The sequence below is a fragment of the Ranitomeya variabilis genome, chromosome 2 (assembly GCF_051348905.1).
Source record: "Ranitomeya variabilis isolate aRanVar5 chromosome 2, aRanVar5.hap1, whole genome shotgun sequence".
In the NCBI taxonomy this organism is placed as follows: Eukaryota; Metazoa; Chordata; class Amphibia; order Anura; family Dendrobatidae; genus Ranitomeya; species Ranitomeya variabilis.
The window spans coordinates 983450194-983594372 of record NC_135233.1 but is presented as its reverse complement, the minus strand read 5'-3'; the positions used below and the strand labels follow the sequence as shown (position 1 = coordinate 983594372).

At 43.4% G+C, this 144179-nt stretch overlaps 2 protein-coding genes across 5 annotated transcripts; one reads left to right on the top strand and one right to left on the bottom strand.

The window, feature by feature from the left end:
• Positions 1-29409: 29409 nt before the first annotated feature.
• On the top strand, positions 29410-103669 carry EPHA4 (EPH receptor A4). 4 transcript variants are annotated; one of them, XM_077290873.1, is made up of 18 exons: positions 29410-29614; positions 34141-34208; positions 35909-36572; positions 65867-66022; positions 71625-71960; positions 82229-82353; positions 82918-83077; positions 84621-84732; positions 88375-88433; positions 88585-88698; positions 88787-88972; positions 90717-90778; positions 92782-92988; positions 94789-94938; positions 95921-96114; positions 100472-100627; positions 100774-101476; positions 101866-103669. In XM_077290873.1, exons 1-17 carry the CDS (start codon positions 29521-29523, stop codon positions 100886-100888), a joined length of 2958 nt encoding a protein of 985 aa, XP_077146988.1. In that variant the 5' UTR covers positions 29410-29520; the 3' UTR covers positions 100889-101476; positions 101866-103669. The 4 variants fall into 4 exon arrangements, with proteins under 4 accessions (XP_077146988.1, XP_077146987.1, XP_077146986.1 ...); XM_077290872.1 differs by having other exon boundaries at positions 92779-92988; XM_077290871.1 differs by having other exon boundaries at positions 88552-88698.
• On the bottom strand, positions 41417-50192 carry LOC143808344 (uncharacterized). The gene is made up of 3 exons (XM_077290874.1): positions 50079-50192; positions 49008-49118; positions 41417-41703 (listed from the first exon to the last, which is right to left on the bottom strand). Exons 1-3 carry the CDS (start codon positions 50092-50094, stop codon positions 41492-41494), a joined length of 339 nt encoding a protein of 112 aa, XP_077146989.1. The 5' UTR covers positions 50095-50192; the 3' UTR covers positions 41417-41491.
• Positions 103670-144179: the final 40510 nt, after the last annotated feature.

The window sequence follows — 144179 nt, the reverse complement described above, 5'->3', positions numbered from 1 at the left end:
TAAATGTCTGATAGATGCCACGTATGGGATCCGCATCCGCAGCGATGCCCCATCCTGCACTGCTGGGTAAGGACAGGGGGTCCTGGATGTGCAGCTCCTTTTCTTTAACTTCTATGTGTGTTCTGAAGAATAAAGATCACACTTAATTTGCTATTTTTGAGGCTCCAGTAGAGGTGAATGACCTGTGTGGGACAGGAATAAAGAAGCAAACACGGACAGAAAAAAAGCCATGTATGCTATACTAGTGACAAGATGAGGGGCTCTTTCCGCTCTACAAAAAGATTTACGGAAAATATTCTAATTTAAAACACTCTTCTTTAAAAAGGTCTTGGGCTGGTACACGACTCACTGTTGCACTAGTGACTGACTAGCAAAAATGGCTTATAAAGGAAGGACAGCCACCTCATATAATTAGCATTAAAGGGGTTGTCCCCATTCAGAAAATTCCGGCCTCCAAGTACAGTTTGTTTTAAAATAAAACTGATTGACAGCGTGCTAGCCAATTCTCTGCCCCTGGGAACAGCAGCGGAAAAAATTCCATGCTGGATTCGGGGACGGTGAGTAAAGAGCAGTTGTCTTATTTATGACAAACTGCGCTCTGTGACAGAGATATTCAGAAAGATGACAAGTCAACCACTTTAAATGATGAGCGAAAAGATTTGCATGACTCTGGTCCACTGTCCACAATTGTACTTTGTGAGAGCCGGGCCAAGGTCTTGTGAACTTCTAGGCATTCAATAGTCAGTGTCCTCTGGTGTTTATAAGGCCCCTAGTGACAAGGTCTCACGAAACGTCATGGAGTGTGCCGGGCCAAGACACCATGACTTCGCAGTGGTCCTGTAAAAGCCAAAGGTGCCGATGATGCCGGCATTTGAGGGAGTTCGCTGGACCCTGGTCTGGCTACAGCAGAGTAAGGCCGGTTTCACACATCAGTGGCTCCGGTACGTGAGGTGACAGTTTCCTCACGTACCGGAGACACTGACACACGTAGACCCATAAAAATCAATGCATCTGTGCAGATGTCATTGATTTTTTGCGGACCGTGTCTCCGTGTGCCAAACACGGAGACATGTCAGTGTTCGTGGGAGCGCACGTATTACACGGACCCATTAAAGTCAATGGGTCCATGTAAAACACGGACCACACACGGATGGTCTCCGTGTGCAGTCCCTGTGGAGTGCAGGAGACAGCGCTACAGTAAGCGCTGTCCCCCCCACATGGTGCTGAAGCCGCGATTCATATCTTCTGTGCAGCAGCGTTTGCTGCATAGAAGATATGAATAATAGTGTTTAAATGAAAGATCTACCTGTCCACCGCCCCCCCACCCTCTGTGCGCCCCCCCGCTGTTCAGAAAATACTCACCCGCTCCCACGTTGGCTGTCGCTGCTTCCTGGTCTGGCCGCGGCTTCTACTGTATGCGGTCACGTGGGGCCGATCATTTACAATCATGAATAGTCGGCTCCGCCCCTATGGGAGGTGGAGCCGCCTATTCATGACTGTAAATGAGCGGCCCCACGTGACTGCATACAGTGGAAGCCGCGGCCAGACCAGGAAGGAGTGACAGCCAACAAGGGATGCGGGTGAGTATTTTCTGAACAGCGGGGGGGCGCACAGGGGTTGGGGGGGCGGCGGACACATAGATCTTTCATTTAAACACTATTATTCATATCTTCTATGCAGCAAACGCTGCTGCAGAGAAGATATGAATCGCGGCTTCAGCACGATGCAGGGGACAGCGCTAAACTTTAGCGCTGTCTTCTGCACGCTCCGTGTAGTACCCACTCGCCACACGGGCGGCACACGTATGGCCTACGTGAGCTCACGGGCACACGGACACGGATAACTCCGGTACCGATTTTTTCCGGTACCGGAATTATCTGGACGTGTGGGACAGCCCTAACATAGTAGACGTTGAGCCAGGGTCCGGTGATTCTTGTTTGCTTTTCTCTACGTAGCATATTTAGCACTCTATTGCTGACTGATGCCCTGTAGGACTCGCATTGCACCCACATGACAGGTTTCTATTAATATGGTCATACTACTTCTTTGGCCATGTTCAGTATTTGGTCAGTATTTTACCTCAGTATTTGTAAGCCAAAATCACGAATGGAACAATCAGAGGAAAAGTATAATAGAAACACGTCACCATTTCTGTATTTTTCACGCACTCCTGGTTTTTGCTTATACATGCTGAGGTAAAAAACTGACCAAATACTGACTGTGTGACCATGGCCTTATGGACATATTCAGTGTGCTGGTATTTTCTATATATATGTTTTTTTATTTCCTGAAGAAGAAGTGAGTTACTCTTTGAAACGCCTAGAAACATAAAAGAAACCGTTATTTTATAATACTTGTGGCGTCCGATGTTTCTTCACAAGTTGGCCGCGCAGCTATGGACCACTATCGCTCCATGTTTTATTTTCTCTTCTGGTGAAATTTATCACCTGTGGATCCACAGCAGCCTTTCAACCCTGGATCAGTTTAACATATATCCATACAATATCTGATATTTATCTACCTGATAAGACCCTATCCTTTTGCATTTTTGTGAAGTTTGGAGCACCAGGATCAGCTCTTTGGCTTTGTCCTCCAGAACTTACATTATAACAACTTGTCAGCAGAAGCGTTATATGTCTTCTCCATTTACTGACCATTGTTGCAGTCCTGTGTGCCAGGAATGTCTGCAGCAGGGACACGCAGAGACCAGATGTGGAAGCAGAGGTGTGGGAGGCAGAAGTGTGGGCAGACTGCCTTCCTCCTTATTATCCAGAAGATCAGCTGGTTCTCATTGTGCTCTCCCTCCTTCAGATTGCTGACTTGCATACTAAAGGGATACAATTCAGCACCTTGTCTCTTCTTCCATCATCACAGTGTGTGCTAAGGCTCCGCAACTATGTGCACTGCTCTATGGTGTCCCACTGGGCCCAGGGCCTGACTGACAGCAGTGATCTGGCAGGGAGATGGATGGACATGAGTAGGTGGGCATGACAAAGACAGAAGACTAGAGTGAATTACCCAGGCTCTGGGTCTCCCCACTGATGGCTGCCGTCCTAGCTGTGTGTGTAGGAGGGGGTCTTGTGGGTCTATAAAAGAACTTATTGTACAATATACATATAACACAATGACATGGGCATTGTGCGTGGAATATACTTACACTATGCACATTTGGGGCAGTTTTGCAGATACAGATTGCCTATTCCTGAATACTAATGCTCCCCAGATTCTGTCCTTGAAGGATTGCAGGTAGTTAGGGCAGTGGGAGCTTCAGTCCTAATTGTTACAAATGACTTCTACAATGAAATGTTACCTTGGGGCATCGCTTCCTGTTTACATTGTACAAGGTAGCACTAAATACCGCCACTTACGTCCATTAAACATTTCATTGATATTCTACCCTCATACTCATTAAAATCGCACAGTAGTAAAAAAAAAAAACTTAAGGAAACTGTCCAGACCTGTATTTTATTGACACGCATTGTTCAGCGCTCATTGTTTTACAGCCCATGTGAGGACGAAGGTTACACAAATGGCAGGTTATTTCTAAATATCTGATGGAGCTCGTCCTTTGTTTCATGTGTTTTATTTGTGATTTTCACATATGGAAAAATAAATAAATTAGAAAACTTCTCATATTCACTGAGCAGCACGGTGGCTCAATGGTTAGCACCGCAGCACTGGGGTCCCGGGTTCTAATCCCACCAAGGACAACATCTGTATGGAGTTTGTATGTTCTCCCCGAGTTTGGTGGTTTTCTTCCGGGTTCTCCAGCTTCCTCCCACACTCCAAAGACATACTGATATAGAGAATCTAGAGCCCGATGGGGACAGCGATGATAATGTTTGTAAAGCACTGAGGAATTAATGGAGCTACATAAGCAAGTAATAAATACAAATACAATATACTGTATATTCATTACAATGTTAAGCACAGACACCACATGGATTGTACCCTGACACCTTCCATCTGCTATCCATGATTCCTATAGACTTGTATAAATAATTTTGATCCGTGACTTCAATAAAAAATGGACGTCTCTATGATTTTTCTATAGATTAAAAAAAGAAAGCAGGGACATGTGAACAGCTCCATATATTATTATGATTACCATATTTGTTCTATCCATGGAAAACAATTATTCAACATGAAAGTGATACACACACGTCTAAATGAGGCCTTAAAGGGAACCTGTCACCCCCAAAATCGAAGGTGAGGTAAGCCCACCAGCATTAGGGGCTTATCTACAGCATTCTGTAATGCTGTAGATAAGCCCCCGATGTATCCTGAAAGATGAGAAAAAGAGGTTATAATATACTCACCTGCGGGGGCGGTCTGATCCGATGAGCGTCGCGGTCCGGTCCGGGACCTCCCATCTTCTTACCATGACGTCCTCTTCTTGTCTTCACACTGCGACTCTGGCTGTCCTGTTGAGGGCAGAGCAAAGTACTGCAGTGCGCAGATGCTGGGCCTCTCTGACCTTTCCCGGCGCCTGCGCACTGCAGCACTTTGCTCTGCCCTCAACAGGGCAGACAATGTATGTCTGCACCGGAGTCACAGTGTGAATACAAGAAGAAGACTTCATCGTAAGAAGATGGGAGGCTCCGGACCGCAGCGGGACCGCCCCTGGGTGAGTATAATCTAACCTCTTTTTCTCATCTTTCAGGATACATCGGGGGCTTATCTACAGCATTACAGAATGCTGTATATGAGCCCCTGATGACGGTGGGCTAAGCTTAGATTTGATTTTGGGGGTGACAGGTTCCCTTTAACAGTGCCGGACTGGGGTGACAAGGGCCCACTTTACACCTGCGTGCAAATATTATACTACCTTTGTTCACAAATTTACCTATATCTCTATATAATAATAAACTGGGTAGTGTGGTTAAGATGCTGCTTTTTTCTGTACAGGTTGTATGCAGCGCCGCAGAGTCCTGGTCGTTGCAGTAACGTCGCTCTGCCACTAAGGGGAGTGATGTTACGTCTGATTGCACTAAAGGAGTTCACCTGACCAGGTAACACACACACACTACACTTCACACTCCGGCCACCAGGGGCGGTGGTTCTATCTAGTAGGCCACTCCTCACACTCTGGTAAAACTGGGGGTTGGACAGGAAGACAGGGAGAAGTAACTGGGAAGAGCTAGAGAGAGGACCTGTCAGGGATGGGATCCTGACAGATTCCTAAGAAAGGACAAAAAGTGAGAAAACGGGAATACAGCAAAGAGGCGATAGGACCAGAAGGAGTCGTGCTGTGAGATCGAGGCAACATCCTTCTGAGGCGCAAACAGTCGGTAGCCGGAACGCCGAGCAAGTAAGAGACTCTAAGCATTACTGCAAACCACGGCAGGATAGCCAATTATAGGTTGGCTGTCTCACCCAAATCACCTAAGCAGACAACGGAGGCAGCTGTGGGAGAGTGGTGACTCTAGGGTCCCGGAAGAACTCCAGGCCTACCCTGTCATATGGGTGCGTCCTAACCATATCATCTGGGGGACGGAGAGAACGAACATCAGAGACAGACAGAATCAGTTGTGAGGACCATCCCGGGGTGCTCAGCAGGGAAGGACTACAACACACAGGCGCTAGAAGGTGGACGCTGATTCCCACCTGTTAAGGGGACTCCTGATGTGCCTTCGGACCGGCCGGTCGCAGACAGCCCGGTTAACAGTGCTCTGGATTGGATACCTCGAGACTTTCAGTAAAGAGGTAAAGAGACTGCAACCTGGTGTCCTCGTTATTCACCGCGACCTGCACCGCACCACAACATTATCACATTCTCAACTTTCACTGGACGCCCCTCAGCAGGGTCACGGACCGGGCCTAGCCACCGTGATAACCCCAGAACCGAGACACAGAGGCCCGGTACTGGGTGCCCCTCGGCCCTGCGGCAGTGGGGGCACTACAACTTGGCGTCACGAACAGGATCTACTTAAGCCTGAAGAATCAGGTCATGTGTGCCTTGGAACTGTGCTTTATTGTGCTTGGACTGTGACTTATTGCAAAGACTTGTGTAAAGTAAGCTGCGGAGACACCATCACGTGTTTCTCAACGCAAGCAATGAATAGCCAGGCCTTTCTCCGGGAAGGAACAACCACGGGAAGGGCAGCATCCAATAAAGGAGAATATCCAATAAAGGAAGACCACCTATGCCAAGCATGGTATCCATCCACAAACAGCTGTTTCGGGGTTTTTGCCCCTCATCAGTGTGGAGTAGGAAACTGGCTATTAGGAGCAGTGCCTGGTGAAAGGCTATGAAGGAACAGATGAATGACCTCGGGGAGACCAAACATCCAACACTGCGGAGACACCATCACGTGTTTCTCAACGCAGTGATCCAGAACACTGCCCCCATCCCTTATGGGAAATATGCAAACGCATGTAAAGTAAGCTGCGGAGACACCATCACGTGTTTCTCAACGCAAGCAATGAATAGCCAGGCCTTTCTCCGGGAAGGAACAACCACGGGAAGGGCAGCATCCAATAAAGGAGAATATCCAATAAAGGAAGACCACCTATGCCAAGCATGGTATCCATCCACAAACAGCTGTTTCGGGGTTTTTGCCCCTCATCAGTGTGGAGTAGGAAACTGGCTATTAGGAGCAGTGCCTGGTGAAAGGCTATGAAGGAACAGATGAATGACCTCGGGGAGACACGTGATGGTCACTGATGAGGGGCAAAAACCCCGAAACAGCTGTTTGTGGATGGATACCATGCTTGGCATAGGTGGTCTTCCTTTATTGGATATTCTCCTTTATTGGATGCTGCCCTTCCCGTGGTTGTTCCTTCCCGGAGAAAGGCCTGGCTATTCATTGCTTGCGTTGAGAAACACGTGATGGTGTCTCCACAGCTTACTTTACATGCGTTTGCATATTTCCCATAAGGGATGGGGGCAGTGTTCTGGATCACTGCGTTGAGAAACACGTGATGGTGTCTCCGCAGTGTTGGATGTTTGGTCTCCCCGAGGTCATTCATCTGTTCCTTCATAGCCTTTCACCAGGCACTGCTCCTAATAGCCAGTTTCCTACTCCACACTGATGAGGGGCAAAAACCCCGAAACAGCTGTTTGTGGATGGATACCATGCTTGGCATAGGTGGTCTTCCTTTATTGGATATTCTCCTTTATTGGATGCTGCCCTTCCCGTGGTTGTTCCTTCCCGGAGAAAGGCCTGGCTATTCATTGCTTGCGTTGAGAAACACGTGATGGTGTCTCCGCAGCTTACTTTACATGCGTTTGCATATTTCCCATAAGGGATGGGGGCAGTGTTCTGGATCACTGCGTTGAGAAACACGTGATGGTGTCTCCGCAGTGTTGGATGTTTGGTCTCCCCGAGGTCATTCATCTGTTCCTTTATTGCAAAGACTGTGAATTGCTAATTGCCGCCAAGAGTTCCCGCCACAATTAGCCATCGCCGCGCACGGAGGGAGGAGCCTTAGCTTTGTGGGCGGAACCGGTCAAGAGAAGCGCGGAACAAGGAAGCGCGGTAAAGTGCCAACTCCGGAAGAGGAACTCCGACCTCCAGCAGGTTAGTGGGAGGAAGGGACAGCCATGTCCGAGTCGGGAGGAGCGGAGGCGGCGGTCGCAGCCGTGGACACAGGGGCAGCTCCGGTCCCCGCAGCAGACGTAGCCGCGGCCCTAATACCACCAACGGTTGCCGCAGAACCCGCTGCCCCCATCAGCCAGCCGGACACTGCCGCAACCACAAAGGCCATAATGCCCTTCTCTATGCCGTACCTGCCCGGAGCGGCCTGGCTCCCCCGATACTCCGGGGAGTCGCATACGTTCACTGACTTTAAAGAAGGGATCTGCAGCCTGCTTGAGTTCTATCCCCTGACAGAGCCTCAGAAGGTTCATATGATAATCGGCCAACTCTTTGGGACGGCTCTGAGAGAAGTGAAGTCCTGGCCCGCCGCGGATAAGGGAATGGCACAGCAGGTTTTTGCAAAGCTTAAAGCCACCTTCGATACCCGTACTGCTACAGAAATTAAATTGACTTTCTATGGATGCAAACAGAGACCGCAGGATAGCTTATGGGACTATGCCCTTAATCTCCAGGAGGCGCTGCGGGCCATTAAGCAGAGTGACCCCGGCAGCATGCAAGATGAGGATAAACTCCTGAAAGAGCGGTTCATTGAGGGGCTCCTGTGCAGTCACCAAAGGGGCCAATTACACTTCTTGGCCATGCAGAATCCAGACCTGACTTTTGCGCAATTCAAGGATAAAGCTATCCAGGCGCTGCAGGAGCGACAGCCCAGCCGTGCAATACCACCCAGGCGTCCCGCTCTCACATACCACCAGGAGGTGGCGCCGGATGCCCCAGTCGCCGCCGAGGCCGACGCCCAGAGCCTAGAGGACGACTCCCCTGCAGGACTCCGCCTCCAGATGCAGGAGCTGACCAAGAGCATTGCTGCCCTAGCCCGGACGGTGCAGTCCCTACAGGAGGCCCCCAAGGAAAAGATCCAGCTGGCCTCCAGACCAAAAGATGTCCCCTGGATGCGACAGAGGAGGAATCCGCCGACCAGAGGCCAGGACGACGATCGCTTCCATTGGGACGGACGACCAATCTGCCGCCGCTGTCACCAGGTGGGCCACCTGGCAAGGTACTGTCCTTTAAACGAGCAACCCATGGGGCAAAGGGCCAACCCCCAGGAGTAGGACGATCAGGCACGCAGCATTGGAGAGCCAAATACGTTGGAGGGCGGCCAGTTCTTCCTGTTGTGATCGACGGTATCCCCATGAACGCTCTGCTGGACACCGGTTCTCAGGTGACGACTATGCCTTACGTGCTTTATAAACGGTATTGGGAGGACACCGATATTACTCGTGGCCCCGATGACGATTTCACCATCATAGCCAGTAATGGTCAGCCGTTGCCACAAGTGGGGTATAAAGAGGTCACCATCAAGGTGGGGCGGGTGGAATTGAAGGCCCAGGGGATTGTAATTGTTGATATTGACCGCCGTGAATGTAATCCCATGATGAATATTGGCACCAATGTTATAGAAAATTGTCTTGCAGAAGTTATCGTCTTGTTGCAACAGGTAGCAGAAACTGCTGGCTACAGTGAACAACGCGCCCTGCAAAAAGAAATCAGAGCTCTGATGCAGAGACAGCAGGTAGAGCTGACTGGTGGTGAAATTGGTCGTGTCACTGTGAGTGATTCAAATCCTATCGCGATACCTCCCAGGAGTGAGATGTTGATATGGTGTCGGGCAGCCATAGGCCTCAGGGGTAAGGACTACCAGGCCCTGGTAGAACCCGTCTATTCAGACAATAGGCCCACTCTCCTAACAGCCAGGGGGGTGGTCGACGTCCACCAGGGGAGGGTGCCAGTACGTGTCCTTAATTGCGGGGAGGAAGAGGTCCATCTCACCAAGTATGTCATGCTCGCCAAACTGTTCGCCGTCAATAATAGTGTGATACAGTCACCTGGACCCTTGGCCCCGTCTAACTCGGCGGGGGACAACGGTTCTGCAGGGCACCCGAAAGATTGGTGTCGGGAACTGCACGTGGGCACTGACTCCACTTCATCCCATCAGAAACAGGGGGCCTACCGGGTGGTTCACGAGTACGAGCGGGTATTTAGCAAACACCCCTTAGATTTTGGACAGGTGAAAGGGATCCAACATCATATCCCCACGGGAGATCACCGGCCCATAAAAGAGAGATACCGCCCTGTACCCCCAGCTCACTACCAGTGTGCTAAGGACATGTTGCGAGAAATGAAGGAGGCTGGGGTGGTGAGAGACAGTTGTAGCCCCTGGGCAGCTCCGTTAGTCCTTGTTAAAAAGAAAGATGGCACAATGAGGATGTGCGTTGATTACAGGCAGTTGAATCGCATTACACATAAGGACGCATACCCACTGCCCAGGATAGAGGAGTCTCTGGCTGCCCTAAAGTCTGCTAACTATTTCTCTACCTTAGATCTCACCAGTGGGTACTGGCAGGTTCCCGTGGCGGAGGCGGACAAAGAGAAGACGGCCTTCACGACACCGATGGGTCTCTGCGAATTCAACTACATGCCCTTCGGATTGTGCAATGCCCCAGGGACGTTTCAGAGGATGATGGAGTGCTGTCTGGGGCACAAGAACTTTGAAACCGTACTGCTATATTTGGATGATGTCATTGTCTTCTCTAAGACCTACGAAGACCATCTGAAGCACCTGGCTGAGGTGTTTGAAGCCCTGTCCAACTTTGGCTTAAAGGTGAAACCGTCCAAATGTCATCTGCTGAAACCCAAAGTGCAGTACCTGGGCCATGTGGTGAGCACTGAAGGAGTAGCCCCAGACCCCGACAAAGTCACGGTGATCCAAGACTGGCCGAAGCCCAGCAACCTCCACGAAGTCCGGCAGTTCCTCGGGCTGGTAGGCTATTACCGATGGTTCATCAAGGACTTCACCAAGAAGGCCGCACCCTTGCAAGACCTGTTGGTGGGCCCATCAAAGAAGACCAAGGGGAAGAACGCCCCATTTGACTGGAACGAGGGGCTGGAAGGATCCTTCACTTGTTTGAAGTCGGCACTGATGGGAAAAGAGGTACTGGCCTACCCTGAATACGACCAACAGTTTGTGCTGTACACGGATGCCAGCAATGTGGGATTGGGAGCCGTGCTGTCCCAGGTCCAGAAAGGCAAAGAGAGGGTGATTGCTTACGCCAGCAGGAAGCTCCATCCCACGGAAAGGAACCCTGACAACTACAGTTCCTTTAAACTGGAGTTCCTTGCCATCGTCTGGGCAGTGACAGAGAGGTTCAAACACTACCTGGCCTCGGCAAAGTTCACCGTCTTCACGGATAATAATCCGCTGACACACTTGGATACAGCCAAACTCGGGGCCTTGGAACAGCGGTGGATGGCCCGGCTGTCCAACTACGACTTCACCATCAAGTACCGGGCAGGACACAAGAATGCGAATGCCGATGCCTTGTCCCGGATGCCCAATTTGCCAGAAACGGGGGAGGACCCGGAGGCACTTGAAGAGATAGAGTTGCCTGCGTTCCATCGCCCCAAAGCCGCTCAGTACTCCCATGATGTGAAGAACCGGTACAAGAACCAACAGAATGCCACGCTGAATCCCCTGCCCCATCACGGATGGGCGGAGACCCAGGATGGTGACCCCGCGGTCCGTCGGGTGAAAGAGCTCCTGACGCAGGCAGGGTTGCATCCCGGCCCAGATGATCCACAGGAGACCCGACAGCTGTGGAAGGGGAGAAGCAAACTGTTTATCCATGATGGCAAGCTGTGCCGGAGGAGTATCGACCTGCGTACTCATGAATTGGTATGGCAGATAGTGGTGCCGAGGTGAGATGCGCCCATGGTTCTGGGAGCCTACCACGAAGACTACTCCAAGGGAGGTTCTATTGGATTGGCATGAAGAGAGCCATTGAGAAGTGGTGTCGGGAGTGCGGTCCATGTAGCCTACGCAGGAAGGACCGTGACAGCCAACGGGCTCCCTTGCAGCCCATCATCACCAAACGGCCGCTCGAACTGGTCGCGCTGGATCATGTGAAGCTGACACCTAGCCGGTCAGGCTATATCTACGCTCTTACCATCGTAGATTACTACTCCAGATTTTTGGTGGTTGTACCTGTCAAGGATTTAACAGCCAGGACGGCTGCCAAGGCCTTCCAGCAGTACTTTTGTAGGCCCCATGGGTACCCGGAGAAGGTACTGACCGATCAGGGACCAGCATTCGAAGCAGAGGTGTTCCAAGAGTTCTGCCATCTGTACGGGTGTAAGAAGATCAGAACCACACCGTACCATCCCCAAACCAACGGGATGTGTGAACAGATGAACCAAGTGGTGATCGACTTACTGAAGACCTTGCCCATAGAGGAGCGGAACCTGTGGCCGACAAAGTTGCCTGACTTGGTGGACATATACAATCATATCCCAGTAAATTCCACCAACTGCACTCCAGCGTACCTGATGCGAGGAAGATCTAGCAAGTTACCTGTTGACCTGGACATGGGGGTCCTAGTCCCCGAAGATACCTCGCCGGATGCAGATTGGGATGCAGAAAGGCAGCGAAAGTACCGCAAAGTACAGGAATGCGTGGAAAGAAGTCTCGCCCAGGCTAGACAAAAACAAGAAAGAGACTACAACCAGCATGCTCCTGTGATTCCCTTGTCACCCGGTGAGCACGTACTCAAACGAAAGAGGAGGCTACACAAACTCGACGACCAATGGGAAGCGGAACCGTATACCATCCTGCAATCCGATTTCGACAACACGAAGGTTTGTCTCATCAGCAAGGATGGAGGGGAGACCTCGACGGCGATATCCAGGAACCACCTTAAAGTCTGCCCTGATAAGTTGAGAGAGAGGGAAACGGATCCAGGAACCTCCCCACCTGTAGAAAGGGAGAAGATGATACACACTGTTCTTGGTGATTTTCCCCAGTCCTGGATTCAGATAAATCAGGCCATCGTGGTACCTGTTCTAACGTTCCGCCAGCCGGACCCACCAGAACTAATTGTGGTGCCAGATCATCCAGGCCCGCAATCTCAGCAAGCCTTACCTGAAGATGCCATGTCAACCGTTGAACCGGCAAATCCTCCCTCTGCTATCGGCGAATCTGCCGTACCCACTGTTGGTAGCAGCAGCCCTGAGAGCTCCAGCCTGCCAGTGCTACCCAGACTCACTAGAAGCGTAGCTAGAAGACAGTGCACTACACCAGCGGTAGCAAGCATAGCGGGCCCTGTTAGGCCAATAGCAACCCCTGCGCTGCGAAGGTCTACACGCAGCACCAAGAATCAAACTCCCCTCCGCTACAAAACTTGGAGGTATAAGTGAGGGCTGCTATTTAGTTGAAAATGTTTGTATGCATATCTTTTGTTACAGGTTTTAAAATGGACAAACGGAGTAATGGACAGTGAATTGCTCCAAAACGTTCTAAAGGGGACCCCTTTGTTTACCCGGGGTCCCCGCTGTTTCAACCACTGAACTGAGAGTCATAAACTGTGCATGACCTAACTTTCGCAACGTTCAAGAGTCCTCACCTCCCATAAATGGAAGCACTGTTATGTTTAATTGTTTATGATATTTCAAAATTTTGTGTGTTTTCTGTTAACATGTATTGTTGTTCTTGTTTTCCCAGTCCGGGAGTACTTGATTTAACCGGGGGGGAGTGCAGCGCCCCAGAGTCCTGGTCGTTGCAGTAACGTCGCTCTGCCACTAAGGGGAGTGATGTTACGTCTGATTGCACTAAAGGAGTTCACCTGACCAGGTAAAACACACACTACACTTCACACTCCGGCCACCAGGGGGAGTGGTTCTATCTAGTAGGCCACTCCTCACACTCTGGTAAAACTGGGGGTTGGACAGGAAGACAAGGAGAAGTAACTGGGAAGAGCTAGAGAGAGGACCTGTCAGGGATGGGATCCTGATAGAGTCCTAAGAAAGGACAAAAAGTGAGAAAACGGGAATACAGCAAAGAGGCGATAGGACCAGAAGGAGTCGTGCTGTGAGATCGAGGCAACATCCTTCTGAGGTGCAAACAGTCGGTGGCCGGAACGCCGAGCAAGTAAGAGACTCTAAGATACTGCAAACCACGGCAGGATAGCCAATTATAGGTTGGCTGTCTCACCCAAATCACCTAAGCAGACAACGGAGGCAGCTGTGGGAGAGCGGCGACTCTAGGGTCCCGGAAGAACTCCAGGCCTACCCTGTCATACAGGTGTGTCCTAACCATATCATCTGGGGGACAGAGAGAACGAACATCAGAGACAGACAGAATCAGTTGTGAGGACTATCCCAGGGTGCTCAGCAGGGAAGGACTACAACACACAGGCGCTAGAAGGTAGACGCTGATTCCCACCTGTTAAGGGGACTCCTGATGTGCCTTCGGACCGGCCGGTCGCAGACAGCCCGGTTTACAGTGCTCTGGATTGGATACCTCGAGACCTTCAGTAAAGAGGTAAAGAGACTGCAACCTGGTGTCCTCGTTATTCACCGCGACCTGCACCGCACCACAACATCATCACATTCTCAACTTTCACTGGACGCCCCTCAGCAGGGTCACGGACCGGGCCTAGCCACCGTGACAACCCCAGAACTGAGACACAGAGGCCCGGTACCGGGTGCCCCTCGGCCCTGCGGCAGTGGGGGCGCTCCAACTATCAAGTGAATTATGCCAAGTACTGCCCATTCAGTGGGGTTGGGGGCCCAGATCTACACAGGAGCCCACCGGGGGATTCCCCTGTTAGCCTGTGGGCCAGTCTGAGCCTGGGCCTTAAAGTAACATTTTTACAGATCAAGGATATGTATTTTTAACAAAGGTAGTCCATACAGCTCTGACTCACTCTCACGGCTTTGTATGTTCTCTTATGTTTCACTCAATTAATCTAGGGGAGAAGACATCTTGATGGATTCTGGCATCATCTGATAGGCAACACTTTATATGTGTCTGTGTGAGATCGGAGTTACATGGTGATATACAGTGTGGTCTTACAGGTTGGCCAAATGCATTAACCCCTTTCTGTCATTGGACGTACTATTCCGTCCATGTGGGGTGGGCCCTAATTCCCAAGGACGGAATAGTACGTCCAGCGCGATCGGCCGCGCTCATGGGGGGAGCGCGGCCGATCGCGGCCGGGTGTCAGCTGCCTATCGCAGCTGACATCCGGCGCTATGTGCCAGGAGCGGTCATGGACCGCCCCCGGCACATTAACCCCCGCCACACCGCGATCAAACATGATCGCGGTGTGCCAGCGGTATAGGGAAGCATCACGCAGGGAGGGGGCTCCCTGCGTGCTTCCCTGAGACCCCCGCAGCAACGCGATGTGATCGCGTTGCTCCGAGGGTCTCCTACCTCCTTCCTCGCTGCAGGTCCCGGATCCAAGATGGCCACGGCATCCGGGTCCTGCAGGGAGGGAGGTGGCTTACCGAGTGCCTGCTCAGAGCAGGCGCTGGTAAGCCTGCAGTGCTCTAAGTCAGATCGGTGATCTGACAGAGTGCTGTGCAAACTGTCAGATCACCGATCTGTGATGTCCCCTCCTGGGACAAAGTAAAAAAGTTTTTAAAAAAATTTCCACATGTGTAAAAAATAAAAATAAAAAAAAAAATTCCTAAATAAAGAAAAAAATATATATATATTATTCCCATAAATACATTTCTTTATCTAAATAAAAAAAAACAATAAAAGTACACATATTTAGTATCGCCGCGTCCGTAACGACCCAACCTATAAAACTGTCCCACTAGTTAACCCCTTCAGTAAACACCGTAAGAAAAAAAAAAAAAAAACGAGGCAAAAAACAACACTTTATTATCATATCACCGAATAAAAAGTGGAATAAAACGCGATCAAAAAGACGGATATAAATAACCATGGTACCGCTGAAAGCGTCATTTTGTCTAGCAAAAAAAGAGCTGCCATACAGCATCATCAGCAAAAAAATAAAAAAGTTATAGTCCTCAGAATAAAGTGATGCCAAAATAATTATTTTTTCTATAAAATAGTTTTTATCGTATAAAAGCGCCAAAACATAAAAAAATCATATAAATGAGATATCGCTGTAATCGTACTGACCCGAAGAATAAAACTGCTTTATCAATTTTACCAAACGCGGAACGGTATAAACGCCTCCCCCAAAAGAAATTCATTAATAGCTGGTTTTTGGTCATTCTGCCTCACAAAAATCGGAATAAAAAGCGATCAAAAAATGTCACGTGCCCAAAGATGTTACCAATAAAAACGTCAACTCGTCCCGCAAAAAACAAGACCTCACATGACTCTGTGGTCTCAAATATGGAAAATTTATAGCTCTCAAAATTTGGTAACGCAAAAAATATTTTTTGCAATAAAAAGCGTCTTTCAGTGTGTGACGGCTGCCAATCATAAAAATCCGCTAAAAAACCCGCTATAAAAGTAAATCAAACCCCCATTCATCACCCCCTTAGTTAGGGAAAAATTAAAAAATTAAAAAAACATATTTATTTCCATTTTCCCATTAGGGCTAGGGTTAGGGTTAGGGCTAGGGCTAGGGTTAGGGCTAGGGTTAGGGTTGGGGCTAGGGTTAGGGCTAGGGTTAGGGTTAGGGTTAGAGCTGGGGCTAGGGTTAGGGCTAGGGTTAGGGTTGGGGCTAGGGTTAGGGCTAGGGTTAGGACTAGGGTTAGGGTTGGGGCTAGGGTTAGGGCTAGGGTTAGGGTTAGGGCTAGGGTTAGGGTTGGGGCTAGGGTTAGGATTAGGGTTAGGGCTAGGGTTAGGATTAGGGTTAGGGCTAGGGTTAGGGCTAGGGTTAGGGCTAGGGTTAGGGTTAAGGCTACAGTTAGGGTTGGGGCTAAAGTTAGGGTTGGGGCTAAAGTTAGAGTTAGGGTTTAGATTACATTTACTGTTGGGAATAGGGTTGGGATTAGGGTTAGGGGTGTGTCTGGGTTAGAGGTGTGGTTAGGGTTACCGTTGGGATTAGGGTTAGGGGTGTGTTTGCATTAGGGTTTCAGTTATAATTGGGGGGTTTCCACTGTTTAGGCACATCAGGGGCTCTCCAAACGCGACATGGCGTCCGATCTCAATTCCAGCCAATTCTGCGTTGAAAAAGTAAAACAGTGCTCCTTCCCTTCTGAGCTCTCCCGTGTGCCCACACAGGGGTTTACCCCAACATATGGGGTATCAGCGTACTCAGGACAAATTGGACAACAACTTTTGGGGTCCAATTTCTCCTGTTACCCTTGGGAAAATACAAAACTGGGGGCTAAAAAATAATTTTTGTGGGAAAAAAAAGAGATTTTTTATTTTCACGGCTCTGCGTCATAAACTGTAGTGAAACACTTGGGGGCTCAAAGTTCTCACAACACATCTAGATAAGTTCCTTGGGGGGTCTAGTTTCCAATATTGGGTCACTTATGGGGGGTTTCTACTGTTTAGGTACATTAGGGGCTCTGCAAATGCAATGTGACGCCTGCAGACCAATCCATCTAAGTCTGCATTCCAAATGATGCTCCTTCTCTTCCGAGCTCTGCCATGCGCTCAAACGGTGGTTCGCCCCCACATATCAGGTATCAGCGTACTCAGGACAAATTGGACAACAATATTTAGGGTCCAATTTCTCCTGTTACCCTTGGAAAAATGCAAAACTGGGGGCTAAAAAATAATTTTTGTGGAAAAAAATTTTTTTTATTTGCACGGCTCTGCGTTATAAACTGTAGTGAAACACTTGGGGGTTCAAATCTCTCACAACACATCTAGATGAGTTCCTTAGGGGGTCTACTTTCCAAAATGGTGTCACTTGTGGGGGGTTTCTACTGTTTAGGTACATTAGGGGCTCTGCAAACGCAATGTGACGCCTGCAGACCATTCCATCTAAGTCTGCATTCCAAATGGCGCTCCTTCCCTTCCGAGCCCTCCCATGCGCCCAAACGGTGGTTCCCCCCCACATATGGGGTATCAACGCACTCAGGACAAATTGCACAACAACTTTTGGGGTCCAATTTCTTCTCTTACCCTTGGGAAAATAGAAAACTGGGGGCTACAATATAATTTTTGTGGGAAAAAATTTTTGTTTTATTTTTACGGCTCTGCATTATAAACTTCTGTGAAGCCCTTGGTGGGTCAAAGTGCTCACCACACATATAGATAAGTTCCTTAGGGGGTCTACTTTCCAAAATGGTGTCACTTGTGGGGGGTTTCAATGTTTAGGCACATCAGTGGCTCTCCAAACGCAACATGGCGTCCCATCTCAATTCCTGTCAATTTTGCATTGAAAAGTCAAACGGCGCTCCTTCCCTTCCAAGCTCTGCCATGCGCCCAAACAGTGGTTTACCCCCACATATGGGGTATCGGCGTACTCAGGACAAATTGTACAACAAGGTTTGGGGTCCATTTTCTCCTGTTACCCTTGGTAAAATAAAACAAATTGGAGCTGAAGTAAATTTTTTGTGAAAAAAGTTAAATGTTCATTTTTATTTAAACATTCCAAAAATTCCTGTGAAACACCTGAAGGGTTAATAAACTTCCTGAATGTGGTTTTGAGCACCTTGAGGGGTGCAGTTTTTAGAATGGTGTCATACTTGGGTATTTTCTATCATATAGACCCCTCAAAATGACTTCAAATGAGATGTGGTCCCTTAAAAAAATGGTGTTGTAAAAATGAGAAATTGCTGGTCAACTTTTAACCCTTATAACTCCCTAACAAAGAAAAATTTTAAAAAAAAGTAGACATGTGGGAAATGTTACTTATTAAGTATTTTGTGATTTCATTGCATAAAAATTCAAAGTTGGAAAATTGCGAAATTTTCAAAATTTTCGCCAAATTTCTGTTTTTTTCACAAATAAACGCAGGTAATATCAAATAAATTGTACCACTATCATGAAGTACAATATGTCACGAGAAAACATTGTCAGAATCACTGGGATTCGTTGAAGCGTTCCAGAGTTATAACCTCATAAAGGGACAGTGGTCAGAATTGTAAAAATTGGCCCGGTCCATAACGTGCAAACCAAACCCTTGGGGGTAAAGGGGTTAAAGAGGTTGTCCACTACTTGGCCCACTGCTTCTCAATTCCTGCGTCAAGTCTGTTCGCATCTCCTGTGGCGGTGCTGATCCAAAGATAATGGTGTCAGGTCTCCTGGGGCTTGTGTGACATTCTTTTGCCATGTTATGGCTTTACTCTTGCTTCCATAAGATGTAACTGAAGTCTGAGAGCAGCAGCCATTTTCACCTCTTCCGGATGTCAGTTTCATCAGAAGGAAGTGAGAGTGAAGCGGCGTGCGTCCTGGGCACCAACGTCGCTAGAACGGCGCAGCCCCCGGAGGAGAATATTATTTATTTGACACATAGCAGTTGAGAAGGGGTTGTCTGACTAGTAGATAACCCGTTTAAGACCTTAACTATTAAATTCCTGTTGGCAGATTTTAAGGCCACCCAACCCTGACTTCTTCCATGTGTGACTATACCACTGTTTGGTCACTGACAAACTATTACATATTTGTATGGCGCACAACACGAGCGTAGCCTCTTTAATTCATAAGGTAATAATGTATTGAATTTTTAACAGCCTACTTTTGCTGTGAATCACTCTTTTAATGAGAACGCGCTCACCCATGACACCTACGTTCTGAACCACCCTTAATGTTTTACAGCCCAAATTATATTTAACAGTGTTGTGTGAGCGGGGCCAGAAAGTCACCCACGGATCAATAGGACCAGATCTGGAAGAAAAGACTTTCTGGATAAAAAAAAGAATGTCTTGATTCTATGCATTGATATTGATAAGAGTTCTCCGTCTTTTCACTCATGAATTGAAATAGGTTTCTGAGATATTATATGTAATCTGTTATCATGTGAAGAATCATGAGAGGACTGATGATGTGCTGTTACGTCATACGTCAACAGTAATATTAATTATTAATAATAGAATGAAACATGAAATAATACAAGTGCTTGTAATGAAATAGTGTAAAACATAGTGTAAATATTTATATATTTTTTTTACTTTTGATCATAACAATAAATTACTATGACAGATGGCACCTTAAGGGATCTTCCCATTAGTTATGCCAGTAATTGCCTTGTTGGACAGTCTATGGCTAGGACTTTTCTAGGTGAGAGGGATAATCCACCGCTGATTATCATCACCTCTGGTTGGAATCTCTGTAATAAAGCATGAATTATTATTTTGCATCATGTTTCCAGAATGTATTGTCTATTACGCTTGATTCACACTGGGTTCCATTTTTAAAGGTAAATATAGGAGACATGGAATATATTTTACAATAAATCCTTAAAATTATTATTATTATTATTATTACTAATAACCTTGTTAATTTATAAATAGATATAATTTATAAAAGATGTGTCAAGTTCCCCTTCTGTTTCTTTAAACTTGGAAGAATATGCCATTTCAGGATAGCATATAAACCATTATATATATACAGGACCTGTAACTTTTAATAGATAATATATTTGTCCCACAATCTTCAAGAACCAGAAATTTTAGTAATTTCACTCCAAAAATAAAACAGATGCCACACAGCTCACTAATGTGGATAGTATAATGAAATATTGTAGGACAAGGGGGTTATTCTCTCTAAATTTAGGCCATTTTTGGAATAAATTCAATTTAAAATTTGATTGAGATGATCACGGGATGAATGTATGCAGATGTGATTAAGATTAAAATTGTTTCTTTTGGACTTGTATGCGGTGTCGGTCGACATTTCTCTCCCGCTGGGTCAATAACAGTGATGTTATTGTCTTGAGAATTTGACTAGTTTGGTACTTTTGAGTTGGTTTTTTTCCCCACAATTTTTCCTTATTTTTTACATGCCTCACTAGGTGGCGCTATTGCTTCATGTAGTGAGAGCTCTGCATTTATAGAAAGTCCCTTGACACTGTTTAAATCATTGTTCAGCTTGCAGCTCGCCACATGAAAGTAGAAAAGGCTTTAAATTGCCACTTTCTGCACCGCAAACACTGTTAACAACCAAATTCATTAACAGAGCCATCCATTTTTCACTGACAATTGCAGTGCACTCGCCGAGTTGCCTGGAGCCATGCACACTGCTGCTTGTATGGAGATGATCTGGAATATGCAGACGGGCTCCTCGCACTGTACAGGGCTCACGCCGTATTGTCATGGAGTGATTGAGCCACATACACTGCGTCATCTACACCACAGTACGAGGCTTCCACTACCAGCATCACAAGGGTTAAACACGAGCGCTCAATGATGGCCTGCTAGAAATAAGCGGCAATGTAAATGTGCTGAATACATTACATGGAAATCTGTCATCGTTTTAATATCTGGAAATGATGTTCTGCAGATTATATAGGCCATCTCCCAGTTCTTGTACTGGTGGCTTCATTTCTAGGACGATACTGCGCATTCCACTGTCACGTTACTGTCTGTGCAATTAATGGGGACTCTATATATACATCCATTGTATAGAAATACTATATATAGGGGTTGTCCGGATGCCAGCGCTGGCATAAATTTGGGTGCCACAGGGGTGGTTGCATTTGATGCAAAATTCTTAACAGAGGAATTTAAAAAAAAAGAAAAAAGTAGTCCCAATAAGGCGTGGCGCCACTATCTGTGGCAGAGCACATGCCCCGGACTTTAGGCCGTGAGCTCTAAATCTGTGACAGGGCCCCAGTTTGAACTGTATCGGTGATGACATGATGCTCGTCGCCCCTCGCTCTCCACCCTGGCTCACAAGACGTCAGTCACACCGGCCATGTCACTGTATTGCGCGTCCAAGTCTCAGTGGTTTGGATTAGATGAGTATAAGCATAATGTTTGTGAGGGTGGTGGCACAAAAGAGGGAACATCAATAATCACTCTAGGGGGCATGACTTTAATGAGACATGGTTTTAAGGGGGCAGTATCACTGGCTTAGGGGGCTCAATACTTGCTTTGCCATTGGCGCTGACCACCCATGCTAAGCCAATGCCGGCCCGCTGTTTATGAGGGCGATAGCTACTGTGATCATCTGAGATCTGCAGAAAAGTTTCAATTTTTTGTTTTCCTCCATCACACGAGGAATATATGAGAAAAACCGGTCCAGACATAGCAAAAAATGTGAAAAAAATGTTTATTCCATGCCAAGGGTACTCAACGTTTCGGCTCAAATGATAAGACTTTCTCAAGGGCTTCAAGAACAAGGAATAGATACTGTACCTACAACCTCCTTAATCACTGGATGGGACTTTCCTTTCGGGGTTCTGTTGGACAATAAGTCCACAAGCTCTAATAGGAGAAGTGGGGAGTAAGGGGGAGACCCCTACAAGAATGGTCGCCATGTCCTCATTCATGGGTCATGTTCTGCTGACAGCTACAAGCCTAAGTGGGCAAATAGTGGTGATCGCTCCCCAGAACCAGTTTGGATAAATCTGCCTCACAGTGAGTGTGGCGTCCTAGCTGCCTGTGTGGCATCTATAATGAGCATCCTGCGCCCCATAATGACATACTGAACGTGTTGTGTTTAATAATTACCTGAGAACTTTCCCATACCTTTATAACAATGGGATAATTATAAGTGTGCACGATGTAGAGAAACCCATCATTACAAGATACACATCTCTAAACACGATAATATATCATAATTGTAGTTAGATATTTATTATATCCATACACTAGTATTAGAGAATGGAAACCTCAGCACCGTGCGGGGGAGGGGAGAGGCCTAACAAAGAATCGATATTACTATCTTGACAGCACTGATTTCTACTCTGAACTCTTATTTTTATATAATATTTATATCAATTCATTATTATAGTCTATTATTATAGCGCCATTCAGTGTCACTGGCCCTTCCAGCACTTCGAGACCATCCATGTTCCACAGTCTAAGTAAGGACCGCCATGTAAGGACTGGCCGCAGGACGCCAGACCCCAAATCAACAGCCTTATAGGCATACATGCCAGTCTGGACATCGCTGTTCGTCCTTGGCTGTGAAACGCAAATGTGTGAAACCTGCCTAATGCAAACAAGATACCATTGCTCACTGTAACAATGGCTGCAGGAGGCAGGGCTAGATCATAGCAAGTGAAGAACTGTCAATGAGCTGCGGTATTATTTAGGCACTAGATAGTGGTATTATCTGGGCTTTATAAATCAGCTATGTCACTGAATGGCTGTAGAATGCAGGCATTACGGGAAAGCATTATGTGCGCTGCAGTGATGGCATCACTTACATAATATAGAGCACTAGTATTTTTGCAGTATTGTGGCAGTATAATGTAATCACTCTATGGCACCACTATAGGAGATATTTGTTAATATCTGATGGTATTACTTTCATAATACATAGCACTATTATTTTTGCAGTCTTGCTTGCGGCAATATAATATATTATTATAGGGGATATTTGACAATGTGCAATGGTATTTTCGACAATACACAGTACTATGATTTTTGCAGTCTTGTAGCAGTATAATGTAGGCACTCTATGGCAGCATTATTTGACACTGTATGAAGGTATTACTGAGACAATATTTTGCAGCATTATGGCGGTATTATGTATGTACTCTATGGCAGCATTATCAGGGTCATTTGGCATTGTATGATGGTATTATTTATGACAATATATAGCACTACTATTTATGCAGTTCTATTGCAGTATTTTAGTGTCCACTTCCACCCTCAATCAAAGTGATTTGTTGTGGCCTGGGCAGGATTTACATAGACATTTGCAATCTCCAACTTTAGCCCTGCTGACGGGACCTTTGATACTGCTGTGGTTTCCATTCTGAGCAGGAAGATTATTAGGCTTTTTTTAATTTTACCTTTATAACTGTATCTTAATTGAAGCTGAGGTTTGGAATAAAGGACAAGATGTGGAAGGAGAGGGGTCATGGAAAGCGACGGGTTTACATTTCCTATGGTGCAATGCAGTTCTGCATCAGAGGCTGAAATAAGTGAGATGCTGCAGATTCAGATCCAAGGGGGATTATGTTTTAATAGCAAAATGATTGCTCGCAGCAAAGGCGAGGAGTGAGGCAGGAAGCACTGAGGTGCTGTGTGCATGCCTGTAATACTTCACATGAGCGGGGAGCGAGGCTGTGTGAAGAGCAAGGTGAATGACTGAGGACATAGGAAATGGCTGCACTTGTGTGACGTGCTGGGGCAATGCTACAACTTGGGGAAGCACAGGTGTGAACGGCACATTGCTGGTTTATCCTACACTTCGTCTATGATTGCGGAGCTAACATGCTAATGTCTAGACACCTGGGTGGGGGGTCATCTACAAAGACCCCATACACAGAAAAGGTTTTCTGTGTTCGGCTCCAAAAACTGCAATAAATATTGCCACAAGAACGCGTAGTGTGATCCCAGCCCAGGGGCAGGTCACCGGTCACTGCAGATCTGACGGCTATTTCCACAGAAGAAATCTGAGGTTTCTGCCACAAATCTGCATGAGATTCCTAACCACATAGCTGTTCAGGGGCAATAACCCTGGGCTTAGCCATGAGGAACCTGTGGAGAAATAAGGAGAATTCTCAATATTTCTGCAGCGGACAAACAAAAATCCATGCAGAAATTGTTGTTGCATATGAAAACAGCTGTGTAAAATGATGATAACGTGCTGATTTTAGTATGAATGTAGAAAGTAAAGAAGACTATAGATATGAAAATGAGCTATCGGCACAGTGGGGAAGTGTCTCTACATCATACACACTACTATATGTACACCTCTGGCAAAAATTAAGAGACCACTGCAAAATGTTCAGTTTGTCTGATGTTTCTCTTTATAGGTATATTTTTGAGCAAAATGTAAATTGTTCTTTTATTCTATAAACTTCTGACAACATGTCTCCGAAGTTCCAAGCAAGAACTTTTGTAATTTTTTTGTTTTAACACAGGAAAAGTTCAGAAATCAATATTTTGTGGAATAACCATGATTTTTAATCACAGCTTTCGTGCGTCTTGGCATGCTTTCCACCAGTCTTTCACACTGCTCCTGTCGCACAAATGTAAGCAGTTCTTCTTTGTTTGATGGCTTGTGACTATCCATCATCCTCTTGATTACATTCCAGAGGTTTTCAATGGGGTTCAGGTCTGGAGATTGGGCTGCCCATGACAGGGCTTTGATGTGGTGGTCTCTTAATTTTTGCCAGAGCTGTAAATATATATACACACATGCTACTGTTACCAACCACTTTATAAATATTAATCTTGTCATTATTATTTTTAGAGCACTGTTGATCCATGGTGCTATACATGTGGAAAGTGGTTACATAAAAATACAGATATGAATTACAATGAAATAAAAATGGCAGACTACAGGTACAGTATACACACACAAACTATATATTCTCCCCACACACGGTACTACATATCATAGTTCCTCGCACTACTAGTATACACAGTACTATCTATGTACACCTACTATATATGCACACACAGTGCTTATATATATATATATATATATATATATATATATATACACACATGTACACACAGACAGACTGTGCCTACACTGTGACCTGGAGGCCCTGGAGGCACCAAATACTCAGCAGTGAGGAACACTCACTTCAGGAGACTATCCGATCTCTTCCCAGATTTCGGCTCCATGAAGGAGGAAGATAAAACAAATATCCTGCTGGGGGAAGAAGAGAGAGCAGTGGAGAAAGCAGCGCAGTATGTGAGCACGTGCCATAGGCTGCAAGAAAGACAATCTTCGCAGCATATACGAGATATGCAGCATCTGAAAAACAGATACTGGGTGTCTGTGCTAGCATTTCTTCTGCAGTGTTGCTATCAGCATGTCAAGAGTGGGAGAAGAGGGTTGCATTGACAATCCAACACAATGGGCAGCACTTTGAACACATTTTATAAGTGGTCATAAACTTGTAAATAACTCATGAAAGAATAAAGTTACGTTAAAACCAAGCACACCATTGTTTTTCTTGTGAAATTCTCATTAAGTTTGATGTGTCATTTGACCCTCTACCCATTGGAAAAAATAAAGTTGGATCCAAAATGGCCAATTTCAAAATGGCCGCCATGGTCACCACCCATCTTAAAAAGTTTTCTCCCTCCCATATACTAATGTGCCACAAACAGGAAGTTGATATCACCAACCATTCCCATTTTATTTAGGTGTATCCATATAAATGGCCCACCCTGTATACTGTATATGTACAGGGACACATTGCTATATACATATATATATATGTATATATATATATATATATATATATATATATATATATATATATATATATATATAATGTACACTCGCATCAATATATATGTATATGTATATGCCTGTACATACAGTGGTATATATATATATATATATATATATATATATATATATATATATATACATACATGTACACACAGTGCTATATATGTACACACAGTGCTATATACTGTATATACAGGTACATCTCATAAAATTAGAATATCATCAAAAAGTTAATTTATTTCAGTTCTTCAATACAAAAAGTGAAACTCATATATTATATAGAGTCATTAACAACAGAGTGACCTATTCCAAGAGTTTATTTCTGTTAATGTTGATGATTATGGCTTACAGCCAATGAAAACCCAAAAGTCATTATCTCAGTAAATTATAATACTTTATAACACCAGCATGAAAAAATGATTTTAAAATCTGAAATGTTGGCCTACTGAGATGTATGATCAGTAAATGCACACAGTACTTGGTCGGGGCTCCTTTTGCATCAATTACTGCATCAATGTGGCGTGGCATGGAGGCAATCAGTCTGTGGCACTGCTGAGGTGTTATGGAAGCCCAGGTTGCTTTGATAGCAGCCTTCAGCTTGTCTGCATTGTTGGGTCTGGTGTCTCTCATCTTCCTCTTGACAATATCCCATACATTAGACAGTACTATATATGTATATATATGTAAACACACAGTACAGTACTCTATATGTCTATACACCATGTACACATAGAGTACACTGAATATACTGTACATGTACACACAGTACAGTACTATATATGTATATACATATACACACAGAGTACACTGAATATACTGTACATGTACACACAGTACAGTACTATATATGTAAATACATATACACACAGAGTACTCTATATGTATATACTGTACATGTACACACAGTGCTATATATATATACAGTACAGACCAAAAGTTTGGACACACCTTCTCATTTAAAGATTTTGCTGTATTTTCATGACTATTGCTGTATTCTTCAAAGTAGCCACCTTTTGCTTTGATGACTGCTTTGCACACTCTTGGCATTCTCTTGATGAGCTTCAAGAGGCAGTCACCGGGAATGGTTTTCAATTCACAGGTGTGCCCTGTCAGGTTTAATAAGTGGGATTTCTTGCCTTATAAATGGGGTTGGGACCATCAGTTGTGTTGTGCAGAAGTCTGGTGGATACACAGCTTATAGTACTGCTGAATAGACTGTTAGAATTTGTATTATGGCAAGAAAAAAGCAACTAAGTAAAGAAATACGAGTGGCCATCATTACTTTAAGAAATGAAGGTCAGTCAGTCCGAAAAATTCTGAGGATAAGTTTATCCGAGTCACCAGCCTCAGAAATCGCAGGTTAACAGCACCTCAGATTAGAGACCAGGTCAATGCCACACAGAGTTCTAGCAGCAGACACATCTCTACAACAACTGTTAAGAGGAGACTTTGTGCAGCAGGCCTTCATGGTAAAATAGCTGCTAGGAAACCACTGCTAAGGAAAGGCAACAAGCAGAAGAGACTTGTTTGGGCTAAAGAACACAAGGAATGGACATTAGACCAGTGGAAATCTGTGCTTTGGTCTGATGAGTCCAAATTTGAGATCTTTGGTTCCAATCACTGTGTCTTTGTGCGACGCAGAAAAGGTGAACGGATGGACTCTACATGCCTGGCTCCAACCGTGAAGCATGGAGGAGGAGGTGTGATGGTGTGGGGGGTTAGTGTTGAGCATTCCGATACCGCAAGTATCGGGTATCGGCCGATATTTGCGGTATCGGAATTCCGATACCGAGTTCCGATATTTTTGCGATATCGGGAATCGGGATCGGAATGCATATTCACGTGTAAAATAAAGAATAAAAATAAAAAATAGGGATATACTCACCCTCTGACGCGCCCTGGTTGTAACCGCTGCAACCGGCAGCCTCCGTTCCTAAGAATGAGTGAAGGACCTGCGATGACGTCGCAGTCTTGTGATTGGTCGCGTGACCGCTCACGCGACCAATCACAAGCCGCCACGTCATCGAAGGTCTTTCACTCGCTCATTCTTAGGAACGGAGGCTGCCGGTTGCAGCAGTTACAACCAGGGCGCGTCAGAGGGTGAGTATATCCCTATTTTTTATTTTTATTCTTTATTTTACACATGAATATGGATCCCAGGGCCTGAAGGAGAGTTTCCTCTCTTTTAGACCCTGGGAACCATCCAGGATCATTTCCGATATTTGTGTCCCATTGACTTGTATTGGTATCGGGTATTGGTATCGGCGATATCCGATATTTTTCGGATATCGGCCGATACAATCCGATACCGATACTTTCAAATATCGGAAGGTATCGCTCAAAACTAGTGGGGGTGCTTTGCTGGTGATACTGTTGGGGATTTATTCAAAACTGAAGGCATACTGAACCAGCATGGCTACCACAGCATCTTGCAGTGGCATGCTATTCCATCCGGTTTGCGTTTAGTTGGACCATCATTTATTTTTCAACAGGACAATGACCCCAAACACACCTCCAGGCTGTGTAAGGGCTATTTGACCAAGGAGAGTGATGGGTGCTACACCAGATGACCTGGCCTCCACACTCACCAGACCTGAACCCAATCGAGATGGTTTAGGGTGAGCTGGACCACAGAGTGAAGGCAAAAGGGCCAACAAGTGCTAAGCGTCTCTGGGAACTCCTTCAAGATTGTTGGAAGACCATTCAGGGTGACTACCTCTTGAAGCTCATCAAGAGAATGCCAAGAGTGTGCAAAGCAGTCATCAAAGCAAAAGGTGGCTACTTTGAAGAACCTAGACTATAAGACATATTTTCAGTTGTTTCACACTTTTTTGTTAAGTATATAATTCCACATGTGTTAATTCATAGTTTTGATGCCTTCAATGTGAATGTACAATTTTCATAGTCATGAAAATACAGAGAAATCTTTAAATGAGGTGTGTCCAAACTTTTGGTCTGTACTGTATGTATATATATATATATATATATATATATATATATATATATATATATATATATATATATAGGTGAAAAAAAGAAAGACAGCACAAAAAAATAGAAAAAAGGGGCTTTAATGCCTGAACGGCGTGGCGACGTTTCGGATAGCTTTATCCTTTTTCAAGCTTTTTTTTATATTTTTTTGTGCTGTCTTTCTTTTTTTCATCTATTACCAAAGACCATTTCAACAGTGGTTGGGAAGACGCTGCACTACAATTTGGTAATATAAGATGCTGTTCCGATTTTGAACTATATATATATATATATATATATATATATATATATATATATATATATATACTGTACAAATACACACAGAGTACTCTATATATATACTGTAGATGTACACACAGTACTCTCTCTCCCTATATATTGTACATATACACACAGTACTCTATATGTATATAATGTACATGTACACACAGTACTATATATACACGTATATATGTATATATACTGTACATGTACACGCAGAGTACTCTATATGTATACTGTACATGTACACACAGTACTATATATACATATATAGATAGATAGATATATGTGTATACTGTACATGTACACACAGTAGAATTACACAGCGCTCTCTGCACCGCTCCTCGTCTGTCCCTGTCTCCCTCAGTCTGACGGGCCAGTCCAGGTAAATGGGGCGGAGCTTGGTATTCCGTCTCCTTTTTCCCGCCCCTGTCACTGTGATTGGCTGGAGGAGGGTTGAGTGAAGGAAAAGCCCCGAGGCCCCGCCCCCCTGGCGATGTCTTGCAGCCGCACTAAAACTTGAAGCCTTTATTCCACTGGGATACTGCAGGGAAGCGGAGCGGGCGCAGAGTGCAGTCCCATCATCCTCATCATCATCCTCATCCTCCTCCTCCGTCCACAGCTCCAGCAGCCGCCATGGCTGGGATTATTGTACACTGCTTCTTGTCTTCTCTGCTCTTTGGCTTCACTTGTGCAGTTACAGGATCTAGGATCTATCCAGCCAGTGAAGGTAAGCCCGGGATCTCTGCCGATCACTACTGCTCCGCGGATCCTCTGTGCACGGTGCTTTTGGGTCAGGAATCCTGGGGACCCTGATAAAGTGGATTTATGGAGATCTCACGGATCTACTGCCGCAGAAGTTTCTCCCGGACGAGGAGCTCCGCACAAGGACAAAGTTTCCCGTGATGGCTCCTGTGGATGGAAGAGAAGTTGGATGTCGCCCTGATCTGGATCATCGGCCGCACTCCTGGGACCCGGCGCTGCCACCCTGACAGCTCTGCGCCGTGTGCAAGTGCAAACTACATGTGTTATATGTGTATGCGGATTACTAGAGGGATAGCCTGCTCAGATTATATGTGGATGGCTATGTGTATGGAGATTATTACACTGCACTGATTATATGTGGCTGTGCATATTCAGATTATTACACTGCACTATGTATCTACAGATTGCTAGAGGTCTAGGCTGCACAGATTATATGTGGATTACTATATATATATATATATATATATATATATATATATATATATATATATATATATATATATACAGAGTACTAAAGGTATAGGCAGCACAGATTATATGTGGATTACTATATATATATATATATATATATATATATATATATATATATATATATACACAGAGTACTAAAGGTATAGGCGGCGCAGATTATATGTGGATCTCTATGTATGTATATATGTATATATACAGATTACTAGAGGTATAGGCTGCACAGATTATATGTGGATGGCTATGTGTGTACAGATTATATGTGGATGACTATATGGAGATTATTGCACTGCACTGATTATATGTGGCTGTGCATATTCAGATTATTACACTGCACTGTATATACAGATTACTAGAGGTCTTGGCTGCACAGATTATATGTGGATTACTATGTATGTATGCAGATTACCACACTACACCATGTATATACATGGATTACTATGTATATATGCAGATTACCAGGCTGCACAGTGTCTATGTAGATTACTACCTTAGTATGTGGATTGCTAGATCCCAAGGATGTTCAGTTACGTGGTGATGTAAAGATGCGCTTTGGAAGACTATATACAGTAGATGACTAGTGGATCCATCCTGAGAATTCAACATGTTCTTGTGGATGAAGAGATCTAAATGTGGAAAACTGGATTACTAGGGAGTAGGATGTGTTTCCACTACACTGACTGTATGGGACACTGATGTCTGTGTATGTAGAGTACTAGGCTGTGTCCTATATTACTTCCTAGTGATTACAAAGTGTAGATGATCAGCAGATGACTGTGTGACCCTAGAAGATGTGTGCAGTGTGTGCTACATAGGTGGTGGAATAATAGAGGCATATGTGTATTATTGGGGGGAAATCTAGAATACATATAATAATTTGTGATACTGGAAATATCGGGAAATATCTGTATATTGGGGTACTGTGATATATCACTGGATTACCAGATTATTAGGCAGCATGGTGTGAATGTGGATTACTAGATTATTAGGATGTATAATGTTTATTTGGATTACTAGATAATTGGGATGAAGGATGTGTATGTGGATTATTAGATTGAATTCTGCCTATTTGGATTACTGGATTGGGTGGTACTCGATGTCTGTGGAGTATGGGGTCTGTCTGCAGGGCATGAGATGCATTTGGTTATATATAATTGTATATAACCAGGGCTGTGTACTGTGTGCAGGCAGCGATACCCGTGCACTGCCCACCCTGTGCCTAGGGGAATCCAGTGTGAGTGCGGTTAGTGGGGTGCCAGCTCCCTGTATTCTCCCCGGGTGGTGCGCCTTCTGCAGAGCCAGCTTTAAGTTAGTTAATCTGGATGCATGAAATCATACCGGTAGAAAGAGAGAGCTCTGTTAGTAGATTGAGGGTATAGAGCTTTATATTGGGGTGTATCTGGGGGTATATAGCTTTATATTGGGGTGTATCTGGGGGTATATAGCTTTATGTTATGGTGTATCTGGGGGTATATAGCTTTATTTTGGGGTATATATTGGGGTATTTAGCTGTATATTATGGTGTATCTGGGGCATATATCTTTATATTGGAGTTTATCTGGGGGTACATAGCTTTTTATTGGACTGTATCTGGGGCATATATCTTTATATTGGAGTTTATCTGGGGGTACATAGCTTTATATTGGGGTGTATCTGGGGCATATAGCTTTTTATTGGGGTATATCTGGGGCATATATCTTTATACTGAGGTGTATCTGGGGGGATATAACTTTACATTAGGATGTATCTGGGGTATATAGCTTTGTACTGGGGCATATCTATGGCATATAGCTTTGTACTGGGGCATCTCTGAGGTATATAGTTTTATATTGTGTATATCTGGGGGCAAATATCTTTATATTGGGTCTATCTGGGGGTTTATAGCTTTATAATAGGCTGTATCTGGGGCATATAGCCTTTTATTAGGGTGTATTTAGGGCATATAGCTTTGCATTTGGGACATATAGCTTTGTACTGGGGCATATCTGGGGCAAATAGCTTTATATTGTGTCTATCTGGGGGCAAATAGCTTTATATTAGGGTGTATCTAGGGAATATATCTTTATATTAGGGGGTATCTAGGGCACATAGCTTTGTAGTGGGGTGTATCTGGGGCATATAGCTTTGCATTTGGGACATATAGTTTTGTACTGGGGCATATCTGGGGCAAATAGCTTTATATTGTGTCTATCTGGGGCATATAGTCTTATATTAGGGTGTATCTAGGACATAAAGCTTTGAACTGGGGTGTATCTGGGGGAATATATCTTTACATTAGGATGTATTTGGGGTATATAGCTTTAAGTTGCGGTATATGCGGGGCATATAGCTTTGCATTGGGTACATATAGCTTTGTACTGGGGCCATTCTGGGTTATATAGATTTATAGTGTGTCTATCTGGGGGCAAATAGCTTTATATTAGGGTGTATCTAGGGCTCATAGCTTTGTACCGGGGTGTATCTGGGGGCATATAGCTTTATATTAGGGTGTATCTATGGCATATAGCTTTGTACTGGGGTGTATCTGGGGTATACAGCTTTGTACTAAGGTGTTTCTAGGGCATATAGCTTTGCATTGGGTACATATAGCTTTGTACAGGGGCATATTTGGGGCATAGAGTTTTATACTGGGGTGTATTTGGGGACATGCAGCGGTGTATGGGGTCCGTGTGCTCACATAGAGCTGTGTGTTGCATTATTGCGCTGAGGTGATTATATCCCAGCACTCATCCTCCAGGGTCGGCACACGGAGCAGTGAGGGGCTCCATTCCTCTGCTGTCTGTGGCGCTGTCCTGTATGTCGGAGCCTCCTGCTCTCACTGCCGTCTCTGTACTTGGTCATAGATTGTTTGGGGCTTTGTAAAAGGTGTAAATGACCTTGTATCTCATTTATATAGAAACTCCAAAGATGCGTCTGTGGTTATCTGTGTGTAATCATCTGTGTCCGTCCTCACATTCTGTAATGGTTGGTGATAATTTATTACAGGCCTCTGTGTCTCCGCATAGTGCAGGTATTAGGTGGCGCCTGCTTTCTGTGAGATGTGGAGCTTTGTGCCCATGGTGAACTTGGCAGCCATAAAGTTGCACTGGAGGCGGTGTGAATGCCGGTCACGTCTGCTTTCTCTTTCCCCTTATATCCTCTTTTTTGTATAAAATGAGGCTCATTGTTCTCATTGTATGTCCATTTACCTTATAAGAATCTAGATGGATGGAGGTTTCAGGGCGGCTGAGCGAGAGCGGGGTCTGAGGAAAGGTCCTGGAGATAGAGGACTGTAATGCTGAAGAATAATAGACAATGGATATCTATGGGTCACATTACTGCCTTGGGAGGACTCTGCTTCTATCTATTTATCTATCTAGTATCTATCTATCATCTATCTATCTATCTATCTATCTATCTATCTATCTATCTATCTATCTATCTAACTATCTATCTATCCTTCTATTCCAATAGTAGCTAAATGCCAGAATCGTCAGCAGTGATAATTGTATTTCAGCTGAGATACAGAATTCTCATTAATGTCTTGCAGATCCATATTCTATACATTTCTCCATATGGCCAGTAATAAATAAGTTTTTTCTATATTTTTTAACAAAGGAACATTTTTATTATAGAAATGAGTTGTGTAACTGACTGTGTGAACACATTATATTAGTACGTCTAATATATATATATATATATATATATATATATATATATATATATATATATATATATATATATATATATATATATATATATATATACATAGATAGATTTATGTATTTGGACTTGTAAGTTGAAAAACATGGTAGATATTGATATAGAAACAAGAAGGTTGTAGTGCTACCAGAAGCAGAGGTGCAGTACCATATCATATTCCAAGATGGAGCACGTAGACTATTGTAAGCCCTAATATTCCAAGATGGAGTTTCCAGATTTAACCATTTGTACGCACTCTCCCAACATGGAGTTCCTAGACTGTTGTGCATGCTTCCTTCTTGTCCATGTCACTCACAAGTGTCCACGCTCTTCTCTTTGCAGTTACCCTCCTGGACTCCAGGTCTGTACAGGGAGAACTTGGCTGGATAGCTAGTCCTTTAGAAGGAGGGGTAAGTCCTTGATTTTGTACAGTTCGGAGAAGGTAATGGGATGATTGACCCTTTGTGATTCACATGGGCTCATTTCGGGCTGATTATACAGAGTGGCCTATTACCGCTGCAGTTCTCCATATCAATTACCTTTTTCTGGGCCTGAAACTCTATATTTTAGTGGGATAACTATCACCGACAAATGAAGCATTTTTTTTTAAATGAGTGAATACTAAGATGATATTGGATCACCTGCCAGAATAGGAAGCAGTATATGGTTATCCATGCCAGGAATGTCTTTCATGTTATCTATGTTCCACCATTAGACGGTGATGGAGGTTAATGTCCCAGATTGGTCAATATTATAACTATTACATTTTGTATAATATTAACCCTCCTTGGATTCTGAACTTGACTTGTGATGGTGCATAAATGACATATATACGAGAAGTGAATGTGAATAGTTGCCTTTCCATAAGTCATCCATAGGGGAGATGGGCCCAGTGCATATACAGCCCCTATAGCTGGTCTACTGTCTCACATCTCCAGTTGATGCAGTGGTTAGAGCAGATTTCAGGGCCCAGGATGACTGACAGGCAGCTGGCATCGGATCCAGCTTATATTTGCTTGCCGATTGTTGGAGGCTTTACATTTCCGTAGCCCGTGGGGCTTTTGTTCAGAAGCAGCCTGTCCTTTTCCTACACGAGCCATGCAGGAGATCGGGGAGACTGAATCCCATACATTTCACGTTTCTCCTCCATCTGATGGTTGTTCATTATGATCTTGTGGAACATCATCATTTATCTCCAGAATCCTCTAAACCCTAACATTATTCCACGGCCTAATAATGGCAGATCCCTTCATGGGATGGATCACTCGTCAAGCACGATACTGGTAGATTGTCCAGTCTTGGTCCTTGACCTCCACATCATTGATAGAAGAGCGTCCTTTAGGATTGTTCTGTTCTTAGAATACACTGTAAACCTGTATATTTTTGACTCTCTGTTTTATCCATTTTACATCTCCGCATCAGTTAGGTATTTTATTTAGTTTTTTTGCCAGATATTCCAGCCCTGCATTATAAATAAACGTTTAATCTTGACAGTAACCTATAACTTGACATAATCTGAATGTCTTGCGTTATTGGTAATATCCAGACTGTCAGGGCTACTGTAATAGTTAAGTGATGCTGATTTCACTTGCCACTCTCCTGTCTCCCTGAGGATATGACAATTTCCTCCAAACCCTGCATACGTACGCTGGCTATTTATATACTGCTAGTGAAAAATTTAATAGTACATGGACAGTCAGAAATCCTTTTTAGTTCTTTCCCAGTCTTCACTCAGGGTCTCCAGTGAGAGAATGAATAAAATTTTATACCAAAGTTTCCTTAAATATTATAGTTTTTTTTTTTGGGGTGAACATGGTGATTTTTCACAGGACCTGTTTTCCATAAGGAAGACTGAGACAATAGAATAGTCCATTGATATTTCGAGTTCGGATCCAAGGGTTCATTTTTTAATGTTAAGCTTGAGATCTGTGATGAATGGGTTCAGTTAGTATTAGATTTTCTTTTTTTTAAATCAACCCGCTCTTTATTTTTTGTGTCCAACAGGGGGCGCTAGAAAAGGGTTCTATGGTTTGACTACGGTTTCTTTTTAGTTGTCCTGCTAAAGATATAACATAGAAAACAGGGTTTCTAATTATTCATTTTATTGCAGTGGGAAGAGGTAAGCATTATGGATGAGAAGAACACGCCCATCCGAACGTATCAAGTTTGCAATGTAATGGAATCAAGCCAGAATAACTGGTTAAGGACTGACTGGATCCCAAGAAGTGGGGCACAGAGGGTCTATGTTGAGATTAAGTTCACTTTAAGAGACTGTAATAGCTTGCCCGGAGTGATGGGCACATGCAAAGAGACCTTCAATTTGTACTATTATGAATCCAACAATGATAAGGAACGCTATATCCGCGAAACCCAATATATGAAAATTGACACGATTGCAGCCGACGAGAGCTTCACTCAGGTGGACATTGGAGACAGAATTATGAAGCTCAACACGGAGGTCAGAGATGTGGGTCCACTAAGTATGGAGGGTTTCTATCTGGCTTTCCAGGATGTGGGAGCATGCATTGCTCTTGTGTCAGTTCGTGTTTTCTACAAGAAATGTCCATTGACTGTTCGAAACTTGGCCCAGTTTCCTGACACCATCACAGGAGCTGACACCTCTTCACTGGTGGAAGTTCGGGGTTCCTGTGTCAATAATTCAGAAGAGAAAGAAGTGCCTAAGATGTATTGTGGAGCTGACGGAGAGTGGCTGGTTCCTATTGGGAACTGCCTATGTAATGCTGGGTATGAGGAGCGCAACGGAGGGTGTCAAGGTAAGAAACTCAACTGTATGTTTCCATCTGGTATTAAATGGTGTAATTGAATCTGACTTAAGACGAATAGAAACAAGCCATTAATTAGCAGATCCCCTGGGAGGGCTGTTGACAGAAGGGTTGTACACACAAGGCCAAGAGGTCCAGGTGGCAAGGGCTGGCACGGAAGGTAGAATGAACACATGGCATGGCAGAAGGAAGGGAGATACAGTCAAGTACTGGCTGAGTGCATATGACTATGAATGAACCATTGTCCTATCCAAAAAGTATATAATTTGGCTGGATGAGCTAAATTCTATCTATATCCACCTTGTAATACACCATTAAGTCTTAACGAACATAGTAGATATATTAAAAGGACTAAGGGTACCGTCACACAGTGCCATTTTCATCGCTACGACGGCACGATTCGTGACGTTGCAGTGTCGTATGATTATCGCTCCAGCGTCGTAGACTGCGGTCACACGTTGCAATACACGGCGCTGGAGCGATAATTTCATGACGTATTTGCGATGTAGAAGCCGTTGGTTACTGTGCGCACATCGTATACAACCTGTGTCACACGATGCAATCATGCCGCCACAGCGGGACACTAGACGACGAAAGAAAGTTTCAAACGATCTGCTACGACGTATGATTCTCAGCGGGGATCCGGATCGCAGTAGCGTGTCAGACACTACGATATCGTAACGATATCGCTAGAACGTCACGAATCGTGCCGTCGTAGCGATGAAAATGGCACTGTGTGACGGTACCCTTACTTAGGCCTTAATAACTGAGAAATTCACCCAATTATCCCCGTGTACATGATTCATCTTAAGAATCCATGGTCTTATGTTGATCACATCTTTGTCTTGGGTTAAAAAATTGGGTTCAAGGTCTGGATTTTTTGGGGGCATTTGAATTGTCCAAGAGAACAATCGATTGCCTTACCGCGGATTCTCTTCTGTTGGATCCATTGTGTGTGGCACATTGGTTGGTGTTGCCCAATGTGTACTGTGAGGTGTTAGTTTATCTGATGATATAAAAAAAATATATACTTGACAAAAAAATTTTTTTTTTTTAACCGAAAAATACATTGGTCTGCTAATGAAATAGAGTTTTCTAAGAAGCCACAGGTTGCCCGAGATCCGTTTAATTGGAAGAACTGTGAACTGCTTTTAAGTCTTGCCACCCTTTTGTAGCCCAGAGTGCCATAATCCCAGCACAGGTCCTTAAGCAAATTACTTAGGGTTCAGTTCTCTTGTAAAGCATTGATGGCACCAGTCTTCAATTGATTCAGGCTTCAAACCCTGTGTCTGATGATGTTGTGTGGAAACCTCTGATTAGGAGAAGATCATTAGCAGGCCAAATAGAAAACTCAAAGTGCACGTAGACCTATCCACAGATGTGCATAGTAGATATGCATAGATACATTTTATGTTCCATACTGCTATATGTATCTCATTGTGTATGGCCTGAGCTTTGTCGGTAATATTGCGTTTGATGGCTGCAGCATCTGGCATGCCGGACACCATTTGGCTGACTTTGTATCGTGCCCCTACTCGCTCCATGATGTCAGGGCACTGTGCCTGTTATTAAATTATCTGCATTCATTCCATCTCTCGGGGATTTCCATCTTCTATGTCCAGTTTGGTCATAGATCTTATACAGATGAAAGCTATGGGCGTAATTTTTTAGAAAATTAATTGTCCCAGTGAGAGGATAAGAAAGATACACCAGCCTGGAGGTTGTGACCCCTGCTAGCAGGTTTTTCCTTTACTGTCCATAGGAGGTTGGACACAAGCAGACTGAAGACAAGAAGGAGGTCCTGGGGTCATTCAATCCCTCATCTATCTTTCTCCTGTCATTCCCCGAGTCACAGCCAAAGATTGATTGAAATCTTCAGTTTGACAAAGGCCGCTGGCTCTCCGTGGACATGGGGTCAGGGGCAGAGAATCTCAGACCTGAAGGCCTTTGAAAACTACCTCATTGGTTTAGGAGCATCAGAAACACATTGATCCTGGGTCAAGTAGTCAAATACACACTCCCTTGTCTACAGTTACCTGATTAAGTCTAAGATATAATGTTTGCTGTAGGCCTGAAGCTATTCTTATATATTTATGATCTTCCACCGTCCTTGTAAAATCTGTCCTCATATCTGGCCATCCCTGATGTTATCCGTGATGTTGAGTGAAAGCAATGACACGTTGTGATGCTATCAACGCGTAAAGATAAGTAGTAACAAGACGAAAGCACTTGGCCTGTAACCTGAGACATTTGTGATTTTTGAAGTCTATTTGCCCCTTGCATACATGTGGTTTATTCTGGACATATTTTTCTGCAGATCATCTTTTTTTTAGTTGCACCTGCTGTAAATTTATAGGTGTGACCACCACAGACACCAGGTCGTTAGCAGAACTCATCAAATGTAACATGATCTGACAATGATTGGCAGATAAAAATCTCGTGTGTATGGCCCGCTTTACATATGGATGCAACTTCGCTTCAGTCTCACATAGGAAGTTGCTCATAGTAAGAGATTAGCCCTTTTCATGTTCTTATATGAGATGATGTCCATTCTAAAGGGTTTATTATTATTATTATTGCTACACAGGAATTTTCATTGGATTTTTTTTTAGTTTAAACTGTGTCTCCCCCACCCCCCACCAATTCTGGAACAGTTTTTTTTTTTATTTCTTCTGTACTCCTCCATTCCGAAGCTATACCCCAGTAATAAAGAGGCACATTTTCCCTACAACCAACTGGGCGTATACCACAGGAGTCCCTCGTGGGTGTGGCTGTGTATTGATTGGGCGGTATCAGAGTTCTGAGGTATGAGCCCTCGCGGGCAGGGTCCTCTTTCCTCCTGTACCAGTTGTTACCTGTATTGTTTAAGATTATTGTACTTGTTTTTATTATGTATACCCCTCCTCACATGTAAAGCGCTATGGAATAAATGGCGCTATAATAATAAATAATAATAATAATACATCCAGTTGGTTGAAAGAAAAATTTACACCATTATTATTGGGGCAAAATCTAAGAAATGAGTTGGAGCTTAAAAGCTGGCATATGTGTAATGTGTAAGAGCATGTTCACACCCGTTGCCATTTCAAAGACAAAACCTCCCAAAAAAACAAAATGAGCATGTACTAAGTAAATACTAATAGTACATATAAACATAAACAATATAGGGCACCTTGTCTACACTATTTAGATGAAAAAAGCATAAAAACCCCCTTTCTGACCTAGGCATTTCATCAAAATAGCTTCCCATGAACAGTACGGGCCCCTGTCCTGCTCTGCCCTTATCTACATTGAGATCAGCTGATGCAGGGTGAGGTTTTGATACTAGAGACAGGATAGGCCTGCCCTGGTTGGGTACACCTTGTCGCGGTTGGATGGCTTTTCCACTTTTTTGATCCAAATAGTGTTGACTGGGTGCACCATGTTGTTTACATGGGTAGCATGGTGGCTCAGTGGTTAGCATGGCGGCCTTGCAGCGCTGGAGTCCTGGGTTCAAATCCCACCAAGGACAACATCTGCAAGGAGTTTGTATGTTCTCTCCGTGTTTGCTTGGGTTTCCTCCGGGTTCTCCGGTTTCCTCCCACACTCCAAAGACATAGTGATAGGGAATTTAGATTGTGAGCCCCAACGGGGACAGTGATGAAAAGCGGACAGTCTGTAAAGCGCTGCGGAATATGTTAGCGCTATATAAAAATTAAGATTATTATTATTACATGTGCTATTGCTATTTACTATAGGGTATATGTTCATTTTGGGGTTTTTTGGGCTTTGTTATTATTATCGGGGATCATAACTTTGGAACGGATGGACACAAAAGAAAGAGTAAAACTGTTCCAGAATCAGATTAGCAACACCAATTGGAGTAGAGACTGTTTAAATAAAAAAGTAAATCCAGTGGAAGGTCGTCAATGTGTAGTAAGGACTCATTTCAGTGGAGCAGCAGGTGAATAATACTCAGCTTTGCAAACAATAATTTGTCTAACTACATGTTGATATCATGAATATTCACGAGTCTCATCACCCATACCAAATATACTGTCTAGGAAACCATTTGTATGTGTTATCTTTTTTCTCTTTTGTGCCTTCTGTCCTACTGAATGGAGACAGTCAGCTGTCCGCAGAGCTTCTCCTATTCTTCTATGGCATGGCATTGGTTTCCATTTACATATTGTATATGATTCTTTGTCTATATTCCCGAATGGGGATATACATAGTTTTTCTAGGATTGAGGCCTACCCCCCCTAGGTATTGAGGACCCGCCTGATTGGCATCAAATGCAAATAGATTCCATTGACAAGTTCAGAACGAGGAGGGGGGGGGGGGGTGTATGGAAGCAAAAGTTTGTCTCCGTTCTTTTTAAATCTGTGGCTTCCACCCCCTGAGAGAATGTTAGGGGGGTCCACAATAGGCTTTTCCCCAGTGTCTTTATGTTTAGTTTTATAGAGCAGCAGGCCATTGGTATGGAAGATTTTTTTGTTGGAAAGGAGGGAGGTTTGTAGGGGTTTACATTTATTCGCTTTTTAATAAGGGGCGAACCACAGGATAAACAGTAATTAGGACACCAAACAGGCTCGCTGAGCCGATCTAAGTTTTTTATTCCTATCAGCATGAAGTCTAAGCGGTTTGCTGGTGGAAAATTGGGTAGAAAGAGGTTTTCTTCAACGGTGCCATAGTTGGATCTTAAGTCTAAGGAACTATAAACCGTACCCGGGGAACGAGAGCTAACCCTTGCTGTGTATAGCTCCTTCTCCTGGCTCGGTGAACCCTAACGTCTAAACGCAGAGGAGCAAAATTATTTCATCAAGTCATTTAGTAGAACGCAGCACTATGGAGAATATTGTTAACGGGGAATGCCTTGACTTGGCTTGGTCTCCTCTTAGGATAGCTACCACCGCTGGAAAACATAGTCATCACGTATACAAAAAAAAGGGAATAGGTTGTAGCAGATGTATGAATAGTCCAAGTCGTGATTTTTCAGCGGTGTACTTTGCCTCGGCAGTGACCCTCGTCTGTAAGTCCCTAAAGAAGCCATTCAGGCTTGTGCCAAAAGAAAACAAATTATCTTCCGCAATTGTATTAGCGGGTGGTGCTGCGAACATAATGAATTTTCCAACGTGTTTTCCTGTAGAGGGAGAAAAAAATCTGAGTTATATTACGAGCTTTCAGCAGTTTTGCTTTGTGGCTGCATTATGAGGGATTTTCCAGCGTCCCATAGGTGCCCCCCAGCCCAATCCTCCCCTCCTTCAATAGCTTGTTTCCAGTTCAGCTTTGCTCTATGCCTGAACAGCGCAGGAGTAAAAAAGAAAAAAACAGAATTCATCTACTATAGAAAATCCGTCTCCTTTTTGGAGTGTGCCAGCAATGGGCCAAAACAAGAGCGGGACCATTGCAAATAAATTAGCATGTCAATGCCTGCCTTGAATCAATACTCTTTCTGTTTTCCTGTGCCCCTTTTTTTTATCACCCCCATCTGCTTTGTGTTTTTGGCACTCTCCTTTCTGTGCCGTGCCACCTTCACCCTCGGTGCAGATTTCTGGCACTGGTTATAGGAAGAAATAGCCCAGATGATCCGTCTGTGCTCGGAAAAGAGGATGTCATTTTATTAGAGCTCCACGGAGCAGAAGCAGAGGCTGCGGTAATAACGCCGGAGACGGTGCTGAAAAGGCCTCATTAACCCTTTTAGACAAGGATTACATTTTATCTAGAAATCGCAGCTCAGGAAGTCGCCATTGGCAGGGTTACAACGTCGTGTCACAAGTGATGCAATTTCCCTCAGCCCTAGCCTACAAATCTTCTTTTAAAAGTGAGTTTTTTTATGTTGCGTTTTTTCAGTGTTTGTTTTTTTGCTGTGGTTTTTTTTTTAATGCAAATTTTAAGCCTAATCTCATACACACATTAGTTTTATTTTTCTGGTTATTGTGGAAAACCGCAGAGTGTCACTTCTTTCAGGTATCAGATTTTCCTGTACTTTTTTATCCTTTTTTTTGGGGGGGGGGGCACTAAACTTTTATCAACATGCACAAAAGACAACAAAAATGTAGCAAAAAATTTGGCAAAACCTGCTTTTTGTAAGCAGCTTCTTAAGGCTATGTGCACACATTGCTGATTTTGGGCGTTTTTTTTCATGGTCTTTCCCGATAGAAACGCTATAAAACCGCAAAAAACAGCATACAATATGCATCCCATCATTTAGAATGAATTCCGCAATTTTTGTGCACATGATGCGTTTTTTTCCGCAAAAAAAAAAACGCATCGCGGTAAAAAACGCAGCATGTTCATTAATTTTGCTGGGTTTTTTTTGCGGATTTCCCACTATAAAATGCATTGGGAAATGTCCGGAAATAAACGCACCAAAAACGCGGCAAAAACACGTCAAAACCGCGGCAAAAACACATGCAGATTTCTTGCAGAAAATTTCAGGTTTTTCTCAGGAATTTTCTGCAAGAAATCCTGACGTGTGCAAATAGCCTTACTGCGAAGAGAGCAGGTTTTGCCTGCTGAAAAAAAAACAAAACACAGCAACGTGTGAACATAGCCTGAATAGCAAAACTTCAGCTTAAGGACTTATTTTTCCAGAAGGTGAAACAGTAAAACAGCGATCCCGGTGTAACAGGCCAAAGTAACCCCGTCCCAGATTAACCCCGGGTATAATTTGGCCTAGGCCAGAGTATACCCCGGGGTATAAACTGGCCTAGGCCAAACTATACCCAGGCATAAAATGGCCTAGGCCAAACTATACCCCGGGGTGTAAAATAGCCTAGGCCAAACTATACCCCTCCAGGCCACATTATACCCCCCAGGGTTAAAGTGGCCTAGGCTACATTTAACCCTGGGTATATTTTGGCCTAGGCCAAACTATACCTAAGGATGTAAAACAGCCTAGGCCAAACTATAACAGGCCACACTATACCCTCAGGCCAGACTATAGCCTTTTACTGGTTGCTATGGGATTTTACATGGCCACTTTATCCTAGCAACGCCCTGGATACGGTTGGAAAAGGGGTTTATCTACCTTGGGGGCACCCTCACAGCACTGCGGGGAAGCCGGGGAACCCTTTTACTGGTTGCTATGGGATTTTACATGACCAATTTATCCTAGCAACGCCTTGTATACGCTTGGAAAAGGGGTTAATCTACCTTGGGGGCACCCTCACAGCACTGCGGGGTGGGTGGGGATCCCTTTTACTGGTTGCTATGGGATTTTACATGGCCACTTTATCCTAGCAACGCCCTGGATACGGTTGGAAAAGGGGTTTATCTACCTTGGGGGCACCCTCACAGCACTGCGGGGAAGCCGGGGAACCCTTTTACTGGTTGCTATGGGATTTTACATGACCAATTTATCCTAGCAACGCCTTGTATACGCTTGGAAAAGGGGTTAATCTACCTTGGGGGCACCCTCACAGCACTGCGGGGTGGGTGGGGATCCCTTTTACTGGTTGCTATGGGATTTTACATGGCCACTTTATCCTAGCAACGCCCTGGATACGGTTGGAAAAGGGGTTTATCTACCTTGGGGGCACCCTCACAGCACTGCGGGGAAGCCGGGGAACCCTTTTACTGGTTGCTATGGGATTTTACATGACCAATTTATCCTAGCAACGCCTTGTATACGCTTGGAAAAGGGGTTAATCTACCTTGGGGGCACCCTCACAGCACTGCGGGGTGGGTGGGGATCCCTTTTACTGGTTGCTATGGGATTTTACATGGCCACTTTATCCTAGCAACGCCCTGGATACGGTTGGAAAAGGGGTTTATCTACCTTGGGGGCACCCTCACAGCACTGCGGGGAAGCCGGGGAACCCTTTTACTGGTTGCTATGGGATTTTACATGGCCACTTTATCCTAGCAACGCCTTGGATACGCTTGGAAAAGGGGCTTATCTACCTTGGGGGCACTGTCGCAGCATTGCATGGAGGCTGGGGAACTCTTTTCCTGGTTGCTAAGCGATTTCAAATGATCAATCTAAGGTACTTACACCATGTAAAACCCTATAGCAAGCAGGGTGCCCCCAAGGTAGATAAACCCCTTTTCCAAGCATATACAAGGCATTGCTAGGATAAAGTGGTCATGTAAAATCCCATAGCAACCAGTAAAAGGGTTCCTCGGTGTAACAGGCCAAAGTAACCCTGTCCCAGATTAACCCCGGGTATAATTTGGTCTATGCCAGAGTATACCCGGGCATAAACTGGCCTAGGCCAAACTATACCCCGGGGTGTAAAATAGCCTAGGCCAAACTATACCCCTCCAGGCCAGATTATGTAACTAATCTGGGGTTAAAGTTGCCTAGCCCAATTTATACCTCTCAGCTCATATTATACCCCAATGAAATCATTTGCATTGAGTGATATACACAAGAATTACTTAATGCTTCAACATTTTATTGAGAAACCAAACTGACAATTCTTAAAGAGTACCTCCCACTATACAAAACTTTTGCCCATGGCAAAAGTAGTTGTAAAGGGGGGTATTTGTAATGCATATGCATTACAAATACCCCCCCATTTTATAGTTACCTTAGGGGGGCTGCCCGATTACCCCCCCTCGCTAACCGCCGCTGCCCGTCTCCTGGTAGACGGGGTCCCCCTCCTGCCGCTAGGTGGCGCTGCCTCTCCATGCGCCGACGTCACAGCCAGGCGCCATAGAGGAGAGCGGCACCTGGCTAGTGCCGTTGGAGCTTGTAGAAGCAGAGCCAGCACCACCTAGCGGTGGGAGGGGGGGCAATAATTTCTCATTAGCTATAAGTCACTTATCATGCAATGCAATTATCTGGGGCAACAAATCGCCCAACAGTCATTCTGTGTATTATGACATTTAGTCTAGCATGTCCTTGCTACCAAATTAACGTTTAAAGCTAAACACTGATAACAACATTGAAATGATCGTGCTTATTTTCAAGATACAGTGCATGTTCAGTTGTTGACTGCAGATTGAAGCTTGCAGGATATGTCAACCAATCCATGGAGTCACCGACGTTTGTGTAGATTATTATGTCGCAACTCAACAGATTCGCCGTGGTCATGATCTCTGCATCAGTTGCCCAGACTCCATCACGAGAGATTCCAGAGATGTTCACATATTCATTCACATTTTGGTTCAAGTAGTCCTGTAGTTTTTTTGTCAAGTCAGTTTTCATATGGTGGATGACTTTATCTCTGAGAAGGGAATGGTTGTCCTCTGTTCCTGTCAAGATGTAGCTGATGGCCCGGAAGAAGCAGTTTCCATCACCTTTGGTTTTATATGTACGCCGTGGTTGTTCAAGGTCTCGTCTGCATCCACAGTATACAACCTTACTAAACGTAAGGCCAAGAGTGGTGCTAAGATACTTCCTTCTTGAACTTGGTAGTAGGTTGAAAGCCTTAGTTTGCTTATTTTTCTGTGTGGCAGAGTCACTGGAATAATCATCATCGGATGGTGGAGAAGCCTCTTTATCCTGGTAAATCTTTAGGTTGCTGGTGTGGTATGTGTTGCTTAATATCTTGCCAGTTTTGTTGTTCTTAAGTTTTACTCGTCCCTTGGTCAAGGATTCCACAACTAAATAAGGTCCAATCCAGCGTGGTTCCATCTTTGAACCTATGCGTTGAATACGGCGCTGATTCTTGATATAAACTATGGTACCAGCAGTGATTTCTTTGTTGCTTTTGTGTCGGCGATCAAAGGCACACTTCTGGTGTTCTTGAGCAGAGTGGATGTTGGTACTGACGTCTGAGTGCAGCTTTTTAAGAATGCTTGACAGTGTATTTAGCACATCAGGGGTGGCATGATCTGAAATGGGCATGGGATCCACCGTATCATCTTTTGAGGGATTAAGGTCCATGGGAAGCTTGGCCTTCCGTCCATACATGACCTCAAATGGAGTAACCTTGGTTGAAGCATGCACAGATGTGTGATAGGCAAACAGAACACCAGGGATGAATTGATCCCAGTTGTTTCCTTGGTCATTGACAAGCTTACTAAGAGCTTCTTTAAGTGTCCGATTATCACGTTCCCGCTGGCCATTTGTTTGTGGGTGGTATGCAGATGAAATACGGTGATCTGTTTGAAAATGTTCCATCAGGTTGTCAATGATCGAGTTTACAAACTCTCGTCCCTGGTCGCTAATCAGAGTCTCCATACAGCCAAGGCGACAGATAACGGAGTACAAAAAATTTGCCACTGACTTGGCACTCTTATCTGGGACAGCTGTTGCTTCAGTCCATTTGGAGAAATGATCAGTGGCAGCAACTATATATTTGTTGCCATTTGATGTTTCCTGAAGAGGGCCAATCATATCAATCCCAACTAAGCTCCATACTTTTCCAGGCACTGATATACTGTTGAGTGGTGGAGCTTCCTTTGTGATTTTGGGATTTATAACAAAACATTTTTGACAGGCTTTCACATACTGGTGAACGTCATTTTTCATTCCCTTCCAGTAAAACCGGTCAGAGATTTTGGCTAAAGTTTTATCTCTGCCAAAATGGCCCCCAGATATTGGGTTGTCATGACAGGCCTTCAGGATATTTGGCAGTCGACTTTTAGTAAGAACCTCCTTTTCCCTATGATAAACAATTCCTCCTTGGGCTCGATATGGCTTTGCTGTTTGTCTAAACTGGGACTTGGCATTTGCACGTTTCTCAGGAGGTAGATCGTAGGTATACTGAGGGTACCTTTGTTCTGTTGCAGTGTAGAATCTCAAAAGCTGGTCATACAATTGATCTTCCATGGTTGTCAAAATTGGAAAAGATTTGGTGTCATAGAGAGCAGAGAGGTGTCATAGAGAACATACAAAACAAGTTATCATTAACTATGCACTGACAGGACAGCGCCATCTACTGTCAGTTCAGATCTGCACACTTTTCAACAAATAAGCAATAGGGTGAGAAAAACAGTGAAGTGATAACATTATGGCCTAGAGAAATACTATAAAAACTATTTTATACCCCCTGGTATAAAGTTTATCCCCCGGGGGTATACTATGGCCTAAGTCAGCTTTTGAATTTTTGTGCTGTTTCCTTCCTCAGTAAAAGGGTTCCCCGGCTTCCCCGCAGTGCTGCGAGGGTGCCCCCATGGTAGATAAACCCATTTTTTAAGCGTATCCAAGGCGTTGCTAGGATAGAATGGCCATGTAAAATCCCATAGCAACCAGTAAAAGGGTTCCCCACCCACCCCGCAGTGCTGTGAGGGTGCCCCCAAGGTAGATTAACCCCTTTTCCAAGCGTATACAAGGCGTTGCTAGGATAAATTGGTCATGTAAAATCCCATAGCAACCAGTAAAAGGGTTCCCCGGCTTCCCCACAGTGCTGCAAGGGTGCCCCCAAGGTAGATAAACCCCTTTTCCAAGCGTATACAAGCCGTTGCTAGGATAAAGTGGTCATGTAAAATCCCATAGCAACCACCTAAGGGGTTAACCACCTATCCTTAAGTGCTGCGAGAGTGCCCCCAAGGTAGATAAACCCCTTTTTCAAGCGTATTCAAGGCGTTGCTAGGATAGAGTGATCATGTAAAATCCCATAGCAACCAGTAAAAGGTTTCCCCACCCACCCGCAGTGCTGCAATGTTGCCCCCAAGATAGATAAACCCCTTTTCCAAGCGTATCCAAGGTGTTGCTAGGATAGAGTGATCATGCTATATCCCATAGCAACCAGTAAAGGGGTTCCCCACCCACCCCTCAGTGCTCGTCAGTGCCCCCTAGGTATACAAAGCCCTTTTCCAAGCATATCCAAGGCGCCAAGACAACGAGCTGGCACGAGCAGGGCTGAAGATTTCATGTCACATGTGACTATAGGGAGGGGGTGGGGCTTAGAAAGGGAGATCCCTGGCGTCACCAGAGGTGGAGGAGCTTGAAAAGGAGCAGTGCCCGATGGGAGGGGGAGCTGTGACCTAGAAGAATGAGCAGCTTTCCCTCAGCTTACCCTGGGGGGTATAATCTGGCCTGGAGGGGTATACTTTGGCCTAGGCTATTTTATACCCCGGGGTATAGTTTGGCCTAGGCCAAAGTATACCCGGGGTATAATCTAGCCTAGGCCACTTTAACCCCGGGTATAGTCTGGCCTGGGGGTATAATCTGGCCTGTTACACCGGCCGTGCCCCCCGCCCCAGCGTGTAATCCTGGGCATTGCTTGTCCCATAGGTAATAGGCTGCGGCAGGAGTCATTGGGCTGATCCTCACACAATACATAAGGTGTCCGGTGATTCAGAGCCCTGGATCCTGGGTGGAGGGTGGAGCGCTCTCAGGAGGGTGGGCCCGGCCTGCGCCACCTTTGACGCTGGCCCCAGCTCTTTATGTTGTGTAGGACCTGCCTGTTCTCCTAATCTTCCCCTCCTGCATGCTAAGTACTGTACATGTTTGTGCTGTAGTAAAACAAAAACCACTTCCTTCCTCGGTATTTGTGCGACTCTTCCTATTACTGCTACTTGCTGATAAGAATTCATTGCTATTTTCACCTTTCAACTCCCTAAGGGAGCCCAAGCAATTCATTAATATCTGCCGCCTCTTTATGGAGGACCATGGGAACTGTAACTTGTGCCGGTAGTCGTCCTGTTTAACAATTGTTGCTGTTAGAAGCAGAAGAAAACACAATTTATTTACATATTAAACAGTGTATATGTCAGTGATCTACATATTTATTATATATATCTTTTTCTATTATTATTATTTTATACTTTTTTTATATACGTAATGAGCTATCTTAGCTGTTTAACTATTAACATTACGCTACGTAAATGTCCAGTTACCAACATATCTTTCTAGGAATTTATTACACTCGATAAGGCTATGTTCGCATGTAGCGCTGTTGCTGCATTATTTTTTTCTGCAGCCAAAACCAAAACACCCCTTTTCCAGCATTTTCAAGCCTTTTTGACACCTTTTTTTGCAGCCTTTTTTGGGTGCTATGTCTGCGGTACATAGTTTCTCTGCACATTCAGTTTTGTTGTATTCTGCTGTCATAACTAAGTCAACTGAAAAGAGCTCAGAAAAAGACAGATAAATGAGTTACAAACCTAGAGCTCCCTGATGGATTTTCAGTTAACTCATTCTGCAGCCTTCAATGTGCCTGTGGAAGGCAAATGGTGCTACATTTTTTATGAAACCTGTAAATGTTTTGTTAGCCCCAAATACAGGCAAATATATATAAAAATGTACACAAGGTTTGACAGCCCTTATACCCGTTTTTAATCATGGCATAGGATGCAGACCAGTCCTGTACTGTAGAATTAATTCATTTATGCCTTGTTTTCTACTATCTTCTTGAATGTGTTAATGTCTGTGTTTAGTAAACAAGGCGCCAATTTGCATTTGTAATGTGCAGGTTGTGTAAATAGGATCACAAGCTTTCATGCCCTCAGGTCCCTCTGAGCAGTTGGGGTCCGTTAGAAGGGATGTCAGTTCAGTGGTATGTTTGTTACTGTTCACACCTGAAATTGTCCCTAAATAGGAAGCCCTGCAGTGTGATATTTCACTGTACACTGTAAAACAGTTACAATATGGACACAGTACACACATCTACTTGTCACCTTGGATGACCGCCATGTATATTTGTTTGCCCAGGAAGGAAGTCGGAGGGTCAGAGCAGACATGACCGTGATGTTTGGGCCCTGACACATAGATCAGATCTGTAGATTGGGGAACATAATGGTCATCACTGTGAAATGAGAACAGATACCAAGTTACAATACCAGACCAGAAAATACACATTGCTACAAAGTAACTGACTATGTTACTATTATTATGTTGTGCAACCAATGTAAGAAACCTGACGCCAGATTCATCGGTCCTAATGATTATTTCCAGCATCCTCATGTGGATAGGAAAGAATTTAGCCATGAAGACACCTTAGAGATGTCTGCTCGTCAGGCGTTCTAGATACTGTGCCTGGCTGCTTGTTAATGGGTTAAAAGGGTTTTCCAGAGCCAACAACCTCTTATTATTGAAACAATGGGGGTTCAACTATTGACACCCCAGCTAAGCTGATCCAAAGGTTGTGCATCCAGCACTAGGGGTGAGGTTAAAATCCCAAAAGTTAATGCAATATATACAGGTCCTTCTCAAAAAATTAGCATATAGTGTTAAATTTCATTATTTACCATAATGTAATGATTACAATTAAACTTTCATATATTATAGATTCATTATCCACCAACTGAAATTTGTCAGGTCTTTTATTGTTTTAATACTGATGATTTTGGCATACAACTCATGATAACCCAAAAAACTTGTCTCAATAAATTAGCATATCAAGAAAAGGTTCTCTAAACGACCTATTACCCTAATCTTCTGAATCAACTAATTAACTCTAAACACATGCAAAAGATACCTGAGGCTTTTAAAAACTCCCTGCCTGGTTCATTACTCAAAACCCCCATCATGGGTAAGACTAGCGACCTGACAGATGTCAAGAAGGCCATCATTGACACCCTCAAGCAAGAGGGTAAGACCCAGAAAGAAATTTCTCAACAAATAGGCTGTTCCCAGAGTGCTGTATCAAGGCACCTCAATGGTAAGTCTGTTGGAAGGAAACAATGTGGCAGAAAACGCTGTACAACGAGAAGAGGTGACCGGAACCTGAGGAAGCAGTGGACTGAGTCTGGTGTGGAAACATCCAGAGCCACCGTGCACAGGCATGTGCAGGAAATGGGCTACAGGTGCCGCATTCCCCAGGTAAAGCCACTTTTGAACCATAAACAGCGGCAGAAGAGCCTGACCTGGGCTACAGAGAAGCAGCACTGGACTGTTGCTAAGTGGTCCCAAGTACTTTTTTCTGATGAAAGCAAATTTTGCATGTCATTCGGAAATCAAGGTGCCAGAGTCTGGAGGAAGACTGGGGAGAAGGAAATGCCAAAATGCCTGAAGTCCAGTGTCAAGTACCCAGTCAGTGATGGTGTGGGGTGCCATGTCAGCTGCTGGTGTTGGTCCACTGTGTTTCATCAAGGGCAGGGTCAATGCAGCTAGCTATCAGGAGATTTTGGAGCACTTCATGCTTCCTGGCACCTGCTCACAGTGCCAAAACCACTGGTAAATGGTTTACTGACCATGGTATTACTGTGCTCAATTGGCCTGCCAACTCTCCTGACCTGAATCCCATAGAGAATCTGTGGGATATTGTGAAGAGAAAGTTGAGAGACGCAAGACCCAACACTCTGGATGAGCTTAAGGCCGCTATTGAAGCATCCTGGGCCTCCATAACATCTCAGCAGTGTCACAGGCTGATTGCCTCCATGCCACGCCGCATTGAAGCAGTCATTTCTGCCAAAGGATTCCCGACCAAGTATTGAGTGCATAACTGAACATTATTATTTGATGGTTTTTTTGTTGGTATTAAAAAACACTTTTATTTGATTGGACGGTTGAAATATGCTAATTTATTGAGACAGGTTTTTTGGGTTATCAGGAGTTGTAGGCCAAAATCATCAGTATTAAAACAATAAAAGACCTGACAAATTTCAGTTGGTGGATAATGAATCTATAATATATGAAAGTTTAATTGTAATCATTACATTATGGTAAATAATGAAATTTAACACTATATGCTAATTTTTTGAGAAGGACCTGTATTTTAAAATCCTGCAGGCAGAAGTGGCAAGGCCGACGCATTTCGAGCAATGAACTTCCTAGTCCTGAGTTATAGCTGAGAGCAGCATTGCTCAAAATGCGTTGCCCTTGCCACTTCTGAGAGCAGGATTGTAAAATATTCATTGAATAAAGTTCTTGGATTTTAACTTCACTCCTGGTGCCGGATGTACGTCCCTTGGATCCACTCCTGCCTGAAATATCCGGAAGTTGTCCACGCACCCTCCCAGAACTCCCTCAGCTGTTGGAACAAGAGGACGATTTGTTGCTGGTGAACGACTGCGTCTTGTTTGTCTACATTTGTAATAACCTCCTAATGAGCAGTATAAAGGAAATGTGGCGCTGCGAATTCTCCATTGTTTACACTGCTCCATACACACATAGTGTTGCACATATAGCAGCACTCTGCTGGGCATTCTAGCTTTTTTTCAATGTTTATCCAAACACAACTTCTACTTTGTGTACAGTCCCCTCAAATAGCTGATTGGCGGGGCTGCAGAGAGTCAGATACCCATACCCACCAATCGAATACTGATGGCCCGTCCAAAAGTTTCAGGTAACAGAAAAATACCTTCAGAGTATGAAAATAGTTCAATTTCTCCTCTCTTGCACCACCTATTTATGGCTATCCTGCAAGTCACTGGCCAGCCCCCTAAAGAGAACCTTGCCTTGACTTCTAGCTCAGTCTCCACAGCCAGTGTCCGTACCTTTTGTGAGTAAAACCTCAGACCTGTAGACCAAACAGTTCACCGGTTCACTATGAAGTTGACTCGTACACTGTGCAGTTGACCGGTATATTATGTAGTTGACTAATAGACCACACAGTTAACCGGTACACCGTGCAGTTAACCGGTACACTGTGCAATTGACCGGTACACTATGCAGTTGTCCAGCAGACGGAACAGTTTACTGATACATCGTGTAGTTGATTGGTATATTATGCAGTTGACTAGTAGACCACACAGTTGACAGGTACACTATGCAGTTGACCAGTAGACAGAGCAGTTGACAGGTACATCGTGCAGTTGATCGGTATACTATGCAGTTGACTAGTAGACGTAACAGGTCACCGGTACACCGTGCAGTTGAGTAGTAGACCAAACAGTTTACCAAACTATTATGCAGTTCACCAGTACATTAAGCATTTAGCCAGTACAACACAGGGTTGACTTGTTCACTGCACAGTTGACCAATACTCAATGCAGTTGACCAGTACACTACACAGCTGACCAGTACATGATGCAGTTGACCAGAGCACAATAAAGTTGACCAGTCCACTACAGAGCTGACCAGTACACTAAATAGTGGACGAGTACATGATGCAGTTGACCAGTACATGGTGTCGTTGACCAGCACACAATGCAGCTGAAGCAAGACCCCTATTACAGTCTAATGTATCTACACACATCAATTCTTTGCAGCCTCATAGCTGTATGATATGGCTTCTGTCCCCTTTGATTGGTATTGGTTCTCTCATGTCCTTGGAGAGACTGCAACATTAAATCCTCTCAGGGTTCCCTGCCCCCTTGTAACATGGCTGAGAAACTGCTTCTTCATTATCTGCCTGGCTGTGCAAAGGTTGATTTATAAAGCATCCAGCACTAAGAGGACCCTGCGCTCATTAATAACTCAGGGAATCGAGGGATAACATCTCCTACCAGCCCTCTCTGCATAGAGATGAGCTTCCTGGGTTTCTGGAATTCACCTGTGTGTTGTGTTGGCATTTTTCCCGATTTCACGAAAAAGGAAATCCCTAACAAGTCATTTCTAAAGCGAAGCTGATGAAAAAAGCCAATTCACACTGATGAGGGAGCTCCTGATAGCTTAATATGTTGAGATGTAATCAATACAGAGGAGAGTAAAATTACAGCTTCTTCATATCTTCAGCGCAGCTACATTTCTTAGAAATATAATGAATTCGGAATTTCTTACCTGATCGATTTGATAACAAATGGAAAAAGGTAAATATTCTATAAAACAGCTGCTCCCGGCCAATATATCTGGTGAAAAGTAAGCAGGAAATATTGAGCCACGTACATGTCTACCCGATGGTTTGGTCATCTGGCGGGTCTGGAAGTGATTGTGGCCCTAATGCATAAACATGACCATGTAACGGAAGTCAATCAGAGCAATGATATGTTTCTTATGAGAAAAGCCTCAATTATTTCCAAAGGTCATCTACATATTTCTCATCTGTGTATGGGAAATGAGATATTTTCATTGCAAGCCCTACAGGTCCTGATGGACATATTTCTTATTAGGATGGGGTTACTAGTGGTAGATATTAATTTGCTTTCCTTTAAAGCCATTCACTTTGATTGGAAAAAAAATAATTACATAAGGTAAGCTTTACACATAGGTCTTCGCAATACGAAGGGTCAATTCCATAATCATCGAGATCTGGCGAAGGCTTATTTTCCATAGTAATTGCTTCATCTCGTGCTTGCAAACTTATAGTCTGGCTGTAATTGTAATACCAAGGGACATTTCATTTTTCGGTGTTATTAGTTATGAAATTATACTAAGTATGTCATACCTGTGTCCTGGATCTGTATCTTGAATATACGGCGAACACACTAAGTTCACGCATGGCAGATTTTATGGCTATTAAAGTAGCACAGTAGTGGATGAGATCCGCTAAAGTAGTAAAGTAGTTATATAGGGGACTTGGCCCCTGTAAAAATCATTTCAGCAGTATACATTTTAGTTTATTAATGGCTGAAAAATCGATTTTTTTTTTTAATCCATATGCAAATTAGCTGATTTCGGTGCACCTTTAGGGGCATTCCCCCTGATTTATTTGCTTGCCAATACTATAACCTATAGAAATGCTAGTGGAGAGCAATGGTAAATCAAATATTAAAATATAATATTTTATTACTTAGTAAATAAGGCTGGAGACACAGACAAAAATAAAGTACAAAAAGCATAATGACAAAAGACCTCTAAACCCATGAGAGGTGAAGGGACACGGCACATGTAAGACGAAAAATACATGAATAAATAGTGGACATGGAAAGTATGATACTGAATAATTCAAAGAATGTTTGAATCATAAGTGAACACCATGATGGAAAAGGAATACTGACAAAAGATAAACTGCAATATATGGCAAAGTAAAACTAGTGCTTATGCGTTATTTACCATATGTAAAGTGCCAATAGTGGTGTGCAAAAATGCTAAATTTGTGCAATTTGAATAGCAGGATCAATAAATTCAATAGTTTAGAACACAATCCATGATGATGAACAAAATAATAAATATTGACTTATGGTTTCCATGCCAAAAAAAAGCGTGCTGTGTGTCCTCACCCTCCAACGCGCGTTTTCCAAACACTTGCTCAGGGACTTAGCCCCTATAAAAAAGGTTCTAGCAGTATATATTTTAGTGTAATAATGGCTGAAAAAATCGACTTTTAATCCATATGATCCCTTGTTCCTGATAGATAGCATTTGCTTGCCCAGAGAAAGCACTACCTGAGTTTAGTGTACATCTCGGTGTTTTGGTGTTATGATGTCAGGAACCGCATGTAAGAGATGTCCTCTACCCTGTCTTTCTCGCTGAAGCTACACTGCTTGGATTCAGTCTTCATCCCTGCACGGACGCACTGACACTGCAGGACGCACACAGGGTCAATGTGGGTGCTTGCTCTATGCAAGTAAGCACTGTCAGGCAGGAGTTCTAAAACTGAAAATTTGGGGGAAGTAATACCAAAGCTCCATAATTTGCATAGCAATTAAAAATCGATTTTTCAGCCACTAATACACTAAAGAAAGTGAAATATGCTTTTTACTGTTTTTTTACTAATTACTGTTTAAGCAGTTTATTTGGCATTTTGGGAGTGACAGACCCCCTTTAAGAAATCTCATGCACAAGATACCGAACAAATCAGCACACAAAATGACCTGTGGCAAAATTTGCCGAAAATCAAATTGCTTTCTGTTGATTTTCACCATGGATTTCACTCCAAATCCAATTTTTGTGGACGAACCTATTGGTGGTCTTACTTATCAGGCCTCCTCGGGTTATTAACACATTCTCAGGCATTTCTCCTTGTCCCTTACTTAAAGGACAGAAGAGACTTGTGATGAGGTTACGATTTCAAGAGTTCGAGGTTTGGTGGAAGAAATAGTGGAGGTATTTCATTGCCTCCATAAAAATGTCAGCAGTAGTCACAGCCCCTTGAAGATGCCCTGCATTTCTTTGTCTTTTCTTTTCCTGGTAGACCACCCATTTGGGCCAGTTGTTGCATTTGGTGGGCAGGAAATGTTATAATCCATCATGGCTACTGTGACTCTCCATGTATAGTCTAATGCAAATACAAAAATAGCAGAGAACAGAAAAAAAAAGAGGTCAGGGCTAATAATATGTGCACAACACACCAAGGTGGGCCGCACAGAACGTTTACTGCCTCCCCTAAATAATAAGCACAATACTTATAACAAAAGTGGCCTCCCCTCATTTAATTTCTTTCATAGATATGTTGGGAAAGGCCAGGGGAAATATATCAAATTAGGGTTGTGCGTCCCACACACAGTGCAAGTACAAGGGGGAGAAGAAAACTTATGCCCACGTTTTGTCCAGCTGCCGATCTTCGGTTTATGGCTGCTCTCGGTAGACAATATTGGTGTGAGTAAAGCTGAATCCCTTCTCAAGGAGGCTCTAGCTCCTCAAACGATGATTTACAGATAGAAAATTCAGTGGCGCTAAACCTGGAGAGAGGATTTTTTTGTTTTTTTTAACAGAACTGGAAAACTTTGTTCTGCCAACACTTTGCTCACAACAGCTGATTCCTCCGACTTTGACGATTGTATCTCTTGAACAGATTGCTAAGTGATGGCTGTTCAGTTTGTTAGGATGGGTTTCTGTGCTTAGCTATATGGCAAGCTGCTGCGGTACTTGAAATATAAGTGAACATGCTTTCAGGAGACAATAATGGCCAAAACTTCTTTTTTTATGTTTTTTTCTATCTGATAATTCCAAATACTGCAAGCCATTTTCTGTACATAGAATAGATGATAATTTTGGTCAGTAGGGATATGGCCACCGGGGCGTCCACTATACTGAGAACAGGGCTCTGAAATGCCCCATCTGATCAGAGCCACAATTCTCCATTTTCTCTGAAGTCATATAGACAAAGAACACAGCGTTGGCGCACATGCAGGGCTACCACCAGTGTCGGACTGGAGTGTCAAGGGTCCACCAGTAAATACCTCCAGGCCCCCACTTTTCAGCTACATGCAAATGTGACATTATCCTCAATCAGAAATTTATATAACAATGAACCGGATAAATAAGATGCCGCCTTTGTCTGTACAATTTTCAAGTATATTGTGCCAAGTACTGCTCATATAAGAGGGTGGTGGCCACTCCTGCACATGTGCCCACCAGAGGATTCTCCTGTTCTCCTGTGGGCCAGTCCAAGCCTGACTACCACTCCTTTCTGACTGGACAGTTCAGAGCCTTGTTCTAGGGATGGGCTTGAGTCCCCGCAGTTGGAGCCCACCAATCAGCAAGTTATGGGATACGTGATGACTTTTGAAATTGAGAGCCACTTCTTAATAGTAATAAGGCTAATATGGGTAGCAGTGGTGGCTCAGTGCTTAGCACTGTTGCTTTGCAGCATTTTGGTCCTGGGTTCAAATCCCACCAAGGACAACATCTACAAGGAGTTTGTATGTTTCCTCCCACACTCCAAAGCCATACTGATAGGGAATTTAGATTGTGAGCCCCAATGGGGACAGTGATGATGATGTCTGTAAAGTGTTGTGGAATATGATAGGGCTATACAGGCAAGCATAATAGTAACAATATGTATTGTATGGGAGACGTGGGTGCTTTGCTAGATATTTTGGTAAATTCTCGGTTTCGCATTCTATATAGTTTAGTGGCAAACCAGGTGAGAGAGTTAATGACGGCCATATTGGGTGTAACCCAACTTTTCTATTGGATTGGAATACTAAAATCTCACAAGTACAGAACAATTGAAAGGATGTATATTTGCAGGGTTATGTGCTATTACATGTATTATTCATATGGAACTCATTCAATTAGAATTCCGTACTAGATAACACAATAGTAAAATAATTATAATTCTAGCATGACTAGGAGTGAGAGCCCTGCCCTAACAAGCTCACCGTGTTACATGACTTACATTCATCGCTTTGGTATGAGTCTTCTACATCATATAATACACCTGTCAGATCTTGGGTTATGGGAAAATTAAAGGATAAATGCTTACTATTTACAGAGAAGACAGGGCAAAAAGCTGTTCTTCTCTCCAGGGGTGAGAGTACAGAAGAAAGGGCTTTAAATAACAGGATTAACAGTTGTCACTCAGCAGTTAACCAATTCATTAGCTCGGGGCATGGACAACCAGGCGACTGGCACTCTTTTGCTTTCTGCAGAAGGGCACCCTCTTACTGAGCTTTTCAACTGCTTACATAAAAAAAGAAATCAGATTGCATTCTTGAAGGAGTTATTCAGTTTGTCATTTTCATTTTCTTGATCATGGTGACAGCCTGTTTGTGTCTGGAATATTCCATTATCGCGCTGGGTTTGGTAAAATATAGTCACAAGTCAGTGACTTGACTGTTTTTCCAGCTCCGAAAAATATGCATTTTAACTTGTGAATACATGTATATAATTTGTATATATCAATGTGTGCATAATGCATGGATCCTGTGCTGCGGCTCGTGCTTGACAGCAATCTCCGAAGTCACCATATTTCCTGTATCCCTAATATATCATATGTTACATTAAAATGATGGAAACTTTATTCCGGTCTGCAACGCTTTATTTCCATTCTTCTTATGGAATAGAAGTACCGTAAATGGATATTAAAGAAAGCAACACTTGAAGTTTTCTGAGGATTCATCATGGTCATGAATGGTATTACTTTCTGGAAGGACATTGATTGTGGCTCTAAAAAAGTTCCCGTAACCCTTTTTAATGCACTGCTAATCTAAGTCTTTCACACTCCCTAAATGTGCATCGTGACGCGGGGAGCTTTGCCCCACAATCAAATACAAGAAACCTTCTGGAAGCAATTTTTTACTTTTAGAGATTTCGGCAGCACCCAGGAGATTTTCCACCTCTTCCTGGAATCTGGAGGTCTTTCCTTTTATCTAGGAGTCTCACAGATGTTCCGGGAGAGTTGGCAAGTATGCATGTATTATCTTGCTTATGGCTACAATTTTTTCACAATGCACCAAAACATATTTGACTAGTGGATCTTTCTCTTTTTATGGATCCAGTCACTATTGACACCCTTGTTGGAAACTGACCTTAGCATTATTGAGATATCTCTGGAGATAAATGGATGGATGTTTTGGGGTCCATCAGTCCAAGGGATTGAAGGGTCACTCTCTGAGGTGGAGATGTGAGTGTGCATCCTGATTAGGCTGATCTATTCGGACAGGGTTGTGTATCCGAGAATCCTTCTGTTGTTTTTAAGAATTTTTTTCTCACCATTCTTGGTCCTAAACCTTAACCCGCTGGTGCTTCTGTGTTATCTGGGTTGTGGCTCTGCTTTTGTGGGCTAATGAAAAAGAAGGGAAGAAAACTCATCAAAGCCATGCCAAAGATATTGAATTTGTGGCTTGTATTGAACATGTGAACTAAGCTGGGGACAAAGAGGATGGACCTAAAGCTCTGGCAATAACCCTTTTTCTCCTCCTCGTTCCCCTCACAATCTTACCCTGCAAAGCCCTTAGCAGAAAAGCATAAGGACAAAACAGAGGACAGAGAATTAAGCACGCACCAAAGACTTTAATTTGTGGCACTGAGAATAGGGATTTGGGGTGAGAATGTATTAACAAGACACCAGGAGGCACACAATAGCGTCACATACACACTTAATGAGTGTCTCTGGCCAAGCAGGGTGTTTCTGCCATTGGTTTTATTAAATGTACATCGATTGGGAATATTGTTAAATATTAGCCTTAAACATTCAGTATTCTGTGATTTGAAACAGTATATACAGACTATTTTAGCATGATAAACCTACCAGGGTACTGATTGTCATCCATCTTCCTTAAAAAAGATTTGGTCTCTGTTCACATTTACATCGTAGGAACAGAAAAATTGAATATAAACCAGAGACGGGTTTATCACATGATGGATGAAAACAACCCCCAATAGATCTAACTGACCTGAGTTCGACTGATTTTAGTTTGGATCTGGCGAAAAAGTATCAGAAAAAATTATTGGAAAACGTGAAAGAATCTTTGATGGAGAATGCAGAATGTGGACTCATCCTACAGACTTTTGTCTAGATTTTTTTATTAGTAGGGATATTTTTTAAGGTGGTAGTTTTGTACAATGAAATTTCTGTCTTTTTTAGAAGGGTCCCTCAACAATAAGCCGATTAAAGGGCATCCAAGTAATGCAACCAGAAATGCCCCCAGGCATACATATTTTCTGAAGGCGGTCCGGACCTGCCGATATCAGCGGGATCAGCCAACCATTGAATGTGTATGGGAACTTTCCCATTGTCCCCAGATCATGTCAGGAGACTTAAGGATCGGGCAGTTAGACTTCAGTCACCTCATCCTTCTGGTTGGCAGGAGGATAAGCTAATTCTGGCATCGGCTGTGTCATAGAGAACAGAGGAATGCTCAGCAGAGCCTCTGTAAACGAGAGAGTCGAGAGAGATACGGTAGTTGTCAGCTGAACGATGATTCTGCCAACAGCTATCTAATGTATATGGTCAGCTTTTGAGCACCTCTCTTTGATAAATTTCTGACCAATTGGGTCAATATCGATCTGAATTGGTGTGTGTAATTGGTCAAGTTAAACTGATTAAAAATTGTTTCCTTATAATTGGACAGTGAAAATCACCACACAAATGAGTTTTTTAGTTTGCTGAAATAATTGTTAAGCTTGCTTAAAAATCTTCGTTCTTGACAGCACATCGTCCTTTGTGAACAGGACATGTGCTGCAAAGAACAATGACAGTCTGGACTAGAGACTCTCTTCCCTCTGATTAATAGATAATGTTCCTGAATAGACAATGGCTCAGAATTTCTTAATGGTATTTAAAAATTCCAAATTGCATGTGATAAGAAGATTTGTCCATGTAGCTTTTAATGTAGCATATGTAAAATATTGGTAAAGAAATACAATAGTAATAATAATAGTAGTAATGATGTCATGGTTTAGTAATCATGTCATAGTTTAGACTGATGGCATCAGTATCAGACACAGACAGAAGAGGACCCCTGCACCAGAACAAAATATGGGGCCCTATGCAGTCCAACAGCTCTTCATAATGGACATTCCACCTCCTTTGGAGGTGAAAGTGGGCCTTTTCACCTCTTGGGCTCCTGTATGTCCCCTGGGTGGTATGATTTAGTTATGATGTCATAGTTTAGTACTGATGTCATTGTTTATTACTAATGGTATGGTTTAGTAATGATGTCATGGTTTAGTAATGATGTCATATATTAGTAACAATGTCATGGTTTAGTAGTGATGTCATAGTTTAGTACTGATGTGATAGTTTAGTACTAATTTTATAGTTTAGTAATGATGTCATGGTTACAAATGATGCCATATATTAGTACTGATTGCATGGTTTACTAATGATGTGATACTTTAGTAATGTCATAGTTAAGTACTGATGACATGGTTTACTAATGATGTTATAGTTTAGTAATGATTTCATAGTTTAGTAATGATGAAATGGTTTAGTACTGATTGCATGGTTTACTAATTATGTTCTAGATTAGTACTGATGGCATGGTTTGGTGCGGATGTCATAGTTTAGTACTGATGGCATGGTTTGGTATGGATGTCATAGTTTAGTACTGATGGCATGGTTTGGTGCGGATGTCATAGTTTAGTACTGATGTAATTTTTTAGTAGTGATGGCATGGTTTAGTACTAATGGCAATGGTTTGGTGCGGATGTCATAGTTTAGTACTGTTGGCATGGTTTGGTATGGATGTCATAGTTTAGTACTGATGGCGTGGTTTGGTACGGATGTCATAGTACTGATGGCATGGTTTGGTATGGATGTCGTAGTTTAGTACCGATGGCATGGTTTGGTACGGTGTTATGATCTGGTGGCCTAAGAGCAGCATGGGACGTACTCTGGAGAAGGTGGTACCTGTACTGGCCGCAGACCCTGAACCTAACACCGCAACTAGAAGTAGCCGTGGAATGTACCTAGCGCTCCCTAGACATCTCGACACAGCCGGAGGACTAATTACCCCTAGAGATAGAAAAGGGAAAACTATCTTGCCTCAAAGAAAATCCCCAAAGAACAGGCAGCCCCCCACAAATATTGACTGTGAGAGGAGAGGGAAAAAACATACACAGACTGAAATGAGAATTTAGCAAAGGAGGCCACTTCTAGCTAAATAGAAAGGACAGGACAGAGTACTATGCGGTCAGTATTAAAACACTAGAAAATATCCACCACAGAAAATACAAAAACTCCACAGCTAACTAAAGACATGGAGGGTATATCTGCATCTCCAGAGATACCAGCTTGGCTAAACAAATCCTTATACAGACCAAGCTGGACAAGACAAAACATGGAAAATAACTGAACTATAAGACCACAGCATGTGGGCAGCAAAATCAAGGCCAGAACTTATCTTTGTTGAAAAGAACTGCAAAGCAGAAGAGACTGGGCAGGGATGTGAATCCTCCAGGAACAATGGACAACTGGCACTGACTAAAGGGTGAAGCAAGACTAAATAGCCCTGTCCAAATTGCAAAAAGTGATAAATGCTGTGATTCAGAGACAGCAGCGCTACCACTTACAACCACCGGAGGGAGCCCAAGAGCAGAATTCACAACAGTACGGATGTCATAGTTTAGTACTGATGGCATGGTTTGGTACAGATGACATAGTCTAGTACTGATGGCATGATTTGGTACGGATGTCATAGTTTATTACTGATGGCATTGTTTGGTACTGATGTCATAGTTTAGTTCTGATGGCTTGGTATGGTACTGTTGTCATAGTTTAGTACTGATGGCTTGGTATGGTACTGTTGTCATAGGTTAGTACTGATGGCATGGTTTGGTACAGATGTCATAGTTTAGTACTGATGGCATGGTTTGGTAGAGATGCCATAGATTAGTACTGATGGCATGGTTTGGTATGGATGTCATAGTTTAGTACTGTTGGCATGGTTTGGTACTGATGTCATAGTTTAGTACTGATGGCATGGTTTGGTATGGATGTCATAGTTTAGTACTGTTGGCATGGTTTGGTACTGATGTCATAGTTTAGTACTGTTGGCATGGTTTGGTACTGATGTCATAGTTTAGTACTGTTGGCATGGTTTGGTACCGATGTCTTAGTTTAGCACTGATGGCATAGTTTGGTACGGATATCATAGTTTAGTACTGATGGCATGGTTTGGTATGGATGTCATAGTTTAGTACTGTTGGCATGGTTTGGTACCGATGTCTTAGTTTAGCACTGATGGCATAGTTTGGTACGGATATCATAGTTTAGCACTGATGGCATGGTTTCAAATACATTTCTGAAGAGAGCACCCCTTACGTTTTATTATCGACACAAAGGCTGGATTTTAGAGAGCCGGCCATGTTATAGAATGAAGCATATTCATTTCACTGGGAGCATTTTGTTCCTCCTGAACATGCAATGCAGCGGTAAATACACAGAGGCTGACTGTGTTCATTCAGCCGTATGTAAAATGTTGTCAAGTCCAAAGGAGAAAAGTGAGGCCTCCTCGCACACAGTGGCTGGCTGTACACAAGCTGTCTTTGTTTATCTGTGACGGTTGAGTGACAGGCAGTTTCCACTGGGTTTGGATTCTGTGTGCAGGGGATGAGGCCGTGTTTGATGTGGGGATCGGGCCCTGACCTGAGCCTATCTGTCTGCCAAGCTGTGGTTTGTGATTCGTATCAATCTCTCCCAGGGGTCTATTCTCAAGTGAAACTAATCAAACACCTAGAAAGTCATCAGGCCGATGTAACACAGTAAGCAAAGTTTACTCCATGTCCTGGGAAAGAGATCTGTGACCGAGAATGTAAACAATCGATAATAGCCATATTACACCGCTATGGCAGGAAAAATGGCTGCAAAGTAGCCACAGAACATGTTATGTAGCTGATCCCATGGTATAAATCTGTATTGTATCCTTACTCATTGATGATTTTCTTTTGTAATGTTTTATTATTCTTGTTATTATTTATTAAAGCACCATTAATGCCAGGATGCTGTACATGTGCAAAGGGTTAAAAAACATTATATATGTGTTTTAAGTACAGCAACAGTGACAGACTGGTACAGAAGGGAGAGGTCTCTGCCCTCACGGGTTTACAATATGCAGGGTAAGGGTGCAGACAGATAATCGTATTACTCGCACGAGGATCACATCTGATAGCTCCCTAGAAATACATCACTCGGGTCAGGTGAGCCTATGGCCAGTCCGAGGATTGCGATGTGATCCTCGCGTGAGTAATATGGCCGTCTGTCTGACCCCTAATGGTGAAGGAGACAGTTGGTCCGGTGGTTAGAACCGCACCAGGTGTAGTGGTAAAAACTAGACATAAAACTGTTAGGCCATGTTGTCACATAATGTAAATGCTGGGGAAGGGAATTTGCAGAAAATCTGCTGCGTTTAAGGCCACGGTGCACACGTTAATTATTTGGTGAGTTTTTTACATCAGTATTTGTAAGCCAAAACCAGGAGTGGGAGATAAATACAGAAGTGGTGCATATGTTTCTATTACACTTTTCCTCTGATTGTTCCACTCCTGGTTTTGGCTTACAGATACTGAGGTTAAAAAAAATCACCAAATACTCAATGTGTGCACGTGACCTAAAACCATCCAAACATGGCTGACTAGATTTCATGAAAACCCATCTTTACTGTGTGCTTAAAGACATTGCTGAACTTTTTGGGTATGTTCTATCCCTATAAGCTTCTACGTGACACCTGGAAAAATGCATGTAAAAACTGTAGATTTTTTTAAGGGCAGAATCCCAGTGTCTGCACTAAAAATACATAAAAAATATTGCTTCAAATCTGCACTAAAAAGCATGAAAAAAGGAAAAAATAATGGAAAAATGCAACAACAAAAAAAGCAAGCAAAAGCACAACAATCAGAATAGATTGGTTCGGACACATGCAGAAAAAAACTCAGCAGATAAAAGCAACATTTTTGCATGTAGGAACATGGCCTTATGTAATCACTTAATGCCCAAATGGGCATCCTAAGGCAGTGTTCAGGCCGAGATTATTCAGGCAATGAAAAACGATAAACTAGAAACCGCTTCAGGAAAACACTTTTTTGGGGGGAATTTTTCTTTCCTAAAGTGAGTTTGAAGTTTTTTTTTCTCTGTACCCTTTTTTTTTGCAGCCTTTTGATTTGATATTGCTTAGTTTGGAGCGGTTATCATCTACTTCAAAATCCTTCTCATAAAACCTCTTCAAAGACTCTTGTAAAACTCTTCTGATTTAATTCCATGGGAACCGGACGTTATTGTTCTTATGAGAAGGTTTTTGACCGTTTTTTTTTCCAGAAAAAGTTTTCAAAACCAGCTTTGAAGCGGCTAATGATGTAATATACAGTACTTCAAATTCGGTGCTGTCAAATAAAAAACCTGCAAAAAATCTCTTTAAAGCCAGCCCTTTTAGGAATTGACAGACTCCGCCAAAGACTCACCAAAGATGAATGTTTTGTGCATAGGTTTTGGCTTAAAAAACTTGTCAATCTTAAGTCATGGTTGTTTTTCCCCCCACAGCTTGTAAAGTTGGCTACTACAAGGCCCTCCTGTCGGATAAAGCGTGCTCAAAGTGTCCTCCACACAGCTTTGCACTTCGAGAAGGCTCTACCTCCTGCACCTGTGATCGAGGCTATTTTCGAGCCGACAGTGACCCTGCCTCCATGCCTTGCACTCGTAAGTTACTTGATGCCACAGTCTTTCAGTGAAATCTAAATCCCCTTCTTGTTTCTGTCTCTGCTTGCAGTCACTCTCTAAACCCTGCTGTTTGTCATCTTGATATATGCTTCCTAAATCTTTTGTACTGTACAATCCATACAGGATAGCATTTACTTGACAGCAGCTGTCACAAGTACAGGGGCATTTGTGAAGGTGCCACCCATTGTGCAGCCTGGGTTTATGTTGCACTAAAAGAAGCTCAGATCCGTGGTTCCCACAGCCTTGCTGACCTCCCAGCCTAGGCTCTCCGTGAAGTGACTCATTGTCATCTACGATCACTTGTGATCACGTATCCAATACTAGCAAATCTGACCAAAATATCTGATTTTTAAAAATCATATTGTGTTGTATTTTTTTTTTTTAAATTACTAGTTATGGCAGCTGAATTTTACCAATAGTCTGTAAGGAGCCCAAGTAGTTTATGGCCTTTTTCAGGCAGAGATACCATATTTAACTGTTCAACTTCTAGATGTAATAAATTCCCAAACTTACAGTACCTTAGGTACAATTTACTCTGAGGTCTAAGATCAAGTTCACATGAGGGCTCATTCAGATGCCAGTTTTACATGTACGAGTTCTATCCATGCCTTTCACGGATAAAACGTTTAACTATTGCATCAGTGTATTTTTGTGGACTTAGTGGTCTGCATGAAATCACATAGACATGTCCGATTTTGATCCAAGACTTGGATCAATCTCATCAATTCAAGTCTATGGCTCCATGAATAAAATGTGACCGCAGTTGGATGCCGCCCATGTGCTTTCCATTTTTCACAGACTGTTTGATAGGAGAAGCTTAAGAAGCCAACATTTCTTTTTACAAAAGAAAAACAGATGATACTTTGATGGTAAAAACTGACACAGTGACCAAACACTGGTGAAAATCAGATCAAAATCATTGATGAAACCCACCGTGTTTCACCACTAAGGTGTCATCAGAGGAATGAGGCCTCATTCCCCTGATGATGCCTGAGTGGTGAAACATGTTGGAGAGGCTAGTAGCTGCTCAATTTTAACAATGCATACCAAATAGGATAATATAAGTAGGATAGAGTAGTGCAATTCAATTGGTATAAATACCGCACTAAATCCATGCCAATCAGCATTTAGCGATGAACCTATCAAAAGTTAAAGTATATTCGTAGCTGAGGTCACCCCTATCTGGTTATATGTGTTTTTAATATTAGGGTCTATTCCGTTATTCCCTTTAATATATGGATTAAAAGATATGTTTTAAATAGGGTGTTTAGTTAGAGTATTTTTTCCTTAGATCGGTGCACTCTAGAGCGCTCTCTAGAATGTCGGCATTGTATTAGAGTGTAGCAACCTCTGAAAAATCATTCTAAATAAATTAAAAGCAGGGGACAACTATTTATAAAGCCACACAAGCTTAAAAATTCAATTTTTTTTATTAGACTGCTAAAAGTAGCTGTGTTATGTCCAATTTCTGGTAACTACCCGATAGCTCAGACCAGAAAGAACAAAGAAGATGATCCTATCAAGTCAGACTCAGCTGTTGAAGTGGAGAGATACAGCGAACCTGTTCACACCTTATTCTAAGCAAGTACCGTAAACACACCTTTTGCAGATTTACAGAGAACCACCTACATTTTTGACTGTTCCTGTTTAATTTACATAGAAAAAAACTGCGGTACACAATCACTTGCAGGCAATTATTTGCCTGGAATGAAGCGTATGACTCCATCATAAAATCCATGCCCTCTAGGTTTCCACCAGCACGCTTCCGCAGTCTTTCATTCATATCTTTTTTTTTCTTTAAATAATCAGATTTGCTGCTTGGCCTGTTATTTCCTCAAGTAACTATATTGTTTTTAAATGGCCATTTCAGCCCTATTAATCTCGGTCGCTTCCTCTAATGCATCTTGACAGTTATCCGCGTAATGAACCCTAATGAAATGACTGGTGGAACCTGCCTGTGAATTTCACCGCTGCCGTCGGGAGCTGGCTTGTTGAAATATAAGGGCAGAATGAGAAGCCTGACCAACCTTCGCTCGCTCCCAAGGTCAAGGATGAAAGCGTAGCATTTCTTCACTGGGTTGTGCATGGTGAACATCTCTCAGCGGGGTTTATTCACGCTGAGTGTTTTTTTTTTTCACTTGCTGGAAGTATCTGCAGTGCAGCGTTTTCATCATTCCTCAGCAACAGAAGAGTTAAAGCTGTTATCCTATAAGCTTATCTCCATTTTTGGTTTTTTAACCTTCATCTGAATTTGATCTTTTCGCTGGCTCCAAAGCACGTACAGAACAACACAAAAGCAATTATCGGGGAATCTGCAGTGCCTGGTATTTTCTCCAGGGGTGCTGGCATAACGGATTCAGAGAGCGCTGCAGCAAAATTCTAGCAAGAGCGATGGTTAGCCTTGACAAAACACTGAGGGTTGTTCTGCTCATATCGTTGGATGGTCTGCAGCAAGCCACCAGATGAAAAGCTTTGTGTTTGTGCAAGATAATAAAGATCAGATCCTAAGTATGAATTCTTGTATATGTTTGTCAAGAATAAGAAATCAATCATATTCTTTATGACTTGCTAATCTGGAACAGAATTGTTAATAGCTTGGTCATCTTTGTCCTAATGCTACGTTTGAGGAACAGGTAGCAACATTTTTCTAGACCACTGCTTGACAAGGCTAACGAGGGACAGCGGTTGTGTCTTTCTCGGTTTGGTTATTATTGGAAATCCGGCACAGTAGTTCCTTTTCTGTCATCACTATGAGTACAACACTTGAATGGATGAACACAATTAATTAGCTTGGCAGACTACTAGTGGCACATCTGTCTTAGGTTCCCGTGTTCCCAAAAGTACAAGCAACACAGCGCAATTTAGTCTGAGAGAACCAGCTGCTTCATTGTGAGCCACGCTGACCTTAAGGGAGTTTATGGTGTCATTGCTTTAATAGGAATCTCTTTTGTAAAAGTTTAGACTCCACAATTGTATTAGAAGCTCCACTCCAGCCCTACTTGAGAGATCTGCTAGCCTCTAGAGAACACTGGATTAATTGCAGGTTGAAATGTCTTGAAACACATACCAGTGCTTCATAGATTCTTTGTATAGCGTCTGTGAAATCTTCCAAAATACGCTCTTTTGTTTCTGCCACTAGATATCTCAGGATGGTGTAAACTAGAAAAAATTTCATTGGCCATGATCTGACGTAGAGGTAGAGGAAACTAAAAAAATATCCTTTAAATGGCATCTGTTTTCAAAATATACTTTTTGTCGATGGCCAACAAGTAGTATTTTTGGGGGCAAAAGACCTCATTGAAGCTGGCAAGTACATCCGTAACAGTATACGTTATCTAGGTATTGGTAGCCAGTCAGACACATTTAATCATCAGCTTGTCATCACTAGAAAGCAGCCAAAAATTGGTGCCAATAGTGAACTACTAAGCACTTTGGTCATTTAGCTCCTGGTATTTGTCCAAAATTTGAAGCGTCTAGTAAAGAGATTGATCATGGGGATAAAATCAACATTTATTCACAGGTAATTAAGCTTGACATTGCATTGTATTATATAACATAAGCTAAAGGTTCCACCTTGGTTCTTTCTCTCTTTAAACATAGCCAGACTGGTTCCACGGTCCTCCATTTGGGGTCATTAATCAATTCCTAGGCTTGGGACATTGCATCTCAGGTTATATTATCTGAAGAAAGAGAGCTGGGATCTTGTTTTTACATCTGTCACATGCTGCTACTTTACTTATCAATCCGCAACTACTTTCCTGCCTTCTTGAAACCAAGACTGAAAGTCTTCTGATTGCCTTCTGCACTGAGCGATGAATCCTTCTCAATCACCCATGTCCAAATGTTAATTTACCAGCCTGTAAATCTTACTTGGATAATTTAAAGTGTTTTATACACACCCCAGGTTGTCCGGAGACTCGTAAACAATTTCCATTAATGCACATTACTATTGACTATCTGGGCTTGAGGGATTTCTGCCCTCTGCTTAATCCTAAGTATCTGGCTGTAAAAGTGCAAAGTTGCAATTGCTCCTCTTGCATTTGCTCCAAGCTCATTAGCTGGTACTAATTTTCACAATTTTGCTCCGATACTTCCCTAAGGAAGTGATTTTAAATGATTGTAATCTCTTCAACCTAAACAGCTCTTTCTAATCAATGCTCATCATTACACAATATTTTGAGCAAGAAATTAATTATTTCGCTCCAGGCATATTTGGATCCTGAATGACAGTCCGTTGCCATCAAGGGAAAGAAAACAATAACACTGAAAAACTGTGCTTTGCTTCTCTTTGTCATTGCCTTTTCTAACACCTAATCCGAGCCCACAACACACCCTCTCTAGTCCAAACTCGCCTAGCACAGAAACAAAAACTGTAATTTACAGGACTGTGTCAGAGTCTTTATGAGGAAATTGACAAGCTCTACAAAAACAAAATTCGACTTTAGAATTGACTGTAAACAGAAACTTAACGATAGAAATACATTTAGGAGGAGTAGACTTAATACCAGCGATTCTGCTTGTCTGATTGAAAGACCATGATGCAAGCCTTCAAGGTCATTCGATGAAAAATGGAAAGGTCAGCCTGGTCTTGGTGTGATTAGTATGAAGATAGAAGTCTAAAGGGATTAGAAAATCACAGATCTAGGGAAATTAGTTTTAATTATCCAAGTCCAACATTTTGTATGGTCTCTACTCTCTACCATCTAATAGGTTCATTCCAATGTGAAAAGAATCTACAACTAACTTGGTGTAACACAAAAACAAAAATGATCATTGTTAATAAGAGAATGGACGTAGCGTATCTGTCTGTAATGAGAACGGTTGTAGAAAGGAAGCCAACTGGCAGCTTTTCGTATAGGTTTTTCTAATATAAGATTCCAAACATATTCTAAACATGTATATTAATAAAGCCTCCTCTGCTGCGTTGTATGTAGATGGAAAAAGATGAGCCTCCGACATTTCTTTTCTTGGAAAACAAGTGTGAAAAAAATATCATCTTTGTAGATTGCCTGAAATCACCCTGCCAGGAAAGGCACTTCTGTTTTTACTCATTTTCATGGATAACGTCAAGGTTTTATTCTCCATTTGCCTGTCTCCTCCTTGATGTTCTGCTGAACTGTCACCCCCTCCTCTACACAGACCATCTCCATTCATGTTGGAAGGGTAGGGTGGGGGTCTCTTTCTGACCCATCTCTCTCTTCAGACCTGCCAGCATCTGCGTGCCTAGTTTTCCGCTTGGCTGGCCCTGTGTTCAGAAGCTGCCTGGGCCTCGTCCCACATACCAATTACTGACTTTTTGCTTTCTGAGGATCTTGATTCAATGTGGCACATTTTCCCACGTGAAAGTGGACATAACCGTTTGGAAAGGTGCCCTTTGGTGTTAAAAATTGGGAAAGTAGTGCAGTGGTGTTAGAGATGACGAGTCTTCATTTTAACTATGTAGTATAATAGTTTGTTTTGGAGCATTGAATGAGGCATGCGTTGTTTTAGGCTTATACTTTCTGTGTGTAGATGGTTCCTGTTCAATACACCATGCCTACTCTCATCTTTGGGATGTTTGACATCTGCTTTTTTATTTTAGGACCACCATCAGCTCCTCAAAACCTCATTTCCAATGTCAATGAGACCTCAGTAAATTTGGAGTGGACGGCTCCCCAGAATACAGGTGGACGGCATGATGTCTCCTTCAATGTAGTTTGTAAGAGGTGCGGTGCTGACCTTACTCGATGTCGACCGTGTGGTAGTGGAGTTCACTATAGCCCCCAGCAGAATGGTTTGAAGACATCCAAAGTCTCCATCACTGACCTTCAGGCTCACACTAATTATACATTTGAAATATGGGCTGTGAATGGCGTCTCCAAACAGAACCCTACCCCGGACCAGGCGGTGTCTGTTACCGTTACGACCAACCAAGCCGGTAAGTGATTGATAAGTAAGCAGTGTAATAAAGACTTGTATAGCAATCAACCAGTGATTCATATATTGACAGTAGGATGGAGCGGTTCAGAGCTTAGTACGTGCTCTACTAATGGGCCAGGTGTGTAACATTCACCCCCCCACCCCATCATTAAACAAGGCGGTTTAGATATTCTCTCTGTCCTATTGTCATAGATGCCGTGTGAAGAAGCTGGATCTTTAGGCAGTCACCAGCTTGCGCCATGTGAAAGTCTGCAGTTGCTTTTAATTTTAATATGCAAAAGCAGCATGCTGATTTGAATATGCAAATATTTCATAATTCATTGTTTTTTTATTTCCATGGACAGTGCAACTATCAGGAATCTTATTTTTCTTGATCAAATTGTGACAGCTTCCAAGTCTGATTGGTGTTGCTCTCTGACAGTAACTCCTCAGGGAAGGGCAACATGGGGGGATTCCATTCATATAACAGTTTGGGAGATCACAATGCTGTCCCTCAATGCATTTTTTTAAAAGGGAACTTTTCGCTTGATTTGTGGCCATTAACACTAGCATGGCATTATGCTGCTGTGGTTTTGCTCTCCAAATACGCCTATGTCAAAGTCAACCATCTCAGCATTAGTTACAAAAAGAACTTAGAAATTCCAATGAGATGAGTCCAAGTCTCCCATCCAGGGCCAACAGGAGCAGGCGCATTGTGCAGATAAAGCAGAGGACAGTACATTCTGCTTTGCTGTGCATGCACAGTGACAATTTGGCAATATATACAATAATGTGATGCCCAACATTGCTGGACTAAGCTTAGGTCAGTTCACTCAGGCTAGGTTCACACAACAGTATAAAAAATCATTCAAAGTTGCATCCAGAAAAGTGGTACGATTTTTTTTTTTACTAGTCATCCATGTACAATTTGTTCTTTTACTCAGCAGCTATTAATCTTTTACAGGACCGTTTACTTTTTCCCACCATACAGAATTGTAATGTATCCGTAAAAATCGGATGCCGCTCTGATGGTCCGTATGGCATCCAATTTTTTTCTCACACCTATCAGATTTCAGAGTGATAGCTGCGATTTTTTTTCTCACTCTGAAAATGGCTGAAAAAAAAAACCCGCAGATCCGCACTGCCTCATTGAATAACATTTGTCCGAGTGCAATCCCTTTTTTTTTCAGATCCCGAGTTTTACGCTTGTGTGCACGAACCCTAATGGATGAGTCTCCGATCTTCGGAGGAAAATTGTGCATGCTACGATAGCCAAAAATACGGTTGTGTGAACGACCCTTACTCTGCATGTTAGGAAACCTCAAGTGCAGCTGGTTCTGAGAGGTTCCATTTAAGATTGTTTCCAATTAAAGTTGGATTAACAATGATTGCTATAAGCGAGTGATTGCAAATCTGTGCCCCCAACTCTCACAAGCTACTTATAGCTCTATATCCTCTAGGACCCCCCTCTTGTACTAAGTCCCAGGTGTGTCTGCACACCCCCCCGCTATTCCGCCCCTGATTACAATGACAGTCGATATTTTGGTTATGCAGTAGTAAAAGTCGCCGTTGGTTTAATGACAATACAATTACAAAGTTAAACTATGCGTTTCCATAAAGATGATTTGTGTGTTTAGATAGGGCTGGGGAGTCGGCCTGCACAAATAGTGGAGTGAAATAGTGGATTGTGATCACAATCCATCACCCATGAAATGTAGGAAAGTAAACCAGATGAGGACGGCAAAGAAAGACTCTCTGTTGCGCCCCTCAGTTTACGAGGGGGGCCTCTCTGCTGAATACTATTTCTTTTTCAGGTCTCCGCAGTCTTGGCTTTGCCAACAGACATAAACAAAACACGTTTGGGATCAGTTACCCAAACGAGTCACCTCTTGCTCTTTCCCTCCATCACATCACAGCTTGCTGGACACAGGATACGCCAATTAGCACTGAAAGTGTGTAAATAAATTGAACAAGCCCTTTTCCTTAGAGAGGCGACAGATAGTTTTAAACAGCTGTCGGCTGCTCAATGAGAGACCTTCTTAAGAAATATGCCAAACACAGTGATCGTTGCATTGTTTCTATGGTGGCTTGTGAAATTACAAAACTGTAATAATGACACAGACAATCACCGCGCTAATTGCCAGCCTTTCCAGAGCACTTTTTAGCGTCCCCAGATGCACCCAATGGTGTACTTTCATTGGCGCCGGGCCTCTGTTCAGCTGCTGCATTGTGCATAATGATGCGGCATCACCGGTTTCGGTAAGATCTAGCGATAGGAAATGAATGTTATAACAGACATACAAAAATGTATTTCCCAAGTTATGTCATTTGCTTGCTTTATATGATACTGTAGTGGAATGCTTGTGTTTAAGGAACATGGCAGCATGCAGAATCTCTATGGCTGTCATGATCACGCAGTGTGCCGCCGTATAATAACCCAGTACTAGACCTTATTACAGACATATTCTCCGATAGAAGAAAACTTCCTAATTGTGTGATCATCTCATGACACCAAGTATCTAAAGGTGGCCATACAGATTAGATAAATGTCACTGAAACCCCATAATGTCATGACGGCAGCGTACCATAATGTGTACAAGGGTGTCCGAACTCTCCCCCTGATGTTATTGGCATGTTGGGTTTTATAACTGATCCTTTTGTTCTCATGTCTGATAAGCCACTACCAGAGACTTCTTGCCATTTTCTAGTAAAAACACATGCTAACTCAGTTGAGCGGAGTCTGCATGTGTAGTAGGGAATCAGCACGGATAGTTGTATGGCCAGGTATAACCTATATCTATAGGAATACTTGCTATATAAAATTGTAGAATTAAAAAAAAAAAAAAAAAAAAAAAAAATTGCAGGACCCTGGTCCAGCAGCCATGTTAGCAGTCTGTGGCTGCCGGACCAGAACAGCCTCTTACCACCTGCAACATTCCTGTCACCTCTTCTGAATAGTAACCTGCCACAATGTCATGCGTGCATCGCGCTGTAATGTAATGATGTCACAGAGGCCTACTAATCAGAAGAGGAGAAGGGAGCATTGCAGGTGGTAATGGGTTCACAGTGCTATTGTTCGGTGGCCAAATGCTACCAATGCAGCCACTGTTTCAGGGGCCTGGAAATATTTTTGCTCAACACAACTGTTTATTTATTTTACTTTCTTTTAATGAAAGGCTTATCTGGCCTTAGGCCACAAGTCTGCAGTCACTATATGGCTATATGACATCTATAAGGCTCCTCCGGTGGCAGCGCAGGGAGCAGGTGGTATGTATTTTGCTGTCTTCTGACCAAATTCTGACTAGACTCTGTCCAGCCTCGTTCAATAAACTTGCATTGAGCGGAGCTGACCCCATCTAGTCGGCACGTTACCGTGAGTATGCAAATCATATACGTATGGTCACAAGCCCACTGCTCTCAGTGCCAGTATTGGAGAATGCTCACAGCACACAGTGTGCATGATGTGAGGATTCACAAGTCTGCAGTCACATAGCCTAAAACCGGACAGACCCTTTAATTCAACACCCCAGACAGACTTAATCATCTCTTTCTCCACTGGGGCTCACAATCTAGATTCAATATCAGTATGTCTTTGTGGAGTGTAGGAAGGAGGAAACCGGAGAACCCGGAGGAAACCCACGCAATAACGAGGAGAACAAACAAGCTCCCTACAGACATTGTCCTAGGTGGGATTTGAACCCAAGACCCCATCACTGAACCTTAGGTTCACACTGCGTTGTGTGACCCGTTTAACGGACTACGTTACACCGCGGCATAACATGGTGTAACGTAGTCCGTTAACGCCGCCATTGAATGCAATGGCGGACGCATCGCTAGCGCACGCCCACAATGGGCGTGCGCTAGCGATGTGCCATCATTGAGTGACGGACCCTGAGACGCGGGCTGCAGCGTTTTCGGGTCCGTCACTGCTAGCGCAGATAGAGATAGCAGAGCTCTATCTGCGCTAGCGGGATGCAAACGCCGGCACTTGCGCTAGCAGCAGCCCGTTAGCGTATGTGCTGAACGGGCTGCTGCTAACGCAGTGTGAATTTAGGCTACATCTGGCTGTATAGCTTAGCATTCCAAGTGACAAGTGACCACCATTATACAGTAGTTGATAAACCAAGTTATTGCAAATATTTTTGATTAGCTCTAATAAATACCATGTGAACCCAATGTGCAATAATCAGTCTACAATCCCTGTGTCAGCTACCTTCTCTGTAGAAGCCACTATATGGTTAATAGTAACACCTACAAGGATGAACCCCAGCATCATGTAGTTTGGGTGGAGGTATTGACCCAACGGCTGAACCGTGGCTCCCGCTCGCTCATTGTTTACCAACACTGCCATGTTGGGGGTGATGTGCTGAAGATGTAATCACTGGCTGCTGTGATCTCTGCTTCCCGTGTTATAAACAGTCTGCACCGCTAATGAGTAAGACATGATACAGAAAGGCTCCAGAATATAGGACATCTGCCCCGCTCTATTTAGTGACATAGACGAAGCTTACCAGTTTTCTTCCAGCGCCAAGAAACATTTGCGTTTCATAATTATACTTTATTGGCTGCTTTTGATGTAGCGAGACGTATCTTTCACAATACATTACACTTTTTTTCCCAGTGTCCTAGTTTTGTTGCTAATAACTTGCAGCTGATGGGGTTTACAGTGTATTGGCAAGAATGGGGTTAACCAGCAACATTCCCAGAGCTTCGCAGTAATTACATTGGCTTACTATTATCTGTGACTCGTTTGTTCGGGGGGCTTCTCGAAAATGAAAACTGGTGTAATGAAGATATATGCTGCTAATGGCTGCGGACTTCCACGTACCCCGTGATGAGGTATTCAGCAGTGGGGATACTTCCTGCTCTAATATTAATGATGGCATTAGCCAGACCACCATTGTCGGCTTGTCAAAAGCAAATGCTTTCACCTGCTCGGCTCGAAAGGGAAAGAGCCGTTTTGTACAGCACGAGAAATAGCCCTGACCCCTGCAGTTTGCAGTGTCCCTGAAGTTAGCGTTTCAATATTTTGGGCTATGGAGCTAGAAAATTGCAGCTGTCCTCCCACATTTGTCCTTGGTAACAGGAGGAGAATTGGGGGTTTCAGGGGAGGAAGGTTAGAGAAAAGAATTATGTTTCAGTTTAACGTATAAGTGGTAATTTAGTCTTTCAGCAGTTATTATGGTGCATGGCCACATTCCAGAAATCTCTAGTGGAGGCAATTTTTTTTTTATTTCTGTCTCAAAAGAAATTGAACACAATCATTATAACTATTCTTAAAGGAGTTGTCCAGTTACTTGAACAAATACCAATATTGAAAATGCTGTGAAATATTAAAACAAGTAATTCTCCCCTTACCGATCCCAGAACTACAGTTCCTTGGTTCCTTGCTGGCCTCTGTGCTTCCTGCTCAGTCTGGACAGACATGTGACCTCTGGATCCAATCACTGGTTGTAATAGTGAGGGGCTGGTCACCTCTGTAGTCAGTGATTGGCTGCCACCATCTCTTGTCTATCTGGACTGAGCAGAAGCTATTAAGACCAGGAGGGGCACCCTGGAAGTGCAAGGATGGGAGTGATGGTAAGGTAAGTGATTGGGAAGATGAGTATTATCTATTTTATTAATTTATAGCATACTTATACTTTTTCCTATTAAATTGGCTATTTTTTTTTTTAGTTTAGTTTATTAAAGGAGAAATTATTTTATCTTATGTAATAGTTTAAGAAACCAACGGTTTACTAATGTTTTTTCGAAGGATCATGCAATGTGACTGATCATTGCTGAAGATCCATCCCACCAGCAGCCATAATGTCTTCAGATGTTTGTCACCAAGCCCTTTAACATGCCAAGTGCCAGTGCTTAACACAGCACTTAACTTCCATTTCCCAATATGCTCTGCCTCTTTTCACTCTCCAGAAACTTTCTTTTCCCTCCCTGGAGACAAATCTGTTCTTGCGATGCCACATGATTGATTGGGGAAACAGAGGGGGCACAAAGCTGGTGTTTGAGTAATGTTAAGAAATCAGGAGGACACAAGACTAATCAAACACACAGGCTGGGCTTGTGTTTTAACAAGATGATGGATTGCACTTCTGTGTTTTCCTGTCCTGCTCCTCAACATCTACTTTACTTTAATAACTTTTTTCAAGGCCTACACTACAATGTGTAACTATTCCCTTTACTTTAATTAATTGCTTCCTCCTGCACGTGTTTAAAAAATACATGCCTTGCGGTTATCGACCAACTTTTCAGGGAACGATAAGAAGATATTTCTTAAAAGTAGAAAGTTTAGATATATACTTTAAAACGTGACTCTTTTGAATAAAGTTTTTTTTTTTTTTTTCAGTTTTAATATTTTTTCTCATTTTTGTAATAGCAGATCAAAAAGGGATATTAAAATATGACGTCAAAACGTGTATCGTCCAAAAGAATATGGTTAGTCAGTTTTAACAAGATATGATACATGATAACCCGTCATTAAGACAGAATATAGGATACCGGATTGAGAAAAAGAGAAAAGTGGAAAGTAATTCGGGGAAGGAAGGCTGGAAATGCTAAACTTGACCTCCATTTTTGTACAGAGTCTGTTCCCTGAATTATTCTGGAACTGCTTCCATGGAAAACCTTAAAGGGAACCTATCACAATGATAATGCAGTTCAATCTGAAGACGCCATGATATAGAGCAGGGGGAGCGGAGCAGATTGATATATAGTATAGGGATGAAAGATTCAGTACAATCTGAGTTTTATTAATTTAAACCTGGGCCCTTTCTGGGATTTTGAGTCCTGTGGGCGGTCCTATCAGTGATTGACAGCTCTCTCTGCAATCACACTTGTGCAAAGAAAGCTGTCAATCACTAATAGGAAGGCCCACTGAACTCAAAATCTCAGAAAGAGCAGACTGAATAAACTGATTCTTTTTTCACAAAATTGCATCAATTTCCTCAGCTTCTCCTGCTCTATAACATGGTGCCTGCAGATTGTACTGCATTTTCATGGTGACCGGTTCCCTTTAATTACTTTCTTGCTTTATAGAGACAATAGAAGAAAAAAAATTTAATGAAAAAGCTCCTAAAATAGAGAGCAAGAGAGAAAAATCTGGGTAAGCAGGGCGCCAACGGCCATATTTAAAATCGGGCCGGTGGCGACTGCAAATTGTGGTCAAGACTGGCTATGTGTGCATCTCCATTGTTTGTACGCATTATGGACAGGTGCCGGAGATACCTGTCACTGCATGCGTTAGTCTGATCTTTAAAAAGAACCAAAGAAGCGCATCGGCCATATTCACTGGCTATAAAGGGTCTGTGTGCTCTACATATCCCATTTATATGCTGAATGAGCGCTGAACTTTGCCCCATTGTATGTGATTGTGTCATTTCTTTAAAGCATCACTAAAGTGTGTTTTTTATGTTTCCGCACCAGAGTGGTGCCACTATTCTAAGTTCCCTGACCCTTGTCTCATACTTACCAACTACCATCTTCAACTCTTCCCAGTGGCGCCCTGTCCCGTGCTGCCATCTTGTGAGTGCTACTTTTCACTGACCAAACGTCAGAGGTAGTGGTCTCAAGCTCTGGGTGTAAGTCTATGAGGCCTCTTTCTGGCTCTCATAGACTTACATTGAGTTGGGACATCCGATTGCCCTGCAAACATTAGAGCAATTCGGCAGATCACAAACTGTTGGAGACCGACTGAAGAGGTGCTAAGAGATGGAGATGGCGGCTGGTGAGTATAAGACTAGGGACAGGGAACATAGATTAGTGGCACCACTCTGGCTCTGCTATAAAAATAAACGCTGGAGTGGTGCTTTAAATTCCATGCACATCATTGTACAGTACTACTTTGCAGTGAAATTAGATCACAACCGTGGTTTTATAATGCAATAGGAGGATATTAAGGGTAAATACACCTCAAAGGAAATTTGTATTGTGGAAAGGTTATTAGGAGTCAAAAATAACAAAGCAAGACAAGAAGTGACTGCACAACTTCACTTTGAGGAATGTGGCTGAAAAACCAAACTAAATCTACCAGTGAAATGGAGAGTGAAGGCGCTTAGGAAAGGATTACATAATGTGGTACAGACATGTAGACACAGTAGCACAGGCAGCGGCATAAACATAGGTGGCACAGAGCGTGTGCGATTATATGTTTGGTTATGGATTTGTCCTTTTTATTAAGAAATAATGAAAAACCTAGTCTGGACAAACCTGGGATATACCTGAATGGATGAAAGGCATGCTTCATTAGCGCTAGGAATTTCCAGTAGAAGGAGGTACCATGTTTTCTGTACCTTGGCTGTTCTCCTGGGCCAGAAACAGCTAGGACGGCTTGTAGCATCTTTAGATTTTACTGTTTTGCCACTTTTTTGAGTTTAGCATGTGAACATGTTTCTAAGTTGTCCCAAGTTTTTACTAAAGCCACAATGAAAATCAGTACGTTTCCGTTACAAAGGTTATTTATTCCCTTATACTCTTTCTATTGTCAGCAGAAGTTATATTTTACTGTCAGATATTATTAACAAACTCTCATTAAACATGGATGCCCATTTTGCTGTGAATGTATGTGTTCTGATTTGGGAGAGGGGAGAAAGCTGCTGCCAGACATCTACGGCAATGATTTATCTCCCCTGAGAACAAAAAAGTGGACATGTCGAAGTTGAGCTTTACCCCTGACATCTGTAGGGCCCCATATATATTGCATGGTGTGCCAGTTGTGCCAATATCCTCAGGTTTGGCTAACACTACACTAATGTATCTGGCCTGATCATCTTCTTTCGAGTGTCTGGCTATAACACTGATGATCAGACATGGCATGTGGAGCGTTGTTTGGTTTGGAGTCACCGTTGATAGCCTGCCTTGTAAGTCTAGGTCAGGTTACCGGTTCCTGTCAGTAAAGCTGTTCCTCTTGTAGTTGCCTTGAGGCTGTAGAAGGTTTATTGTAGCTGTTTGCTTCCTTCTAAGCATTTCTTGTCCTCATTTGTGACTTCAGTGCTGAGCCCGGGCCTGTTGTAACACACAGTCCTTTGGAAACATTTTAGGACACCTGGGAGAAGGGTAGGGGTCATGTGTAATTGTACTGCCAGTGGGGATTTCAACCCGCACATGGGTGCTACAAGTAAAACTGGAATTAGGTGTTTAATTATCCTGTCTACGGAAGTCAATGTCAGACCTGGATGTGAAATCCTAGTGAAACACACAAACTGGAGCTTTGAACTCCATCATGTATGTTTGGTGCTATCACTGCAGAACCTAACCCTTTACTGCAGGGTAAATGGCTCAACAGCTGAATTATCCCAATAAAAGGCACAGACCTGCTATTCTGAGCTCTTCAAAGACTCCAGAATGGTGCCCACTTTAGATTTGTTATCTGCAGTTTGCCTACAAGCTATTTTCTGTGTTTGAGACTTGAGAAATATAAAAAATCTCATTACGAGGTGCTGAGTGATAGCTCTACTCAGAAGAAATGACGATAAAAGTATCGTCATAGGATGTAATGGGAAATACCACCCGATTAATGGCTTTTCTGTGTGACGTAGGTGACAGAAATACAGGATCCTCCTAGGAGGTGAATAGGGTTGGTGTGTGCATGTCATGAATTTCCATTGAACATAATAAAACTGGTTGATGGATTTATTGGCCAAGTCTTCTTGGTGTCCTTGATGTTGTCACTTTATCTTCCTGCTCCTCATCACAAATAATAGCCTAATTTGTCATGGGCAGTGACCTATTGTCATACTACAGGCTTAGTATAAGAAGCATATAACAATAAAATGCTCTGTTGCTAATGCCGACCATTAATTTGCGTTAGTGTCTTATTTATTAGGCCTCACTTTGCTGATGTCACCTGGGTGTCGGGATTAGCTGCAGATTCAGGAGACATTGTAACTATTGAGTCAGCCCTGATGTCACACACCTAATCTTAATCTTTACTTTTTATTAAAACTTGTGAATTCACAAAAACTGATTTAGCTTCTTATAGGTTCCCAGCCTCCTGTGCGTGCCAATTAAAAAAAAAAGAATAGACCACATCCATAATTTTCACAAGGGAGGAACCCAGTGAGCATGCGAGGATAAGCTTTCTTAATTAATATCATCCTGCCTATACTGTAAATCTGGATGGTTATTTTCAGAAACAGGGATTGCCGTTGTATTTTAGTAACAGGGTGGCACATAGTTGGATATACGTACGGTAATTAGTGCCCTTCTCTAACTACAGTATCTGATTCCTGCAATCAGCGGTTTAAGAGAAATGGTTTTAATAAAAAAAATCTGATATTTGCTTTTTTTCAGCTCCTTCGACTGTGACCCAGATTCAGCCTAGGGAGATAACCAGACACAGCGTGGCCCTAACCTGGCCAGAACCGGACCGGGCCAATGGGGTGATATTAGAGTACGAAGTCAAGTACTATGAGAAGGTAATATAACCATTCATGTCATGGTGCTGTAAATGTGAAGAGGGTTACAAGTATATTAAATACATATTACATACACTGGCAGCACGGTGGCTCAGTGGTTAGCACTGTTGCTTTGCTGCTCTGGGATTGGTGGTTCAAATCCCACCAAGTACAACATCTGTACGGAGTTTGTATGTTTTCGATGTGTTTGCCTGGGTTTCCTCCTGGTTCTCCGGTTTACTCCCTCACTCCAAAGACATACTCATAGGGAATCTAGATTGTGAGCCCCAATGGGGACAGTGATGATGATGTATGTGAAATGTTGTGGAATTAATTGAGCTATATAAGTGAGTAAAATAAATAAAATTAATACATGTTACGTACATAAAATAAAGTAAGCAAACTGACCAAGTGGTACAGAAGAGGATAGGTCCCTGCCCTCATGTGCAAGAATCTATAGGGTAATGGGGAAGGAGACAGTAGGTCGTGGGTTATATATGCATATCTTGGTGTCATCAATGCCTACTTTATTTAGACTAAATATATGGACCATTCACTTTATTAAAATCTTGTGTTTATCTACAGGACCAAAATGATCGCAGTTATCGCATTGTAAAGACTGGGTCCCGTAGTGCGGATATTAAAGGCCTTAACCCACTCACTGCATATGTATTCCATGTCCGGGCCCGAACTGCAGCAGGTTACGGCGAGTTCAGTGGACCATTCGAATTCACCACAAATACAGGTGAAACGCCTTTATCATCTTTTGAAATATAGTGAAATGATATCTATTGGGGTGCATGTGCACTGGCCGATTATTGGAAATGAGGTTTCCGAATCCTAGTAAATGCCCTAATTGCCCTACTTTAATGAGTAATTTGCTCGTTTTTCGGGTAAAGTTTACTCAATGAGCTTGTCCAGCCTTAGGGTACCGTCTCACATAACGATTTACCAACGATCACGACCAGCGATACGACCTGGCCGTGATCGTTGGTAAGTCGTTGTGTGGTCGCTGGGGAGCTGTCACACTGACCGCTCTCCAGCGACCAACGATGCCGAGGTTCGCTGGTAACCAGGGTAAACATCGGGTTACTAAGCGCAGGGCCGCGCTTAGTAACCCGATGTTTACCGTGGTTACCAGCGTAAAAGTAAAAAAAAAACAAACAGTACATACTCACCATCTGATGTCCGTCAGGTCCCTTGCCGTCCGCTTCCCGCTCTGACTGAGATCCGGCCGTACAGTGAGAGCAGAGTGCAGCGGTGACGTCACCGCTGTGATCTGCTCTCACTTTCCGGCCGGCAGACAGTCAGAGCGGGAAGCAGACGGCGAGGGACCTGACGGACATCAGATGGTGAGTATGTACGGTTTTTTTTTTTTTACTTTTACGCTGGTAACCACGGTAAACATCGGGTTACTAAGCGCGGCCCTGCGCTTAGTAATAACCCGATGTTTACCCTGGTTACAAGCGAACGCATCGCTGGATCGCTGTCACACACAACGATCCAGCGATGACAGCGGGAGATCCAGCGACGAAAGAAAGTTCCAAACGATCTGCTACGACGTACGATTCTCAGCAGGATCCCTGATCGCTGCTGCGTGTCAGACACTGCGAGATCGTAACTATATCGCTAGAACGTCACGAATCGTGCCGTCGTAGCGATGAAAATGCCACTGTGTGACGGTACCCTTAGGGTACAAGTCTGCAGTCATTCTTTGTGATTGTAGACCTGTGAATCCTCACTTTGTACATTTGCACACAATCACATACTTGCTGTCACATGACCGCCCGCTACTGGTATCGGCACTGGAAAATCCTAATGGTGCGCATTGCGCATGCTACGAAGATTCACAAATCTGCAGTCACATAGATTGACTGCAGACTTGTACCATAAGGCCGGACAACCTCATTAAAAATCATTGTTCTCAGCAGCACATCATCTTGTGTAAACAGGACATGCGCTGCTGAGATCAGTGATATTCTATGTGCACAGAACAATCGTATTAACCTTCATTTAGTGCTGGCAGAAGTGCATGGATGTTTAAACATGTTATTATACAGTCACCGATTGGAACGTTAGTTATATTTTAATGTCGCATGTTGGCCAGTATGAATTCAGATTATAGCCTTTTGCCATCTTACTATACATAGACCTAGTGTCCATACAAAGAAAATATATGGGCTCCATAATTGAAGGATAAACTGTATCCTCGGCATGAATTTTAGCAGCTCTTGCCTCCGCGGCTTTGAATTCATTCTAATGCATTGTGTTTCCTTCGCTATTTTTAGTGCCATCTCCAATGATCGGTGAAGGAACCAGTCCTACTGTGCTGCTGGTGTCCGTGGCAGGCAGCATTGTCCTCGTGGTCATTCTCATCGCTGCCTTTGTCATCAGCAGAAGGTATGGGGTCGGATTTGCCAATTTCAGCCTTTAAAATGAATAGTAAAATAAAACATTGTAAACCACCGCTAAATTATTCATAGACTGCTGTGTTGGGAAAATCTTCAGAGATTGTGATGAAAACAGTAAGTCACAAAACTACAACAAAACTATCTTCTGCTTAATTTTTTATTCTATTTGCTTGTTTGCTTTCCCAGTAAAAACACCATTACTTTTTGCTTTTCCCAATGAAAACAACATTACTCCTCCCTATTGGGATCCGGATGTACGGAAGAATCAGAGCAATAATTATAGAAGAAAAATTAGATAATTAAGGAAAGCAACAGATATTAGCAAAGTAGTGTTACAGTCTGGTAGGCGAACCGGTTGGACGAGAACTCAGCTTTTACTTTACACGTTTTATTGTGTTCATATTTTTGATTCATAGGGAAAGGAAGTTTTTTCAGAAAGTATGTTAGGCATTTTTAGGGTTCGGAGAATGCCTATTTTTGCTTTCGTCTTTCTCTTTTGTCAGTATTTTCCTTTTCTGGGTGGAGTTCAGACCTGAAACAAAGACATATTCTGTGATTAGCATCTAAACATAGCATTCTCAGTACAAACCCCTACCAAGATCTTTGATCTCCCCAGCACGAGAGCAGCAGCAAAAGCACCCTGCAGTTTAAGCATGATGTCTGCAGCAGGAGTCCCGCTTCAAATGGAAAATTAATTCCACTAATTCCCGAGATCTCGATTTTATGTTATTTGAGCGTCTACCAGTATGCCGCCACTCTATCCAAATGTTTTGTTTTTTTAAAAGGGATGTGTAGGTGGCATGTCTGTGTTTGAGGGCTGCGAGGCGACAAAAAGCTACTGATGCCGCGTAATCAGAAAATCATTCGGAGACCCTCTACCTGGGTTGTACTTCATCAGGTCTCCCGCGGTTTATCATTCTCAGAGGCTGTCAATATGGCCACTATTAATGTCTGTGGAGAGGGTGGACTCGGGTCGATAGAAGGCCATCGGTGATTGGCTCTCAATGGATCACTTTATAGAAAAATGAAACGCCGACCCTTTGGACTTTCATTGATTCTTCTGTAGTGTCAGCCATAAAGCTGTCTTAGGGAACGAAGCCAAGGAAACTTGAAGCTGACAGGCTAACGGCACCTAATGGGGATTCAAACTGCTTTTTTCCTTTTTGCAATTGAACAAATAGAAAGATGTGTCGCTATGTGGTTGAAAAATGTTCAAATGCCTTCTTTTCTTTGTCGGAAGTCATCAAGCTTATCAAGGATGCATTTTTTTAGCTATATGATCTGATCTGTTAAATGCAAGACTATAAACAAAGGGGGGGCAGGTCCTGAATCCAATCCTCAATTGCAGATGTCATAGTGAAATGACAGGAATGTACATCTGAATGCACGAGAAGCATACCAATGACATTCATGGTATAATGGAGGAAACGGCTCGGAATGCAACCTAGTGTGGACTAGAAAGGACTATTCATAGGATCCTTTCTGTCCCACTGAGCTCACGGTCAGCCGTGGTCACATAGTTAGGGAAATATGCATTCAAGGGGCCTGTCTTTCTGTCTTTCTATGCAACTTTGGCTATTGCTGATTTCTGGTCCAAATTCCTTAAACTAGAAGTTACAGGAACTTTTGTCATGTCTCTAAACAAGTTGCTAGTGCCGCGTCCTTACCAAGCTGGACTGTTCTGATATTCCTGTGCACTTTAATGAGGTTATGTAAGCAATTGACAGCGAGGAAGGCAGATGGTGTCTCTGTAGTTTCAGAGCAGCTTGGCACCTCTGTACATGGCTTCAGTCTCTTCATTTCCAATGCTTCTTTTTGAAGGGTGTTTTTGGAAGCGGCTTTCATCGAGCAGGCTTCCATTAGGTTGGAAGTGAGTCAGCCTGTTTTATGCCTTACATTTAACCAAATATCTGCTGAAAAGTAATACTTGTCTAATCAGTCTCCAAGATCAGTATTCTTCCTGCAGCATCATATAATGTATCAGTAGGGTGTGGATATCTTCTATCTTGATATGGACAGAATTGGATGGGTATCACGTGTTCAGTTGTTTTGTCTCCGTTGACGCTGTGCCATCAATATCGGTCATTGAAGGTCTGATCCGGGCTGACCTGGCTGACACACACCTATTCTCATTGTCCACATATCTGATATTTGAGGAAGACATCTCACACTAGGTTGCAGTTCCACAATGCAGGCGCTGTCCAGTCTCTGGAGAAATCCTATGGGAAAAGTTAACTCTTGTTTGACCCTCTCACCTGTAGTGATTTGTGGAGGAGGGGAAGAACTGACCATCTCTCCACCATTGTGGACTTGAAATCCTATCATCCCTTCTCACCATGACTTTTGTTCTTTTCATTTCATTTAACACTGACCACGTAACATCAGCTTTTCCCATGAATTGCTTAATTTTTTTTCTGATGGAAACCTATATTATATACTTTGCCATGAAGGGACAATGCTATCCATCAGTGTCCCTGATGGTACATAGGGAATGAAAGGTTGCACAGGTGACCAGATATGCGTGGGGAGAGATTTTATGGCAAAGCTATCATTAAATGCTCAAAGCCTTCAATTAGTATTTATCAGTAATCCTGTGTTCTTTAGACAAAGCCCCCATAGATACAATATAACCAGTGATTGCCATAATTACCTGTCTTCATATAATCCCAGTTGTACCTAAATTTTTGTCTAAATGTTACCCTCACAGATAGAAACAGTGCAGAATATTAGACAAGTAATCTAGTTTATAAATCCATGTATTTTCTCCAACTTCACTGTGTTTATTCCTGTACAAGTGCAGTTTGTATGTGTGCAAAATAGCAAATCAATGGCCCACATTTGTGGGAGTATTTTGTAGTACAGGATCCCAAAAAACTTTTGCTTCTGAAAGGAAACTAAAGGTTTTTGTCAAATCCGTTGGGGTGTACTCATTTATGCTGAGTGATGTGTGTGTGTGTATATATATATATATATATATATATATATATATATATATATATATATATATATATATACACTATCAAATAGAGTAGCGTAGCTTTAGGTGTTTTAGGAAAAGTCTCCAAGACCTTTTTACTGTACTTTTAAAAAAGAAAAATATTAATAATTTGTGTTATTAGAGTTAAGGGTGTTCCCACTTCCCGGACAACATCTTTTTAAATGAATTAGTCCTCCTTGTAAAATGATAAGTAACATATACTCGCCTCCCACATCGGTGCTGTTCCAGCCATGTCAGCACCAGGTCTCCTGTGGTTCGCTGGCCTTGTTATGCCATGTGAGCACTGCAGCCAATCAGCGGACACTATTTGGCTGATTGGTTGCAGGGCTCACTTGGCATACAATGTCACTGGAGCCCCGAGAAACCTGGCATTGATATTGCTGGATCAGCGCAGGTGTAGAATTGAGTGTATGGTATTTTTAATATACAAGGTGGGAGTTCTTCGTTTATATAGGGGTAGTTCAGGGAGTGGATATCCACTTTAATAAAGTCCTATCTGGACTTTTAATGGTGCCATATTGATACAAATAAAATACAGATAATTCCACCTGTGAAAAGTAAGATTATATTGATACATGTAGTGGTAACGTATTATGTTCATGGTTCTGATGGTTTCCTTCTTTATACCCTCAGGCGGAGCAAATACAGCAAAGCTAAACAAGAAGCCGATGAGGAGAAGCATTTAAATCAAGGTAATGGTTGTTATATGGAACAAATTGCAGTATCATATATCACATATAATGTACGGCATGACCGTTTACAGTATGTTTTCTTGTTTCATTACATTTTTTTTTGCTTTGTTTCATTCAGAATATGGAATTGACCTTCTGAGTTACTTTCCAGGAGTGAAGACCTACGTAGACCCATTTACTTATGAAGACCCCAACCAGGCAGTGCGGGAATTTGCTAAAGAAATTGATGCTTCTTGTATCAAGATTGAGAAAGTAATTGGTGTAGGTGAGTACACACTTCAAACCCTATGTTGTCAAGGCTGTCAACGTTGATCTCCATATGGTAAATGTAAACCCCCTTTCCTTGCCTACAGGTGAGTTTGGGGAAGTTTGCAGCGGTCGTCTTAAAGTTCCAGGAAAAAGGGAAATCTATGTGGCCATCAAAACATTGAAAGCTGGGTACACGGATAAGCAAAGACGAGACTTCCTCAGTGAGGCCAGTATAATGGGCCAGTTTGATCACCCAAACATCATTCATCTCGAAGGTGTCGTCACCAAATGTAAGTGTTATGTAACCTCACTATTCTGTACTAGGCCTCATTCAGATGTCTGTTTTTTTCGCGTACGAGAAGATTGAATCAATGACTTTGCTGAGAGCTTCATCACAGTCTGGAATGAGTATCATCTGAATTTTTCATACTTGGAGAAGTTAAAAAAAACCCCACTTTTTCCACCTTCTCCTTTCTGACAGTCAGTGAAAATCGGACCACACAATTTTTTTACCAACCCATTGACTTGCATTGCCGATTTTGATACGACCCGATCCGGGTCAAAATCAGACATGTCTCTGATATTTTCTGCAAACCACTTGGTCCAATAAAAAAATTGGACATGTGAATGGCCTCATAAACTATCCCCAAATCACGGAGAGCACTCTTACACAAAAAACGGACTTCTGAATGAGGCTTTAATTATACAGATGAAAAGATGCTGCGATACTTGATGTGAGAATACACAACCAACTTCTGAGATTGAACCTCCAGTTAGTGCCGAGTATTAGAGAGCAGATAGCATTCATTGTAGACAGGAGACGTGATCGGGATCACTGTTTTTCCTGCAGGTAATACAGCAGGGATGATATATTCTTTAACTTGCCATGCAGTTGTCTTCTCCAATATTAATGGATATGTGTCCTGTAGATCTTCTTTCAATTTTTCATGAATATTCATAAGAGTGATAGATCATCCCACCATGGATATAAAATCTTGCTGTGAAATGACAGATGGCACTGCTACAGCGTTACCTAAAGAAGGACTCGGCTATCCATCTTAACGCTAAAAGAGTAAACAGGCTTTGGAAGTGATCCCGAGAGTGCTGCCGGGAGAGGCTCATGTAGGACATCTCACAGGGTAGTGTGAGGTTAGGACTGGTCAACGTATAGGCAGATGGCTACAGCTATTCTCATTTTTGGATAGAAGAACGAAAACATGATCTGTAGCTTAACCTTCCTTGGCACTACTTACTGTAACACTGATCCCATCAGTGGCAATGGACGGCACATCTAAGGGAAAGCAGCTTTCATTAAATCTCATTACAGTCATCTGCTGTGGTAAAACCCTTTGAAAGTGCTCGGCACTGCTTTCAAATGCCTTCTTGATTTCCAGCCCAATAGCTGTGTAATGCAGACGGTACAACCCAATTCTTCCTAGCCACTAATGGGTTGTATGGACTTTTTATGCTTCCCATCTGTTATTTCCACCTTGCTTTATCCCTAATACCAGTGCTTTGGCTCCGGTGGGATGGCGGCATGTTGTAGTTATGTGCACGAATAACAAACGGAGTGTCTAATTTTAGTATTATTCATTGCGAGGTGTGAATGTTGTGCGATGCTGGTCCTAGCTTTTCCCGTACGTTCCAAGCTCCTGATTTAGATTCCAGCAGTGTCTTATTATCATCTCTGTGACTTATGAAACCATAAAATCTGAATAAAGCCCTCACATGCGCAGCATTAAAATATGCTGCTGCTCTAATAGCTGCAAGAGGGGAGAAAAAAATAAGTGTGCTGCGTGAAAAATAGTTCTCAGACAGAAAAGTGCTTACATTTCCATACGCATTTAGATGGTAATTATGCAAAGATTCAGACACCCACTATGAACCTGCCACCAGATTCATGTTTCATAGACTAGGTCAGAAACGCTATGAAATAAGCCTAGAACTTACGGAAAAATAATTCACCTGAATGTCCTTGTGTGTAGAACGTTTATTATAGAATATATGATAATTAGTGTTATATTTGTGTTTCAGGCAAACCGGTCATGATCATCACAGAATACATGGAGAATGGCTCCTTGGATGCCTTCCTTCGGGTAAGTTGGAGAAGCTTGCAGCAGTTTACAAAGCGGGTTGACTTTACCTTATGGCATGGGTGATACTGGTACATACAGTACCAGTGCAGCATTTGACACAACACCTATATTCTTTACATCCCAGGCCACATTACCCAACCACCACTAGTTGACTATTTTTTAGCATCTCGTAGCATCTGTAATTAAGGTCCAAGAAGACTATAAACTGTGTTGTAATTACATTGAGTTCCTCACAAGCCAGGCAATTTTTATGACACATTCTGGTAAAAGTCATTGTTTTTTAGGGACCTGTTTTTTGTTTCTTGTTACTACTTGCCAAAACTTGGCTCAAGACTGACCTTGACTAAGACATCTTGAGAGCGACAAGGCTGTGGCTCCAGCTCAGCACTGAATTAATGACAAGCAAGTCACAAGCATGTGATTAAACTCCCATTAAAGTCTGCACTTCAAATACTTACACCCCATGAAGTTTGAACCCATTATTTATGAGAAAGACAATCATTAAATACCTTGGCCTTTTACAAGAAAATGGCATTGAGTCCATTTTCCCTGTTGTGTCTACAGTTCTATGTAATAAATACATGCAATAAAGGTCCATTATTAACAATAACTCTGAATATTGTACGTTGTTTCTTATACAGATGTATGCTGATAACCTCTTATTGTACCAACACACGTGAGCTGCTCTTACGCCCAAAGCTATCGTTCTCAATTCCCTAATACATATGAAAGATTTTCTCAGCCATGTGATTATGAGGTTTAATAGGAAGAGGGGAGATAACCACTGACAGACCGTTCTTGGGGTGGCTTTTCTTCCCTGACAACTCTCACTGGGTGACAGAAACTTTGGCTTGTTGAGTGTGACATCCTTGAGTCAATGTAAGGAAGAATCATCATTGACTTATCCATTGACTTGACTTCTCCACGTTGCCTCAAAGGTGTCACACTGAACCAGACTCTACTCTACACTGATGAGTGGCAAAAAGCAAGGAACGGGCTGCCTTGTAGATCAGTTTCAGGCTTCTCATTCATCACTGGTCATGTTACAAGGCTTGTTCAATGGGTTGGACTTTGAATTATAGGGTAGTCACCTCCCCTAAGTCAAACTTATGGGTTAGCTTCTTTTACTCTGAGATAAAGCTAATGTGCATACTTTTCTCCCATGAAGCACTACTTGTCAGACTTCATATTCAGCTTCTCTCTCTTTAAGGAGAATCAGTTGTTTCCCAACACCCTTCTGAGGACAAAAGGATCAGGCATCTAAATACAAATTGTTCAATCCTGCTTTTCCCCAACATCCTCTGTCACTAGAGAGTAAGAGGAACCCCATACACATCAGATGTGTAAAATGAATGTGCTTGACCCACTTGTGTGTGTATGGGAACCTTAAAAGTAACCGCTCACGTGAAAAAAAACTCCATTAACATACAAATATGGAGTTAATCTGCAAGTTAATAGTGTTCTGAACCTGCCTGGTGCCGTCACTTAGAGCCACGCTGCCGGGAGGAAATCAACTTTATTGCTCCCAGCAGCATTATGGGATTCAGTAATGGGAGTGGCGCCAGTGTGGGTTCAGTCACTGCCCTGTGTGTAGAGAGTGGTAGCTATAACCTCATCCCTGGCATTGATTGACAGCATCCTCATCACTAGAGTTGGTTGTCAGTCAGTACAGGGCGCGCAAATTGGTGACTGAACCCACGAGTGGGCTGCCCTTGTGACTGAACACCGAACACTGCCAAGAGGAATAAAGTACATTTCCTCCCAGCAGCAGGGGTCTATGTGCCGGTGCTGGGTATGTTAATAACGCTATTTACCTGCAGATTAACTCCATATCTGAAGGTTAATAGCATTTTTTTCACGTGACAGGTTCCCTTTAATGGTATAAAAACTATGCACTCTTATGTGGGTGATATATTATTATTATTATTTATTATTATAGCGCCATTTATTCCATGGCGCTTTACATGTGATATATCAGTAATGACTTTATTTTCTTTCAGAAGAATGATGGCAGGTTCACAGTGATCCAGCTGGTAGGAATGCTCCGTGGTATTGGTTCTGGCATGAAGTATCTCTCAGATATGAGCTATGTACACAGGGACCTGGCTGCTCGCAACATCCTTGTCAATAGCAACCTAGTGTGTAAGGTCTCAGACTTCGGAATGTCCCGCGTTTTGGAGGATGATCCAGAGGCCGCCTATACCACCAGGGTAAGTCAGAAATCGAGAAGCAGATTAGGCCTTTATTGCATTGCACTGTACAATCTGACTTAGCATATGGTCACAGTTGGAGGCTGTGGGCAGAAGCAGAAGAAGCGGAGTCTTATGTATTACTTTCACTTGCCACCAAAGCTGGAGCGAGCAGATCTCTGTAGAATTACTGGCAAGGCGTCTAACCTCACATATCTCAATGTGCAGAGCCTTGTTACTGCTCCGCATTCCTGAGTCTCCGTGTCTTGCAGTTTATATAAACAGCTTGGAGCCTAACAATAAAAGTATCCGAGCAGGAGGGGGATACGGGACGACGGGAACACACTTTGTGCATTACCACAACAATTAGGTGTATCAGTGGCAGGATCTGAGCCAAGTGAATCGAGGAGAGATTAAAATCAAGAAGTTTCTTTACAGATTTATCCAAGCACTGAGGCCGGCTGCGGAAGCCAAGCCCTTGTTGGCTTTTCCATTAATTGAAGTCATACCAGCACGGCTCTGGTTGCAGATGATGTGTAACACCTTCACTGCTGGTGCGTTACATAAATCACAGGCTGCTCCTGCCTGGCTTGAATATATTCTGTTAATGAATGGCAGGGTGACAGTTTGATGACCACAGGCCATATCTGTCACTTGCAGTCACCTTGCTGTAAGACCGACAGGATGAGCTATTGATTAAGGCTGCTGACAGTATGGGTTGAGGTAAGAAATACATTACAAGACATTTCTATCTTCATTAGTCCATTCTAAGAGGATGGAAAAATGTGATAGTGGTCTGTGAGTATTAACAGCTTGTCAAATAAATGTACTGTGATGTAGGCCAAATGTATGTGAAATGCGGGCATATATAAAAAGCTGTAAAGATCTTTGTGGAATTATGAAAATCATAGAATCTGTAGACTTTTGTTAATGATGTGCAAATAATAAAAAAAAAATAGAAACAACATTTTCAAAACATCTAGATTCATTCAGTATTGAGCATGGGTGCCACACTCACAAATACCCACATTTACACACCTTGGTTGCTATCCTTAAGGTTATTATTGGTTGTCTGAGGAATGTTCTGCCATGGTTAATGCACTTGGGCAGCAAATCATCAAGATCCACTTCTGGCAGCTCCCTTTACAATTGTCCACCGATGACATCCCAGATGTGCTACATGGGAGACTAGTCCAGAAACGCTGCAGGCCATGATGGCACGTTGAGGCCACACAAGCTGTTCTCAGTAGCATAAGCAACATGTGGTTGAAAAACAGCTTCTGATATACTTCGGAGAAATGGCGGTACTATTGTTCAGTTGATAGCAGCCATGGTGTGTACATGCATTTTATTCTGGATGTGTTCAGAATTCTGGCTGTTTTGAAAATGTTGCTAACACTTATCCATCATTTGCACATCACCAACACGTTTATCTAATTTTCCTTGGTGTTGCAATTTCAATGCTGAGGGGTGTATACTTTATACACATGTATATACATATATATGCCTAGATAGATAGTCACTATCGCACGTATGAAAAAAAAAAGATGCAAGGTACGTAAGCTTTCAAAAAGTCGGGATTTTGTAGTAATATATATATATATATATATATATATATATATATATATATATATATATATATATATATACATAATCTGTACATCTGTATTTCATATCTAATATGTTATGTATGGACCTACTGTTCAGACAAGAAACTAGCAAGTTTGGGCCATGCAAAATGCATATGGTGATTATTGATTTGCACAAAAAGTATAAATGATGGAACTATGGACTAAATTTTGTATTTTGCATATTTTACAGGGAGGCAAGATCCCAATCCGATGGACAGCACCTGAAGCCATTGCCTATAGGAAATTTACATCTTCTAGTGACGTGTGGAGTTATGGAATCGTCATGTGGGAGGTCATGTCTTACGGAGAGAGACCTTACTGGGATATGTCAAATCAAGATGTAAGCAGCATTGCTCACAATGGTCTACATTTAATAGTATTTTCTGTGTTGATTCTTTGGTACTTTGTATAAGAATGACAGATGAAAGTTTCCCCCTTGATACCGGCCTGACTCACTGGTTGAGTCCTTCTCTTATAATGAGCCATTCCCAGTGGTGATGTCACAGCAGAATCCTGGTTATATAGTGATATGACCTCAATGTATAAATCCTGGGCTATAGACAGTATAAGACATATAACAGCAATGGTCTATGTGTCATTACCCACTCACCACTGGGAGAAGTGGCTTGTAAAGCACAACGAGCTTAGTGTAATTATCTCTTGAGCCAATTAAATGACTCTCTCTAGGGAACATTAAAAAAATAATTCTTTAAATGGCCTTTCTTAAATTATGCATATCTTTTTTAAGTGTACCATCTGTAAAGCCTCATAAGGATCGTATTCAGACAGCTGTCTCTGGATGACCCACTGAAACCTAAGAATAGGGACATGGAAATAGCCAACATTGTATGTTCTCATACACAATAACAAGGAAGAAGATTGTTCTTTTCCTTGATGTTTCCTTGAGTATTGCATTCATTGTGCGATCCCATAGTATATATCTGTGGAATCTGCATTGTGTACAATTTCCCTCTATTCTGCAGTTATTTATATCCCACTCACTCATATCAAGACGTTGTCTCCCTGGTAGACCCTTCAGACACTGTCCAGGTGCATCTGGAAATATGATGCGCTCATGTCTCCTAGCAGGGGAGGTAGCCAAGGATATATAATAAGGGGGTCATCTGGTCAGCACATCCTGAAACATAAGCTAGAAAGTGATATTCTCCAGATAATTTAAGCCTTTCTCTTAGACCGATACTATTTTTTTTTCGTCAAATATACTTTTTGACATCAGCTTTCCGTCATCTAATCATCTCGCAGCTAAATTGGCTGATATCTAATATAATTATGAATTTTTAATTTCGATTTCCTTTTTGAAGGTCATCAAAGCCATAGAAGAAGGATATCGCCTCCCTCCTCCCATGGACTGCCCTATTCCCCTCCATCAGCTCATGCTGGACTGCTGGCAGAAGGAACGCAGCGACCGGCCCAAATTTGGACAGATAGTCAGCATGCTTGACAAACTCATCCGAAACCCAAATAGTTTAAAAAGGACCGGACTGGAAGGTTCAAGGTTAGTAAAGATCCTATAATTAAAATACCTTACCCTTTGATGACCCGATGCAGTATTAATTGGTTAAATGTCCCCATGGGGTGAATCAGTATCCAGCAATCTGTTAGATTATTAGTTAAGTCTAACAGGAGTGAATCCCCCTCCTCAGGGCCCTGAATCCGTCTCCGATCAGTTTACATTTGTAACTGCAATGATCAGATTTTTAAGTATCTGTGTTTATGGATATTGATTGGTACTTTAGAAAGCCGGCTGATTCCCTTGGGCTGCAATGAAGAAGCTCAGTCTAAAAAATTTATTGGAGCTTTTGGTTAAAAGAAAGCAATTCCGTGTTGCTTTTAGCGTCTAACTTCTGCCTGCAGCTCTATACAGATTTACAGGGGTTAACTATAGGGGAAGAGAAAAAAAAAGGATAAAAAGTATTTTTTGGTAAAAGCATTTCCGAAACCTGATCCACTAATCGGAGCATAGCAAGGCCTTACATTAACGTGAGCAATCAGCTCTGTGCTCGACAGTCAGGGACGGTTCCTCACTATGCTACTGATGAAAACTTGGGGAGATTTGCCTGTGTGACTTGTGATTTTTCAGAATACGATGAGTTCTGAAATTTCATTATTCCTAGTCTTATCTTAAAAAAAACAAACTTTATTTTGTCTCTCGGTATAAGTAAAAAACCCACAGCAGTTGCCTGGGCTTATAGAGCGTCAACTGCAGGATATGTTACTAATCAGGCCAGGGAATCTGCTAAAGCAATTACCCCAAAGATCCAGCACAGAGGGAACTGGGGAGAATTACATTCCTCAAACCCAACTTCAAAGACCCCCTTATTCTACCCAGTTCCATCATATAGCCTATTCAGGAACATTCTGATTAAAGTGCAGATTATCTCTCCTGCGAGCTAAGGCTTTGTCTGCTCTTAGAGATCTCCTTGAGGATCTTGATGATTGGGCAGTTTCATTATAAGTAATGTAAGTAGACGATGGCTGATTAGATAATAATTCATATCGAAAACGCAGAGTGGGAATTTGTAGAAGACGCCAGACTCATGGCAGCAGTGAGCCGTAGACAGCAAATCACTGACCATAAACCATCCATTGAGGCTTCCATTATATATCACATAGTGCTCACCTATAGTGTGCACCATCCATCCGTGCATCTTTATTTCACACATATATGCTATATACATATAGATTGCAGTGTCCGAAAGCTTCTCATAATTGCTTTCAATAAAATTGGTTATAGTCTGTGTGTTTCGACGTCGGGGGAAAACGTGATTCGTAAAAGGGTTGTCTGGGATCTATAAAAAAATAGAATGTAGGAATGTGAAAAATTAAAAAAAAAATTGAATACTCGCCTGCTGATTTCTCTGTCTCTACAGCCTCATCAATCTGGTGATCCTCACCAGTCGTTTGCTTGTCCTGCAGTTATGACTTGATGCTCAGGTGCATATGACCGCTGCTACCAATCACATGCTATCGTTAGCACTGTCAGTGCTAACGATAGCATGGTTAGGGCTCATTTCCACTGGCGAGAGACAAATCAGTCCGTAATCTGGACCGAAAAAACGGATGTAACGTATGCGATTGTCATGCGAGTGTCATGCGAGTGCAATGCGATTTTTAATTGCATCATCCGTATGACATCAGTATGACATCCGTATTGCTGTCCGATTTTTACGCACCAGTGTCCTTTGAAAAGCCGGCAATTCAGCGCCGTGTACAGTAAAATCACACTGACAGGTTAGAATAGAGTAGATATATGCACATAGAATGTGTATATATACATATATATATATGTCAGTGAGACACCTATATATGTATATTTATATTTAATGCAGCGCTAGAGAGCATAAAAGCCGCTAATTCAATTGCCGGCTTTTGCTCTCTCCTTCACAAACCCGACATGATATGAGACATGGTTACATACAGTAAACCATCTCATATCCCCTTTTTTTTGCATATTCCACACTACTAATGTTAGTAGTGTGTATGTGCCAAATTTGGCTGCTGTAGCTGCTCAAATAAAGGGTTAAATGGCGGAAAAAATTGGCGTGGGCTCCCGCGCAATTTTCTCCGCCAGAGTGGTAAAGCCAGTGACTGACGGCAGATATTAATAGCCAGGAGAGGGTCCATAGTTATTGGCCCCCCGTGGCTAAAAACATCTGCCCCCAGCCACCCCAGAAAAGGCACATCTGGAAGATGCGCCTATTCTGGCACTTGGCCACTCTCTTCCCACTCCTGTGTAGCGGTGGGATATGGGGTAATGAAGGGTTAATGTCACCTTGCTATTGTAAGGTGACATTAAGCCAGATTAATAATGGAGAGACGTCAATGATGACACCTATCCATTATTAATCCAATTGTCTGAAAGGGTTAAAAAACACACACACACATGATTTAAAAGTATTTTAATGAAAGAAACAAACAGGTTGTTTTAGTATTTTATTGCTCTCTCAATCCATCAGGAACACCCTCGCTTGGCAAAATAATAAACCAACAATATACATACCCTCTGATGAACTGTCAGGTCCCACGAGGTAATCCATCTGAAGGGGTTAACTAATATTACAGGCATGAGCTGCGCTAAACCACTCGCTCGTGCCTGTAATCCCCGGGTGCTGAAAGGAAAGCAGTGATCTGTACTTACATTGAGTCGCGGTGATGCGCCCCTGCTGGATGTTCTCATGAACTGCAGCCTGGGAACTTTTTCCCACGCTCCAGGTCATATGAGGACATCCCCCAGGGGGCGCATCACCGCGACTGAAGGAAATGTAGGTCAATGACCTACATTTCCTTCATTCGCCGGGGAATTACAAGCACGAGCACAGCTGCATTTGCAGGGCTCCTGCTTGTAAATTATTTTAACCCCTTCAGATGGATTACCTCGTGGGACGTGACGGATCAGCAGAAGGTATGTATATTGTGTGTTTATTGTTTTGCCAAGCGAGGGTCTGCAAATGGATTGAGAGAGCAATAAAATATTAAAACAACCGCTGTGTTTATTTCATTAAAATACTTTTAAATCATGTGTGTGTGTGTTTTTTAACCCTTTCAAACAATTGGATTAATAATGGATAGGTGTCATAATTGACGCCTCTCCATTATTAATCTGGCTTAATGTCACCTTACAATAGCAAGGTGGCATTAACCCTTCATTACCCCATATCCCACCGCTACACGGGAGTGGGAAGAGAGTGGCCAAGTGCCAGAATAGGCGCATCTTCCAGATGTGCCTTTTTTGGGGTGGCTGGGGGCAGATGTTTTTAGCGACGGGGGGGCCAATAACCATGGACCCTCTCTAGGCTATTAATATCTGCCGTCAGTCACTGGCTTTACCACTCTAACGGAGAAAATTGCGCGGGAGCCCACGCCAATTTTTTCCGCCATTTAACCCTTTATTTGAGCAGCTACAGCAGCCAAATTTGGCACATACACACTACTAACATTAGTAGTGTGGAATATGCAAAAAAAAAGGGCATATGAGATGGTTTACTGTATGTAAACCATGTCTCATATCATGTCGGGTTTGTGAAGGAGAAGGAAAAAGCCGGCAATTGAATTAGCGGCTTTTATGCTATCTAGCGCTGCATTAAATATAAATATACATATATAGGTGTCTCACTGACATATATATATGTATATATACACATTCTATGTGTATATATCTAGTCTATTCTAACCTGTCAGTGTGATTTTACTGTACACCGCGCTGAATTGCCGGCTTTTCAAAGGACACCGGTGCGTAAAAATCGGACAGAACTCGCATGGTGCGAGTGCTGTGCGATTTTTTTCTCGCACCCATTGACTTGCATTGGCGAGTCTCGTCCGAGACTCGCAGCAAATCGGAGCATGCTGCGATTTTTTTCTCAGTCCGATTTCGGCCGAGAAAAAAATTGCAAATGAAAAGACACCTACTGAATAACATTGGTCCGAGTGCAATCCGATTTTTTATCGGATTGCACTCGTCCGTTTTCCTCGCCAGTGGAAATGAGCCCTTAGCGTGAGACTTCTGAGAACAGTGATTAGCTACAACACTCATGGTCAGCAGTTCATCAGCACTAGGTTTTCTATTATTTATTTTTTATATATTGGTACACTTCTTGCCTACAATATGCGGATAGTGCAGTCACTGCAAAATACAGAATTAATATAAAAGTGATGAATAAAAGAAAATTGAGAAATCCAATCTAAGATGGGTCAAAGACTTGATAATCAGCAGAAGGAGATTTGTAGGTTGTATGATATCTGGCCTCTGTAGCAGCGATGTGGCGACATTATTTCTATGTTAATCATCTGATCTGCCCAATGAGCATAGAATTTGTTTGCTGCAATTGATTAATACTTTTTATTTTCACTGGCAGAACAAACACAGCTCTTCTGGACCCCAGCTCGCCTGAATGGTCCCAGGTGGTCTCTGTGGTGGATTGGCTGCAAGCTATTAAAATGGACAGATATAAAGATAACTTTACAGCAGCAGGGTACAACAACCTGGAATCAGTTGTCCATGTCAACCAAGAGTAAGTGTTTCAGAGATTCCTATGTGATTTATGTGGGTTGTGTAGTATCTATGTATTGTTGGGGTTTGCGGTGTAGTACGGATGAGAATAATAACATTATTATTATTAATATAATATATATTTTTTTTCATTATTTTTTCATGTAGTGACCTAACTCGGATTGGGATCACTTCTCCCGCACACCAGAACAAAATATTGAGCAGTGTTCAAGGAATGAGGACCCAGATGCAACAGATGCAAGGCAGGATGGTTCCTGTCTGAATTATTAGTGCATCAGGGCAAAGATTCTCTCAGAACTCTTGAAAAAATTAGTTTACCTCATCCATGCACTTTAATTAAAGAACTGCACTTTTTTTTATTAGCCTCACCCCATTGGACAGAGACTTTAATTATCAAAGGCGTGAGGTGAAACCCATTAAAAAAAAACAAGAAAAAAACAACAACACAAAAATTTTGTCATTTGTGCCACACTTACAGTAGATCATACATCAAGAACCTACAGACAACCATTGAAAGTGGACTGGGCACTCTCATGTTGCTTGATACATACGTTATACAAGACTTATTTCCGTGGATTGTTTTTGCGTGTCACATGGACATCTTTTCGGAATGGGTGCAAACATTTTTTTTTTTATTTTCCGTCTGAGTGGACAACTGGAATTACTATGTGATCGTTTGCTGGAGATGCAGACCTCTTTTGGAAGCTACATCCTGGGTGTCATTGGCAATCTTAAGGATCCTGTGGCTTTCAGGTCATCTGCTAACTCAGAGGATATATCCGGGTTCCTTGTTAAGGATGGAAGTGTGTTTCTACTACCTAATGGCAGCAATGTAGAGAAGCATATGAAGGTATGTTTTCAATTCCTTTGGTGTAGTATTGCTGGACCATCTGCACCATGGCTGTTTTGCATGAACTACTGAAAGCACCATCTTGCTCCAAGAATTTAGTTTGCAGGGAGCACAGCTAAGCAAAGAATCTGATTTCTCTCTCCAGCTGTATCATGTTTCCCTCAGATATCATGGACGGTTTTAATTTTCGGGGGAAGGCTTTTATTTTATCGTAACAATCATTTAGGGAAGTTGGTGGAGGTAATCATCGAATTCTCAAACATCGGTTGTTTGATTATGGTCGTCCTAGATAACATTTGTAGTCATAATTGAGTTACGTGAAGAAATTTATTCAGAATTCGCTGCTGTATATGGAAGACACTCACCATTTGCTATTTTTTTTTTCTTAGAAAACTGAACTCAACGTCCTTCATTCGTCCATGGCAAGGTCTGGAGACACCGTTCCAGTGAAGACAGAATGTGGCTACAAGCTGTAGATGAGTCTGTGGATCTCCCGTTTTATTAGCTGCTTTTTCTCCAGCAAGATAAATTTCCAAACCGTCCGACAGGTCTTCCTGTGCACTCCGTGCCCAGCTCTGGTCAGCCTCTTAACAAGCTGGGCGATGGAGGCCAGCTGATGTTTACTAAGGATGCCATGTGTTCACGCCGGGATATTGTACTTGCCTTAGCTAATGGTATTACTGAAGCCACTCAGAATTATCCATTTTATTTTCTTCAGTAAAAGGGAATGGAGGAACTTCAGATGAGATTTTCTAACACTGCAAAGCAAAGAATAAGAGGATCATTTGTGGAATAAAGCATCCTGGACAAACAGCAGGTCGGCATGGAGCAAATTATAAGCCAAACTAACCTTAACAAAGGACCCAACTTGGGATGGGCTAAGGGACAATTTTGCATTATGGGTTATCCCATAAGGTAATGAAGGATGGTGTACTCCGGTCAAGGCCTGCTACTCATCTGTAACAGCCTCTGTAATGTAATATGACTTTACTTTCTACATAAAAAATATGCAATTTATCTGTTTCAGCACCGTACTGGTACCAGTGACAACCAGACAGAGCTGCCAATTAAGTTTATATATATATAACAGGCCAAAATCAATTTTATATATATAAACTTATGTTTATTTGTGCTTAACCCATTGTCTTTGTCCTTCACCTATGTGTTGTACAGACTGGCCACAATGGAGAACTAGGAATGTCAGGCGGTCCAGGGGCCTGCAGAACATCTTTAGTGAGTTTTATCACCAAATCCTTTTCTATTCCCTACAGAGATTTCCTTCCTCCATATGTGAGCTCCTAGAACCAATGACGTTAAGAGCATTATTGGAAGTGATGCTACTAAAGAAGGTGCCATCAGCCATAAGGGGTTTCTTCCAGTCTGTAACAGCGACATTAAATAGTCCTTGCAACACGTGTGGTTAAGTCTAAAACATTGAGATATATCGCTGGCTTGGAGGACTCCCTTTGGAGGATCATCGGAGGGCATTAGAAGTAGTCCGATATCTCAACAGAATGATTCTCAGTGCTTTAACCCCCTCACAGCTCCTTGGATGGCACTTTGTGGCATTGCTGCAAGTGAGGAGTGATATGCATAAGAATCAGTATTTTGTGTTACTGCCAAAAACTATATGTAATTTCAAGAGTTTAGCAATACCCAAATTCTAATGGGATTTTTTTTAACTTCCATGCTTGTAATTGAGCCCTATGATGCTTCAGGCCCAGTTATGATAGAGAATATTATGGAAAGATCCAGTTTATTATTAGCAGTATTTTTCACTTGTACCTAACCCAACGAACATTAACCTAAAAATACAAAAAAAAAGCAAAAAGGGACATTTATGAGTTTTTTGTCACTGCAAATGAGGGAAATTAATTTAGCTTCTACTAAAAAATGGAAAAAAAAATACAAAAAAAAATATTCTAACAGAGCATATTTTTTCTTGGTTCACACATTGTTTAGACTTGTTATGTTTTCCAATTTTGTTTCATTTGTAATTTTTTTTTTTGCCTTTGTTTTGCCAAAGGGGAGAGTAACTGGTTCCTCTTCCCTGGAACTTAGGTACGCATAACTTATCTTCTTTATTTATGGTCTTTTTATACCTAGTTTGTAAAATTGTAAAATAGCAAAGTTAATGCAAATGTTTGCATTCTGGACAAAATAAAATAAAAAATAAAGTAGTTACTGAATACATGTGCGTGCATAACTCGTCTTTTTCATCATAAACAGTGATTATGTAGGTAGCACCTACAACTAAAAATGTAACACGTAGGAAACAAGTGAATTTCTACTATTTGGAGAGACGTTTATTGGAACACTATGATTTTTCTCAATTTCAAACAGCCAATACATCTGCTTCGTTATACATTGGTATATCACTTCCATACAGAGCTAGGTTAAAGCTGGTCATAAATGGGCTTTCTACTACTGCTCAACTCCTACTTAATGGGTCCAGAGAGGTGAAAAAAATGTATACCCATTTTCGGATCCAACCCCACCCCTGTGTACTAAGCTGTCTCCACCTTTAGTCTCCTGGCATCAAAATATGGCAGGGGTGAAAAAACTAACTTGGACAGAACGTTAATGTTGCAGCCGATTAGCAACCACAGAATTACTTGAGTGTTAACATCAAGAGGAAGAAAAGCTGAGTATTGAGGCACGTCAATGGTCCTGCAGGTATTTTTTTTATTTTTCTCTCTTCGGTAGGCTTATTACATGTTTTTCCAATAGTGAACAACCCTTTTAAGTGTATGCTCAACTTTAATCTAGCTACATGTGGAAGCACGTGATGTTCCACTGCATAACTAGGCAGATGTGGACAACATTTTTAAGAGTTGAGTTGACCAAACCCAGCTGCCTAACTCTTCCTTATTGCCAGTTGTCAGGGAACAGGAAGATCAGATAGTTGGATTTCAATGCCAATTCATTCATCCTCAGGGAAGATAAGCTATCGCCACATTTGTCTGGTAAATGCTAACTCTGCTTTCCCCATTAAAAACACAAGAATGCGTGTATGAACTGAGCGCACATGCGTATGCGGAGGTAACAAGGCAAAACAAATATTTGGCTTAAAGGGCTATTGCTAACACAGCATGTTATAACCGTTCCTGGAACCTCCACCAATTCCAAGAATGGACCTCTGCACTGCTCCGTGAAAATGCAGCTTAATATATTTTCTATGTGACAATTCATGGCTTTTTCCAGCAGTCCCATAGACAATGAATGGAGCTGAGGCTTGCATTTGCAACCCCTTATCAATTCCAACAGGACATTTCAGAGACCCTCCCTTACTTGGGATCCCAGTGCTTAGGTCATAACTTGCAATGTTGGGTATGCTCCAAAATTTAGAGATGACTCCCTCCCCAGTGACCGTGTCATATAGTGCTGGCTAATGAAAGCCGTACATAAACCTTGGATAACAGCAGATACTGCAATTTCGACAAGATCCTATAATTATGTAATGTTTATTAGGGCAGCTAGACTGCTCCTTTGACATTGCCACAATCCTTGGTCCTGACATCTGTATGGCCCTTTTCCTATGTGCTGCAGTCAATTTCTTAAATTGATGATGTATTGAAACCCCAGGCCAAGGGAACAGGTTGGAGTTGTGCTTTAATTCTTTTCAAACTCTTTTTCTTTGATGTATCAACTGGAGGAGAATCCAAGGCAATTGAACCTTTTACCTTCCCTATAACTTGTCTCTGGTCACAAAACCTGCATGTTTCGGAAAATTACAGTTCAGTACTATGGGAAAGCGAGTGACCCTTCTGTGAAAACTGCAAGTTACAACCAGATACATTTTTTTACTCCATAATGAAGATGAGTGGATCAATTCTCTGCCGATTGACTTTGAGTCTAATTTGCTCAAATTCACAGGTCCCCTAAAATTCAAACAATTTGCAATTTGATTTGTTCGGATTGCAGAAAAAAAAGGCTGCCGCCAATTGACACACTGCTGAAAGCATGTAGAGTGGGCCAGGGGCAGTAGGATCAGTCTCGTAGGCATGTCACAAAATACAACAACCCAACAGGGGGTCAGTCAGCCGACGGCACAACAAACACAACAGGATGGTATAGGGGAGAGGACGTCCCTACCGATAGGGAAAGAGGGATGGGCACCATCTGCTCAAACCTAAGCCTGTCCTTGCACTCACCTAACGCCCTAAGTGGGTCCTTCCCCCCATTGCCATCAGGAACCTTGTCCCTTGCTGTCACCTAGCAGTGCCCTGGCTAGTGCACTAGCCAGCAAGGGCGCTAGCCTCACCACTGCAGATGGAACAACACCAGTGACAGTGACAAACGCGAGACAGACAAGGAAAAAACACCATACTTAGATTCCAGACTCCATTGCCAAGCTCCACACAGCAGATGACACAGACAGGACTCCAAACTCCAGAAGTAGCTGATACCAGAGAGCTGGAACTGCACCGCTGGTCTCCATAGAATAACTCTTATCACCAACAGTCAGCTGATGCATCAGGTGACCATTTAAAGGATGGTGGGAGTGGTCACCACCCACTTCAGCTGACCTAGCCATTCTGCAGTTGCAGCAGGCTTGCAGCAAGGGAACCTAACATTAACCCCCGCTGGTCCTGAAAGGAAAAATGCTACATTTAAAACATAGCGGAACCAGAGCTGCCACACATCCAAAATTGGATTGTGACAGGGCTTCTCACTATTGTCTTGCAGCTATGATATCACATAGTCTACCACAGCCAACCAGGGCAGACTATCACAGCCACAATAAAAGATGAGGGACAGACAAACAGAGCCATTTTAGAATTTTATAGCCTACAGACAGACAGTCAGAGTGCACAGCTCATTACACATATGGATAGAAAAAGGACTAATCTGATTGTGGTGAACGACTGCAGTGCTGAGGTCTGTGAAAGATTCAAGTGATAGGGGAGTTCTTAACCTGCATAGTTAGTGTGACTGTAAATTGATTGATCTGTGATAATCTGCAGTAACTGCACCTTATCAACAGCATTTTTTTGTGTTTTTCACACACTGACACTGCTGTGTCACAAAATGTGCTTACTGGCTCGTGACACAGGCAAGTCATACTTTATTTTTTTAAAGACAAAAGAAAATTCTCCACATTCTAGAAATTCAGACATGACTATATTACCTAACAAAGTATTCATGTAAAAAATACATATTTTTTGCTATCTTCCTTGTTGTAATAGACCAATATTAGACTCATACATGATACCAGCAAGATTGTTTCTGAAATTAGACTTATACATCATGGTGATCATACAGCCACAGTAACTGTGTCCACATGATTGCCACCAGGAGCTCGGCTTAAGTGATAGCCAAGCTTCAGCTGTCACAATCAGGGGCAATGCCTGCACTGCCCAGTCCATTTAGCCCCATAAATGCTGCAATCAATAGCGATCGCCACTCTGCATCATGATCACAGGGGTCGATGGTAGTCATGGCAACCGAAAGTCACATGGCGACCTTCCGGTCTGCCAGTTACAGTGGTCAGCAGCATGGTCTAAAAGTCGTTCTGTCAGTGTAACATTGACAGGTAAAATACATTGCAGTGTTGGTGCATTGCAATGTATTATGCAAGTGATCAGAGTAATAAATGTCCCATGGAGGGACTAAGTAAGGCTGGTTTCACATTTGCGTAGGGCAGAGCTGTGGAGGGCTGCGTAGTTCCTCCATTAAGCCCCATTCACTGCCACACCTCTTCCATTCAGCTCCGCCTACGTCGGCATGCGTCTTGCATACCTATCTTTAACATTGAGGTACGCTGGCCATGCGAATGTATGCGGATGCCTCTGCATGCGTCGCTTTGATACTGCGCCGAACTGCATTGAATGCAGGCACCCGCATACATTCCCATGGCCTGCGTACCCGATGTAAAAGATAGGTACGCAGGACGCATGCCGATGTAGGCGCAGCTGAATGGAAGAGGTGTGGCAGTGAGTGGGGCTTAACGGAGGAACTATGCAGCCCTCCGCAGCTCTGCCCTACGCATATGTGAAACCAGCCTAAAAAAAGGTTAAAAAAAGTTGTAAAATATTTTGATTAAATCTGGAGAACAAAAAATAGGAAAAAAATATTATACCAATAAATAAGTATTTTTATGCAAAAAAAAAAGCACACATTTTTACTATCTCTACGTCCGGAATAACCCGAACTATAAAACTGTCAAACTATTTAACCCCTTCAGTAAACAATGTAAAAAAATTAAAAACGTGGTAAAAAAAGCATACTTTTTCATCACCAATAAAAGGTGGAATATAGCATGGCCAAAAGGTCGATTGTAATTAAAAATGGTAAAGCTGAAAATGTAATTTTGAGCCCAAAAAGCAAGCCACCATACAGGTCCATCGATGGAGAAATAAAAAAAGTTATATCTCTCAGAATAAAGTGATGCAAAAACAAATGTGGTATCGCTATAATTTTACTGACCATAAGAATAAAGCTGCCTTATCAATTTTACCACATGGTGAATGGCATAAAAAAAATATTCCTAAATTGTTGGTTTTTATTCATTCTGCTTTCCATAAATTTGAATAGAAAGCAATCAAAAAAGTTACGTGCCCAAAATTGGTACCAACAAAAAACGAAACTCATCCCGAAAAAATCAAGCCCTAACGACTCTGTCGGCAAAAAAATATGGAAATTCTAGCTCTCAAAATATGGTGATGCAAAAACTTTTCTTCTGCAAATAAAATAATTTTTTAGTGTGTGATAGCAGACAAGCATAAAAAAATATATAAATCTGGCTTTGCAACCTGAAGAATAAAGTCATCTAATCACTTATACTGAACGCTGATTCTGCTGTCGATTTGCTGTTGTTTGTTTATTTTGCCTCCCAAAGATCGCAGTAAGGCTCAGCTCACATTTATCCTGCACTGTGCGCTGAATGCATACATTGGGTTTTCCATATAAACATCTGAAATACGTGATCAGACGGAACCTTGACAGAAAATTCCCTGTAATGAGGCAGATAGAGGCCCTGTGGCCTCTGTCTGGCCTGTTATCTAGCGGTGTCCTCCTTTTTAAGCGTGCATAAAAGCGCGGTTGGCCACAGGTTTGTGCCCTTCTGAAAAGAAGGAAACCGATGAACAGAAGCCAGAGTAACTGCTGCCTCATCATAGTGAATGGATCCCTCAGAGGTTTCATTTGAATCACAACATTCGTAGATTTAGACGGAAACCCCGATGTAACTGCCCCACATGGAGCGCGGGATAAATGTGATCCCAAAGCTTCAACTCAATCCACAAAAAAAGCAAGTCCCCACTGAAGTCCATCATCTGTTAACGGAAACATAAGGGACTTCGATGTTACTGACAGCACAGAGGCTCTGGAAAAGCAAAATGGCTCCTCGCCCCCCAAAAGAAATCCAGCAAATTTTTTGCTGCCAAATCCAAATGACCCCTCCCTTCTGAGCTCCACAGTGTGCCTAAAATCTAGTTAGCTGTCCACATGTTTGGCATTTCTGTAGCGATGACAGTCTGCTTAATTTATGGGTTCATGTCTTCAGAAACAAGAGCTGGTCATAATATACAATGTACGGGCTGCTTGTTTCTGGAAAACACTCATGTCAAAATTGTCACTACACTTGTAGATAAATTCCCAGAGGGTGCAATTTCCAAAATGGGGTCACTTGAGGAGGAATTTTGCTCTTCTTGCACTTAGGGGCTCTGTATATGGAGTCCGCAAACTATTCTAAAATATTTTTTTTCTACAAGAGTTAAATAGAGCTCCTGAGTATCGCTGTGCGGCTAAGCAGTACTGTACAGCCACATACGGAGTATTGCCACATTCAGCAGAAATTGTCGGACAAGTTTTGGTACAATTTTTACCCATTTCTCCATGTGAAAATGTAAAATCTGGGGCTGAAACAAAATTTGTGTTGTAAAAATTGAATTATTATTTCTTCGCTGCCCAATGGTATAAAATTCTGTGACACACCTGTGGTGTCAATATGATCACTGTACCCTTAGATGAATTAATTCAGAGGTGTAGTTTGTAGTTGTCTAGTTTGTTATGAGGGAATCTGCTGTTCTGGGGCTCTTATAGTGGGTCATGGCACCCACAAACCATAACAGCAAAATCTGCACTATAATGTGGAACTCCTTCCCTTCCACTGTGCCTGAAAAGCATTTTGCAATTACATTTAGGATATTGGCACACTCAGGAGAAATTGCACAACAAATGTGAGGTCCATTTTTTCTAGCATTCCTTATAAAAATTAAAAAACTTGGGGCGAAAACAACATTTTAGTGGTAAAAAATTTAATTATTCTTTCTTCACTGCCCAATGGTATAAAATTCTATGGAGCATATGAAGGGTTCTAGAAGGAATGCGGGATGTAGTGACGGACAGGAGGCAGAGCAAGGGTTAACAGGTGTATTTACAGGGGAATATTCCACTCAGGGAGGTAAAGAGTAAAACAGTATAAATGGTAAAGTGATGTACAACCGTTCAAATAACAACAGTTTTGTAGCAAGCGTATCAGGAAGTCCCAAAACTACAGCTCCTCCTGTGAACTCAATAGCGCCGGCAATGGCGGACGCAGTGTCCTTACTAATGGGGTTCAGCACACAACAATACCCCGTCTACTGGTGACAGTGGTCGGGCTCCGATACCTTCCACTGCCCCTAGTCCATATACTGTACTGGCTAACTAACGGTGAGGGCCACAGTCCGAGCCCAGCGTGGTTTTGCTAACGTACGCTGGCAAGGTTAGGTCACAAGTGTCTGAGCTGATTTTAACCAGCACAGTCAGGGGTAGCTGACGGTCACACTCCGGTCTCTGTCAAGCAGCACGTGCGTGGTACTCACTGTCCTGGAGCGACTGGCGCCTGACTTTATGGCGGTCACTGGGCACACACTGCCCGTCTCTCTCTCTGGTCCCCGCTGTCGATGGCAGGTGACAGCGGTCACTGGTCTGTGTGGCACTGGTGCTCCCTGGACAGAGCACTCCTCTCCTTGGCTGCTGCAGCACCCGGCTTGGCTCTGCTCTGCGGGCATGGCTCTGCAAGACTCTGCTCTGCACGGTTCTCTCTGCTGGCACAGCTCTCCACAGGCAACGGGGACTCCTTCTATATGGCCCGTCGCCAAGTCAGTCCTCTCAGGTGGGGAAGCAGAGTGCGCCGCTCACCGTTCTGCGCGCTGCTCTCTGTGCTGCTCTCCGCCAGCACCAGAGTGCTCTGCTTTGCGTGCTTTCCTCCTCTCTTACTTCTTCGCTGTGCATTCTTCTTTTGCTCTCCCCGCCCTACTGAGGCAATGAAGCTGTGTCTCACTAGAGCTTTCCCCAGGCTGCAGGGGAAGGTCCGCCTCCTCAAAGCTTTCCCCTGGGAACAGAGGATGCAGCACTTTTAGTTCCGGACCCGGCATGCAGGTACCCGTGGTCCGGTCAACCTCCTTACACGTTTGTGGTGTCAACAAGATCACTGCACCCCTAGATGAATTCTTTCAGAGGTGTAGTGTGTAAAATGTGGTAACTTATAGAGGGTTCTGCTGTTCTGGCACCTCAGTGCTCTGCCAATGTGACATGACACACACAAACCATTCCAGCAAAATCTGAACTGTAATATCCCTTCTGAGCTTTGCACTGTGCCTCAAAAGTAATTTTTGACCACATATGGAGTACTGGTGTACTCAGGAGAAATTGTCTAGCAAGTTGTACCGTTCATTTTCTCCTATTATCTCTTTTGAAAATTTAACATTGGGGCTAAAGCAACATCTTAGTGGAAAAAATGGTAATTTTGCATTTGCCCAATGTTATACAATTCTGTTAATCGCCTGATGTTTGAAAATGCTCACTATACCCCAAGATGAATTCCTCAAGAGGTGTAATTCCCAAAATGCAGTCACTTGTGTTTTTTCATTGTTTAGTCACATCAGGTGCTCTTCAAACGCGACATGGAGAGCGCTATCTATTCCAGCCAATTTTGCACTTCAAAAGTCAAATAGTGCTCCCTCCCTTTCGAGCCCTGATGTGCGCCCAAACAGTAGATTTTCACCACACATGGTGTATCTGCGTATTCAGGAGAAATTGCACAATAAAGTGTATGGTCCATTTTCTCCTTTTACCCTTGTGAAAATAGAAAATTTTGGGGAAAAAGCAACATTATTGTGGGAAAATGTATTTTTTAATTTTCACTGATCACTTTATAAAATTCTGCGAAGCATCTGTTGGTTCAAGGTGCTCACCACACTTCTAAAAAAATTCCTTGAGGGGTATAGTTTCTAAAATAGTGTCACTTGTGGTTTTTTTTTTCACTGTTTAGACACATCAGGTTCTCTGTAAACCCAACATGGCATCTGCTATTTATTCTAACCAATTTTGTACTTCAAAAGTATCGGTGCACTGCTGGAATCACACTAGCATATTGCATCCGATGCAAGAGCATCGGATGCGCTATACTAATGACCCTCGGCTCCTGCTCTGCTGTGAGAGGGAGCCGAGTGTCATGTGTCTGTGCTCCGTGCCTCTCACACAGAGAGAATCGGAGCACAGCTGTGGAGGAGGCGGAGAAATTAATTTCTCTATCTCCTCCATTGCCGGGGTCAGCGTATATCGCACAGCAATCGGATGATAGCTGAGCGATGTGCGTTGTCTCACTCACACCCATAGGCTTATATGGGTGCGAGTGAGCCGAGACTCGGCCGAGTGTCGGTGACAATTAGTTTAAGAACATAACAATTCTACATTTGAAAACTGCGACATTTTCACATTTTTTGTAAAATTTTCGATATTTTCATAAGCACGAATCATGTCGACCTATATTTGCCGCTAACATGAAGTACAAAAAAACAATCTCAGAATCACTGGGGTATGTTGAAGCATTCCAGAGTTATTACCACACAGAATTTACAATTAATTTACAATTCTGACCAGTGACACTGGTCAGAATTTTAAAATTGGGCCTGGTTAGGAAGGTGAAAACAGGTCGGCGGTGAAGGGGCCAAACAGCTCAAAAAGGGCTCAGTACAGTTCTTGTAGACTTCTGAGTGTTAAGCTGACATCAGACTAGTGTATGAAAAATTATCCAATTTTCATCCAAAAATTATCCGATTTTCATCCAAAAATTATCCGATTTTCAGCCAGAAAACTCCGAAGTATTGTCATGTGTCTGTCATCCGTGTGCATATTTTATGTCCATTTGACATTCATTTTTATACATCAACATTTAAAAATATACATGATCAAATGTATAGTTAAAAATCTGATGCAATAAAGATCATATATTTGGGATCTGATTATTTTTGCGCACCTATAGAATTTTATAGGTGAGTTGCATCTGAGATACAGAAGGGAATAATGCATGCTGCCATTTTTTCACATTGACACTCGGTCCGTGTGAACAAGCTGTCATCTGAGCAGCCCTATGAATTACATTGGTCAGTGTGCTGTCTGATTTTTACTCTATACAGCATTTGTTCTTGCAATACACTCGTATGAATGAGTCCTTATTCACATATTATACTGGCAATTAGAGGCTTTGCAGTATTTTTGAGGAGAATTTGGCTAAGTTGGCGAAGTCAAATTTCAAAAGATCCGTATATGTTTATTCTCCAGTAAAAACTCTTTAAGAACGAGGTAGTGATACCATTTAATTAACATGCATTTCATAGATCACCATCTGTTACACGACAGTTTGCAATATTAACAGTATACAAACACCACATACAGAAAGCATGCAGTACATGAAACTCAATCACATGGAACATTGCTAACAACGCTCACATAAATAGGGAAATTGTAAGATGTTCTTGTAGAGGAGAATTATTTCTGATATTGAAATGTAGAGAACACAGAGAAATAATCATGCAATTTGTCTAATCCGCGGCTTCAGCCTGAGCACAGCATGGAGGACCCCCCACCAGCAGCTTGCTGCGCTATCAATGAAATTTGTATGAAGGGTTAAATACTCAGATAAATGAAGAAGCTTGAAGGATAAAATGAATGTAATACATCGTGTGCGGACTGCTCCTCTCATTGTCATGTTTGTGCAATAGATATTTAGATCAAAGGAACAACAAATCTTTTATATAGTCAACAGTATCTAAATGAATGGAATATATTAAAGAGGTTAGATGGCTTATGAAAATCCATTTTCATGCATCTTATTCGGGAATTCGGAGTTAATAAGGGGTTGTTGTCCAAGACCCTCATTTATTGGTCCTGACCAAACAGTGAAAGTGTGATCATTGCCGAACATACAGGGAGAGGTACATGCCCTCAGTAGTGATGAGCGAATATACTCGTTACTCGAGATTTCTCGAGCACGCTCGGGGGTCCTCTGAGTATTTTTTAGTGCTCGGAGATTTCGTTTTTCTTGCCGCAGCTGAATGATTTACATCTGTTAGCCAGCATAAGTACATGTGGGGGTTGCCTGGTTGCTAGGGAATCCCCACATGTACTTATGCTGGCTAACAGATGTAAATCATTCAGCTGCGGCGCTAAAAACTAAATCTCCGAGCACTAAAAAATACTCGGAGGACACCCGAGCGTGCTTGAGAAAACTCGAGTAACGAGTATATTCGCTCATCACTAGCCCTCAGTGAAAACATCCACTTGGACTTAAAGGGGTATTCACACTTCCAAGATCCTATCCCAATATGTAGTAGGTGTAATAATAATAATAATAATATTAGCAAGGTGGACATTTTGACAGATGAATAGTTCTTATGGTAAAAAATCCTTCCCTTCTCTGGAGGTTGAATGTCTCCTGGAGATTGAACCTGTCTTTCTCCAGATGGATGGAGTAACCCCCTTGTTTTTTGAGGGAGTTGTACATGAAACAGCTTTTTACCACATTTTTTTGTATGGGCCACTTATGTTCTTGTACAAATTAATCATATCCCAGGCCTTCCCGGCATAATCCCCTGTAATGGTCAGCAAATGTGGAGGTCATAGATAAAGGGACATGGACGGAAAACAAGAGGGCTCTGATTCATCTAAGGACTAACCAACTGTAATGGAGAGGCCAATTATTGATTTCTGTTGCATTTAAAATATTTGTAAAAACTTTCTGTAGTTTGATACATTATTTATGCCATCTTTCGACTGAGGTCACATCTTGTTTGAGCCCATGTTAGAGGTGTTTGTTCGATGTACTTTTGCTACACATACTACTGTAAAGTCATTAAGTGTGAAATGCCATCCATAGCTCCCATTGGAAAACAATATGTCCAATAAGCATTTTTTTTTACAGTGCTCCTCTTTGTAGAAAGCGTACAAGACTAATACCAAAAGGATATACCAAAATAACATTTTATTGGTGTACAGTATTCAGTATACAGCAGCATTCTTAGCTTTACTTACTCATTTGTGTCACAAACCAAAATATATATTGTCCATAAAGTCATTTTTAGATTTTATTTTTATATTTCAGACTTTCAACTAATATCACTAATAGTTATTGAAAAATTTGAGTCAATGGCAAATTAATGCTACTGTTAGATGTTAGATATGTTGCTGGATAGTTTTGATTTTGTGTTATATAGAAGGTCATTGATGCAATTATTCTAGAAAAATAATTAAAATATTTGTCAAGAAGCCATAAGACTGGTGTTTGTCTGCACTAATAGGGCACGCGCTAAGCTGAAACAGGTGCTGCAAAGTGGAAAGGATTAAATACCAGGAGAGATCGTCTACAGATAGCCACAATGAATTATTTATATCATTATTTATATCCTGACAACTTTATATGTTGTGAATGAAGTGCTCCGCCACCTCATTTCCCCAGCATAAGCCAGTCCCACCACCCGACCATGTAATTACATTAACCTTTCGACACGACAAGCTGAGATTTCCCTGTGAACTGCAATCAATAGTCCAGAGATGCCATCTATTTAATGGGTTACACTTCACTTGAAGATATAATTAGCTCCTCCGGTCTTGTGGGGTTTGTGGTTGTCCCTATTCCTTTCCCAATGACCTGTAATACTATTCACTGCTTTATTTTATACTGAGCAGTAACCAGTTTGTAGATGGGATGAGTATTACAAGTTTACTGTACGTGTTATAAATTTCTTACACTGTAACTAGTGACCCCCCGAATCCCTTACGCCCTTAAGTAGGATGCTTACTCCATTACCAATCTCATATGTGTCGGGTAATGATTTCGGCATTTACATAGTGTAATAAATGGTAGTAATAATTTTTATGTGTGAACTATTAATACACTTTCTAACATAGTTTCTGTTTCAAATCATTGCTAATTTTGAGATTCCTGCTCTATGTTGGTGATTGGGAACAGACTTGTGTAAATCCAAAGTCTGAACATTTCTACCGAAAATTTCTTACAATTGTAACCAGTCTAAAATACATTTTATAAGAAGTGAGTCAAACTATTTGATAGGCCACAACCTCAGTATAAGGCCGGCGTCACACTGGCGTGTTTTACGGATGTATGAGAGGCGTAGAAAATACGGATTGCATACGGTACAATGATTCTCTATGTCCCAGCTCCTATTTGCCGTATTTTACGGATCCGTATTATACGGTCTTGTACGGCCGTAGAAAATCGCAGCATGCTGCGTTTGTCAGCGTATTGCGCAAAAAATCCGCCAATGAAAGTCTATGGGGGCGAGAAAATTACGGATTACACACGGACCATGCGTGTGACTTGCGAGAAATACGCAGCGGTGTTATATAGAAAAGCCGGTAATTCAGTGCGGTGTACAGTAAAATCACACTGACAGAATAGAATAGGTAGAATAAATGTGTACACAGGTAGAGAAAATTGGCGCGCACTCAGATTAATGTGGGAGCGAGGTGCAGGTGTAGTGGGCTATGTAAGCCCTACTTATATGGATAATATAGTACACCGCACACTCTTTATGTATATTTGCAAAAATAGTGAGGAGTTTATTCACAAAATTAACTGTGTAACATGAAAAGCGACCAGAGGCAATAATTGACGTTTCGGCCCTACCAGGGCCTTAATCATACAATCGCTTTAACGTGCACAGAGAAGAGGGAAGAGTCCTTGTAGCTAGAAGGCATACACTTAATATGCCAGCTGGTTGTGCGCACATTGACGCAAAAAGCCCTGTAGTGGGTTCTGTTTGGTGTAGGTACTATGCGGCGCTCCCGACACCAACAGCAGGGCGCGGGAGCGCCGCATAGTAACTCCACCAAACAGAACCCACTACAGGGCTTTTTGCGTCAATGTGCGCACAACCAGCTGGCATATTAAGTGTATGCCTTCTAGCTACAAGGACTCTTCCCTCTTCTCTGTGCACGTTAAAGCGATTGTATGATTAAGGCCCTGGTAGGGCCGAAACGTCAATTATTGCCTCTGGTCGCTTTTCATGTTACACAGTTAATTTTGTGAATAAACTCCTCACTATTTTTGCAAATATACATAAAGAGTGTGCGGTGTACTATATTATCCATAAATGTGTACACATACAGTTATATGAAAAAGTTTGGGCACCCCTATTAATCTTAAGCTTAATGTTTTATAAAAATTGTTTTTTTTGCAACAGCTATTTCAGTTTCATATACCTAATAACTGTTGGACACAGTAATGTTTCTGCCTTGAAATGAGGTTTATTGTACTAACAGAAAATGTGCAATCTGCATTCAAACAAAATTTATATATATATATATTTAATATTTATATTTCATATAGCGCTAGATAGCAGAAAAGCCGATAATTCAATTGCCGGATTTTGCTCTCTCCTTCACACCCGACAGGATATGAGACATGGTTTACATACAGTAAAACATCTCATATCCCTTCTTTTATTACATATTCCTCTTTACTAATGTAAGAAGTGTCTGTGTGTAAAATTTGGGGTCTCTAGCTATTAAATTAAAGGGTTAAATCCCGGAAAAAATTGGTGTGGGCTCCAGCGTAATTTTCTCCGCCAGAGGGGGAAAACCAGTGACTGAGGGCAGATATTAATAGCCTAGAGAGGGTCCATAGTTATAGGACCCCCCCTGGCTAAAAACATCTGCCCCCAGCCACCCCAGAAAAGGCACATCTGTAAGATGCGCCTATTCTGGCACTTAGCCTCTCTCTTCCCATTCCCGTGTAGCTGTGGGATATGGGGTAAAGAAGGGTTAATGTCACCTTGCTATTGTAAGGTGACATTAAGCCAGGTTAATAATGGAGAGGCATCAATTATGACACCTATCCATTATTAATCCAATAGTATGAAATGGTTAATAAAACACACACACATTATTAAAAAGTATTTTAATGAAATAAAGACACATGGTGTTTTAATATTTTATTATACTCTTAATCCACCTGAAGACCCTTGTCACCTGAAATAAAGTTAAACAAAACAAACAACAATATTCCATACCGTCCGTCGTTCGGTCTTGTCCCACGCTGTAAATCCATCTGAAGGGGTTAAATTATTTTACACCCAGGAGCTCTGCTAATGCAGCTGTGCTCCTGTCTGTAAAATTTTGCGAATGAATGGAACGCAGGGGAATGTCCTGTAGTTAACTCGAGTTGCGGTGATGCGTCCTCTGCTGGATGAACTCATATGAACTCGAGCCTGGGAACTTTTCAGAATATTTTCTGAAGACCCGTTGAAGCGCCAGCACAGCGCGAAATGGCCGTCGTCTCCTCCTGCTCGCCTGAGCTCCTTTCCTCTCCTCCCGGCAATGGAGTTTTTATCCATGAAGATTTAATAAAGCTGATTCTTTGAAGATTAGTGAGTGCATCCCATTTTTTCTTCTATTTATTTCATATATACACTCACTGGCCACTTTATTAGGTACACCTGTCCAACTTCTTGTTAACACTTAATTTCTAATCAGCCAATCACATGGCGGCAACTCAGTGCATTTAGGCATGTAGACATGGTCAAGACAATCTCCTGCAGTTCAAACCGAGCATCAGTATGGGGAAGAAAGGTGATTTGAGTGCCTTTGAACGTGGCATGGTTGTTGGTGCCAGAAGGGCTGGTCTGAGTATGTCAGAATCTGCTGATCTACTGGGATTTTCACGCACAACCATCTCTAGGGTTTACAGAGAATGGTCCGAAAAAGAAAAAAAATCCAGTGAGCGGCAGTTCTGTGGGCGGAAATGCCTTGTTGATGCCAGAGGTCAGAGGAGAATGGGCAGACTGGTTCGAGCTGATAGAAAGGCAACAGTGACTCAAATCGCCACCCGTTACAACCAAGGTAGGCCTAAGAGCATCTCTGAACGCACAGTGCGTCGAACTTTGAGGCAGATGGGCTACAGCAGCAGAAGACCACACCGGGTACCACTCCTTTCAGCTAAGAACAGGAAACTGAGGCTACAATTTGTACAAGCTCATCGAAATTGGACAGTAGAAGATTGGAAAAACGTTGCTTGGTCTGATGAGTCTCGATTTCTGCTGCGACATTCGGATGGTAGGGTCAGAATTTGGCGTAAACAACATGAAAGCATGGATCCATCCTGCCTTGTATGGAGCATCTTTGGGATGTGCAGCCGACAAATCTGCGGCAACTGTGTGATGCCATCATGTCAATATGGACCAAAATCTCTGAGGAATGCTTCCAGCACCTTGTTGAATCTATGCCACGAAGAATTGAGGCAGTTCTGAAGGCAAAAGGGGGTCCAACCCGTTACTAGCATGGTGTACCTAATAAAGTGGCCGGTGAGTGTATATATATATATATAGACTGTATATATGTTTTTAAGAATATTTGAGCCGATGGATCCATGATATGTCCATTTTGCAAGCCTGCGTGAAAAAGACGCCGTACGGAAGCCATACGGATGCCATACGGATGACACACGGATAAATTTGTGCGTAAAAATCGCATCCTCGCATTGAATACGGAACAGTGTTTTGGGACAATTTCTGCGTATTACGGCCGTAAAAAATGGACCGTATTTTCATACGTCTAGTGTGACGCTGGCCTAAGGGCTTATGCAGACGTCGGATTTTTCCATTTACGAAAAAATCGACCCCATTATTCTGATCAGACTGATGAGAGTTTGATCAGAGTGTGGCACGAGTGTCATCCAGTTTTCTCATACGTGGAGAAATTTAAAATAAAAAATGTGTCCAACTTTTCCTTCCTGACAGTTTGTGAAAATCAAACCACACTCAGATGTTATCCAAGGTTATGGACCTATTGACTTGCATTAACAATTTTGATCCAACCCTCGGCTCAAAATCGGGCATATCTACATGATTTTCCATGGACCGCAGAAATGTGTATGGCCCCATAAATTATCACAGGTATGAGTGCCATCTGTGAAAATCACAGATAGCACTTGTGCGCAAAAATTGGACATCTGAATGAGTCCTAACTTACAGTATGGCGACAGGCCTGTCAGGGGATTATCCTCTCAGGGCGACAAAGAATCAAGGATACAAGTACCAAATTTACTTTGTTTCATGAGGAACGGTCTTTTTATATGTTTCAGCAACAATTATTTTATAGTCTCTTCCTCTCTCTTTACACAAGCCCCTCTCTTCCTCAGGCTACACTCCAGAACTTCCTTGCTTTAGTCCACAAACAGTTTTTCACTCATCCACAGCACTTTGGCATAGTTCTCTCTCACCTCAGGCCCTCCTCCCAAATGCCTCACCTGGTCTTTGCACTTAACAGCTTATTTAGGCAGCAGTCAGTCATCTCCCATTGGTGACTACACCTCTCTATCTCCTCAGGGCTCAGTTCTTCCTTGCCCCCACAGCTCAATTTCTCTGCCACTATGACCCTCCAGTAGGCATTTATCTATCCCTGGTTCTTGTCTCACTATGGGAGCAGCTTTATCCTAGAGTGGTCTCTTCCTTTACTCCTTACAAGTAGGCACAGCTTCCTGCTCCCCAGTCAGCCACAAAGGGAATATCTCCTATGTCCACAAAGGGAATATCTCCTATGTAACCTAGTGTGAAAAACCATATTCAAATGTATCATCTATCCATTTACAAATTACTTTCCATATCATTTAGCTTAGCTCCTTCTTAATCCTTGTGTCCTCTCTGACTGAACCCATGTTGCAGCACACCTAGGCCAACACACTTTTTTGCCACTCTGACTTCAGACATCCACTTACTTAACCCCTCAACCCCCGAAGCTTTTTTCGGTTTGGGGTTTTCGTTTTTCGCTCGCCTACTTCCCAGAGCCATAACTTTTTTATTTTTCAGTCAATATGGCCATGTGAGGGCTTGTTTTTGTGGCACGAGTTGAACTTTTGAACGACACCATTGGTTTTACCATGTCATGTACTAGAAAATGGGAAAAAATTTCCAAATGCGGTGAAATTGCAAAAAAAGTGCAATCCCACACTTGTTTTTTGTTTGGCTTTTTTACTAGATTCACTAAATGCTGAAACTGACCTGCCACTATGATTCTTCAGGTCATTACAAGTTCATAGACACCAAACATGTCTAGGTTCTTTTTTATCTAAGTGGTGAAAAAAATTGCAAACTTTGTTAAAGGAAAAAAAATTGCTTAATTTTCCGACACCCTTAGCATCTCCATTTTTCGTGATCTGGGTGATGGCTTATTTTTTACATGCCAAGCTGACATTTTTAAGGATATCTTTTTTTTTTTGGTGCAGAAACAATTTGTTATTGCATTTTATTGCAGTGTTGCGGCAACTAAAAAAAATTAATTCTGGTGTTTTGACTTTTTTTTATCGCTACGCCGTTTAGCGATCAGGATAATCCTTTTTTTTATTGATAGATCGGCGATTCTGAACTCGGCGATACCAAATATGTGTATGTTTGATTTTATTTTTAATGTTTATTTTGAATGGGGCAATGGGGGGGGGGTGATTTGAACTTTTATATTTTTTTTATTTTTTTTATATTTTTAAAAACTTTTTTTTTTTACTTTTGGCATGCTTCAATAGTCTCCATAGGAGACTAGAAGCTGCCACAACCCGATTAGCTCTGCTACATAGAGGCGATGATCATATCGCCTCTATATAGCAGATTTACTCACTTTCTATAAGCGCCAACCACTGGGTGGCGCTCACAGCAATCCGGCACTGACAATCATAGATGTCTCCAAGTTGTCATGCCAACACACCGGTGACCTGCGATCATGTGACGGGGGTCACCAGTGTGCATATTTTCTGCGCGATTGCCGGAATCGCTTGTTAAATGCTGCTGCCAGAGTTTGACAGTGGCATTTAACTGGTTAATAGCCACTGGTGGTTCGTGGTTCCAGAAGCGGCTATTGTGGGCACATGTCAGCTGTTCAAAACAGCTGACATGTCCCGGGAAAGATATGGGCTCACTGCCATAGCCCACATCAAAGGGAGGGAGTCAGACATCGGCGTACTATTACACCACCACACCATGACCATACCACATAATACCACCTTATAGTGACCGAATAATACCACATACAAAGGAACAAATACTGCCACACCATGACTTGACCCCATATTACCAATACATAGTAACCAAATAATACCACATACAAGAGAGAAATATTGTCACACCATGGCCGGACCACATATGACCACCACATAGCGACTGAATAATACCACATACAAGGAATAAATACTGACACACCATGGCCAAATCGCATATCACATATTATCAAATAGTTTGTCACGATCCATGTTTGGATCTGTGGCAGATCTGGTTTCCCTCAGATTAAAACCTTTTTCCTTTCAGGTCATCGGGGGTTAATGCAGCCTTCCCCCCGGTGGCCGCTGATGTAATTACATTGCTGCCTAGTCTGCTGATGTGGTTGGTGACCACTCCCACCATCCTTCAAAAGGTCACCTGATGCATCAGCTGACTGTTGGTTATACAGGTCCTATTGGAGACCAACCTGGCTGGAGAAGGAGCTTGCTGAGTGCTTTGGTTCTTCAGCTGAATTCTCATATCTGGTGCCTTACTCTGCTGTGCGGTGCATTGCAGCAGAGAAAGCTAAGTGTGGTGTTATTGTTTCTTTGTCCCTTTGTTGTCTTACCTTACCTTGTGTTGTATTAGTGCAGCGGTGGGACCAGTGCTCTCACCTGCCAGTACCCTACTTAGGGATTGGTGCAGGGCAAGCGATGACTTAGGTATCCTCCTCGGGGACAGGTTGAAAAAACCTGTATAGGGAGATCAGGGCACATCCTTAGAAGAGTGCAGGAGGTGTCAATTTCCCCATTCCCTATCGCAGGGCCCACCGTTGTAATAGTGTCCCCGGTGTACTCTTGTGTGTTTGGTGACTGTCCACTCATCGGGCAGTGTCACGCCAGGGCAGTCACTTCATGACATAGTAACTGAATAATTTCACTTACAAGGAACAAATACCACCACACAATGATCAGACCACATATTACCAACACAGTGACCGAATACTACAATACTAATCATTAATAAAAAAAATACAATGCAAGTGCCATTATACTTAGCTGTGTATATACTGTCAGTGTACAGGTAATACAGTGATTCACCAGTGGCATTATACACAGGAGCTCTGTATATAGTGTCATTGTACAGGTAATACAGTGATCACCAGTGACAATATACACAAGAGCTCTGTATATAGTGTCAGTATACAGGTAATACAGGGATCACCAGTGACATACACAGGAGCACTGTATATAGTGTCAGTGTACAGGTGATATAGTGATCACCAGTGACATTATACACAGGAGCTCCATACATAGTATACAGTGTATAATGTCAATGCACAGGTAACACACAGACTCCCCAGTGATGTCTCTAGCTAAAGTCCTTCATCTTTGCTTTTCTTTTTCATTCTGCGCAGACCGCCATCACTTCTTCCAGCCAGGACTTGTCTCTAGAATAACACATCGCTACCTAGAGACCCTTTCTTCTACACTACACAGCTGAATACAGACATGCACCCACCATTTATAATTACCGTATTTTTCACTTTGTAAGACGCTCCGGATTATAAGACGCACCCCAAATTTTGAGGAGAAAAATAGGAAAAAACTTTTTTTTAATAAATTGGGGGGGCTTCTTATAATCCATGCGTCTCATTGCTTACCAGGGGTTGTGGCTGCGGTGGATCAGGGTCCCAGGGTCGTTGCTGGAGGCAGGAGTGGAGCATTGCTGCAGGCTGGGATGAGAGGGTCTGCAGGGGGGCTCTTGTGCTGCAGGGGGGCTCCTGTGCTGCAGGGGGGCTCCTGTGCTGCAGGCTGGGATGAGGGGTGCTGCAGGGGGGCTCCTGTGCTGCAGGCTGGGATGAGGGGTGCTGCAGGGGGGCTCCGGTGCTGCAGGGGGGCTCCAGTGCTGCAGGGGGGCTCCCGTGCTGCAGGGCTGTCTCCGGTGCTGCAGGGGGCTCTGGTGCTGCAGGGCTGTCTCCAGTGCGGCAGGGCTGCCTTCGGTGCTGCAGGGCTGTCTCCGGTGCTGCAGGGCTGTCTCCAGTGCTGCGGGGGGCTCTGGCGACATTTTGTGAAAGGCTAGAGCCTCCGGCAGTTCGTCCATGCTTTCCTGTGCGGTGGACTTCGGGAAAATGGCCGCCGGGATCTCGAGAGATGAGATCTCAGCTCTGAAATCTCATCTCCCGAGATTCCGGCGGCCATTTTCCCGGAGTCAGTCATACAGGAAAGCATGGATAAACTGCCGGGGGGGCTCTGGTCTTTCACAAAATGTCGCCAGAGCCCCCCGCAGCACCGGAGCCTCCAGCATCACCCGGGGCAGCAGCGGACAACCGCGGCAGCAGTGGCGGGTGGCAGCGGTGGCGAAAAACCGCAGCAGCGATGGCGGGCGGCAGCGGTGGCGAACAACCGCAGCAACGGACACCCCCTCATCCCAGCCTGTAATGGTAAGCGGTATATCCGCTTTGTAAGACGCACCCACATTTCCCCCCCAAATTTGGGGGAAATAAAGTGCGTCTTACAAAGCGGAAAATACGGTAGTTATTATGCAACCCACAATTCCAAATATAAATTGTAATTCACCACTGTGCCCTCTCTAACAATGAATAGCCACTTTCCCCACCAAATAAATATATATTAATTAGCACCTGCACTCTTTGTCCCAATTCAATACCAGTCACTGAATCCTCAATGCCCCTACTTTGTACCTCCCCCTCGTCCGATTCATTATGTTTACAAGCCCCTTTCATCGCAATTCATTATGTAATGTCTTCTCTCTCTCCCACCCTCATGCTCTATTCATTATCAACTTCACTCTCCACATTGAAAACATCATTTACTCTCACTCACCCTCAATTCACCATTATTTGCTGCCCCACCTCCAATTCATCATTTGTTGTCCCCCACCCTCAATTCATCATTTACTGTCCTCATCCCTCAATCTCAATATATCATCATTTACTCCCCCCACCCTCAAAATTCATCATTATTTGCTCTCCCCCGGGTCATCATTTGCTCTCCCCAACCCCACCTTCAAGTCAATTGCTGTCACTGTACCCCACCCTCAATTCATCATTTGCCATCCACCTTCAATTCATCATTTGCAGTACCCGATCCCCCACCCTCAATTCATAATTTGCAGGAACGCTCGTGGATCGCCCCCAGTGTAGGGCAATGGGGTACTCTGTACCGGGTCCTGCGGTTCGGAGGATGTCACGGTGGCTGACCCGGTCCGTGGCCCTCAGGGGTGTCCAGTAAAAGAGTTTATATATGGGCAAGGTGTAATAAAGAACGAGGAGACAGGTTTGCAGTCTTTTACCTTGTTTACTGAAGTATTATGATCCGGTGACTTTGGAGCCGCATGAACTTTCTCTGGAGTAGGTGGAAACTGTACTGACCGCAAAACCTGAACTAACACCGCAACTAGAAGTAGCCGTGGGGTGTGCCTAACAAACCCTGGACACCTCGACACAGCCGGAGGACTAAATACCCCTATAGATGGAAATAGGAATACTACCTTGCCTCAGAGCAGAACCCCAAAGGATAGGCAACTGTTATGGTTCTCAATGGCAAGAGAACATAGCCCAGCAAACATACGAACTAGCTCTTGGAAGGATGGAAACTAAACTGACCATGAACTAAACCTGCCGCACAACTAACAGTAGCCGGGTAGCGTAGCCTGCGTTTTATCCCTAGACGCCCAGCGCCGGCCGGAGGACTAACTAATCCTGGCAGAGGAAAATATAGTCCTGGCTCACCTCTAGAGAAATTTCCCCGAAAGGCAGACAGAGGCCCCCACAAATATTGGCGGTGATTTTAGATGAAATGACAAACGTAGTATGAAAATAGGTTTAGCAAAATTGAGGTCCGCTTACTAGATAGCAGGAAGACAGAAAGGGCACTTTCATGGTCAGCTGAAAACCCTATCAAAATACCATCCTGAAATTACTTTAAGACTCTAGTATTAACTCATAACATCAGAGTGGCAATTTCAGATCACAAGAGCTTTCCAGACACAGAAACGAAACTACAGCTGTGGACTGGAACAAAATGCAAAAACAAACAAGGACTAAGTCCAACTTAGCTGGGAGTTGTCTAGCAGCAGGAACATGCACAGAAAGGCTTCTGATTACAATGTTGACCGGCATGGAAGTGACAGAGGAGCAAGGCTAAATAGCGACTCCCACATCCTGATGGAAACAGGTGAACAGAGAGGATGATGCACACCAGTTCAATTCCACCAGTGGCCACCGGGGGAGCCCAAAATCCAATTTCACAACAGTACCCCCCCCCTCAAGGAGGGGGCACCGAACCCTCACCAGAACCACCAGGGCGATCAGGATGAGCCCTATGAAAGGCACGGACCAAATCGGAGGCATGAACATCAGAGGCAGTCACCCAAGAATTATCCTCCTGACCGTATCCCTTCCATTTGACCAGATACTGGAGTTTCCGTCTGGAAACACGGGAGTCCAAGATTTTTTCCACAACGTACTCCAACTCGCCCTCAACCAACACCGGAGCAGGAGGCTCAACGGAAGGCACAACCGGTACCTCATACCTGCGCAATAATGACCGATGAAAAACATTATGAATAGAAAAAGATGCAGGGAGGTCCAAACGGAAGGACACAGGGTTAAGAATCTCCAATATCTTGTACGGGCCGATGAACCGAGGCTTAAACTTGGGAGAAGAAACCCTCATAGGGACAAAACGAGAAGACAACCACACCAAGTCCCCAACACAAAGCCGAGGACCAACCCGACGCCGGCGGTTGGCAAAAAGCTGAGTCTTCTCCTGGGACAACTTCAAATTGTCCACTACCTGCCCCCAAATCTGATGCAACCTCTCCACCACAGCATCCACTCCAGGACAATCCGAAGATTCCACCTGACCAGAAGAAAATCGAGGATGAAACCCCGAATTACAGAAAAAGGGAGACACCAAGGTGGCAGAACTGGCCCGATTATTGAGGGCAAACTCCGCTAAAGGCAAAAAAGCAACCCAATCATCCTGATCTGCAGACACAAAACACCTCAAATATGTCTCCAAGGTCTGATTCGTCCGCTCGGTCTGGCCATTAGTCTGAGGATGGAAAGCAGACGAGAAAGACAAATCTATGCCCATCCTAGCACAGAATGCTCGCCAAAATCTAGACACGAATTGGGTACCTCTGTCAGAAACTATATTCTCCGGAATACCATGCAAACGGACCACATTTTGAAAAAACAGAGGAACCAACTCGGAAGAAGAAGGCAACTTAGGCAGGGGAACCAAATGGACCATCTTAGAGAAACGATCACACACCACCCAGATGACAGACATCTTCTGAGAAACAGGAAGATCCGAAATAAAATCCATCGAGATGTGCGTCCAGGGCCTCTTCGGGATAGGCAAGGGCAACAACAATCCACTAGCCCGAGAACAACAAGGCTTGGCCCGAGCACAAACGTCACAAGACTGCACGAAGCCTCGCACATCTCGAGACAGGGAAGGCCACCAGAAGGACCTTGCCACCAAATCCCTGGTACCAAAGATTCCAGGATGACCTGCCAACGCAGAAGAATGAACCTCAGAAATGACTTTACTGGTCCAATCATCAGGAACAAACAGTCCACCAGGTGGGCAACGATCAGGTCTATCCGCCTGAAACTCCTGCAAGGCCCGCCGCAGGTCTGGAGAAACGGCAGACAATATCACTCCATCCTTAAGGATACCTGTAGGTTCAGAATTACCAGGGGAGTCAGGCTCAAAACTCCTAGAAAGGGCATCCGCCTTAACATTCTTAGAACCCGGCAGGTAGGACACCACAAAATTAAACCGAGAGAAAAACAACGACCAGCGCGCCTGTCTAGGATTCAGGCGTCTGGCGGACTCAAGATAAATTAGATTTTTGTGGTCAGTCAATACCACCACCTGATGTCTAGCCCCCTCAAGCCAATGACGCCACTCCTCAAAAGCCCACTTCATGGCCAAAAGCTCCCGATTCCCAACATCATAATTCCGCTCGGCGGGCGAAAATTTACGCGAGAAAAAAGCACAAGGTCTCATCACGGAGCAATCGGAACTTCTCTGCGACAAAACCGCCCCAGCTCCGATTTCAGAAGCGTCGACCTCAACCTGAAAAGGAAGAGCAACATCAGGCTGACGCAACACAGGGGCGGAAGAAAAGCGGCGCTTAAGCTCCCGAAAGGCCTCCACAGCAGCAGGGGACCAATCAGCAACATCAGCACCCTTCTTAGTCAAATCAGTCAATGGTTTAACAACATCAGAAAAACCAGCAATAAATCGACGATAAAAGTTAGCAAAGCCCAAAAATTTCTGAAGACTCTTAAGAGAAGAGGGTTGCGTCCAATCACAAATAGCCTGAACCTTGACAGGATCCATCTCGATGGAAGAGGGGGAAAAAATATATCCCAAAAAGGAAATCTTTTGAACCCCAAAAACGCACTTAGAAACCTTCACACACAAGGAATTAGACCGCAAAACCTGAAAAACCCTCCTGACCTGCTGGACATGAGAGTCCCAGTCATCCGAAAAAATCAAAATATCATCCAGATACACAATCATAAATTTATCCAAATAATCACGGAAAATGTCATGCATAAAGGACTGAAAGACTGAAGGGGCATTTGAAAGACCAAAAGGCATCACCAAATACTCAAAGTGGCCCTCGGGCGTATTAAATGCGGTTTTCCACTCATCCCCCTGCTTAATTCGCACCAAATTATACGCCCCACGAAGATCTATCTTAGAGAACCACTTGGCCCCCTTTATGCGAGCAAACAAATCAGTCAGCAGTGGCAACGGATATTGATATTTAACCGTGATTTTATTCAAAAGCCGATAATCAATGCACGGCCTCAAAGAGCCATCTTTCTTAGCCACAAAGAAAAAACCGGCTCCTAAGGGAGATGACGAAGGACGAATATGTCCCTTTTCCAAGGACTCCTTTATATATTCTCGCATAGCAGCATGTTCAGGCACAGACAGATTAAATAAACGACCCTTAGGGTATTTACTACCCGGAATCAAATCTATGGCACAATCGCACTCCCGGTGCGGAGGTAATGAACCAAGCTTAGGTTCTTCAAAAACGTCACGATATTCAGTCAAGAATTCAGGAATCTCAGAGGGAATAGATGATAAAATGGAAACCACAGGTACGTCCCCATGCGTCCCCTTACATCCCCAGCTTAACACAGACATAGCTTTCCAGTCAAGGACTGGGTTATGAGATTGCAGCCATGGCAATCCAAGCACCAACACATCATGTAGGTTATACAGCACAAGAAAGCGAATAATCTCCTGGTGATCCGGATTAATCCGCATAGTTACTTGTGTCCAGTATTGTGGTTTATTGCTAGCCAATGGGGTGGAGTCAATCCCCTTCAGGGGTATAGGAGTTTCAAGAGGCTCCAAATCATACCCACAGCGTTTGGCAAAGGACCAATCCATAAGACTCAAAGCGGCGCCAGAGTCGACATAGGCATCCGCGGTAATAGATGATAAAGAACAAATCAGGGTCACAGATAGAATAAACTTAGACTGTAAAGTGCCAATTGAAACAGACTTATCAAGCTTCTTAGTACGCTTAGAGCATGCTGATATAACATGAGTTGAATCACCGCAATAGAAGCACAACCCATTTTTTCGTCTAAAATTCTGCCGTTCACTTCTGGACAGAATTCTATCACATTGCATATTCTCTGGCGTCTTCTCAGTAGACACCGCCAAATGGTGCACAGGTTTGCGCTCCCGCAGACGCCTATCGATCTGGATAGCCATTGTCATGGACTCATTCAGACCCGCAGGCACAGGGAACCCCACCATAACATCCTTAATGGCATCAGAGAGACCCTCTCTGAAATTCGCCGCCAGGGCGCACTCATTCCACTGAGTAAGCACAGCCCATTTACGGAATTTCTGGCAGTATATTTCAGCTTCGTCTTGCCCCTGAGATAGGGACATCAAGGCCTTTTCCGCCTGAAGTTCTAACTGAGGTTCCTCATAAAGCAACCCCAAGGCCAGAAAAAACGCATCCACATTGAGCAACGCAGGATCCCTTGGAGCCAATGCAAAAGCCCAATCCTGAGGGTCGCCCCGGAGCAAAGAAATCACAATCCTGACCTGCTGAGCAGGATCTCCAGCAGAGCGAGATTTCAGGGACAAAAACAACTTGCAATTATTTTTGAAATTTTGAAAGCAAGATCTATTTCCCAAGAAAAATTCAGGCAAAGGAATTCTAGGTTCAGATATAGGAACATGAACAACAAAATCTTGTAAGTTTTGAACTTTCGTGGTGAGATTATTCAAACCTGCAGCTAAACTCTGAATATCCATTTTAAACAGGTGAACACAGAGCCATTCCAGGATTAGAAGGAGAGAGAGAGAGAAAGGCTGCAATATAGGCAGACTTGCAAGAGATTCAATTACAAGCACACTCAGAACTGAGGAAAAAAAAAAAAAAAAAAAAATCTTCAGCAGACTTCTCTTTTCTCTCCTTTCTCTGTCAATTAATTTAACCCTTTTAGGCCGGTCAAACTGTTATGGTTCTCAATGGCAAGAGAACATAGCCCAGCAAACATACGAACTAGCTCTTGGAAGGATGGAAACTAAACTGACCATGAACTAAACCTGCCGCACAACTAACAGTAGCCGGGTAGCGTAGCCTGCGTTTTATCCCTAGACGCCCAGCGCCGGCCGGAGGACTAACTAATCCTGGCAGAGGAAAATATAGTCCTGGCTCACCTCTAGAGAAATTTCCCCGAAAGGCAGACAGAGGCCCCCACAAATATTGGCGGTGATTTTAGATGAAATGACAAACGTAGTATGAAAATAGGTTTAGCAAAATTGAGGTCCGCTTACTAGATAGCAGGAAGACAGAAAGGGCACTTTCATGGTCAGCTGAAAACCCTATCAAAATACCATCCTGAAATTACTTTAAGACTCTAGTATTAACTCATAACATCAGAGTGGCAATTTCAGATCACAAGAGCTTTCCAGACACAGAAACGAAACTACAGCTGTGAACTGGAACAAAATGCAAAAACAAACAAGGACTAAGTCCAACTTAGCTGGGAGTTGTCTAGCAGCAGGAACATGCACAGAAAGGCTTCTGATTACAATGTTGACCGGCATGGAAGTGACAGAGGAGCAAGGCTAAATAGCGACTCCCACATCCTGATGGAAACAGGTGAACAGAGAGGATGATGCACACCAGTTCAATTCCACCAGTGGCCACCGGGGGAGCCCAAAATCCAATTTCACAACAGGCAGCCCCCCACGAATATTGACTGTGAGTAGGAGAGGAAAGACACACGCAGGCAGAAAACAGGATTCAGCAAAAGAGGCCACTCTAGCTAAATAGGGAAAGATAGGACAGAATACTAAGCGGTCAGTATTAAAACCCTTCCAAAAATATCCACAGCAGATAATACAAAAAGTTCCACAATCTAACTAAAGACATGGAATGTATATCTGCCACTCCAGAGAATCCAACAAGACTGAGAAAATACTGACACAATCTAAGCTGGACAAAAAAAAAACACCGAATAGCACAGAATTATTAAGCACACAGCATGTGTGCCACAGAAACCAAAACCAGACACTTATCTTTGCTGATTTGGCAGAAGGCAGAAGGAACCAAACCAGGACCAAAACCTCCCAACAACCATGGACAACTGGCAAGGACTAATGAATCCTGCACGCCTAAATACCCCAGTCAGAACTGCAATCAGCAGATACACCTGACCAGGACTGCAACTCAGGGACAACTGCATTACCACCTAGAACCACCGGCGGGAGCCCAAAAGCAGAATTCACAACAGTACCTCCCCTTGAGGAGGGGTCACCGAACCCTCACCAGAGCCCCCAGGTCGATAAGGACGAGCCAGATGAAAAGCATGAACCAAATCAGCAGCATGGACATCAGAGGCAAAAACCCAAGAATTATCCTCCTGGCCATAACCCTTCCATTTGACAAGATACTGAAGCCTCCACCTCGAAAAACGAGAATCCAAAATCTTCTCAACCATATACTCCAACTCCCCATCAACCAACACAGGGGCCGGAGGAACAACAGAGGGAACAACGGGTACCACATATTTCCGCAATAAAGATCTATGGAAGACATTATGGATAGCAAAAGAGGCTGGAAGCGCCAATCGAAAAGACACCAGATTAATAATCCCAGAAATCCTATAAGGACCAATAAACCGAGGCTTAAACTTAGGAGAAGAAACCTTCATAGGAACATGACGGGAAGACAACCAGACCAGATCCCCAACCTGAAGCCGGGAACCAACACACCGACGACGGTTAGCAAAACGTTGAGCCTCCTCCTGAGACAACACCAAATTGTCCACCACGTGAGCCCAAATCTGCTGCAACCTGTCAACCACCGAATCCACACCAGGACAGGCAGAAGGCTCAACCTGCCCAGAAGAAAAACGAGGATGAAAACCAAAATTACAAAAAAAAGGCGAAACCAAAGTAGCCGAACTAGCCCGATTATTAAGGGCAAACTCGGCCAATGGCAAAAATGCCACCCAATCATCCTGATCAGCAGACACAAAGCATCTCAAATAAGTCTCCAAGGTCTGAATAGTTTGCTCGGTTTGGCCATTTGTCTGAGGATGAAATGCAGAGGAAAAAGATAAATCAATGCCCAGCCTAGCACAAAAGGTCCGCCAAAACCTAGAAACAAACTGGGAACCTCTGTCAGACACAATATTCTCCGGAATACCATGCAAACGAACCACATGCTGAAAAAACAACGAAACTAAATCTGAAGAGGAAGGCAATTTAGGCAAAGGCACCAAATGAACCATCTTAGAAAACCGGTCACAAACAACCCAGATAACCGACATCCTCTGGGAAACCGGAAGATCAGAAATAAAATCCATAGAAATATGCGTCCAGGGCCTCTCAGGGACCGGCAATGGCAAAAGCAACCCACTAGCACGGGAACAACAAGGCTTGGCCCGCGCACAAGTCCCACAGGACTGCACAAAAGAACGCACATCACGTGATAAAGAAGGCCACCAAAAGGACCTACCAACCAAGTCTCTGGTACCAAAAATACCAGGATGACCAGCCAACACAGAACAGTGAACCTCAGAAATCACTCTACTAGTCCATCTGTCAGGAACAAACAGTTTCCCCACTGGACAATGATCAGGTCTGTCAGCCTGAAATTCCTGAAGAACCCATCGTAAATCAGGGGAAATAGCAGAAAGAACCACCCCTTCTTTCAGAATGCTGACCGGTTCAAGGACCTCAGGAGAATCAGGCAAAAAACTCCTAGAAAGGGCATCAGCCTTAATATTCTTGGAACCCGGAAGATACGAGACCACAAAATCAAAACGGGAAATAAACAAGGACCATCGAGCCTGTCTAGGATTCAGCCGCTTGGCAGACTCGAGGTAAATCAAATTCTTATGATCGGTCAAGACCACAATACGGTGCTTAGCTCCCTCAAGCCAATGTCGCCACTCCTCAAATGCCCACTTCATAGCCAACAACTCCCGATTGCCGACATCATAATTGCGTTCAGCAGGCGAAAATTTACGGGAAAAGAATGCACACGGTTTCGTCAAGGAAACAACATGATCCCTCTGGGACAAAACAGCCCCTGCGCCAATCTCAGAAGCATCAATCTCAACCTGAAATGGAAGGGAAACATCCGGTTGGCGCAACACCGGAGCAGAAGTAAATCGATGTTTAAGCTCCTGAAAGGCAGAAACAGCCACAGAGGACCAATTCGCCACATCAGCGCCTTTTTTCGTCAAATCGGTCAAGGGTTTAACCTCGCTGGAAAAGTTAGCAATGAAACGGCGATAAAAATTTGCAAAACCCCAAAATTTCTGAAGGCTCTTTACATACGTGGGTTGAATCCAATCATGAATGGCCTGAACCTTAACCGGATCCATCTCAATAGATGAAGGAGAAAAAATAAAACCCAAAAAAGAAACCTTCTGCACCCCAAAGAGACACTTAGACCCCTTCACAAACAAAGCATTGTCACGAAGGATCTGAAATACCATCCTGACCTGTTCCACATGAGACTCCCAATCATCACAAAAAATCAGAATATCGTCCAAATATACAATCAAGAATTTATCAATATAAGTCCGGAAGATATCATGCATGAAAGATTGAAAAACAGATGGAGCATTAGTGAGCCCGAACGGCATCACAAGGTATTCAAAATGGCCTTCGGGCGTATTGAACGCAGTTTTCCATTCATCACCCTGCTTAATACGAACAAGATTATACACCCCCCGAAGGTCAATCTTCGTAAACCAACTAGCCCCCTTAATCCTAGCAAACAAATCGGAAAGCAAAGGTAAAGGGTATTGAAACTTGACCGTGATCTTATTCAAGAGGCGATAATCAATATAGGGTCTCAAGAAGCCATCCTTCTTAGCAACAAAAAAAAATCCCGCTCCCATCGGTGAAGAAGATGGCCGAATATGCCCTTTCTCCAAAGACTCCTTAACATAACTCCGCATAGCGGTATGTTCCGGCACAGACAGGTTGAAGAGTCGGCCCTTAGGAAACTTACAGCCTGGAATCAAATCAATAGCACAATCACAGTCCCTGTGTGGTGGAAGAGAACTGGACTTGGGCTCATCGAATACATCCTGAAAATCAGACAAAAACTCTGGAATTTCGGAAGAGGAAGAAGAGGAGATGGACATTAAAGGAACATCATTATGAACCCCTCTGACAACCACAACTAGTCACAGACATAGACTTCCAATCCAACACAGGATTATGTACCTGCAACCACGGAAAACCCAACACGATAGCATCATGTAAATTATGCAATACCAGAAATCGACAATCTTCCTGATGGGCTGGCGCCATATGCATGGTCACCTGTGTCCAAAACTGGGGCTTATTTTTAGCCAAAGGTGTAGCATCAATGCCCCTTAAAGGAATAAGGTTCTGCAAGGGCTGCAAGGGGAAACCACAACACCTGGCAAACTCAAGGTCCATTAAATTCAAAGCGGCGCCTGAATCCACAAACGCCAAGACAGAAAATGATGACAATGAGCAGATCAGGGACACCGATAACAGAAGTTTAGGTTGTACAGTACTGATGGTAAATGAACTAGCGATCCTCTTTGTCCGTTTAGGGCAGACTGAAATGACATGAGAAGCGTCGCCACAATAATAACACAACCTATTCTGACGTCTGAGTCCTTGTCGTTCTGTCCTAGACAGAATCCTATCACACTGCATTGGCTCAGGACTCTGCTCTGAGGACAACGCCACAGCGCGCACAGTTCTGCGCTCCCGCAAGCGCCGATCAATCTGAATGGCCAAAGACATAGAATCACTCAGACCGACGGGCGTGGGAAACCCCACCATAACATCTTTAACGGATTCAGAAAGACCCTTTCTGAAAATTGCAGCCAAAGCATCATCATCCCATTTAGTCAACACAGACCATTTTCTAAATTTCTGACAATACTATTCTGCCGCCTCTTGACCCTGAGATAGGGCCAACAAGGTCTTCTCCGCTTGATCCACAGAATTAGGTTCATCATATAATAGTCCTAAAGCCTGATAAAAGGAATCTACATTAAGCAAAGCCGGATTCCCAGATTCCAGGGAAAATGCCCAATCCTGTGGATCACCACGCAGCAGGGAAATGATGATTTTAAACTGCTGAATAGAATCCCCAGAGGATCGAGGTCTCAAAGCAAAAAACAGTTTACAGTTGTTTTTAAAGCTCAAAAATTTGGACCTGTCACCAAAAAACAAATCAGGAGTAGGAATCTTCGGCTCTAAAACAGGAGTCTGAACAATATAATCAGAAATTCCCTGTACCCTAGCAGCAAGCTGGTCTACACGAGAAGCTAATTCCTGAACATCCATGCTAACACAAGACTCCTTAGCCACCCAGAGAAAAAGAGGGAAGAAACGGCAAAGCAAACTGCAGAAAAAAAAATGACTCAACACCTTTCTTCCCTTCTTCTGAGATGCATTTAACTCTTAGTGGGCCAGCTGTACTGTTATGATCCGGTGACTTTGGAGCCGCATGAACTTTCTCTGGAGTAGGTGGAAACTGTACTGACCGCAAAACCTGAACTAACACCGCAACTAGAAGTAGCTGTGGGGTGTGCCTAACAAACCCTAGACACCTCGACACAGCCGGAGGACTAAATACCCCTATAGATGGAAATAGGAATACTACCTTGCCTCAGAGCACAACCCCAAAGGATAGGCAGCCCCCCATGAATATTGACTGTGAGTAGGAGAGGAAAGACACACGCAGGCAGAAAACAGGATTCAGCAAAAGAGGCCACTCTAGCTAAATAGGGAAAGATAGGACAGAATACTAAGCGGTCAGTATTAAAACCCTTCCAAAAATATCCACAGCAGAAAATACAAAAAGTTCCACAATCTAACTAAAGACATGGAATGTATATCTGCCACTCCAGGGAATCCAACAAGACTGGGAAAATACTGACACAATCTAAGCTGGACAAAAAAAAAACACTGAATAGCACAGAATTATTAAGCACACAGCATGTGTGCCACAGAAACCAAAACCAGACACTTATCTTTGCTGATTTGGCAGAAGGCAGAAGGAACCAAACCAGGACCAAAACCTCCCAACAACTATGGACAACTGGCAAGGACTAATGAATCCTGCACGCCTAAATACCCCAGTCAGAACTGCAATCAGCAGATACACCTGACCAGGACTGCAACTCAGGGACAACTGCATTACCACCTACAACCACCGGAGGGAGCCCAAAAGCAGAATTCACAACACTGAAGACTTCAGATGGTATCCTCAGCCCGGAGCGCCAGATGACAGGGCAGGCAGAGTCCGGGCGGTCTGAAGGCAATTCCAGAGTCCCCTTATCCAGGTGGAAATCAGTAGCCTTCCTACTAGCGCCTGTGTGTTGTAGTACCTCCCTGCTGAGCTTCTCGGTAAGGTCCTCACAACTCTTGTAGATGTTCTAGATATTGTTATTTCTTCCTCTCTGTCCCCCAGATGGTATGGATAGGACAACCCGTATGGCTGGGATAGCCTGGGGCTTGTTTGTAGGGACCCTAGAGACGCCCCGACCCCCACAATTTGCCACCGTGTCTTCTTAGGTATTAAGGTCGGGCAGCCAACTTGGAATTGACTGTCCTGCCGGTCTCTGGAGCAAGGCTTAGAGACAGTTGCTCCCTCAGTGTTCCTGGCTGCCGGCTTCTGCACCTCAGAAAGGAGCAGCTTGTTCCTGGCTGATCTCCCTCTGGTATTCCTCTCCTGTGCTCTGCTTTCCTGCACACTCTCTGCAGTATGTTCACCTTTTAGTGTCTTTTTCCAGGAGTTGCAGCACTTCAGCTCAGCAGAGCTCCACTTCTTCTGTCTGCCTGACAGGAACTGAACCCCTTTCCTTCCAGATCAGGATGTAAATAGGGGAGCTCACCCTAAACAGGCTTAGAGCTCCCCCTTCTGGTCTGGAGTGTGAACATGTTGCATGCGTGTAATACCTGAATGTGGTTGTCTTTCATTGCCTTCAGACATGACATCACTTCTCCCCTGAGAGGATAATGACATCACTGCGACGACCAGGACACTGGGGCGCCGCACTCCCCCCTGTTAAATCCAGTATTTCGGGACTGGGAAAAGAAGAACAACACTACATTAGCAAAAAGACTTACAAATTTTTGGAATGCTTTAAAACAGGTTAAGATAACCATGCTTCCCTTTATGGGAGGTGAGGACACTTGAATGTTGCGAAAGTCTTGGTCATGCACAGTTCATTACTCCCAGTTCAGTGAGTGCAAACTTGAAACAGCAAGGATCCCGGGTAAACAAAGGGATCCTTTTAAAAGTATAATGAAAGTTTTTGAGTAATTCACTGTCCATTACTCCATTGTCCATTTTAAACCTGTGACAAAGATATGTATACAGACATTTTCAAACAAACAGCAGCAACCATTAATATTTCCAATTTTTGTAGCGAATTGGGGTCTGATTTTTAGTGCCACGTGTAGACCTCCACAATGCAGGGGTTGCTAGTGACCTAACAGGGTCCGCTGTGCTTGCTATCGCTGGTGTAGTGTACTGTCTTCTGGCTACACTTCTAGTGAGTCTAGGTAGCACTGGCATGCTGGAGCTCACAGGACTGCTGCTACTAATTGTGGACATGGCAGATTCACCGACAGCAGAGGGAGGACTTGCCGATTCAACTGTTGGCATGGCATCCTCTGTTGGAGTCTGTTGTGGTTGAGTTACAGCCGGGATCGCGTCGGCTATGGGAATCTGTTGGTGCAGAGTCTCTTTTGGCTCCAGATGATCTGGCATCACATTTGGTTCCGGCGGCTTCGGCTGATGAAACGTTAAAACAGGTACCACGATGGCCTGATTTATTTGAGTCCAAGACTGGGGAAAATCGCCAAGAACAGTGTGTATCATCTTCTCTTATTCTACGGGTGGAGATGTTCCTGGATCTGTTTCCCTATCTCTCAACTTATCAGGGCATATTTTGAGGTGGTCTCTGGATATTGCTGTCGAAGTTTCTCCTCCATATTTGCTGATGAGACAGACCTTCGTATTGTCAAAGTCGGATGGCAGGATGTTATATGGTTCCGCTTCCCATTGGTCGTCAAGTTTGTGTAGTCTCCTCTTCCGTTTGAGTACTTGTTCACCTGGCAACAAGAGAATTGCAGGAGCATGCTGGTTGTAGTCCCTTTCTTGTTTTTGTCTGGCTTGGGCTAGACTTCTTTCCATGCATTCCTGTACTTTGCGGTACCTTTGCTGTCTTTCGGTATCCCAATCTGCATCTGGCGAGGTATCTTCTGGGGTTAGGACTCCCATGTCTAGATCAACAGGTAACTTACTGGATCTTCCTCGCATCAGGTATGCTGGAGTGCAGTTGGTGGAATTCACTGGGATGTGGTTGTACATGTCTACCAAGTCAGGCAACTTTGCTGGTCATAAGTTCCGTTCTTCCACAGGCAAGGTCTTCAGTAAGTCGATTACCACTTGGTTCATCTTTTCGCACATCCCGTTGGTTTGTGGGTGATACGGTGTCGTTCTGATCTTCTTACATGCGTATAAATTGCAGAATTCCTGGAACACTTCCGCTTCAAATGCTGGTCCTTGATCAGTCAGTACCTTCTCTGGGTACCCGTGTGGTCTGCAGAAGTACTGTTGGAAGACTTTGGCTGCTGTCCTGGCCATCAGATCTTTCACAGGTACAACTACCAGAAATCTAGAGTAGTGGTCCACGATGGTTAGAACGTAGACATAGCCTGACCGGCTGGGTGTTAGCTTTACATGATCTAGCACGACCAGTTCAAGCGGCTGTTTGGTGATGATAGGCTGCAGGCGAGCCCTTTGGCTGTCACGGTCCTTCCTGCGTAGGCTACATGGGCCACACTCTCGACACCACTTTTCGATGGCTTTCTTCATGTCAATCCAGAAGAACCTTCCACGGAGTACTCTCCAACTTCCTCCATCCGAAGTGTCCTGCTCCATCGTGGTACACTTCCAGAACCATTGGCGCATCTTGTCTTGGGACTACTATCTGCCATACCAACTCATGAGTGCGTGGGTCAATGCTTCTTCGGCACAGCTTACCATCGTAAATAAACAGTTTGCCTCTCCCCTTCCACAGTTGTTGCGTCTCTTGTCGATCATCCGGGCCAGGGTGTGAACCTGCCTGCGTCAGGAGCTCTTTCACTCGACAGACCGCTGGGTCACTGTCCTGGGTCTCTGCCCATCCGTGGTGGGACAGGGGATTCAGCGTGGCATCCTGCATATTCTTGCACCTGTTCCCCACATGATGGGAATACTGAGTGGCCTTGGGGCGATGGAAAGCTGGCAACTCTATTTCTTCGAGTGCTTCCGAGTCTTCTCCCATTTCTGGCAAGTTGGGCATCCTGGACAACGCATCGGCATTCGCATTCTTGTGTCCTGCCCGGTACTTGATGGTGAAATCATAATTGGACAACCGGGACATCCACCGCTGCTCCAGGGCACCAAGTTTCGCTGTGTCCAAGTGTGTCAGTGGATTGTTGTCCATGAAGATGGTGAATTTTGCTGAGGCCAGGTAGTGCTTGAACCTCTCTGTCACGGCCCAAACGAGGGCGAGGAACTCCAGCTTAAAGGAACTGTAGTTGTCAGGGTTCCTTTCAGTGGGACGAAGTTTCCTGCTGGCGTAGGCAATTACCCTCTCTTTGCCTTTCTGGACCTGGGTCAATACGGCTCCCAGTCCCATGTTGCTGGCATCCGTATATAGCACAAACGGTTGGTCATATTCAGGGTAGGCCAGCACCTCTTCTCCCGTCAGCGCCAACTTCAAACAAGCGAAGGATCCTTCCAGGCCATCATTCCAGTCAAATGAGGTATTCTTACCCTTGGTTTTCTTGGATTGGCCCACCAACAGGTCTTGCAATGGCGCGGCTTTCTTGGTGAAGTCTTTGATAAACCTCCTGTAGTAGCCTACCAACCCGAGGAACTGCCGGACTGCATGGAGGTTGCTGGGCTTCGGCCAGTCTCTGATCACAGTGACCTTGTCAGGGTCTGGGGCCACCCCTTCAGCACTCACTACATGGCCCAGGTACTGCACTTTGGGCTTTAACAGATGACATTTGGACGGTTTTTAGCATTAGGCCAAAGTTGGACAGGGCTTCGAACACCTCGGCCAGGTGCTTCAGATGGTCCTCATAAGTCTTGGAGAAGACAATGACATCGTCCAGATATAGCAACACGGTTTCAAAGTTCTTGTGTCCAAGACAGCACTCCATCATCCTCTGGAACATTCCTGGGGCGTTGCACAGTCCGAATGGCATGTAGTTGAATTCACAGAGACCCATCGGTGTGGTGAAGGCCGTCTTTTCCTTGTCCGCCTCTGCTACGGGAACCTGCCAGTACCCACTGGTGAGATCCAAGGTAGAGAAGTAGTTAGCAGATTTTAAAGCAGCCAAGGACTCTTCTATTCTGGGCAGTGGCTATGCATCTTTATGTGTAATGCAGTTTATCTGCCTATAATCAACACACATCCTCATCGTGCCATCCTTCTTCCTGAGGACTAATGGAGCTGCCCAGGGGCTACAATTGTCTCTCACTACCCCAGCCTCCTTCATCTCTCGCAACATGTCTTTGGCACACTGATAATGAGCTGGGGGTACAGGACGGTATCTCTCTTTAATGGGTGGATGATCTCCCGTGGGGATATGATGTTGAATCCCTTTTACCTGCCCAAAATCTAGGGGGTGCTTGCTGAATACCCGCTCATACTCATGAACCACTCTGTAAGCCCCTTGTTTTTGGTGTGATGGGGTAGTCAGTGCCCACGTGTAATTTCTGACACCAATCTTCCGTTTGCCCTGCAGAGCCATTGTCCTCCGCCTGGTCGGACGGGACCAAGGGTTCTGGTGCCTGTATCACATTATTATCAACAGTAAACAGTTTGGCAAGTGTGGCATATTTGGTTAGGTGGACCGCTTCCTCTCCACAGTTAAGGACACGTACTGGCACCATCCCCTTGCGGACTTCAACCACCCCTCTGGCTGTCAGGAGGGTGGGCCTACTATCTGAATACACAGGTTCTACCAGGGCCTGGTAGTCTTTACCTCTGAGGCCTATTGCTGCCCGACACCATATTAACATTTCACTCCTGGGGGGTATTGCAATAGGGATTGAATCACTCACTGTGGCAAGGCCAATTTCTCCACCAGTCAGTTCTATCTGCTGTCTCTGCAACAGAGCTCGGATCTCTTTCTGCAGGGCACGTTGTTCACTGTAACCAGCTGTGTCTGCCACCTGCTGTAACAAGACAATAACCTCTGCAAGACAATTTTCTATGACATTAGTACCAATGGTCATCATGGGGTTACATTCACGTCGGTCAATATCAACAATTACAATTCCTTGGGCCTTCAATTCTACCCACCCCACTTTAGCGGTGACCTCTTTGTACCCCACTTGTGGCAATGGCTGACCATTACTGGCTATTATGGTGAAATCATCATCAGGGCCACGAGTAATGTCGGTGTCCTCCCAATAACGTTTATAAAGGATGTAAGGCATAGTTGTCACCTGAGAACCGGTGTCCAACAGAGCGTTCATGGGAATACCGTCGATCACAATGTGGAGAACAGGTCGTCCTCCAATGTACTTGGCTCTCCAGTTTTGCGGGCCTGGTCGTCCTACTCCTGGGGGTTGGCCCTCTGCCCCAGCGGTTGCTCGTTTAAATGACAGTACCTTGCAATGTGGCCCACCTGGTTGCAGCGGCGGCAGATTGGTTGTCCGTCCTGATGAAAGCGATCATCGTCTCTGCCTCTGGTCGGCGGGATCCTCCTCTGTCATCGCCAGGGAACATCCTCCGGTCTGGAAGCCAGCTTGATCTTCTCCTTGGGGGCCTCCTGTAGGGACTGCACGGTCCAAACTAAGGCAGCAACGCTCTTGGTCAGCTCCTGCATCTGGAGGTGTAGTCCTGCAGGGGAATCGTCTTCCAGGATCTGGGCATCGGCCTCGGCAGAAACTTGAGCATCTGGCGCCACCTCCTGTGGTACGCGAGGGCTTGACGCCTGGGAAGTACTGCACGGCTGGGCTGTCGCTCCTGTAGCACTTGGATGGCCTTGTCCTTAAATTGCAGGTCAGGATTCTGCATGGCCAGGAGGTGCAGTTGGGCCCTTTGGTGACTGCACAGGAGCCCCTCGATGAACCGCTCCTTTAAGAGTTTATCCTCATCTTGCATGCTGTTTCGATCATCCTGCTTGATTGCCCGCAGTGCCTCCTGGAGATTAAGGGCATAGTCCCGTAAGCTATCCTGCGGCCTCTGCTTGCACTCATAGAACGTCAATTTCTGTAGCGGTGCGGGTGTCAAAGGTGGTTTTAAGCTTTGCAAAGACCTGCTGCGCAGTTCTCTTATCTGCAGCGGGCCAGGACTTCATCTCTCTCAGAGCCGCTCCAAACAGTTGGCCCATTACCATGTGAACTTTCTGAGGCTCTGTCAAGGGATAAAACTCAAGCAGGCTGCAGATCCCTTCCTTAAAGACAGTTAATGTATGTGATTCTCCAGAGTATCATGGGAGCCAGGCTGCTCCTGGTATGTATGGCATGGAGAAGGGCATAATGGCCGCTGTAGCCGTGGCGGTGTCCAGCTGTCTGATGGAAGTGGCAAGCTCTGCGGAACCCGGCGGTGGTACAAGGCCTGCGGCTACGCCTATTGCGGGGCCTGGAGGAGCTTCCAGGTCTGCGGCTGCGACTGCCGCTACTTCCCTTCCCGGATCGGACATGGCCGTTCCTCCCCTTTGCTAACCTGGTGGAAGTCGGGGCTCCTCTCTGGAATTGGCACTTTGCAGCGTCTCTTCTGGCGGCTCTGCTGCACGGCGTCTCCACTTCTGGCTTTCCCAGGCAGCAGCATTGCACCAGTCTTCTTGCTTCGCGCTCTTTTTGGCTGGCTCTGCCCACGAAGCTATGGCTCCTCCCCTCGCGCTCCACACGGTGCCGCAATGGCGGATTTTGGCGGCAATTTGCAACACACAGTCTTTAAGCAAAGCACAGTTCACATACAGTTCTAGCACAGTTCTTAGGCGCACATGACCTGATTTTTCAGGCTTAAGTAAATCCTGTTTGTGACGCCAAAATGGATCGCCCCCAGTGTAGGGCAATGGGGTACTCGGTACCGGGTCCTGCGGTTCGGGGGATGTCACGGTGGCTGACCCAGTCCGTGGCCCTCAGGGGCGTCCAGTAAAAGAGTTTATATATGGGCAAGGTGCAATAAAGAATGAGGAGACAGGTTTGCAGTCTTTTACCTTGTTTACTGAAGACTTCAGATGGTATCCTCAGCCCGGAGCGCCAGATGACAGGGCAGGCAGAGTCCGGTCGGTCTTAAGGCAATTCCAGAGTCCCCTTGTCCAGGTGGAAATCAGTAGCCTTTCTACTAGCGCTGTTGTAGTACCTCCCTGCTGAGCTTCTCGGTAAGGTCCTCACAACTCTTGTAGATGTTCTAGATATTGTTATTTCTTCCTCTCTGTCCCCCAGATGGTATGGATAGGACAACCCGTATGGCTGGGATAGCCTGGGGCTTGTTTGTAGGGACCCTAGAGACGCCCCGACCCCCACAATTTGCCACCATGTCTTCTTAGGTAATAAGGTCGGGCAGCCAACTTGGACTTGACTGTCCTGCCGGTCTCTGGAGCAAGGCTTAGAGACAGTTGCTCCCTCGGTGTTCCTGGCTACCGGCTTCTGCGCCTCAGAAAGGAGCAGCTTGTTCCTGGCTGATCTCCCTCTGGTATTCCTCTCCTGTGCTCTGCTTTCCTGCACACTCTCTGCAGTATGTTCACCTTTTAGTGTCTTTTTCCAGGAGTTGCAGCACTTCAGCCCAGCAGTGCTCCACTTCTTCTGTCTGCCTGACAGGAACTGAACCCCTTTCCTTCCAGATAAGGATGTAAATAGGGGAGCTCACCTTAAACAGGCTTAGA

Coding starts and splice junctions, on each gene's coding strand:
- EPHA4 (XM_077290870.1), top strand. CDS start 29,521: ATGGCTGGGATTATTGTACACTGCTTCTTGTCTTCTCTGCTCTTTGGC. Junction 88,699..88,786: donor TGAGAAAGTAATTGGTGTAG/GTGAGTACACAC, acceptor CCTTGCCTACAG/GTGAGTTTGGGGAAGTTTGC. Junction 100,628..100,773: donor GTTGTCCATGTCAACCAAGA/GTAAGTGTTTCA, acceptor TTTTTCATGTAG/TGACCTAACTCGGATTGGGA.
- LOC143808344 (XM_077290874.1), bottom strand. Junction 41,704..49,007: donor CTCCCTTAGGGAGTTGAAAG/GTGAAAATAGCA, acceptor CTCCCTCTACAG/GAAAACACGTTGGAAAATTC.